The sequence below is a fragment of the Schistocerca serialis genome, chromosome 8, assembly GCF_023864345.2.
Source record: "Schistocerca serialis cubense isolate TAMUIC-IGC-003099 chromosome 8, iqSchSeri2.2, whole genome shotgun sequence".
In the NCBI taxonomy this organism is placed as follows: Eukaryota; Metazoa; Arthropoda; class Insecta; order Orthoptera; family Acrididae; genus Schistocerca; species Schistocerca serialis.
The window spans coordinates 441,643,014-441,754,003 of record NC_064645.1 but is presented as its reverse complement, the minus strand read 5'-3'; the positions used below and the strand labels follow the sequence as shown (position 1 = coordinate 441,754,003).

The 110,990-nt window shown below is 40.9% G+C and overlaps 2 protein-coding genes across 2 annotated transcripts; one reads left to right on the top strand and one right to left on the bottom strand.

The window, feature by feature from the left end:
• Window positions 1–33,013: 33,013 nt before the first annotated feature.
• Window positions 33,014–34,294, bottom strand: LOC126417179 (gem-associated protein 6-like). The gene is made up of 2 exons (XM_050085081.1): window positions 33,917–34,294; window positions 33,014–33,842 (listed from the first exon to the last, which is right to left on the bottom strand). Exons 1-2 carry the CDS (start codon window positions 34,066–34,068, stop codon window positions 33,485–33,487), a joined length of 510 nt encoding a protein of 169 aa, XP_049941038.1. The 5' UTR covers window positions 34,069–34,294; the 3' UTR covers window positions 33,014–33,484.
• A 123-nt stretch (window positions 34,295–34,417) lies between these two features.
• Window positions 34,418–108,625, top strand: LOC126417175 (transmembrane protein 62-like). Its single transcript, XM_050085076.1, has 14 exons — window positions 34,418–34,715; window positions 34,799–34,910; window positions 34,987–35,124; window positions 44,224–44,438; window positions 44,772–45,010; window positions 59,591–59,746; window positions 59,828–59,975; window positions 76,511–76,633; window positions 76,736–76,817; window positions 84,406–84,534; window positions 101,725–101,843; window positions 101,942–101,997; window positions 102,082–102,303; window positions 106,930–108,625. The coding sequence occupies exons 1-14, from the start codon at window positions 34,491–34,493 to the stop codon at window positions 106,994–106,996; spliced, it is 2,031 nt and encodes a 676-aa protein (XP_049941033.1). The 5' UTR covers window positions 34,418–34,490; the 3' UTR covers window positions 106,997–108,625.
• Window positions 108,626–110,990: the final 2,365 nt, after the last annotated feature.

The following is a 110,990-nucleotide window of genomic DNA, read 5'->3' as shown; positions in this document are numbered from 1 at the left end:
GACTTAATAAGTGATAGAACCAAGTACATTGTCCTCGATAGTGAGTATTCATCACAGACAAGGGTATCGTCAGGAGTGCCCAGGAAAGTGTGACAGGAATGCAGTTATTTTCTATATTCATAAATGTTCTAGCGGACAGGGTGGGCAGAAATCTGTGACTGTTTGCTGACGATGGTATGGTGTATGAGAAGGTGCCAAAGTTGAGTGATTATAGGAACATACAAGATTTGGTTACAATAATGTTTATTCAGAAAGCAAACTAATAGTGAAAGTGGTCGTATTTAGAATTACTATTATACTCGAGCGCATATTCATTTGACATCTTGTTAACTACGCAAGAAGTTAGAGTTCACACCAGGTGCATGGCTGCTCACCACTCAGAGACTAAGTCCTACGATACTACACAATGCGAAATTTTCTAAGTCGTTTCACTTCCTAGCAACCTAAAGACTAACCGTCTGCTTTTGCGTCTCCACCAGCACTGTCCCTCTGCCCGTCCCCGGCCACATTTCCCGTGCACCGAACATCCTCGCTCAACTGATTAGGGCAGTTCTCTTTCCTGAAGCTGCCCATCTGATTAGCTACAGCTTAGTCTACATTATTTTACCTTTTAACATATTTAAATAATCAAAGCTTGACCACTTTCACATTCTAAATAAAGTAACAATAATATCCATTACATAATAAACATTAAATTCTTTTACATAAAACCAATATAATTTTCTTCTTAGCTTTGAATGCCATGGCCAGTAGCCATGCACCAATGTGCTTTCTAATAAATAAATAAATAAAGAACAAAAGTAACTATTATGCACTCAACTTTACAACAAATATTCTATTACCTAATGAGTCAATAAGGTGTCGTGCTGTCATCGTTCAGTGTGGTTTGTGTGGAGGAAATGATGATCTGATGCTTAACTGAAAATACTGATAATTTAAATTTACTATATCTTTTAAACAAATAAAGTTACAGAGTTGATATTTACAACATTTGTCATTTTAATGATGCGCACCTATATGAAATGTCGATTGTTACGATCAACCAAAGCGTTCAGATTTTAGCACTCAGGTCTTTGTTACAAAACTTGTTAATTTCATTTTTACAGTAAATCCTAAACTATTATAGATATGACCACTATTCCAGTTGTATTGGGTTCACCATGAAAATTTATGAAGGATGGTACTGTGTCTTCATGGCTTCATTGCCTGAATTACTACAGAATTAAATAGTTTTCATAAATGTTTCTCTTTATGGCCAATCTTAGGTCCACCATATCTAACATTGCTGCACCCCTCTGGCCACAAACAACTTCTATGGGGTTTCCCTATGATGTAGGTTCTCATCCGTCTCACTCACACACTACAGCGCTTAGATCTCATTCAGTACAATAGATGCCTGTGAATTTCCCCATCTTGTGGCGAATCTGCGCTCTTTGTGACACACGGTCCTGGACGACAGGGTTCGTTTCACAATTCCTGAAGGCTGACTCTTCCAGCCATATACTTAAATGAGAGCAAAATGCTCATTAATTCACATGCAGCTGCAGTTGTCATCTCAATTCATCATCTGCATGCCTGCTGCAAGTTGTACTTTTCCCGGCGAGGTGTCTTGTTTGGATGTGTCCACCTGTATGCTGATTGGCTGCTCCTGTACTCGATGGCAGCTTCCATAGAAAATGTTCGCTGATTGGCTGCTGTCATACTGTGGCCATGAAACTGAAGCGCTGATTGGCTGTTGCATCTCCTTCATTAATATCACTTTACTGTAAACCACTTGAATTCACTGTCAAAGTTTGCTAGTCCTAGTTTACTATGCCCACATAAATAGGCCTCACCTGCAAGGGCACCATATGCGAAGTTCGCACAAGTAAAAATAGAATCTTCCTGCACTACACCTAATATTGTGGCTGATATAAAAGAACATGTTGTTGTTGTTGTCCTCAGTCCTGAGACTGGTTTGATGCAGCTCTCCATGCTACTCTATCCTGTGCAAGCTGCTTCTTCTCCCAGTACTTGCTGCAACCTACATCCTTCTGAATCTGCTTAGTGTATTCATCTCTTGGTCTCCCTCTACCATTTTTACCCTCCACGCTGCCCTCCAATGCTAAATTTGTGATCCCTTCATGCCTCAGAACGTGTCCCACCAACCGGTCCCTTCTTCTTGTCGAGTTGTGCCACAAACTCCTCTTTTCCCTAATTCTATTCAATACCACCTCATTAGCTATGTGATCTACCCATCTAATCTTCAGCATTCTTCTGTAGCACAATATTTCGAAAGTTTCTATTCTCTTCTTGTCCAAACTATTTATCGTCCATGTTTCACTTCCATACATGGCTACACTCCATACAAATACTTTCAGAAACGACTTCCTGACACTTAAATCTATACTCTATGTTAAAAAATTTCTCTTCTTCAGAAACACTTTCCTTGCCATTGTCAGTCTACAATTTATATCCTCTCTACTTCGACCATCATCAGTTCTTTTGCTCCCCAAATAGCAAAACTCCTTTACTACTTTAAGTGTCTCATTTCCTAATCTAATTCCCTCAGCATCACCCGACTTAATTCAACTACATTCCATTATCCTCGTTTTGCTTTTGTTGATGTTCATCTTATATCCTCCTTTCAAGACACTGTCCATTCCGTTCAACTGCTCTTCCAAGTCCTTTGCTGTCTCTGACAGAATTACAAAGTCATCGGCGAACCTCAACATTTTTATTTCTTCTCCATGGACTTTAATACCTACTGCGAATTTTTCTTTTGTTTCCTTTACTGATTGATTGATAATTCATACAATGAACATTTTAAAACAGGTGTTAAAATTATTAAATATAAAACTGAATGAAAAGTACAATAGTCCACTGTAGCTATATTTATTCAAGTCATTATGGACCTACACGACCAGTTTCACAACTTTTAAGTTGCATGTCTGGTGTATATAAATGCTTTATCATAGGGTGTGGGGAGCAGTTACAGAATGCGACAGAGCAACTGTTGACATGGTTAGGCAAAACTCTTAGCCCTCCTCAATTGACAAAAAATCATCATCAATCGATAAAAATACCATCATCTACGATGAATGTTATGCTTGAGTTAAAATCACAAACTGTAATCACTTTACTTATTAAAATATGTTCTTGTCGGCCCATGACAACCAACAGAAGAAAACCAAAAAGTGCTTCAGAAGTTTTGGGAAGAACTAGAATAAGATTCCAAATAAAACAATTTTGAACATTGCGTCACTTTAATGGAACCTATAAGAGAGAATGATAGTAACTCCAACTATGAAAAATATCTCATCTAATAGGTTGGTACATAAGTAAATAGTGTTTTTGTTCTGCATGTCGGTATTCCAGCTGCTAAGGCTTTATTTGTTGATCATCAGTTTTTATTTGTAGCTTTTTGTTGCTATTTGAGTTTACATATTTTCATTTTGTCATTTGGAGATAGTGAGTGGAACTGTGGACGCTATAAAATGGAGTGCCAAGTGGAGAAATCAGAACGTTTCCAACATATTCTTCTGTTTGAGTTCAGTAGAGGTGTGATGGCAGTAGGGGCAACCAGAAACATTTGTGCCATGTTTGGGGATAATGCCATTGGACACAGCACAGCAAGAAAATATTTTTCTCATTTTAATGAGGATCATTTTGACATTAGTGACACTCTGCATTCAGGAAGACCTTTGGGCTTTCGCGAAGATTGGTTATACACATGAATCCACAATAATCCACATCAGTGCACTCGAGAAATGGCATAAGTGATGAACTGTGATCATTCCACCATTGTACAAAATCTGCATACAGTGGGAAAGTTTCAAAAATTTGGTATAGAGGTACCACATGCTCTAAGCCAAAAATCACAAAAATCAGCAGATGGCCACATGTGCATCTCTGCTTGTTCATCATGAACTGGCTCATGGACAACACCAACCAGTCCTATCCCGTGTCATTTCTGGTGATGAGAAATGGTATCTTTATGCTAACACAAGGAAAGGAAAGAAAGGACTGAGTCCAAACAAAACAGAAACTCCTAGTACAAAGACATGCATCCATCCACAAAAGATAATGTTATGCATCTGGTGGAACAGTAAGGGTGTACTATGAATTGCTTGCCCAAGGTGTAACCATCACTGCTGGCATATGCTGTTGACGACTGAGACATTTTGTATGCACAATTCAAGAGCAACAATCAGGAAGATGTGTGAAGTGACGCTACACCAAGATAATGCCCCCCCCCCCCCCCCCCCCCGCATTCTTCTAGATTGACAAAAAAAGCTATGCAGGAGTTGGGTTGGGAAATCATTCTGCACCCATCTTCTTCACCTTTCCTTGTGCCTTCAGATTTTCACCTTTTCCACTCTCTATTGAACAACCTCCAAGGAACTTCCTTTCCAGTAAATACGCACACCAAACATGCCTCAACAATTTCTTCGCCTCAAAACCATGTGATTTCTATGATTCCAGAATTGAAAAGTTACCCCAGCATTGACAGATTATTGTGAATAGTGAAGAAGAATGTCTTATTGATGATTAAAGTCTCTGTTATGCATATCTGCTGTGTTTATTAAGCTTATGGAAAAGTGTTACAAACTTATGCGCCAACCCAATATAATGAGAGTACTCTGATGACGATTTCGGCTTTGAATGCAGTTTGTATCACGAAAGTTTGACTTTGAGTGGAGATACTAAAGTATATAATGATTTTATGTTTTGTAGTAAGCATATGAACATGGATGGATATATGAATGGAGTACTAAGTTATGAATGCACATTACGTAAGTTGTCTTGTCATTTACTGTCTGTTGGGAGAGCAACATTTGTTAGTAGTGGACTCTGTGCTGCGTCAGACATACTACATTATGTAGATGCACTGTATTTCCTAATAAGAAATATATTATTTAACAGAAAGGTTGAAAGTAAAGACTTGGTGTATCTATTCTCCTGGCCCTGGAGGAGGCTATCATATACTAAGTTGAGGGAACCTAAAGACCATTACGGATGCAAGTTAAAGTCATCAAACTGGAGAAAGGCCTAGGGTTTATTTCAAAGCTGTAGACTGAACTTTTACAATTTTATTTATTTTTATTACTTGCTTTGTTTACTCCTTAACATGCTAGGAGAGGTTAAAATATCCAAATTATTGGCAACAGTATTTTAAGATAGCACATAGGAGTGAAGATTTTACAGATGTTGCTGCACTCCAGTATAATGATCAGTGATCTGAAATATGGTAATATAAAAGGTAGTAAACAGTTTGTGATATCAGTACTTATGTAACAAACAAAAAGAAGTACAGGCATGAATGTTAATTTAGAGACGTGTTGAAACGCAAGTATATAGCGACGAGGAAGATTTGAAAGATTACAGAACAGTGTCTTCATTTAAATGAATAGGGAAAGGGTTATGATGCTTCACATATTGGCAGTTGTTTGTGATACGGTGTACCCGATATAATGAATGTGTTGTAGGGTAAAGGGTATGCGGACCCATAGAAGGGATGCCCTATACGTAGGTCAGATGAATCCACAGACAGAATGGCCTGAACCGAATTAAGGCGGGTGGACTTGTAAAGGGACACTGGTCTTAAATTGAAAGGTAATTAAGAAGTATCTAACCATAGAAGGTACTGTAGAAGCAAGTAATTGTTGTTCCCATTTACGAAGGGTTCTCCAAACTAGTACCATGTAGAGAGATTTACCCGATTAGTGACGGAATAAAAAAGCAGTGTTTCCGTGCATGCTTCACTTCAGAACTGTCTAGGATTTGTATTTAGCAATCGTGGATGAAGTGCGTGGCACATCAGCATGCAGCTCCTTGGGTGCATAAAAGGAGGAATGTAACCATCCTATGCTTAAGATTTGGCGAGTTAGAGCGGAGTAACATTGGCTACCTTGGTTGCCTAAGAGAGGCGGTCCTGAATATAAAGTGACAAGACAAAAGGAAGCATGCAAATTATTATGCATATAAACCCTCTTGTTACATGAAGATATTATGTAAAATGGAGAGATTACCTAAAGTGAAATGGAAATAATCCATAAACATTGTATGGGAGTAAGTTAATGAAATGATTATGTAATATTTGAGAACATTTCTCAAGGAGAGCATCAGTTTTTCTTAGTGTTATAAAATGTACATAAACAGTCTCGGCCACAAGAAACCTTTATTTTTGTGGTTACCAGTTTCTGACAATCTTCAGATCCCATGAAGTGGTCAGAAACTGACTGAAACCAATAACCACAAAAAAAAAGGTTTCTTGCAGTTGAGACTGTTTACGTTCATTTTAAAATGGTAATACATTTCATAACTGATTATGGTGCCCACATGTGAACTGTACAGATAATTGGCTAAGCAAAAAGTAAACATGAAATGGTAGATACTTTAGGAGTGCAATGATTTAGTAAGAACAGTCCATTAGCATAGTGAAATATTATGCAGATAGAAAGATATAAAGTAAAGTAGAAGGTAACTTTAAGATAAAAGGATTGACGTGGAGAGCGAAGCTCTCGTTGATACTCGAAAAGAAAGTTTAAGAATATTGCAACGATTACAATCATGTATACAGAGAAATGTTAATTGAGATCGTAGTAGTTGTGATTTATATGAAATAAGGCTATCAAAGACAATGCGTATGGTAAATACAAAAAAAAAGGGTTTTCAGTAAACCAGATCCCAATTAATAAAGACAGAAGCAAAAGTTACAGAGATAGTGTTGAGTGGTACTTAGGTAAAGAAATTAGTGAAATCAAAGTGAACTAGAAATTAGAATATAAATGAAAAACTTGGTTTAGTTTAGAGAGTTACATACTGGCATTCAGCGGGCAGAACAGAAGAGACAATGACCGTTTTTTTTTTTTTTTTTTTTTTTTTTTTTTTTTTTTTTTTTTTTTTTTTTTTTTTTTTTGCGCAAAACTTCTATGGTCATTAGCGCCCAGCCCGTGACTTAGGAAACAGGAAAAAACCGAAATTTAAAACCAGCAGCAATGGGAAAAAGTCATAAAATTTGAGAAACTAAAAGCAGAAGGAATGCTTAAAAATCCACTACAGAAAGGGGTTGGTTGTCCCCAAAAAAAGCTTCAAATAACTGAAGTCATTTCACTGTCACTAATAAACTGGAGAACGCGGTCGGCTGAGCGCGTGTCATCTGCTAAAATCGACGATAGATCAGGCGATAGCTGTAGACGGGAGCGTAACTGATTAAAAGAGGGGCATTCAATTAAAAGGTGTCTGACCGTCCACAGCTGAGAGCAGTGGGGACAGAGTGGGGGAGGATCGCCGCTTAAAAGATGTCGAAGGCTAAAAAGACAGTGCCCTATCCGGAGTCTAGCTAAAATTACCTCCTCCCGACGATGCGTTCGGGAGGAAGAGGTCCAAGCGCAAGGAAGGGCTTTCACTTCCCGCAATTTATTATGGGGAAGTGTTGACCAATGCGCATGCCATAAATGAGCAACTTGGCGACATAAACCGCTCCGTAGATCGGTGAAGGGAAGCGACTGAATAGCTGGCCGAAGAAGAGAGACTGCAGCCTTGGCCGCTATATCGGCCGCCTCATTCCCACAGATACCAGCATGGCCCGGGAGCCAGAGGAACGCCACAGAGACGCCCCCCAGGTGGAGCAAGCGCAGACAGTCCTGAATCCGGTGGACCAGAGGGTGCACAGGGTAAAGAGCTTGGAGACTGAGGAGAGAGCTGAGAGAATCTGAGCAGATTACGTACTGTATCCGCTGATGGCGGCGGACGTAGTGGACAGCCTGGAGAACAGCGTAAAGCTCCGCAGTATAAACCGAACACTGGTCGGGAAGCCGAAAGTGATTTGGGGTGTCGCCAACAATATAGGCACTCCCTACACCTAACGATGTTTTCGAGCCGTCGGTGTAAATAAATGTGGCGTCAGTCATTTGTGCACATAGAGCAGCAAATGCCCGACGGTAAACAAGTGTAGGGGTACCATCCTTGGGAAATTGACATAGGTCACGGAGCAAACAGATCCGGGGATGGAGCCAAGGCGGTGCTGTACCCCAAGTTGTCAAGAAGGTTTTAGGAAAGCGGAAGGAAAGAGAGTGGAGCAGTTGACGGAAGCGGACTCCCGGGGGTAGTAGGGAGGAGGAGCGGCCTGCATACCCTACATCCAAGGAGGCGTCGAAAAAAAGGTCATGGGCTGGATTAGCAGGCATGGAAGACAGATGGCTAGCATAACGACTCAGAAGGACTGCCCGCCGATTGGACAGCGGAGGTTCAGCAGTCTCAGCATAAAGGCTTTCCACAGGGCTGGTGTAAAAAGTTCCAGACACTAAACGTAATCCACGGTGGTGGATAGAGTCGAGACGCTGAAGAATAGACGGCCGAGCAGAGGAGTATACTATGCTTCCATAATCCAATTTCGAGCGCACTAAGGCGCGATAGAGGCGGAGAAGGACCACTCGGTCCGCTCCCCAGGAGGTACCATTCAGGACACGGAGGGTGTTAAGGGAACGCAGACAGCGAGCCGAAAGATAGGAAACGTGGGAGGACCAGCACAGTTTTCTGTCAAACATAAGACCCAAGAATTTAGCGACGTCGGAAAACGGAAGGTTGACAGGACCTAGATGTAAGGAGGGCGAAAGAAACTCCTTACGTCGCCAAAAATTAACACAAACGGTCTTACTGGGTGAGAAACGGAAGCCGGTTTCGATGCTCCACGAGTGGAGGCGATCGAGACATCCTTGAAGACGTCGTTCAATAAGGCTTGTCCGTTGAGAGCTGTAGTAGATCGCAAAATCGTCCACAAAGAGGGAGCCCGAGACATCAGGAAGGAGACAATCCATAATTGGATTTATGGCGATGGCAAAAAGTACAACACTTAGCACGGAGCCCTGGGGTACCCCGTTTTCTTGGGAGAAAGTACGGGAGAGAGTAGTGTTCACCCGCACCCTAAATGTGCGCTCTGTCATAAATTCGCGAAGAAAAAGGGGCAGCCGGCCTCGAAAGCCCCAAGAGAACAGTGTGCGGAGGATGCCTGTCCTCCAACAGGTATCGTATGCTCTCTCCAGATCAAAAAATATTGCTACCGTTTGGCGTTTCCGGAGAAAATTGTTCATGATATAAGTGGAGAGAGCAACAAGATGGTCAACTGCAGAACGATGCTTTCAGAATCCGCATTGGGCAGGTGTTAAAAGACTGCGGGATTCCAGCCACCAAGCTAAACGGTAATTCACCATACGCTCTAAAACCTTACAGACACTACTCGTGAGAGAAATGGGGCGATAGCTAGAGGGGAGATGTTTGTCCTTTCCAGGTTTCGGAACGGGAACGACGATAGCTTCCCGCCATTGTCTGGGAAAAGTACTGTCGGTCCAAATTCGATTATAAAGGCGAAGGAGGAAACGCAGACTATGGGTGGATAAATGCAGCAACATTTGGACATGGATACCATCCGGTCCTGGGGCGGAGGAGCGAGAAGAAGAGAGGGCATGTTGGAGTTCCCGCATGGAGAAAACAGTATTGTAGCTTTCGTGATTTTGAGAGGAGAAAGCAAGATGTCGCACTTCCGCTGCACGTTTCTTCGGGAGAAATGCTGGCGAGTAATTGGAAGAGCTCGAAATCTCAGCAAAGTGCTGACCCAGTGAGTTTGAAATTGCGACGGGGTCCACTAAGGTATCATGCGCGACAGTGAGCCCAGAGACCGGGGAGAAACTAGGCGCGCCTGAGAACCGTCGAAGCCGACTCCAAACTTCCGAGGAGGGAGTGAAGGTGTTAAATGAGCTAATAAAGAATTTCCAGCTTGCCTTCTTGCTATCGCGGATGACGCGACGGCATCGCGCACGGAGCTGCTTATAGCGGATACAGTTGGCCAAAGTAGGATGGTGACGGAAAATGCGAAGAGCACGTCGCCGCTCACGTATTGCGTCACGGCATGCATCATTCCACCAAGGAACTGGGGGGCGCCGGGGCAATTCGGAGGTGCGTGGTATTGAATGTTCCGCAGCTGTAAGAATAACAGCGGTAATATGTGTGACCTCATCGTCGACGCTGGGAAAGCGACGGTCATCGAATGTCGCTAGAGACGAAAAAAGTGTCCAATCGGCTTGGGCAAACTTCCAGCGTCGCGGGCGCATATATGGCAGTTGAGGCTGCAGTCTAAGGACACATGGAAAGTGGTCACTCGAGTGTGTATCATCAAGGGCGAACCATTCGAAGCGCTGAGCTAGCGGAACAGTACCGACCGCAAGGTCCAAATGAGATAAATGTGTCGTGGAGGCAGACAAAAATGTGGTGGCCCCAGTGTTGAGGCAAACTAGATCCGCTTGGTGGAAGACGTCTAGCAATAGGGAGCCACGTGGACAAGGATGTGGAGATCCCCAAAGCGGGTGGTGGGCATTGAAGTCCCCAACCAGCAAATAGGGGGGTGGAAGCTGACCAAGAAGATGAAGGAGATCAGCTCGTGCCATTGGTGTGGACGATGGAATGTATACAGTACAAAGAGAGAACGTGTATCCAGAAAGAGAAGGACGGACGGCGACAGCTTGGAAGGAACTGTTTAAGGGGATTGGGTGATAATGGAGAGTATTATGGAGAAGAATCATGAGTCCTCCATGTGCTGGGGTGCCTTCAACAGAGGGGAGGTCATATCGGACGGACTGAAAATGAGGGAGAACAAAGCGGTCATGGGGACGCAGCTTTGTTTCCTGAAGACAGAAGATGACCGGCGAGTAGGATCGTAAGAGGATCGACAATTCATCCCGATTGGCTCGAATGCCGCGGATATTCCAGTGGATAATGGACATAGGGTGAACAGAAAATTGAGGACTGTGACAAAGGTCGCTGTCAACTCAACAACTGCTCAGAGCTTGCGACCGACAGCATGGAATGGCATTCAGCTGAAGGCAGAAGATCCTGATCCATAGGTTGGTCAGGAGCAGCTCCTGCCACCAGCGATCGGCCGGTTGACCGGCCACCAGCAGTGCGCCTCGGCGACACAGAGGACGGCCGAGGACGATTTCCGCCAGGTGGTGCTGTAGATGGGACACGCCTTGGCGGAGAAGGAGAGGAACTGGGTTTCTCTGTAGCCTTCTTGGAAGTATGATGTTTAGATGAAGGAGGAACCGATGGTTGTGAAGTTGCGGTACGTAAAAACTCTTCACGAGTATGCTCTATTTTCGAAGACTTCGTGTCTGACTTGTGGGCTCGAGATTTAGCAGAGCCCGACGAAGGGTGAGCCATAGAGTGGGCAGGCGAAAGCGGGGAGGTTGAACGGGCGATCTTTGCGCTGGCCGATCTGACGACCGTGGCACTAAAAGTGAGGTCGCAAGTCTGCGTGGCCGCCTCCTTTGTTGGCCGAGGAGAAGCAAGGACAGTGCTGTATTTTCCTTTCTGAGGCACGGTGGGCTGTCGACTGGCGAATAATTTTCGAGCAGCAAAGGTCGACACCTTTTCCTTTACTGTGATCTCCTGGATGAGCTTTTCGTCCTTGAAAATGGGACAATCTCGAGAGGAAGCAGCATGGTCACCCATACAGTTGATGCAGCGAGGGGATGGAGGTGGACAAGCACCCTCATGGGCATCCCTGCCACACGTAACACATTTGGCCGGATTGGAACAGGACTGGCTGGTGTGATTGAACCGGTGACACCGATAGCAACGCGTAGGGTTTGGGACGTAAGGGCGAACGGAAATTATCTCATAGCCTGCCTTGACCTTTGATGGGAGTTGAACTCTGTCAAATGTCAAGAAGACAGTGCGGGTTGGAATGATGTTTGTGTCAACCCTCTTCATAACCCTACGAACAGCCATTACGCCCTGGTCAGACAGGTAGTGCTGAATTTCTTCGTCAGACAAGCCATCGAGGGAGCGTGTATAAACGACTCCACGCGAGGAATTTAAAGTACGGTGCGGTTCCACCCGGACAGGGAAGGTGTGTAGTAGTGAGGTACGCAGCAATTTTTGTGCCTGGAGGGCACTGACTGTTTCTAACAACAGGGTGCCATTCCGTAATCTGGAACAAGACTTTACAGGACCTGCAATTGCGTCGACACCTTTCTGAATAATGAAAGGGTTGACTGTGGAGAAGTCGTGACCTTCGTCAGACCGAGAAACAACAAGGAACTGTGGCAACGATGGAAGAACTGACTGTGGCTGAGACTCAGTGAACTTACGTTTGTGAGCAGACAAAGTGGAAGGTGAGGAAACCATTGCGGAAGAATCCCCCATGATTACCGGCGTCTCCGATGGCGCGCTCCTCCCTTGTGGGGCCCTCTCTGAGGGCACTCCCGCCTTAGGTGATTGTTCACACCTCAGGTCACACCTCCCGACAAACGGACGGAGGGACCAATCGGCACTTTCGGAAGGTATCAGCTCGGGTAATCACCCCTCCCTGGGCCTGGCCGTTACCAGGGGGTACGTACGTGTCCTACCTGTCTACCCGGGGCGGGGAATTACGCGTTACCCCGTCACCGGCTACGCATGGAAGTGCGTGGGTCGGCCTTCAGACACGCACAGGGAGGAAGAAAGAGAAAGGGAAAGGAAAGAAGAGGGGGTCTCAAACGCCGCAGCGGAGAAAAGGGTAAAGAGAAGAGGTAAGGAAAAAGGAGGACAAAGGAACGAAGAAGACATACAAGCATGGAAGAAGAAGAATGCGGTACATTTACAAGCGTCCGTCTCCGGACGTAGGCGCAAACCATACTCCCAGAGGGGGAGAAAGTGAAGGAAAGAGCCAGAGGTGAGGGGGGGGGCTGAAGACAGGGGATGGGGAAGGATGCGGAAAGGGAAGGTATGCAGCCCGGAAAGGAAGGAAGGCCACATTAGCTCGGGGCCCCGTGCTCGCTACGCACGTATCCACAAAAGAGTTGTGGATCCCCTGGGGGGAGACAATGACCGTGAAGTCAGCAAGTTCCACATAAGCGGGCGCTGTCGATTCAGCCGTCAGGGCATCGCCCGACCGGCTCACGTGTTTCTCAGTTGTCGCATGTGAGCAAAGGCCCTCGCCTACAATCCAAGAGCCAATGACCGACATTAAGAAGATTCTTCGAGAAGCTTTTCAACGTGACGGAAGAGGCAATGACCGGCTCACGTGTTTCTCAGTCGTCACATGCGATCAGAGGCCCCCGCCTACATTCCAAGAGCCAATGACCGAGGTCAAGAAGATTCTTCGAGAAGCTTTTCAACGTGACAGAAGAGGCAATGGCCGTGAAGTCGTTCACCTCCAGTGAACTGAAGTGAATAAATACGCGAGACGCGGTGGGCCCGACAGATGAAGACGGATGAAGACGGGGACGAAGACGGAGACGGAGACGAGAGACGAAGGAAGAAAAGAAAAGCAGCAGTAGTTTTCAGTCAGTTTCGGTGCTGAAGACCGTCATGCAAGAAGAGACTGCTTCATGCACAGACGCACCAAGTCCGCCGCTGTAATGGAATAGCAAGCAGCAGCTGCGGCGCCAGAAGACAGAAGTTAAAAGGTATTTGAAGTCTGGTTTTTACATACCCGGGTGACTCGTGAGGACGGGAAGGAGACGGCCTCACATCAGTAGTCACCTGTGAGCTGGGATGAAGAGCTGACAGCCGAAGACTGGCAAGCGGGAGTCCGTGGTTCGAGTCCGCCACACTGGCCTTCTCCCGCCGCACCGCTCCGCTGGCCGACGCAGAACACACGCGGCCGCTTAGAGAAGAGAAACACTGGGCCGCCGCACCCAAGGTATCATCCGATGCACGATTTAGCTCGCAATAATTAAACGGGCCACCTCGCGCTGCGCGTCTCCAGTCAACTGGGCGAGACGGCGACACGAGATACACACCGCTACGCGTAATCAGACGCCGCTGCCGCAGCAGAATACTTCACAAACGACACAGTTGCCGCTCTCCAAACCAGAACATCCCGTAAGATACAGTTGTACAAATCTTCAATAAAAGTTATCTTATGTAAAAATGATGTTTCATTCGACCTCATACCCGAGCCAAGGAAGAACCCACCCTGCCCACATGTTATTAAGAGAGGGAAGTTAGTTTATTTAATATTTTCACCCTGACAGAATGCTTTAGAATGCTCATCCGGACAATTGACAGCATCAAAAGAGAAAACTCAGTTACATTGAGTGACCTAAACAACTGTTACATTTGGGCGTCAGAAGCTGTTTTAGTTGTTACATTTGGTGTCAGAAGTGGGGTGCAAGAAGAGACTGCTTCATGCACAGACGCACCAAGTCCGCCGCTGTAATGGAATAGCAAGCAGCAGCTGCGGCACCAGAAGACAGAAGTTAAAAGGTATTTGAAGTCTGGTTTTTACATACCCGGGTGACTTGTGAGGACGGGAATGTCAGAGCCGCCGCCAGGCGTTCCCAATAAAATTTCATGCCATTAAGGCGAATGTGAAGGCGGAATGCTGGTTATCTGCTACCATACAGGATAAAGAGGCAAGGATACTGGTGGATACAGGCGCAAACGTATCAATAGTAAGTAATGAATGTATTGGAGAAAAGAAATATGACCCTCCAAGGTATAGATTGAGTGGAGTAGGAGGAGGTACAGATAAGTCATTAGGATGTACATCATTGATTTTCTATATTCACGGTGTACAATTTCAGGAAGATGTAGAAGTGGTAACAAAGGTAACTGACGGGTACGACGTGATCCTAGGGTTGGATTTCCTGAATAAACATCACGCTAAAATCGACCTCAGACAGCAAACTGTAGAACTTAGCGGAATAGTGTTTCAGCTAGGTGACACCGCTGCAAAGGGCCCTCTGCCGCAAGATTTCCCTAACCAGAAGGCGAAATCAACTATACTGCGTGCAACGTCCTTGAAGGTTGATTCGCGGGATCAGATACCATCTGGCTCAGGAAAGCTTCTCTGGATGACCGTTGACCACGAAGTACCTACAGATACAGTGTGTCTAATAGAGCCTTTAGAGGAAAATGAGGAATTAGATGTATCACATTGTTTTGTGCGTAGGAGTGTTGTACGGGTTCAAGACGTTGAGGGAGAAAGAAAAGTACCGGTACATATTGACAATTTCGGAGTGGAGGACAAAGAGTTGCATAAGGGAATATTAGTAGCTACAGTCAGTACTTTTGAAGAAGAAGATTTCATTTGGTCAGATATTACTGATGGTCAGAAACCAGACGCCTATAAAACCGCATTGCGCCAGAAGATTGAGCATTTGAAAGGAAAGGATAGAGACACGATAGAAGCAGTTTTAGTTGAGTTCCAAGATTTATTCAATGCAGAAGGTCCATTGCCAGCAACAGACATCACACAGCATAGGATCCCAACAGGAAATAGCCCCCCAGTTTATAGGAAGCCTTATAGAGTTCCGCATCACTTACAGCCAGTACTGGATGAATTTTTGGAATAGCATCTAAAAGATGGAATTATAGAATATTCTGATTCGCCTTATAATTCAAATATTGTAATTATTCCAAAGAAGTCTCCCGACGGTACGAAACGATATAGATTATGTTGTGACTACAGACACCTTAACAAACAAACTATCTCAGATGTTTATCCTCTTCCAAACATTACAGATATCATTGACAGTTTGGGTAACAGTAAATACTTTTCTACAATCGATTTACGTAGCGGATATCATCAATTGGAAGTTGCTCCTGAAGATAGGCATAAAACAGCATTTTCTACCCCTGGAGGCCACTGGCAATTTAAAAGAATGCCTTTCGGTTTGAAAAATGCACCAGCAACTTTTCAAAGACTACTCGATGGAGTATTGCGAGGACTCAAAACTCAGCAATGTTGTGTATATCTAGACGATATTATTGTATTCTCCAGAGACATTAATGAACATGCTGTGCGTCTGCGTAATGTTTTTCATAGACTTAGAAAAGCTAAATTAACATTAAATATGCAAAAATGTAGTTCTGCATTGACAGAGGTTACATACCTAGGGCATGTCATTAGTGAAAAAGGAATTAAAACAGATCCTCGATTAATTTCGGCAGTTAAGGACTTCCCAACACCACAACGCGTTAAGGAGGTACAAAGTTTCATTGGTCTCGCATCGTATTACCGAAAATATGTTCAAAATTTTGCTGAAATTGCCCGACCCTTAACCCAATTGTTGAAAAAGGGTGCAAAATTTCATTGGTCTGAAGATTGTGAATCAGCATTTCAAACCCTTAAAGATAAGTTAACACACAGTCCTGTATTAGCCTACCCGGGTTATAATAAAGAATTTATTTTGTCCTGTGACGCAAGTGGTCATTCAGTAGGAGTTGTTTTGAGTCAGAATATTAATGGCGCGGAACACCCCATAGCCTATGCTTCGAGACAACTAACAACGGCAGAAAGAAATTATTCCACAACGGAGAAAGAATTGTTAAGTGTTATTTATGGTATCAAATACTTTAAATGCTACTTGTATGGTAGGAAATTCAAGGTCATTACAGACCACACAGCTTTAAAATGGTTGCTTGGATTAAAGGATCCATCTAGTCGTCTTACCCGTTGGGCCCTATGTCTTTCCGAAATGGATTTCGAAGTTATCCATAAACCAGGCAAAAAACACACGAATGCAGATTGCCTAAGTCAGAAAATAGCACTTTTGGAAGCAACAGGCCGAGATACTGAGGACTGGAGAAAGGCACAAGATGAGGATACAGAATGGAAAAAATACGCAACTCAAAAACAATTTTGCTTTGAAGATGGTGTATTATGCCGTAAAACAAAACTAGGACCGCGAATTCTTGTTCCCCAACACCTTAGACAAGAAATAATGGCAGAGGCCCACGATCATATCCTTGCAGGACACGGTGGACACGTGTAGCAGAGCGATTTTGGTGGCAAACCAGAAAGCAGGATGTTGCGCAGTACGTTCGTAATTGCATTGCGTGCGCACAACGAGCTGAACTTTCTCGTTCAAAAATACCCTTACAGAGGCTCCCCGAGGCTTCATGTCCATTTCAAATCTGTGGACTGGATCTCTACGGGCCATTTCATAAAACACCTGCTGGTAATAAGTATGTTCTTACAATTATCGATCACTTTTCACGCTATCTAGCTATGGTGAGTCTCCCAGATCAGCAAGCAAATACAGTTGCCCACGCTTTAGTTAACAACTGGATACTTAAATTTGGAGTACCTGAAGCTATTATCACAGATCAGGGATCTAATTTTATGTCTGAATTAATGAAACAGCTATGCCACTTATTAAAAATACGCAAATTACACACAACTCCGTTACACCCTCAGTGCAACGGGCACACAGAAAGAGTTCATCGGACAATTGGCAAGATGCTTAGTTATTATATTAACGAACAACATTCTAATTGGGATACGTATTTACCAATAATCGTGTCGGTATACAACGCCAAAACGCATGAAGCAACTGGCATGTCACCTTATGAAGTGGTCTATGGGAAAAAAATGCCGTCCCCTTTTGATGTAATCAGGCAGAAAAACGGAAAAGTCAGAGAAACAGTAAGAGATTTCAGTCGAATGATGAAGGATTTATGGAAAAAGGTTCAAAAATCTAATACAAAGGCTTTGGAGCGACAGGAAAGATTAGGTAATACCCAAGCTAAATATCCAAATTACAAAATCGGTCAGTGGGTTATGCTTTCAACTCCTTACATAGCGAAAGGAAAAACGAAGAAATTTGTAACAAACTACAGAGGTCCTTATCAAATTATTGAGATCACGTCACCAATCAACGTTAAATTGCAACTGCCCACCCGAACTACCATTGTCCATGCAAGTCGTTTAAAACCTTTTAAGGGCGCTCCAGATGTAATTCCTTCAACAATAGTATCTGCTTTTCCGAAGGGTGGAGGAAGTTCCCGAAGAGGAAGAAGAGTGGCCACGCCAGCACAACATACAGACATGGCACCATACAATCTTCGACCAAGAGTGCGAATGTCCTAGTTGAATCTTAGTAGACTGTAGTATACAAATGTAAATAATTAATAAATGATAATGGTTTATTTTTTTAAGAAAAAAAAGTTGAACGTAGAAACATGTAGATCTTGTAGTTAACAATGTATTTCCTCTTTTCTTTATTTTTGTTTTTACTAGGTTGGTAGGTTCATAACCATGTTGTTTGCTTTTTTCAGAAAACGCCATGCAAGCATTTCCCACATAAAACCTATCCTACCTCAATTACTCCCTTGACAGTTCCCTTCTGAAGTCATTAGATATGTTCATAAACTCGCAGCAAGGCAAAATTGATGCCAATGTTATGATGCAACATGTCTTACAATTAAAAGGTGAACAAAACTAAAATTATAATGCTAGAAACGGGTATATATGCAACCTTTGTGTTGGTGTTTCTGCTTTGTACAGTTTCCTTTTATTTAAGACGAAAAAATAAGCCAAATCATAATATGACACTTCATCAAATCCCTGTTAACTGGATACCACACTCTTAACTGGTGTACTTCAGCAGTTACTTTTGAGCATTAGTGTATTAATTTTGTTTATTGTACTTCATTCTTTATTAAACAGTTTCTTGTTAACATAAACATTACTGTAGAATAGATATTCTTGCATTAGTATGGGGTAGATTAAACAGCTGTTGCTATGTAATTTTCTAAGTGCAAAATCTATTTTTTGTTTATTCATTGTCATCAAGATTTGTTACACTTATTACAACCATTTATGTAAGAACTATGTGATTCCTGACCGTACAGTGCTTTTGTAAAGTGATAAAGTATTTTCCACGTACTTAATGTGAAGCGTGTGTAATCTTCCAAGTTGAGAGTTTTCAGTGCTTGTGCTTTTTCCGTGTGAAAAGTGGAGGAATGTTGAGTGGTAAATTCGAGGGCGAATTTCTCCGAAGGGTGGAGGAATGTTGAGTGGTACTTAGGTAAATAAATTAGTGAAATCAAAGTGAACTATAAATTAGAATATAAATGAAAAACTTGGTTTAGTTTAGAGAGTTACATACTGGCATTCAGCGGGCAGAACAGAAGAGACAATGACCGTGAAGTCAGCAAGTTCCACATAAGCGGGCGCTGTCGATTCAGCCGTCAGGGCATCGCCCGACCGGCTCACGTGTTTCTCAGTTGTCGCATGTGAGCAAATGCCCTCGCCTACATTCCAAGAGCCAATGACCGACGTTAAGAAGATTCTTCGAGAAGCTTTTCAACGTGACGGAAGAGGCAATGACCGGCTCACGTGTTTCTCAGTCGTCACATGCGATCAGAGGCCCCCGCCTACATTCCAAGAGCCAATGACCGAGGTCAAGAAGATTCTTCGAGAAGCTTTTCAACGTGACAGAAGAGGCAATGGCCGTGAAGTCGTTCACCTCCAGTGAACTGAAGTGAATAAATACGCGAGACGCGGTGGGCCCGTCAGATGAAGACGGATGAAGACGGGGACGAAGACGGAGACAAAGATGAGAGACGAAGGAAGAAAAGAAAAGCAGCAGTAGTTTTCAGTCAGTTTCGGTGCTGAAGACCGTCATGCAAGAAGAGACTGCTTCATGCACAGACGCACCAAGTCCGCCGCTGTAATGGAATAGCAAGCAGCAGATGCGGCGCCAGAAGACAGAAGTTAAAAGGTATTTGAAGTCTGGTTTTTACATACCCGGGTGACTCATGAGGACGGGAAGGAGACGGCCTCACATCAGTAGTCACCTGTGAGCTGGGATGAGGAGCTGACAGCCGAAGACTGGCAAGCGGGAGTCCGTGGTTCGAGTCCGCCACACTGGCCTTCTCCCGCTGCACCGCTCCGCTGGCCGACGCAGAACACACGCGGCCGCTTAGCGAAGAGAAACACTGGGACGCCGCACCCAAGGTACCATCCGATGCACGATTTAGCTCGCAATAATTAAACGGGCCACCTTGCGCTGCGCATCTCCAGTCAACTGGGCAAGACGGCGACACGAGATACACACCGCTACGCGTAATCAGACGCCGCCGCCGCTGCCGCAGCAGAAGACTTCACAAACGACACAGCTGCCGCTCTCCGAACCAGAACATCCCGTAAGATACAGTTGTACAAATCTTCAATAAAAGTTATCTTATGTAAAAATGATGTTTCATTCGACCTCATACCCGAGCCAAGGAAGAACCCACCCTGCCCACATGTTATTAAGAGAGGAAAGTTAGTTTATTTAATATTTTCACCCTGACAGAATGCTTTAGAATGCTCATCCGGACAATTGACAGCATCAAAAGAGAAAACCCAGTTACATTGAGTGACAGAAGTGTCACATTTAGTAACACAACTGTTACATTTGGGCGTCAGAAGCTGTTTTAGTTGTTACAATAGGGAATGAAAGATAAGATCTAGGCTCTTACCTACTTTCATAGTTTTGAGTGGGTCCTCATGGATATTAGTTGTAAATAATATTATGGTAATTAAAATCACCATATTCCAAGCTTTTGTAATTAAGTGATTCAGACAGTTTACAGAACATCTGTCATCTCAATAGGGACACACAAAGTGTGACATGACATTTTCATAAAATGACTCATCCTACTTCCAGACTTCTGTGACGATGAAAGACAGGCTTCTGTGACAATGAAAGATTTTTGTGACGTTCAGTAGCAAGTGTTGGGGCAGCCCACTGTGGAAGATATTATCATCTTGAATCAATCACATCTACAAGGTGGGACAATGAGCGAGCATCTCCACCTACTGGTTGCGACCACTTGTTACTTGGCGTCATGGATTGAATGTGTTTAGAAGACAAGAAGGAAAAGAAAGGAAGGTCGCGGCTACAATGGATGCAGCAACTTATGACTGTTGAATTAGCTTCTGTTAAGATAGATTCTTCTTGCTTGTACCTGACTGCCTTGATCCAAAGCTTTCAGAATGCCATGTGAGAAAAGTGCGAGTTGGGCTTTACGATTGATGTTTTTAAAATCCATGCTGGTTGGCTTTGAGGTGGTCATTCTGTTCAAGACAACTCATTATCTTTGAGCTCAGAATATGTTCTAAGTTTCTACAACAAACTGATGTCAAGGATATTAGATAGTAGTTTTGTGTATCACTTATACTATCTTTCTTGTAGATGGGCGTGACCTGTACCTTTTTCCAAGAACTGGGCACAGTTTTTTGTTTGAGGGATCTACGATAGATTATAGTTAGAAGAGGGGCTAACTCAGCCACAATTTCAGTATAGAATCTGACAGGAATTCCATTGGGTCTTGGAGCTTTGTTCAGTTTTAGCAGTTTCAGTTGTTTCTCAACACCAAAACTTATTTCATTCATGTTTTGAGTGGTATGAGGATTAAATTTGAGCAGTTCTCCAGGGTTTTCCTTTGTAAAGGAACATTTGAAAACTGAGTTAAGCATTTCAGCTTCTGCTTTGCTACACTCAATTTCAGGTCCTGCCTTGTTCGCTAGGGACTGAACATTAACATTGGTGTCACTAACAGCCTATACACATGACCGGAATTTCTTTGAGGTCTGTGAAAGATCACTTAACAACATTCTACTACAGTAGTCATTGAGGGCATCACCCATTGTCCTGTGGACAGCCAAACATGTTTCATTCATCTCTCTATCTATATCCCTATGCTTTGTTTTACATGTATTATGCAGTAATCTCAATTTCTTTACAGTCGCTATACCATGGAGGTTTCCTCTCATTATGAACTAGGTACATAACTATTCAGTGCATGGTCAACTATTCTTTTAAACTTGAGCCAGAGTTGCTCTACATGCTCCTGCCCTATGCTGAAAGTTTCAAGTTCCTCACCAAGATATAACACTACTGATTTTTTTATCTAGTTTACTGAACATATAGGAAAAGACTGAGTGCTACTTGCCATAAAGACGACACAGGTGAAGTCGCAGACAGGCATAATTATAAAGGGAAAGGGAAAGAGAAAGAGAGAGAGAGAGAGAGAGAGAGAGAGAGAGAGAGAGAGAGACTCCCTCTCTCTCTCTCTCTCTCTCTCTCTCTCTCTGTGTGTGTGTGTGGGGGGGGGGGGGGGGGGGGGGGCGTATCTTTCACTGACGAAGGCTGTGGCCGAAAGCTGTGTGTTTTAATTGTGCCTGTCTGCAACTTCACGTGTCCTCCTTACGGTAAATAGCAATCTGTCTTTTCCTACATTGTTAATATTCCTACCTGAAGTTTCAATTGTTTGATCATTTAACATAGATGTGTCTTTCTGCTCGTTTTAATTGTCCTTTGATAATCATCATTGCCTCAACCAAATCACACTTACTGATACTACTTTTGATGTAGACATCCTCAGAGAGGTCAGGTCTATTTGTTGCCATTAAATCCAACATATTTACATCATGAGTGGGGTTCCTAACTGTCTGTTCTAGATAGTTTCAGAGATGGCACTTCATAAATTTTCACAGGATGTCTTACACCCACCACTAACAACAATGTAATTTTCCCCATTATTTGTTGGATTATTAAAGTCTCCACTGATGATTACAATATGATTGGGGGACTTAAGTACAACTGAAGTGAGTTTTTCTCCAGATGAATCTGGTGGGTAATAGTAAGGTCCAATTATTATTTTAGGAACACCCCTGATACTGAGTTTGCCCAATCAATCTCACATGCAGCTTCAATTTCTGTCTGGGTGCATTTTAGTTTCTTATGACAAATACACCACTTCCATTTCCCATTTGCCTATTCTTTCATCCAGGGTTGCCACAAGTTTCCCCACATGAAATTTCCTGATTTCCAGACAAGTTTTAGTATTTCTCCCTGACAGATTTTGAGATCTCAGGGATAAGTTAAGATGTAAGTTGACCATGTGTCTTTGCAGCTATGGTACAAGAAACAATATTGCAACCGAGGACATAAACGTGCAAGCAGATGGCGTTTCCTGATGTGAGCAAAAATCTTCATCAACATCTTTTGTAATGAACTGTTTTTAGATGAAGAAAGCAAGCCAAATAGTATATTTCATTAAGACCAATGATGTTATTTTATTCAGTAAAACAAAACCCTACCCCCATGAACCATGGACCTTGCCGTTGGTGGGGAGGCTTGTGTGCCTCAGCGATACAGATAGCCGTACCATAGGTGCTACCACAACGGAGGGGTATCTGTTGAGAGGCCAGACAAACGTGTGGTTCCTGGAGAGGGGCAGCAGCCTTTTCAGTAGATGCAGGGGCAACAGTCTGGATGATTGACTGATCTGGCCTTGCAACACTAACCAAAACGGCCTTGCTGTGCTGGTACTGCCAACGGCTGAAAGCAAGGGGAAACTACAGCCGTAATTTTCCCCGAGGGCATGCAGCTTTACTGTATGGTTAAATGACGATGGCGTCCTCTTGGGTAAAATATTCCGGAGGTAAAATAGTCCCCCATTCGGATCTCCGGGTGGGGACTACTCAAGAGGGCGTCGTTATCAGGAGAAAGAAAACTGGTGTTCTACGGATCGGAGCGTGGAATGTCAGATCCCTTAATCGGGCAAGTAGGTTAGAAAATTTAAAAAGGGAAATGGATAGGTTGAAGTTAGATATAGTGGGAATTAGTGAAGTTTGGTGGCAGGAGGAACAAGACTTTTGGTCAGGTGAATACAGGGTTATAAATACAAAATCAAATAGGGGTAATGCAGGAGTAGGTTTAATAATGAATAAAAAAACAGGAGTGTGGGTAAGCTACTACCAACAGCATAGTGAATGCATTATTGTGGCCAAGATAGACATGAAGCCCCTGCCTACTACAGTAGTACAAGTTGATACGCCAACTGGCTCTGCAGATGATGAAGAAATTGATGAAATGTATGATGAGATAAAAGATATTATTCAGGTAGTGAAGGGAGACAAAAATTTAATAGTCATGGGTGACTAGAATTCGAGAGTAGGAAATGGGAGAGAAGGAAACAGTGGGTGAATATGGATTGGGGGAGAAAAATGAAAGAGGAAGCCGTCTGGTAGAATTTTGCGCAGAGCATAACTTAATCATAGCTAACACTTGGTTCAAGAATCATAAAAGAAGGTTTTATACATGGAAGAATCCTGGAGACACTAGAAGGTATCAGATAGATTATATAATGCTAAGACAGGGATTTAGGAACCAGGTTTTAAATTGTAAGACATTTCCAGGGGCAGATGTGGATTCTGATCACAATCTATTGGTTATGAACTGTAGATTAAAACTGAAGAAACTGCAAAAAAGTGGGAATTTAAGGAGATGGGACCTGGATACACTGACTAAACCAGATGTTGTACAGAGTTTCAGGGAGAGCATAAGGGAACAATTGACAGGAATGGGGGAAAGAAATACAGTAGAAGAAGAATGGGTAGCTCTGAGGGATGAAGTAGTGAAGGCAGCAGAGGATCAAGTAGGTAAAAAGACGAGGGCTAGTAGAAATCCTTGGGTAACAGAACAAATTTTGAATTTAATTGATTAAAGGAGAAAATATAAAAACACAATAAATGAAGCATGCAAAAGGGAATACAAACGTCTCAAAAATGAGATCGACAGGAAGTGCAAAATGGCTAAGCAGGGATGGCTAGAAGACAAATGTAAGGATGTAGAGGCTTATCTCACCAGGGGTAAGATAGATACTGCCTACAGGAAAATTAAAGAGACCTTTGGAGAAAAGAGAGCCACTTGCATGAATATCAAGAGCTCAGATGGAAACACAGTTCTAAGCAAAGGAGGGAAAGCAGAAACATGGAAGGAGTATATAGAAGGTCTATACAAGGGTGATGTACTTGAGGACAATATTATGGAAATGGAAGAGGATGTAGATGAAGATGAAATGGGAGATACGATACTGCGTGAAGAGTTTGACAGCACTGAAAGACCTGAGTCGAAACAAGGCTCCGGGAGTAGACAACATTCCATTGGAACTACTGATGACCTTGGGAGAGCCAGCCCTGACAAAACTCTACCATCTGGTGAGCAAGATGTATGAGACAGGCGAAATACCCTCAGACTTCAAGAAGAATATAATAATTCCAATCCCAAAGAAAGCAGGTGTTGACAGATTTGAAAATTACCGAACTATCAGTTTAATAAGTCACAGCTGCAAAATACTAACGCGAATTCTTTACAGACGAATGGAAAAACTGGTAGAAGCCGACCTCAGCGAAGATCAGTTTGGATTCCACAGAAATGTTGGAACACGTGAGGCAATACTGACCCTACTACTTATCTTAGAAAATAGATTAAGGAAAGGCAAATCTACATTTCTAGCATTTGTAGACTTAGAGAAAGCTTTTGACAATGTTGACTGGAATTCTCTCTTTCAAATTCTAAAGGTGGCAGGGGTAAAATACAGGGAGCGAAAGGCTATTTACAATTTGTACAGAAACCAGATGGCAGTTATAAGAGTCGAGGGGCATGAAAGGGAAGCAGCGGTTGGGAAGGGAGTGAACAGGGTTGTAGCCTGTCCCCGATGTTATTCAATCTGTATATTCAGCAAGCAGTAAAGGAAACAAAAGAAAAATTCGCAGTAGGTATTAAAGTCCATGGAGAAGAAATAAAAACGTTGAGGTTCCCCGATGACTTTGTAATTCTGTCAGAGACAGCAAAGGACTTGGAAGAGCAGTTGAACAGAATGGACAGTGTCTTGAAAGGAGGATATAAAATGAACATCAACAAAAGGAAAACGAGGATAATGGAATGTAGTCGAATTAAGTCGGGTGATGCTGAGGGAATTAGATTAGGAAATGAGACACTTAAAGCAGTAAAGGAGTTTTGCTATTTGGGGAGCAAAAGAACTGATGATGGTCGTAGTAGAGAAGGTATAAAATGTAGACTGGCAATGGCAAGGAAAGCGTTTCTGAAGAAGAAAAATTTGTTAACATAGAGTATAGATTTAAGTGTCAGGAAGTCGTTTCTGAAAGTATTTGTATGGAGTGTAGCCATGTATGGAAGTGAAACATGGACGATAAATAGTTTGGACAAGAAGAGAATAGAAACTTTCGAAATACTGTGCTACAGAAGAATGCTGAAGATTAGATGGGTAGATCACATAACTAATGAGGAGGTACTGAATAGAATTAGTGAAAAGAGGAGTTTGTGGCACAACTTGACAAGAAGAAAAGGACCGGTTGGTAGGACATGTTCTGAGGCATCAAGGGATCACAAATTTAGCATTGGAGGGCAGTGTGGAGGGTAAAACTCATAGAGGGAGACCAAGAGATGAATACACTAAACAGATTCAGAAGGATGTAGGTTGCAGCAAGTACTGGGAGATGAAGAAGCTTGCACAGGATAGAGTAGCATGGAGAGCTGCATCAAACCAGTCTCAGGACTGAAGACGACGACAACAACAACAACAACAACAACAACAAAACACATTGGGTGACAAAAACACACATTTCCTTGGAGTCGCAAGACAGTTTAAAAATACCTTCACTGATTTCAGAAGTGTATTAGGTGGGGAAGAATTGCGTAAACCAACACTTTAGGTGACCGTCAATAAAATGTTGGTTCTGCTATGTTCGTTGTTGTCGGTTATTACCCAATGTGTTATATCTATTATTTTACAGGTATTGTGTGGTTTTTCCTTCAAGAAATACACGAGTACATAGCGTACAAACTGCCAGCAACCACCACAATTTTCTTCTTCTTATAGTCCATATTTTCTAATATACGAACTACTTTCGAAGTGCCAAAATCCACTAGAAGAAATAAAATGTCTATAATATGGGCACTGTGCAATGTACTTGCGGTGAGACAGTCACAATTCTTGAAATCCATCACCCATGGTCTCCGGCCCGCCGAGGAGCACTACAGTCCTGGGTCCATTGATAAACCTTGAAAATCCACTGCACTACACTACACACAAAGTGACGAGGCCTGCAGGCAGATCGGTGAGACTAGATCCGACAGGCAGAGCCTGCACATTAGTGGGAACTGTATGGCTTCAAATCAGCACGCCCGATCCACAACAGATACTCACAGCAGTGGCCTACAGTGTTGGCCCTTCGCAGAAATATACTCATGTGGCCAGCTATTCACGAGCCACAGACAGCATGTTGATGGACTGAGACCATGATGGTCAACCATGCAACAAAACTCATGCACACATTACCACCATCTCTGGCTGCTGTGTCTACAGTCTCTGAGAATCAGATCCAAACAAACCACTCCTCACGCCACCCTGTCTCTCATTGCCAGCTGGTAGGCTAGCAACAAGAAGTGTTGGCAGCACTAACTGCAAGCTGAGAGGAGTGGTAAGAAGGGGAGAAGCAGTAGGAATGAGGGAGTAGGGAAGCAGTGCATGTACTCGGCTGCACCCAACCAGCAACGATGCAGGACACCTCAGTAAAAAAAACCATTTCATCTACTGAGACAAAACCAAGATTTTTCCACTGTTTCTCTTCCAAATTTCCCCAACATGTTTGAAATACCCTGATTTCCAGAACCTGTGGCAACCCTGGATATACATTTAAATTTTCCCCAATAATCTCATTACTATCAATCTCTGGTTTCAACCAGCTTTCTGTACATATTTAGTAGTATGCGAGCTTCACTGCTTTTCCTGACCGCTTCCAACTCTTACACTTTTTTGCGAATGCTTCTGCAGTTTACCATTAGGATTTTAATACTCTCACCTGTGGGAGGCATTTCTTTCGATCTTACACTGATGCTTGTGCATTTCCTACAGCTATTCTTATCTTGACTGGATGGAGAGTCGTCTAATCAAAAACTTTGTGTGCAACCCACGCACAGTCAGGTACATGAGTAGCAGCCTCTGATGTGTAGTGCACACCTGACCTATTTATGGGAACCCTACAGTTCTCAATCCTATGTCACAAGTCTGCTGCCTGGGGACAGTTTTGCCTCTGGGCTAATTTACCCAAAAGGATGAAGTCATCATTAAGCTATATGTCCTTGGAGAAATGTAACAGCTGTAGTTTCCCCCATGTTTTCAGCTGTTCACGGTACCACAGGACGGCCAGATCAGTCAATTATCCAAGCTGTTGCCTGTGCAACTTCTGAATAGTTTGCTGCCCAACTTCTAGAACCATGTTTGCCTGGTTTCTCCACAGATCCCTCTGTTGTGCTTACACCTACAGTCCATCAATCTGTGTCACAGCAGCACACATGGCACTGGCAAAGCCCATTGTTTATGAAGACCAATCACTTGGAGTATAAAATGAAATTTGTGGCTGCACTGAGGATTTTTTTGGGTGGAGAATCATCAACAGAGGTAGAAGTAACTTCAGACATGCCCTGGAAGTGTGTTGGAATCCTTTCCTTACTTTCCACGTTGTATAATAATGACCTTATTACCATAGCAGTGGGTCACAACTGGAGTCACTCAACTCATACAAATAGCTGGATGTGACAATTTGCGGGGATGTGAAATGGAATGATCACATAGGTTAATACTAACACTTACAGAAATCTCCTCTCTCGAGCTTGAATGTTGTTATTTATGTTGTAACACAGTTTGTCCAATCAGCAGTCAGCAATTAATTACAGTGACTGAAAGTCAGCCAAATACAACCCCTACCAGTTACCACAGATGTTGCATTGGGCTCTGTTCAGGACTTTCCTCTTCTAGATTCTGAAGAGTGATTTCTACAGTTTTTTTCTTCTATAAGTACAAAATTTGTTGTATTCCAAAACTGTTGTTAATCTGAACAAGGGAAAGGAAAAATCGCAAATTATGGTCGAAAGTTTGACTTCTGTCTCCACAATTTAGGCTTGAATAGTAACAAAGCAAACTATTTATTTCTACCTCCATACAACAATGACAAGACTAATTAACACTACTTGTATGTAAGCTTTTGGGTTCAGAGGCTGCAGTTGATGTAAGATACTATTTACTGACATTTCACACTCTGCAGGAGATATCTGCAGAGAAACACTGTACAGTGGAAAAACCTCAAAAGGTCCCAGCTTTATGGGCCATTATGAGCTGTACCCAGGGTATTATTATTGATCATGTGATGCTAGTGCATCTCTGATAAGTGACATAAATTTTGATTGCTTGTCCCTAAAGATGTCTTCTGCAAACAGGGCTAAAATATCCATATGTACGGAAGCGAAATATGGATGATTAAACAGAATAGACAGAAAAGAATAGCAGCTTTTGAAACATAGTGCTACAAAAGAACACTGAAGATTAGATGAGTAGATTGCATATGAACAAAGAGGCTCTGAAAAGAATGACAAGAAGAGAAATTTGTGGCACAACTTAACTAAAAGAAGGCATCGGTTGATAGGATACATTCCAAGACACCGAGGGATTGTCAAGTTAGTATTGGGGGGAAGTGTGGGTGTAAAAATCATAGAAACTAACAGATGAATATAGTAATCAGATTCAGAAGGATGTAGGTTGTTGTAGTTTTTCACAGATGAAGAGCCTTGCAAAAGATACAGTAGCATGAAAAGCTGCATCAAACTAGTCTTTGGACTGAAGACGACAATAACAGTAACAACAACAAATAGTTTTTACACTGACCACACCACACAGGCTGGAAGTTTGAATAGAAGTAAGCACTGGCTGTGAAGGCTTTTACTGTATTAATTTTTTATTATTATTAATCAAGTGTGGTTCATGGTGTGGGTTCCTGTAGTCATGTCCTAGTTCATGAATCACGGGCAACGTATGAGTGGCCAAGTAAGTGGTCCCGACAGTCGGGATACCAGTTACTTTGGAATAAGGCTGGGCATCTCGGACATATTCTGAGTCATGGTCACCTTTGTGCTCATACGGCAAAGACTACCAAATCCACCGGTTAGTCCCTCAGCCGTTAGGGGTAAAACCCAATGGGACTCGGGGCAAGTAAGGCTAGCAACCTGCTTCCCTGGTACTTTAAATATGATGCTGGCAACAATCAGAGCAAAATGCCTCGGACCTTTGGAGGTGACGGAGTCCCACCTCTAACTGACAAACCAGGGACTCCTAAGATACAACTTGGCAAACAAATGGTAATGAGATGGGGAGCTATTAATATCAATGGGGGCTACTCTTGGAAGAAGTTAGAGCTGGCAGAGGCTGCAAGTAAGATGGGGCTGGACGTTTTAGCTGTTAGTGACATTCGGGTAAGGGGTGAGAAAGAAGTAGTAGTGGGAGAATACAAGGTCTACTTGTCAGGAATCAAAGCAGGAATAGCACAATGGGGTGTAGGGCTTTACATCAGGAAAGAAATTGAACCCAGCGTAGTTGCAATAAGGTATGTAAACGAATTCTGATGTGGAGAGATTTGACAGTGTCTAGCAAGAAAATTAGGATTGTGTCAGTATATTCGCATTGTGAAGGGACTGATCAAGATAAGATGGATAGTTTTTATGAGGCATTCAGTGATGTAGTTGTTAGAGTAAAGGACAAGGACAGTGTTCTGCTCATGGGTGATTTTAACGCCAGGATTGGAAATCGAACAGAAGGGTATGAAAAGATTATGGGTAAATTTGGAGAGGATATGGAGGCCAACAGGAACGGGCAGCAACTCTCGGATTTCTGTGCCAGTATGGGCTTAGTAATCACAAACTCCTTTTTTAAACATAAGAACATTCACCGATATACTTGGGAAAGCAGGGGAACCAGATCTGTCATTGACTATATAATAACAGATCAGGAATTCAGGAAGGCTGTGAGGGACACACGTGTATTCAGGGGATTCTTTGATGACATTGATCATTATTTAATCTGCAGTGAAATTGGGATTGCGAGGCCGAAAGTGCAGGAGGTCAGGTCCATATGTAGGAGGATAAGAGTGGAGAAACTTTAGGATAAGGAAATCAGGCACAAGTACATAACAGCAATCTCAGAAAGGTACCAGTTAGTTGAATGTAGTCAATTACAGTCATTGGAAAAGGAATGGACAAGGTACAGGGACACAGTACTAGAAGTGGCTAAAGAATGTCTTGGAACAGTAGTGTGTAAAAGTAGGAGGAAGCAAACAGCTTGGTGGAATGACACAGTCAAGGCAGCCTGTAAAAGGAAAAAGAAGGCGTATAAAAAATGGCTACATACTAGAACTCAGGTAGACAGAGAAAGTTATGTTGAAGAAAGAAACAAAGCCAAACAGATAATTGCAGCATCCAAGAAGAAATCTTGGGAAGACTTTGGACACAGGTTGGAGACTATGGATCAAGCTGCTGGAAAACCATTCTGGAGCGTAATTAGCAGTCTTCGAAAGGGAGGTAAGAAGGAAATGGCAAGTATTTTGGACAGGTCAGGAAAACTGCTGGTGAATCCTGTGGATGCCTTGGGCAGATGGAGGGAATATTTTGAAGAGTTGCTCAATGTAGGTGAAAATACGATCAGTAATGTTTCAGATTTCGAGGTAGAATGGGATAGGAATGATGATGGAAATAAGATCACGTTTGAGGAAGTGGAGAAAATGGTCAATAGATTGCAGTGCAATAAAGCAGCTAGGGTGGATGAAATTAAGTCGGAACTCATCAAATACAGTGGAATGTCAGGTCTTAAATGGCTACACAGGATAATTGAAATGGCCTGGGAGTCGGGACAGGTTCCATTAGACTGGACAAAAGCAGTAATCACACCAATCTTTAAACATGGAAACAGAAAAGATTGTAACTACAGAGGTATCTCTCTAATCAGCGTTGTGGGTAAAATCTTCTCAGGTATTGTTGAAAGGAAAGTGCGAGTATTAGTTGAGGAGCAATTGGATGAAAATCAGTGTGGGTTTAGGCCTCTTAGAGGTTGTCAGGACCAGATCTTTAGCTTACGACAAATAATGGAGAAGTGTTATGAGTGGAACAGGGAATTGTATCTATGCTTTATAGATCTAGAAAAGGCATATGACTGGGTTCCTAGGAGGAAGTTATTGTCTGTTCTACGAGATTATGGAATAGGAGGCAAACTTTTGCAAGCAATTAAAGGTCTTTACATGGATTGTCAGGCAGCAGTTAGAGTTGACGGTAAACTGAGTTCATGGTTCAGAGTAGTTTCAGGGGTAAGACAAGGCTGCAACCTGTCTCCACTGTTGTTCATATTATTTATGGATCATATGTTGAAAACAATAGACTGGCTGGGTGAGATTAAGATATGTGAACATAAAATAAGCAGTCTTGCATATGCGGATGACTTAGTTGTGATGGCAGATTCGATTGAAAGTTTGCATTACTCTGGAGTAATATTTCAGAGCTAGATCAGAAATGTAAGGACTATGGTACGAAGATTAGCATCTCCAAAACGAAAGTAATGTCAGTGGGAAAGAAATATAAACAGATTGAGTGCGAAATAGGAGGAACAAAGTTAGAACAGGTGGACGGTTTCAAGTACTTAGGATGCATATTCTCACAGGATGGCAACACAGTGAAAGAACTGGAAGCGAGGTGTAGCAAGGCTAATGCAGTGAGCGCTCAGCTACGATCTACTCTCTTCTGCAAGAAGGAAGTCAGTACCAAGACTAAGTTATCTGTGCACCGTTCAATCTTTCGACCAACTTTGTTGTATGGGAGCGAAAGCTGGGTGGATTCAGGTTACCTTATCAATAAGGTTGAGGTTACGGATATGAAAGTAGCTAGGATGATTGCAGGTACTAGTAGATGGGAACAATGGCAGGAGGGTGTCCACAATGAGGAAATCAAAGAAAAACTGGGAATGAACTCTATAGATGTAGCAGTCAGGGCGAACAGGCTTAGATGGTGGGGTCATGTTACACGCATGGGAGAAGCAAGGTTACCCAAGAGACTCATGGGTTCAGCAGTAGAGGGTAGGAGGAGTCGGGGCAGACCAAGGAGAAGGTACCTGGATTTGGTTAAGAATGATTTTGAAGTAATAGGTTTAACATCAGAAGAGGCACCAATGTTAGCACTGAATAGGGGATCATGGAGGAATTTTATAAGGGGGGCTATGCTCCAGACTGAACGCTGAAAGGCATAATCAGTCTTAAATGATGATGATGATGATGATGATATTAATCAAGTCAGTCAAACTGCTACAAGCACACGTGAGATGTAAAGTATACTCTTAGCAGTTGCGCACCAATCTATCTGATAAGATATAGGGTAAAACAAAGCCATTTGCTAGAAAACAGCAACTTCTATTTCATCATACAGAACATTTGCTCTACAAAAGAAAATTATGTGTATCACAATAGCATAACCAAATCTGATACATTTTGAACAACTAACAGTATATTCTTTTTACCTTGAAAGTTAGTCAACAATCAAGGAAAAAGGAGGTACAGTTATTAAATTATCGTCAACCCACAAGGACACACAAGTAGTAAGAGGAAACACAAAATAAATATTTAATAGTTCAATATCTACAGTAACAAGAAGCTCTACAGCAAATTAACTTCACAAGTCGACTGCCACAATGCTGCCAGCAGACCTTACACTAGGTGCAGTGGCTTGCCAATGAAACATTCATCACTACGCATATGGCAATCAACATGTTAACCTTGCACAATCCAAATTGTGTGTATTCACTATGAGTATTAACCAAAGAGTAATTGCCAACAAGTTACAATGGCTGAGCATCTTCAGAGTTTTCTAATAGCATGCGTACAGTAATATCAAGAACCACACTGGGGCTACAAGTAATGCATCCCAGTGAAGTTACTTCAAAACTTGAGACATTAGAACATTGAATAAACACATATTTTAAAATCTCTTTCACAGTCTACAGTAAAAATAATTTAATGACAACATCTCATCTTTTACACCTGTTTCGCTGTTCATACTAAAAAGAGCGTTCATGTTCCCAGATCGTAATTATCTGGCATAGATAACATCAGTTTCTGTATGCGGTCCAATATAATTTCATTACTGCTTAAACAGTTATCCACTCCGTACGGTGGGTGTATTTCTACAACACTCCCAATTCGTAAAATCTGGCCGTCTTCTTCGACTGGTGTCCTGTTCTTTTCCAACCAACCCGCCAATCTTCCCTTACGTCGCTCGATTTCACCTGATGGCATTTCTTCATCCTTCTTTAAGAACACGTCAACTGGTGCTTCCTCACAACTTTTTTTCATTTGCAAAGACTTCACAGCATGTCCCATTATGATATCCATACTCAATTTGTCTTCATTTTTATTTACGAGAACAACGCTGAAGGAAATAAAACTGAGATTACTTTCAACTTAGATAATAATTACAACGAAAAGTAACTGGAGTTATCATACCTCTCGGAAACAGGATCAATGGTATACAGTGTTCCTTTATGTAAGTCGCCTTCTATGGTTTCCACTTCCACATATTTATGGACGTAAGACCGGAACTGAATCGGATTGTTTACGAATACTGCGTGAGAAAAATCACACTTGTTTTCACCCATAATCGCGCCAACTCGTTAAATGCTACAAACACTCAGGTTAACCAACATGTGTAAGCGTGTAAGGCTTCAGAAGTATTGAAGTCGTGGTTGTGAGATTTGTACTGATAGTTTTAAATGACACAAGTATTGACAGATTAATTACTGACACATTAGCAAACACTTAGACACAATATCATATCACTACCACGAAATTCAAGATATTTTAAGCCAAGCATAATATCATAGAAGCTACCTACGATAAATGAAACAAAACAACTACTTGCAGGATGACAACATTAAGACTGCGGACATGCTCGGTATCATTCGTATACACTATACAGGTGTTGGTCAACCTGATGGTGACGGAGATTGTTTCAGTTTCTGTGTGTACTGTTGTAAATAAAACATAGAATACGTAGGAAACTCAGAACTCACAAGGAAACATGCCCGTGTTACGGAAAGCTTTAGTGGCAGTTGTAATGGTCCTAATTTTTTCTATATTCCTTTCTAATCTTGTTAGTGTCATAACTGTAGATATTGACCAAGTTCTCGAAAACAACAAATTCTCATTCAAGTCCAGGCGGCTGAAAGACAAGGAAAGAGGTGGCACGGATACTGACACTGTAATAATAGGGAACTCGTCCGAAAATTTGATGTGGTTTTTGCAGGTCTGTATTAGGAACGTTAATATGGGAAAGTAATTTACTTTCTTAATTTTAACTGAGAAGGTCAATGACTTGAACGATTACAGGTGTCAGACATACACATTAGTATTTTCCACGATGAGACGAGGGTCACGGAATTTAAAGAGTTTTGTGATATTACAGTTGATGCCATTAGGCCATCAGTTGTATTGGCATCAGGTTTGTATAGTTAATGGCGACATGTAGTTGGGACTACGCTTCGTATCTAGACTTTTACGAATGATTTTTGTTGAAGGTGATCTAACAGATGCCAAATCGGAAGACAACATGGGATCACGCCAGTATGTAAAGGAATGGATGGTATACAAAAATGTTTTAGATGAAACTGAAATAAACGAAAAGACGGTGTGGTTAGATATCAGAGGCAATCATGGTTGGTTTATAGATTTCTATATCATTTGACTCTTAGTTCCAGATGCCTAAATAGCGTATCTACTCGTATTGAATTCCTTGCCTATCTGTGTTTGCTGCATGCTGCTGCTCAGCACAACGAACTTAACCAGTTTTAATAAGCAGTTATCTGGCTTATGATGTTCCTTCGGTCTTGGTGCATGTATGTTTTTGTGACCATCACTTTGCATTTGGTGTAGTAGTCATCAGAGAGTCAGTATATGATGTCACATATTAGAGTTGTTTTTTAGCTTCTTTCTCATGATATGAGAACAGTTCCTAACAAAGTGGTATGGTTTAACACTTATTTTTCCATTGCTAGACTCTGAACTGTAGTTGTTCACTGTTTACCTTACACACTTCTTTTCTTGCCTTAATAGTGAGGTGGTATTCTGCCACTGGTTGATGTTCGATTTGTCAGAAATTGCTCCATGTAGTTCATAAAGGCTAAGCTGCTATTTAATTCCCTTGAAAATGACTAGTTATTAATATCAGCTGTATAGGTTACAAATAAGAAGATAAAAATGAAATTTGTGTATTTAAATGTATGTAAGAAGCCAATTGTAATTAAGTAAAACTTAAGAATAGGGTAGGTGCTGCTATTTACATGTTAGATTGGTTTGTTGGCAGTGCTCAAAATTATGTGGGGATCCAAGACATTGTGTTGACAGCTGATCTTAAGCAGGCCTAGCTAATGAGAATACAGCAGGCAGGCAACACATTTAATAGAGATAAACCAAAACCAATCATTTGTATAATGACCTATCAGATACTTAACAGTATCCATGGAATTTGAGAAAGAATGGGTTTTGTTCTTTATGTACAACACTTTAATCTAAAACCACTAAGCAATCCTCTAGAGGAAAAAGAATATGCTGCACTAATTAATTTAGCTATTCGCACAGATTATTGTGGGACTATTCGAATATTTGGTTCTCGAATGTGTCTTACCTGGCTGCCTGCTGGACCCGGGCCCTCAGTGTCCCACGTGTCCTAAGCAGTACTTCCTGGGGAACAGATTGCACCACCCACCTCTGATTGTACCGATCCCTTGGCCATTCGAAACTGGACTATGCTGTGTTTCATTTATGCATCTGTGTGTCTGTCCTCCTTATGCCACCTAAATACAATCCACCACCGTGGCATTCGTTTCGAAACTGGTGCGTTTTACAGTAGCCCAGTTGAGAGTCTCTATGCAGAAGCTGCTGAACTACTGTTGTCATACTGGTGTGATGTTATCCTCAGTGTATACTCATGCCGTTTGTCTGCCATAACTGGCCACCCATCCTATGCCTCTGTCTTCAATGATTCCTTGGACCGCCAGTATGGACTGCGTCCCTCTTCTGTGCTACCTCCAGGAGTTGCCTTCAGCTCTTGTTCCGGCAGCTTAACTTCACACTACCTGCCACTTTACCAATGAGTGTGAACCTTTCACCATCTTGGCTTCATGCGTCAGTGGCCCGTGTTCACCTTGGACTTCATTCACCTCCTAAGGAAACCACTCTCAATCTTCGCACAGAACTTAGCAGTAACACATTTGTGTACACTGATGATTCTCAGACTGACCATGGTGTTGGGTGTTTCATTGGCACTGATGATTTTTGGTATTGGCTTCCAGAACACTGCTCAGTATTTACAGCAGAGCTCTTCACCTTCTACAAGGCCACCCAGTACATCCAGCGACACAGGCTTTTCAAATGTGTCATCTGCTCTGATTCTCTTAATGCCCTTCAGAGTCTCTGTGTGCTGTACACCATCCATCCCTTAGAGCAACAGGTCCAAGAAACCTTCCACTAGCTCACTCTTGAGAGAGCCACTGTAATGTTTATATGAGTTCTTGCTCATGTTGGTCTGACAAGAAACGAGGATGCTGACGCTGCTGCCGAGGCTGCAGTCCTCCTGCCTCAGCCTGTTAGTTCTTCCATTTCTTCCAATGGTCTCCATGTTGCCGTCTGTCAGCAGGTGGTGTCACTTTGGCAACACCACTGCTCTACCCTTCATGGGAACAAACTCCAGAGATTTATACCTCTCCAGCGACCTGGCCAACCACCTCTTGGCCCTCTCGCCACGAGGAGATCATTTTAGCTAGGTTGCGTATTCGACACTGTCGTTTTAGCCATCACCATTTGTTAAGTGGTGATTCCCACCATTTTGTGCTCATTGTTATCAATCTTTGATGGTTCACCATTTCCTGACTGAATGCCCTTTTTTACCACTTATAATCTAATATATGTTTGCCGTCTGAGTTATCGCCCATTTTAGCAAATGACACACAGGCTGTCGATTGCATTTCACTTTTTATGCAGTATAGCAATGTGACAAAAGACATTTAATCTTTAGTTTGAGACCTCCATTGTCTTTATGGCATATTTTGTGGGCTTTTCTCCATGAGGAAGTCCTTGTTCTTAGCGCTCTTTCCTTCCATCAGTTGGGCTCCTTTTCTGCATTAGTGTTCTAAGGTTCTGACATGGGTTGGTGTGATCTTAGTTGTTCTTGAACCCTAAAACAAAACTGGCTTAGTCTGGCTTTGGACTGGGTTATATGGCAAAGTCTGGCATGTTCCCATCAGAATGTGTGCTTGAGGATCAGCGCCATCTGAGTAGTGGCACCACAGTGGTCAACAGTAATGTTGCAGCAGCTACTATGTTTCCATGGTAACATCAGCTGGTGCCAATACAGTGTGCTTCTGTACATGCCCTAATCTCTCTTATCTTATTCTCACCATCCCGTAGCTAAGATATACAGTGATGACAACAGAAAGAGCATACAGTCTGTGTCAAGTCCAAGCAGGGTTTGTGAGAATCAACCCATCTTTCTTCCAAGGGTTCACATTTATGTTCCCCGTACATTTCTCTCACTGTTTCATAGGGGCTATACCACCATTTTAAGATCTTTGTTGTGCATCTCTCAATTTGTTCAATGTCTATTATTGTGCTTACTTGATAAGGTCTTGGTCACACTATTGGCTTGTGTGCAGTTTTCTTTACAGATACACTGCACTCTTCTGACAAATTTAAGTCTGTACTGTCAGGGTTCTTTCTCTTACTGCATTGTCTTGCATTTATCCACATATAAAGACAACTACCAATCATTACACAGAGTGGAAATTTTGGTGAAAGACTTTCTGCATTTCCATACAGTCGTATGACAATGATACTTTCCTGAAAATAACAATATGGTCAGTGAATAGTCTTGTAGTGCTGCTGATTTTATCTGATACAACATTTATATACACGGTGAGCACTAAGTATTGCCCTGATTATAACAATTTATTACAGAATAACCATTTGACATAATAATTTACATTTGATGCCATTACATGAATAGTGTTACTACTTTTTTAAAGAACACTTATGTTAGTAAACCTCAACATGTGCTCCCTTGGTAGCTCCGAGAATGTAGAGGCGGTATTCCAGTTCCTGCCAGGTGTTTCATAACATTTGTTCTGTCACAGTATCCACAGCAGCTTGTATCCTAACCTTCAGTTTGTCGATGTCAGCAACTGGTGTGGTGAAGACTTTGTCCTTGATATATCCCCAGAAAAAGAGTCAAGGGATGTAATGTCTGGAGAGGGGAGTAATGTCCAGATCGGTGGATTGGAAGGAACGGTCCAACACCCTGGCCACCCCGCTCTCCAGACATTATGCCCCTTGACTTTTTTTCTGGGCTGTATCAAGCACAGAGTCTTCATCACACTAGTTGCTGATGTCGACGAACTGAAGGCTAGGATACAAGCTGCTGTGGGTACTGTGACAGAACACCTGTTACGAAACACCTGGCAGGAACTGGAATACCGCCTCGACTTTCTCTGAGCTACCAAGGCAGCACATGTTGAGGTTTACTAATGTAAGAGGTCTTAAAAAACTAATAACACTAACCCTTGTAACGGCATAAAATGTAAATTATTATGTCAAACGGTTATTCTGTTATAAATTTTTATAATCGGGGCAAGACTTGGTGCTCACCCTGTATATTGAGAGCAGTGGAATTCCTATTGTGCTTCTTTTACACACACTCAGTGATACTTTAATTTCTGTTCCAACATTTGCCATCCTATATAACATACTGGGTTCTATCGTATCTGTCAAGATACTCTGTATGATTGTGTATTGGTTAGTTGTCAGCAATGTGGTGCAGTATTTAATGCAGTCTTAAATGAGTCCTGTACTTGCAATTTTCATCATCTTCCGGGACAAGGTCATCACTTGTTCCATTAGCATAAGGATGACCATATACATAAAGTGTGTCATCAATCTAGATATGTGTAGCCACAGTTCTGTGCTGAGGGATATGAAGGTCTGCATCCATTGGGACATACAATGCCACTCACAGACACTGCCTCTTCTGCAGGCATTATCATCCTGACTAATGGATGATGATTGGTACTGGCTTCTTCTCAAATCAAAGCATACCTGCCATCACTTTACAAGATAAAATCTCACTTCAGTTGGTATGTTGTTCAGCATGCTCCTGAACTGAGCAGATGAAACTTCACATGTGGTTGCCACCTTACATACATACTATTGGCAAACCTTTTGCACAAGGCAAGTTCAGAGAGAAGAAATAAAAACTGTAAAATCTGCCTGTGACAATATTTCTGCCAGTGAAGCTAAAGCTTTTTTTGTGGCAACTGGACTAAAAAAAATTGTAGGTTGCTGGGGCACACTGTGAGGAATAGAAAAATAGTTAATTTGGTAATAGAGGGAAATGTGGGGGACAAAAACTGTAAAAGAAGACCAATGCTTCACAGCATTAAACAGGTTCTACTGGATTTGGTTGCAGTAGTTATGTACAGATGTAGAAGCTTGCACAGGATAGACTAGTGAGGAGAACTGCACCAAATGTGTCTTCAGACTGAGAATGAATGTTTAAACATTTCGCCAATGCAGTCTAATCACTCTCTTATTTGCAGTGCACTACCATCACACACCATCCAGAAAATTCAATCCAAATCAAGTCAGACTGCCTTCCCTCACTCTGCATGATCTTCCAAATTGCAGATATCTGCCGTGTACAGAGAACACAAATTTATCACAGTAGCACTGATTTTCATGTGATAGGTTTCTGCAGCTCTATCACAATAAAACCTATTGCCAAATGTTTTCCTAAGCTGTTGCAGTTTTTGTGATTTTTCTGTAATTTATGGAAACCATTTTATTACTTATTGCTTAAACTCACATCTGCTTGCGTAGTTACATTTCCACTTTGGTTTCAAGTATGTGTGTTATTATTCAGTTAGCTTTCTTGCCCTCTGTCTTAATGCTCATCATTTATGTCTGTAGCATCTATATAGTGTTCTTTGCATTCTTTCTACACAAGCAAGCCCAAATGGCCTAAAACTGAGACAGTACTCACTGTGTGTACGGAAACTTGGATGGAGTGGCATAGCATGTCTGATCCAATTGGATTTTTTTGTACGTCCAAAATCCACATTACCAAGCCTCACAAATCCATCTGAGTTTCCCAACACACAGTGAATTAAGGGCTGCTAGATCGCTAGTGTGTTCAGTTGTTAAATTACTTTCTCCTAAAGTAACAGTACAGCTGCCTGCCTATTAATAATGAAGACATTTTATATACCTGGCATTTCAAAAAGATTCATTAGTTTTCCTAAGAGTATGTATTGCACAAGAATGAAAATAGGAACTTGATGTGGATTTTAACTTATGCACAGGACTACAGAGTTTCTACTTATAAAGGACCCTTCCAGCTTTGTGAAGGTACATCTTTTAAATGCATGCACGTATAATCTTTGGAATACTTTTTTTCATTTAGGATCAATGTTTTGATTAATCTTCCACAAACACTCAATGAGCATAACAGTCATCCAGATAGTGTAGTAAAACTTGTCCCTTACTTGTACAAGCGTGAAGTTACTGCATTCAGTGCTGTTGTTATGTTCCATTGCAGTCCACCCAAGATTGTCAGAAGGGGAGGCACGTAGGTGAATTCTTAAAAGAAAAACCTTGCCATCATATCAGACAGTCTTAGAGGCCTATGTTGGAGTAAGAGGTCTTTAGGCCTCTTATAGCTGATCCAGCACTGAAGGACTTAATTGTTAAGATGTGTTTTCATGCAGGTATCAGTGCGATGGTACATAATCGTGTTGAAAAATGAAATTTTTTGCATCATCTTGCCATTGTGGAAGAAGCCAGATCTACAACTTTACTTGGTACGCTATTAATGTAACTGTTTCTTCTCCACAAAAGAAAAGGCCATAAATATTTTCTCAGAAAATGGCTCTAAACACACGAAGCTATGGAAAGTCTCTCTCGTGCTCAACTATGATATATGGGTGTTGCGTTCCCCATAGTCTGAGTTTAGTTTGTGGCTGTTCACTTTTCCTCTTTAATGAAACATAGCCATATCAGTGAACACCAAAAATGAAAGGCAATTGTTATGTCCTATCTCCACACCCAGAATGCATGTGCAAAACTGCACTTATTTTTATCACCATCATGAAGGACTTGTAGCTGTTGAATCTTGTATGGTTGGAAATAAAAACATTTCCTGAAAACACACCAGATAGACATGTGAGGGATGGCTCTCTCGGCTGGCACGATGACTAAAACTTCATTGAATGTGCTCTGTTTCTTGAACAAGCATATTTGGGAAACCTGTAAAATTCCTCGTATAAAAGCAACCAGTGTCTATAAACTACTGTTGCTGTCGTCAAATACTTTGATCTCAGGAGGAAAAATCGCAGCACACAGTTGTAACTGAATTGCACTTGTTGACATGGAGAATGCAACTCTAATTTTCTTGTGCTGTTGTCATTGTCCCACTTCAGTGCACATTGGGCTAAGAAATAGGGATCCAGCTGCACCATGTAGATCTCTAATGGCAGTAAAATGGAAGGCAACCTAACAACTGCTGCCGATGTAAGCTTTTAGTTGCGGTCGTAAGTTATAATTTACTCCAAATTTCTATCCTTGTTAATGTAAATTATGTAGTCTTATGAAACTGGATGAATTTTTTGAAACACACTTTATTATGGGTGATATTTTACTTTTATTCTTGTTTTCAGAGATTGACCCATTCGATGATCATCTGGTGAGCATAGTCAACACCCATTCCTTCTTGTACAGGTCAACAACTTTCAAATAACCTCAAGTGTAAGCAAACCAAGTGTCAGAAAAATAGCCAGAGGAATAAAACAACCTATCTCCATCCCCACACCGTATGTGGATAAACAAAAATTACTACATGATTCTGTTGGCAAACAGCTTTAGTGACACAAACTCTTAACTTAAGCAATGCACAGTTACTGAGCATACCATTACTGCTCTGTCAACTATAAATGAGAAAACAGTTGTGGCAGCAATTTACATTTCTGTCAGTTCAGTTAACAACAATAATGATTGAAAGGAATAATTGTGAGAAGCAAGAACATTTTATATACATTGTTTATGATTTCTTAATAATTTCTTGCAAACCTTTTTTAATATTTAAATAATTTAAAGTTTTATTGCAGGTTTTTCGATATATGCCTACATTTATGTGGTGTTGTAAACAACACAGAATCAATTGGCAGATGTCAGGAATTATCTAATAAAAACCTGAGGTGAAATACCTGTAGGGAATTTCGGTTCATCATAGGTACATCCATGTGTGATCTACCAAAATGTGGCAGTCTGTCTCTCAAGTAGGGCAATGGCTTATCTTGTATTTGTATCCTTTGCCCTGATGATTAGGGGTGGCAGTTTGGAGCAATGTAATGTACTTATTCTCATCCATTTGTAAATATTTTTGCCAATCAGCAGGTGTGAGTAAGAGTTCTCGAACCAAGTTGAAGTGACTCAGCTTCCTTCTAGCCGAAAGCGACATTTTCTGTATTTTCCTTTTCAGTTTTCTTTAGACAAATATGAATAACATTAGTGGCCGAATTAACTGATTCCTCCTCAGTTGTAATCTTAGCCATTTATTGAGAAGATTTCACTGTCACAAAATCACTGTGAACCAGCAGCGTGACTCAGGCATTTGCCAGTGTTGTCTAATTTGGAATCAGAATAAATTCACTGCTCCTGTATAGTGGTGTTTAGTTTCATGCCCCACTGGTTTATATCTTTCTCTCATTCAGAGAAACTTCTTATTTTTAACCATTCTTTTTGCTATCTCCATATACACTGGCTTCTTCATATTTGTTTTTAATTCGTGGGGAAGTAGCGTAGTTTAATGAACTATTCATGTCCAAATGCAATTTACTAATGTTTCGCCAACTAAATCATGATGGATGTCCGTCTTGTGTACATTTTCCTGTCTTGATTTTGGCCCACTAGAAGTATAATAAAATTGCAAAGTAATTCACACCATGAATTATTACTACTATTTTTAAGCGTATGTGTTGTATAAAGGTCTGCCTCATACTTGATTAGTCAGTGTGATGTACAACCATACAGAGGACCCAGGTTTGATTCTTGGTAATGCCAGGCATTTTTCCTTGATGGGAGGACTGGAACAGGGTCTACTCAGCTTTGTGATCCTGATTGAGGAGCTGCTTGAATGAGAACTAGTGGCTCTGAGGTCTAAAAAGCCAACATTTGCTGAGAAAGCCCCCCCCCCCCCCCCTTGCCCCTCCTGCCTCCCCCCTCCCCCAATATTGCATCAAAATTACTTCACTTGTAAATTATAGATTGGAGCAATCAGTGGTCCTTTTTAAATTTTATTGTGCAGATCTAGATTTCAGCTAGCCTCTAGCCGAAATCCAGATCTGCACAATAAAATTTAAAAAGAACGACTTATCGCTGCAATCTATAATGTACAAGTCAATATAGCACTAAGTGCAACAGCTTTCTGAATGGAAGGTAACCTGAAAATGACTTCGTATGGCAGAGGATGACAAAGTGTCTGGTCAACATTGTGCAGTCCTGTGAGTTTGATTGTGGAATGCTTTTGTTTCTTATTTTATTTATTTGTTTTAATGAAGAGATCTTGGCCTAATTTCAGAGCACGTAACATATTTGCCACATTTCACTTAAGAATGTTACATACATCAACTACGTCTGTTACTTAAATAGTCACCTCAGTATAGTTCTTTCAGAGCTATGAGTTTCATATTTCAAATAATATACATCTGTTACAGATAATTTTAATGTCCCAGGCATAAAGTCAGCTAGAAATTACTATCGGAACTATTCAGTACAAGGACCAGCACACCCAAAGTCTTACTTATACCGACTGAGGCACAACGGAGACACATATTCATTTATTGCAATGGATGCATGCCTCGATCCTGGTCCCCGACGTCCTTTCAACTTCATCGGTGTGCTGTCTGCCGAGGAGATATCACATGTTAAGGTTAGCTGTGGTTTTTTCGTAAAATTGCATTTTAAACATATAACTGTTTCATTTTGGATCAGAACTATTTTTCATTCTTCGTTTCAAGTATTGTGAGTAAAAGATCTTTCAGAACAGCTATCTGAAAAACTCATGTGTTTATGGAAACATTAATGACATATAAAATTAACTGGGGTGCTACATCTGTATTGAAATAATATTATATGTATTGCATGTTTGTTATTAATAGTCAGAAAAGAATTTAAAGTGGTAGATTGGCATTACATTTTTAATTTCAGGAAACTTTCTGATCATATCTTTACATATTTCTCATTTCACATTCCACTGCAACAGGGTTTGGCAGAGGAAGCATCCGCTACTAGTGATGCGGTGATATGGTTTGGTCACTATCCAACATCCTGCATTTTAGCACCATCGCCAGGTGCACGAGCATTGATTGGTGGACCACCTCAATCTGTGGCATACCTCTGTGGTCATTTCCATATGTTGGGAGGTGTTGTTCCAAATATGTACACAATACAAAATGATGGCTTTCTAGAACTTGAACTAGCTGACTGGAAAGATAATCGCATGTAGGTATCCCAAAGTACTGAGAAATATTGTGCGCAGAGTCATTTGTACAATATTTGTAGTACCTCTCGTACTACTTAAACTATAATATTTGTTCATAGTTCATTAAGTGTAAAGAATTTAGTGAAATGTATTGTTGCTATAGTGTGGCACTCACCTCCATGCTGGTATACATTTGTTTATAACAAGCAACAGCAATCCAAAAATCATATGATAAAATATTAAATACAAGTGTAGAAAAGAAACTTGTTTGTGAATTCTGTTTGTTTCACTTATCCTTGTTTTTAACTTTCAAGCACATGAACAATGACTGCAAGAATTTTGTTGCTCATAAACAAATGGTCTTACCTGCCATGTCAAAACCTAGTTTGATATTTTTTAAGATAGTAAATTTTACATACAGAATTTTAGAGGTTCCTATGACCTGGGAGTTACTCATAAAAACAGGTAAATATTTTTTCACACATTTTCTGCTTAAGAAGCTATCTTACATGCAGCCTTGAATTTTCATGCTATGCAACTCCAAGCTACTACATTATACTGGCGTTGTACCTCAACTAAGGTGAGAGATTGTGTTGGGTTGAGTGGGAAGAAAGGTGTCACGGAGAGAGGAAAGGGTGGCTGGCAACGTGAAGGGAGACACAGCAAGCGGATGGAATAGGAATGTGGCATCAGTAAGTCAACCCTGGAGCAGCTAAGGAGTTGTATGTATCACACTGTGTACAGTGGAGTGGAGGAGTGGATTGTAAGGATGATTTAGAAACAGGGAGGGAGGGAGAGCGAGATAGAGAGAGAGAGAGAGAGAGAGAGAGAGAGAGAGAGAGAGAGAGAGAGAGAGAGAGAGAGAGAGAGGGGGGGGGGGGGGGAGGGTGAGAATGTAGAGAAGTGACGTTTGGGGTGTGGGGAAGGGTGGGGGTGGAGGGGCAGGTCAAGGGCTGAGAGAGATTTACGCCAGGAGAATTGCACCTCGCGACACATCTGTCAACCCCACAGTCTTACAGGACTCAACTCCAATCTGAGCTAGACCTTGTCTCACACTGACCTCCACTTCTGTCCATATGCCCCCCCCCCCCCCCCCCCCCACCACCACCACCAGTCTACACATTGTCCACTCACATCTTCCTCTCTATGTTCGCCCTCTTCCCCCGTTCTGTCTCCTTCCCAACTCACTTAATTGTGAGCATGCAGCTCCCCCTGCCCAGCACAAGAGCGAGCTTATCTCTACCACGTTCCTATCGCATCTACTTGCCAGATATGCAGTGAGTGTTTCCATATCATGAACTATTGAAACAAGAGTGTAAAAACAATAAAGGTGGAAGGAAACACAGAGTTTGGAAGGGCAAGTGAATAGCCGTAAGCAATGTTTTGTTCATGTAAAGAGGGTCATTTCAAAAATTCTGCACAATGTAAAATTATGATTAAATTTTTTTTTATTTTTTTTATTTCTCAAAATGATTTTACAGGTCTTTAGTGTAATCTTCAATGTTCTCATTAATAGCGTCTCATCATTTCAGCATGTCTTTTATTCCCATTAGGATGCATGTTCATTGATATCTTTGATTGTGTTGGTCACTGCATCAGAAGCCTCTTCAGTCATTTGATAAATTTCCCTTGGAGTGGTTTCTTGAGTTTGGAAACAAATCAAAGTCTAGTTGGGCCATTTCAGGACTGTAGGATGGATGGGGAAGGTTTTCTCATCCGTAATTCTGTGAAACTGTGCATATTTCCTAAGCAACACGCAATTGTGTGTGGTAATGAAGAATCAGCACTCCAACTGGAAAGTGTAGGACCTTCTTGTGGTGCAAAACATTTCACAGAAAATCCACATAGTATTATTCCGTTACAGTGGTGCCCTGGGACACTTTATCTGTTGCTATCACTCTATTCTCGTTGTATATCACAGTTATCACCATCTTGTCTTTCACTGATGGTGATGGCATTTTTTGGGCTGAAGAGAATCAGAATGTTTTCAATTCTTGCTCAAAGTCTCAGATCCTGTTTTCATCCCTGGCAACTGTCCAATTTAACAACTGATCTTCCTCTGTCTCATAGCATTGAAGCAATTGTGTGATTCTTGTGCAATTTGCTTTTTACTCTTCACTCAGATGATAAGGAAGCCATTTTGCAGTGACTTTTCTTTTCTGTAGTTTCTCAGTTAAGATTCTGAACATCAAACACACATTTGCTTCATTTGTAATTTCTTCACATTTTTTGTCAGTCTCCTTGCAAAACATGGTCAGTAATGATGAGGAATGAAATAAATAGGAAGAGCAGGTAAGTTAAGACAAAATGGCTGCATGAAAAATGTGAAGAAATCGAAAAAGAAATGATTGTCGGTAGGACTGACTCAGCATACAGGAAAGTCAAAGCAGCCTTTGGTGACATTAAAAGCAAGGGTGATAACATTAAGAGTGCAGTGGGAATTCCACTGTTAAATGCAAACAAAAGAGTGGATAGGTGGAAAGAATACATTGAAAGCCTCTATGAGGGGGAAGATGTGTTTGATGTTATAGAAGAAGAAAAGAAGTTGATTTAGAAGAGATGGGGGACCTGGTATTAGGATCAGAATTTAAAAGAGCTTTGGAGGACTTAAGATCAAATAAGGCAGAAGGGATAGATAACATTCCGCCAGAATTTCTAAAATCGTTGAGGGAAGTGGCAACAAAACTATTATTCACTTTGGTGTGTAGATTGTATGAGTCTGGTGACATACCATCTGACTTTTGGAAAAACATCATCCACACAATGCCGATGATGGCAAGAGCTGACAAGTGCGAGACATATTTCACAATCAGTTTAACAGCTCCTGCATCCAAGTTGCTGACCAAAATAATATACAGAAGAATGGAAAAGAAAGTTGAGGATACGCTAGATGATGATCAGTTTGGCTTTAGGAAAGGTAAAGTCATGAGAGAGGCAATTCTGACATTGCGGTTAATAATGGAAGCAAGACTAAAGAAAAATCAAGACATGTTCATAGGATTTGTCAACCTGGAAAAAGCGTTCGACAATGTAAAATGGTGCAAGATGTTCAAAATTCTGAGAAAAACAGGGGTAAGCTATAGGGAGAGACGGGTCATATACAATATGTACAACAGCCAAGAGGGAATAATAAGAGTGGACGACCAAGAACTAAGTGCTCATATTAAAAAGAGTGTAAGACAAGCATGTAGTCTTTCACCCCTACTGTCCAATCTGTGCATAAAGGAAGCAGTGATGAAAATAAAAGAAAGGTTCAGGAGTGTAATTAAAATTCAAGGTGAAAGGATATCAATGATATTATTCACTGATGACATTGCTATCCTGAGTGAAAGTGAAGGAGAATCACACGATCTGCTGAACGGAATGAACAGTCTAATGAGAACAGAGTATGGATTGATAGTAAATCGAAGAAAGATGAAGGTAATGAGAAGAAGTAGAAACGAGAACAGCGAGAAACTTAATATTAGGATCAATGGTCATGGAGTAGATGAAGTTAAGGAATTCTGTTACCTAGACAGTAAAATAACAAGAAGTGACGGACGGAGCAAGGAGGACATCATAAGCAAACTAGCAATGACAAAAAGGGCAAAGGGCATTCCTGCCCAAGAGTAGTCTACTAATATCAAATATCGACCTTAATTTGAGAAAGAAATTTCTGAAAATGTACATCTGGAGTACAGCATTATATGGTAGTGAAACATGGACTGTGGGAAAACCAGAACAGAAAAGAATTGAAGCATTTGAGATGTGGTGTTACAGATGAATGTTGAAAATTAGGTGGACTGATAAGGTAAGGAATGAGGAGGTTCTGTGCAGAATCGGAGAGGAAAGGAATATGTGGATAACACTGATAAGGAGAAGGGACGGGATGATAAGACATCTATTAAGACGTAAGGGAATGACTTCCATGGTACTAAAGGGAGCTGTATAAGGCAAAAACTGTAGAGGAAGACAGAGATTGGAATGCATCCAGCAGATAATAGAGGATGTAAGTTGCAAGTGCTTCTCTGAGATGAAGAGGTTAGCACAGGAGAGGAATACGTGGTGGGCCACATCAAACCAGTCAGAAAACTGATTGCACCCCCTCCCCCCCCCCCCCCTCCCACCCAAAAAAAAAAAAGTGGAAGCATTGTCTGTTACAGTTACTGGCCACTCAATCCATGGTTTGTCTTCAGTACTTGAGTGGCCTTTGCATTTATGGGAAGTCCACTATAACACTATACTTTGATCCAGTACACTATTCCTGCACACTTCTCCTGGAGCGTTGTGAGTTTTGGTAGGCGTTATCCCTTCAAATTTCAGTTTTGATATAAGATTGCTGGTCACTAGCTAAGATTTGACTTGAGTCATTTCTTCCCTCCATTTCAAATTAGAATATCTCACTCAAAACAAGAGTTATTACTAAATATACATGGTGGTAGCTGAAAATGTGGCTCACAGCTTACATTTTTCACATGGGTATCATTCAATAGTTCCACAGTTACAGATGCTCATGCACTTTGTGCAGAAGTTTTGGAGTGGCCTTTGTATACGAAGAAAAGTGAAGTACCATTTTTAAAAGCAAAGTAGTGTTTTATTGCAAATGATATTGTGGCTGCCTTTGGCTGTAAATTTATTTGTTTATAAAAGGCAGTATTGTAATTTTGGATGTGTGGCCATTATCAAGTGTAATACTGCAAAATTGTGCTTTAGCACACGTTAAAACCAAAATAATGTCTGACGTATGTGCATATGGACATGTGTACAAGTCGGACATTTTTTTAGGCTTTGACATGTGCTAAAGCACAGTCTTACAGTATTCCACTTAATAATATCCACACAGCTGAAATAACGATTGTGGCTTTTTACATAAATAAAGAAATTTACTGTCAGAGGTGACCATGATGTCATCCACAAAATTTTATGTGGCTGTGAACCCCAGCTGTTTGAATTTAATCAATACTGCATTACACCAGAAAAAAATCCACTGAAGACCCCTTAAATTACAAGAAGAAGTAAGTCTGGAGCATAAATAAATACTGAATTGCAGTCAGAACATGTTGTTTGTATTTATGAAATGAATATTTATATACTTACTGCAAAAAATGACCTCTCCAAAAAACTAGTTGATTATAAACACATTTTGTGCAGTATCAGATGCTTCACTTCCTGGTTTCTTGTTTGAAAACAACTTCCATTTTTAAATTTTCAGTTGGCCACATTCTTATGACATCTGTTATAGTAATCAAAACTAATGAACTTTTCATTTCATTTTCTGGTTTTCTGGCTCACTAATTTCCTGTGGCATGCGCAACTGGCTGGCTATATACACTCCTGGAAATTGAAATAAGAACACCGTGAATTCATTGTCCCAGGAAGGGGAAACTTTATTGACACATTCCTGGGGTCAGATACATCACATGATCACACTGTCAGAACCACAGGCACATAGACACAGGCAACAGAGCATGCACAATGTCGGCACTAGTACAGTGTATATCCACCTTTCGCAGCAATGCAGGCTGCTATTCTCCCATGGAGACGATCGTAGAGATGCTGGATGTAGTCCTGTGGAACGGCTTGCCATGCCATTTCCACCTGGCGCCTCAGTTGGACCAGCGTTCGTGCTGGACGTGCAGACCGCGTGAGACGACGCTTCATCCAGTCCCAAACATGCTCAATGGGGGACAGATCCGGAGATCTTGCTGGCCAGGGTAGTTGACTTACACCTTGTAGAGCACGTTGGGTGGCACGGGATACATGCGGACGTGCATTGTCCTGTTGGAACAGCAAGTTCCCTTGCCGGTCTAGGAATGGTAGAACGATGGGTTTGATGACGGTTTGGATGTACCGTGCACTATTCAGTGTCCCCTCGACGATCACCAGTGGTGTACGGCCAGTGTAGGAGATCGCTCCCCACACCATGATGCCGGGTGTTGGCCCTGTGTGCCTCGGTCGTATGCAGTCCTGATTGTGGCGCTCACCTGCACGGCGCCAAACACGCATACGACCATCATTGGCACCAAGGCAGAAGCGACTCTCATCGCTGAAGACGACACGTCTCCATTTGTCCCTCCATTCACGCCTGTCGCGACACCACTGGAGGCGGGCTGCACGATGTTGGGGCGTGAGCGGAAGACGGCCTAACGGTGTGCGGGACCGTAGCCCAGCTTCATGGAGACGGTTGCGAATGGTCCTCGCCGATACCCCAGGAGCAACAGTGTCCCTAATTTGCTGGGAAGTGGCGGTGCAGTCCCCTACGGCACTGCGTAGGATCCTACGGTCTTGGCGTGCATCCGTGCGTCGCTGCGGTCCGGTCCCAGGTCGACGGGCACGTGCACCTTCCGCCGACCACTGGCGACAACATCGATGTACTGTGGAGACCTCACGCCCCACGCGTTGAGCAATTCGGCGGTACGTCCACCCGGCCTCCCGCATGCCCACTATACGCCCTCGCTCAAAGTCCGTCAACTGCACGTACGGTTCACGTCCACGATGTCGCGGCATGCTACCAGTGTTAAAGACTGCGATGGAGCTCCGTATGCCACGGCAAACTGGCTGATACTGACGGCGGCGGTGCACAAATGCTGCGCAGCTAGCGCCATTCGACGGCCAACACCGCGGTTCCTGGTGTGTCCGCTGTGCCGTGCGTGTGATCATTGCTTGTACAGCCCTCTCGCAGTGTCCGGAGCAAGTATGGTGGGTCTGACACACCGGTGTCAATGTGTTCTTTTTTCCATTTCCAGGAGTGTATTACTTTGCCTAATGTATTATACAACCAAGTGTATTTCCACAAATTATGCATAAAAATAGTACTCAACAAATTATATCAGATTATATATTAGTACTTATATGTAATCCATATCACTAAAGAATACAAACACGGTAATTTTCTTAATGAAATTTGCTGTAAATAATGTATTCCTCTTTTTCAACCTCCATCCATTTCACAAATTCAACACAAGGAGTAAGAGAAAATTTGCATAAGACTTAAAAGTGCTTCATTAACCTCAAAATGTGCCACGATTCAAAAAAAAAAATTTGGATTATTATACACACTGAAAAAAAATGGAAAGGCAGCTTTTACAGCACAATGGGTGAAAACAAAATACATTTGAACTTTCCCAGAAATACATAAAAAGCCTGTTAAGTAAGAAAGATGAGCTTCTTATATCACAAAAGCAAGCAGAAAAATGTAGAGGTATTCTTACAGATTAGCTATGCATAACAATATATCATTCAGAAGGCACAGAAATTGAACAGATGCATCTTCATTGATAAAAGTTATTGTCCCATTGCTGTAGACATAATATAAGGGAGGCTATATTTACAGAAAATGTGGAATGATGTCTCATGGCAGAGCCCTTAATGTAAATTGCATGAACTGCTCTTTGAGTGCAGTACTTCGGTACAGATTTAAAAATATACAGTATTATGATCTGGCTGCATACAGATGCCACAACAGGAAATATTTTAAACTTAATTTAGCAATTAGGTATAGTATAATACTGACTTAGTAACACTATTGAGGGAGACTTTACTCAGCAGTCAGTGGGGATAGTTTACCTTGGATTCACAATTCCGAATCTCTGCCAGTGGATGTCTCAATACAAGCAGATGAACTGGCATGGGTAGAACAGCGGAAATGTGGGAGAATTATCTTGCTGAACTGTCAAGTAAACCGTATTGTCTATCCAGCTGATAGGGCCATGTTGTTGTCGTTCAGCAGTGTAGATTTATTTGAAGTTGTCCAAAATTTGAAGCCTTGCACTTAGCCTGAGAAGATTTCCTTTGATGAGCTTTGTCGGTTGCTTATGCTGTATTTCAGCCATTGAACCTATGTGGTATCAGACGGTTACAGCTTAAGTAGCACCTGCCATGTAGGGCACATGTTGTGTCATATGGGTAGACCTGCTGATGTCAAGTTGCAGTAAGTGGAGCAGTCCGGTGGTCCTGCAGAGTTAGGCCATCGCAGACCTAGCCTGGTGCTCGTGCTGAGAGGTGTCGTGTTCAGTCACTGGCCATCCATGCCAGCCAGGTGCTGAGTGTGCATATAGGCACTCTACTTCCCATAGTTAAATTCATACTGTGAGTTGGTTCCATTCACAGGGTTCTGTTCCCCAGTTGTCACCTAGTCACCAGCACACCAGTTGTGTCAAGTTGCAGCATTGTCGTGTTTTCTGCAGATACTAAAGTGGCGATAGAGGACAACCTTACGTGTGTGATGCCCCTGTTCCCTGCCCCCCCCCCCCCCCCATAGAGTTCACGATAGCCAACCTTCAACCTGGCATTTCTGCAATGCTGACAGGAACAGTGTGCCTACAGAAGAAGCAGCAGCAGCAGCAGCAGATGCAGGCTACAATTACCCAGAATGTAGACTTGCTTCATGCCGTTGCCCCATGGGGAGGGGGGAGGTGGTTGGTGGCCCAGCTTTCTGCCTCTGAGGCCATTTGCCGGCTTCGGAGAGCCTACGGAAATGTGGGAGAATTATCTTGCTGAACTGTCAAGTAAACCGTATTGTCTATCCAGCTGATAGGGCCATGTTGTTGTCATTCAGCAGTGTAGATTTATTTGAAGTTGTCCAAAATTTGAAGCCTTGCACTTAGCCAGAGAAGATTTCCTTTGATGAGCTTTGTCGGCTGCTTATGCTGTATTTCAGCCATTGAACCTATGTGGTATCATATGGTTACAACTTAAGTAGCACCAAAAGTGCTCTGGGCAGTCGTATGCAGTGTGGATTACATGTTTACAAGGTCTCTGGTACAAGTGTCATTTTGAGCATTCCAAATGTGCTACCGCTTATGCAGGCTCACTAATTCCGGATGTAATTGTCAGGTTAGCTCCTAATCGTGAACTTCAGAGTAAGACATTGACCTTGTGTGACCTTCCTTTAGCCCACATTTCCCAAATTGCGCAATCACATGAGATTATGGCAGTGGCGAGGGACATCCTTTCTGATAATTGGCAGGTGGATGAATGAGGTGAGTGTGGTAAACAGCCATCAGTGCCCAGAGGGATACCCAAGGTGCCTCGCCTTCTTCAGAGTCACCTTGTATTGCTGCCATTGATGATGCTTTTGGAGAGGCATTGTGGCATGGCCTGTCTTCATCCATAGTGAGCTTGGTGAATTCATGCCACTCACAATGTAGTTATGCCAGTGGTGTTTTTTGGGTCCTCGACATCATTCGCCCATCATTCGTTGGGCGAGCCAGTTATCCTGCCCCCCATTGTCATTTGTAATTAAGTTTGCTGTGACTGCCAGCACATGGAGGCCATGTGTGTGGTAATAGACCATTTTGTAACTGTTTGTGACAGTCAATGGGCCGTGAGTCAGTCCTTGGATGCCTCAGTGTTCTCACTAGACTCTGGGACTGCTTCTGACACCCCGTGCATGTTGCCCTACCATATTTTTCTGACATTGATTGTGGATGGGTGGCTGGTCAAATTTCAAATAGATCTAGGAGCCTCAGTGAAGCTCATTAATTTGGATACGGACAGGACCTTGGGGTATCTGGAGTTGCAATGGTCATTCTGTCGGTTAAGTCTTACAGTAAAAAGTGCATTCTCTTGCAAGGGTGATTTTCCATCTCTATGTGTTACAAAAATGTGGAGCAACAACTTGCTTTGTTAGTGGTCAATTCACCATTGGTACAAAATTTCTTTGCAGTCAGTGCTTTTTCTGTTTTCTGCTTTCAGATTGTAATTGGAGTGCATTTAATGCATCAGTCCACTTCCTTTTCATGATTTAGAATCCTTACTGCTGTCCTATGGCCTGCTGTGTAAGAATACCTTAGGCCAGGCTGAAAATTTTGAGACAGATGTTTTTCTTAAGCTGTCGGCAGTTGCAAAATTTTGCCTTTGCTTTTGCCTTTACAAATGTCTGCTTGTGTCTGTGTATGTGCGGATGGATATGTGTGTGTGTGTGTGTGTGCGCGCGAGTGTGTACCTGTCCTTTTTTCCCTCTAGGGTAAGTCTTTCTGCTCCCGGGATTGGAATGACTCCTTACCCTCTCCCTTAAAACCCACATCCGCTTTCAACAATACTGCTGCTACAAAATCCACCGTTTCCAGTTCACAAACAGTTCCTTTCAGCTGTTAAACAGCCATTTCGGCTAGTTCCAATAACTTTCGCTTTTTTTTTCCCATTTCCGTTTTTCCCACATCACTGATCTTTTTCAGCCGCTTCCCACAGGTTTTAACGTCATTATTTCTTCGTCAGACAATTGTTAGCCTCATTTTCACAATCTGCCATCACAAAACCACTCCTTTTAATACATTTACACGCAGTTTTTTTGAAATTTTCCTGAATTGCTCCACCCTTTAACGTGTTTTGGCGGCAACACAACCACATAACCTTTGTGCACATCCTTGTCTACCAACCCAAGTTCACCACAGGATCAACATAGCCCAGCTATAACCAACACCTTTTTGCCTTTTTTCACACCAGATCTCCAGTTGCTTTCTAGTTCACCTTATCTCTCGCCATATATTTTTATTTTCATTTTCATTTCAGCCTCATGTTACACTTTCCACCTTCTAATACCATGTCACCCTCACAACAATCCCACAACGACCCCATTAAGTTTTATTTACATTCCCTCCGCAAACATGCCTTCGCCCTAGCCAGATTACACTCCCATATTTTATTTTCTCGGGCTTGTCTGACATTTGGCATTACCCCCAAAGGGCTGTAATCCTTCTTTCCATCAGTCCCTATACCAGTTCCAAACTGAACAATCCATTGCCCTCACCCACCTAATCCTTCACCACACATCAACTCAGCCAATGAACACACCCGTCAACTCCTATCCTTATTAAAAGTCCTCAATCTTTCCTCTCCCACATCCACACCGGCTGTTCAGAGCATCCTCCTACAGACCAATCGCAAATTAGAACAGCATGCCACCCTCCACCTCAAAAAACTATCCAATCTCCTGGTTTCCCACCTCCGGAAAGGCAACTCACTCACCCTTCACAACCTTTCCAGCAAACCTCAACCTCCTCTCATTGCACACAGGCCCAGTCTCTCCCATCTACTTAATCTCCCACTTCCGGCTCCACTCCCCCCAAAACCTCAAAATTCCAATCAACACAATCTGGAACCACAACACCCTAATTCAGTAGTTAACCTTTCCTCCAAACCTCTCTCCCAATCCGAAACCTCTGTCCTATCCAAAGGCCTCACCTTCAGCCCCACTCCCAGATTCAACCAAACAGCCCTTGTCAAAGATTTACTGTCCTACACCCGTACTCTCTGCTGGAAATATCACTTTGCCACGAAGAAAAATGATCCTAATCCTACTCCTAATGGTCCAACTCCCCAAGACATTATCCAAATTGAACCCTGCCTGGAACAATTCCGTCCTCCGTCACAGCGGGACCAACCTCCTCTTCCTCAAAATCACCCTCTCCAAACTTTCCAGGAATTTCTGACTTCCAGCCTTGCTTCTCAATCCTTCTTGAAAAACCTTAATCCTACTCCCAACATCACCACTGCTGAAGCCCAGGCTATCCGTGATCTGAAGGCTGACCGATCCATCATCATTCTTCCGGCGGACAAGGGTTCCACAACCGTGGTACTTGATCGTCGGGAGTATGTGGCTGAGGGACTGCGTCAGCTTTCAGACGACACTACATACAAAGTTTGCCAAGGTAATCCCATTCCTGATGTCCAGGCAGAGCTTCAAGGAATCCTCAGAACCTCAGGCCCCCTACAAAACCTTTCACCTGACTCCATCAACCTCCTGACCCCACCAACACCCCGCACCCCTACCTTCTACCTTCTTCCTAAAATTCACAAACCCAATCATCCCGGCCGTCACATTGTAGCTGGCTACCAAGCCCCCACAGAACGTATCTCTGCCTACGTAGATCAACACCTTCAACCCATTACATGCAGTCTCCCATCCTTCATCAAAGACACCAACCACTTTCTCGAACGCCTGGAATCCCTACCCAGTCTGTTACCCCCGGAAACCATCCTTGTAACCATTGATGCCACTTCCTTATACACAAATATTCCGCACGTGCAGGGCCTCGCTGTGATGGAGCACTTCCTTTCACGCCAATCACCTGCCACCCTACCAAAAACCTCTTTCCTCATCACCTTAGCCAGCTTCGTCCTGACCCACAACTTCTTCACTTTCAAAGGCCAGACATACCAACAATTAAAGGGCACCAGGATGGCCCCCTCGTATGCCAACCTATTCATGGGTCGCTTAGAGGAAGCCTTCTTGGTTACCCAGGCCTGCCAACCCAAAGTTTGGTACATATTTATTGATGACATCTTCATGATCTGGACTCACAGCGAAGAAGAACTCCAGAATTTCCTCTCCAACCTCAACTCCTTTGGTTCCATCAGATTCACCTGGTCCTACTCCAAATCCCATGCCACTTTCCTTGACGTTGACCTCCACCTGTCCAATGGCCAGCTCCACACGTCCGTCCACATCAGACCCACCAACAAGCAACAGTACCTCCATTATGACAGCTGCCACCCATTCCACATCAAACGGTCCCTTCCCTACAGCCTGGGTCTTCGCGGCAAACGAATCTGCTCCAGTCTGGAATCCCTGAACCATTACACCAACAACCTGAAAACAGCTTTCGCATCCCGCAACTACCCTCCCGACCTGGTACAGAAGCAAATCACCAGAGCCACTTCCTCATCTCCTCAAACCCAGAACCTCCCACAGAAGAACCCCAAAAGTGCCCCACTTGTGACAGGATACTTTCCGGGACTGGATCAGACTCTGAATGTGGCTCTCCAGCAGGGATACGACTCCCTCAAGTCCTGCCCTGAAATGAGATCCATCCTTCATGAAATCCTCCCCACTCCACCAAGAGTGTCTTTCCGCCGTCCACCTAACCTTTGTAACCTCTTAGTTCATCTCTATGAAATCCCCAAACCACCTTCCCTACCCTCTGGCTCCTACCCTTGTAACCGCCCCTGGTGTAAAACCTGTCCCATGCACCCTCCCACCACCACCTACTCCAGTCCTGTAACCCGGAAGGTGTACACGATCAAAGTCAGAGCCATGTGTGAAAGCACCCACGTGATTTACCAACTGACCTGCCTACACTGTGAAGCTTTCTATGTGGGAATGACCAACAACAAACTGTCCATTCGCATGAATGGACACAGGCAGACAGTGTTTTTTGGTAATGAGGATCACCCTGTGGCTAAACATTCCTTGGTGCACAGCCAGCACATCTTGGCACAGTGTTACACCGTCCAAGTTATCTGGATACTTCCCACTAACACCAACCTGTCAGAACTCCAGAGATGGGAACTTGCCCTTCAGTATATCCTCTCTTCTCGTTATCCGCCAGGCCTCAACCTCCGCTAATTTCAAGTTGCCGCCACTCATACCTCACCTGTCTTTCAACAACATCTTTGCCTCTTTGCTTCCGTCTCGACTGACATCTCTGCCCAAACTCTTTGCCTTTACAAATGTCTGTTTGTGTCTGTGTATGGATATGTGAGTGTATACCTGTCCTTTTTTCCCCCTAAGGTAAGTCTTTCTGCTCCCGGGATTGGAATGACTCCTTACCCTCCCAGTTAAAACCCACATCAATTCTACTAGTGGGACTAAAATGGTGTGGTTTTAAAAGCAAGGATGGAGTCATATATTAATAGTAGAAAACATCGTGTCACATTAACGAATGATACAACAGGAGTAAAACTGAATTCGAAGTAGAGTAACATCAAATATGGTGCCATGCTTGGTTTGGTGCTTGGTCTAATCCTGTTCTTGGCTTGCACAAATGATTTACTTGGAACATTGGAGGATCTTTAAAAATTGTGATGTTTGCTGATGATGCACATATACTGACAAAAAGGCCAGACACATCCATATCAGACACAGGAGAATAATGCTTAAAACTGGTTCTCAGCAGACAGGTTAACATAAATATTACAATGATTAGAAATAATATAATTCCATACAAACAAAAACAACAAAAGGTGCTAGAATTGGAGATCAACAGGAACACGCTGGATGAGGCTCCATGTCTGATGTTCTTAGTCATCTAGATGGATAACAAACAGAGATAGCACCAGCATATGAATAAGGTAAACTAAGTGCTCCAGCTGACTTTTATATGAATCTGCTAGCGTACTTTGCATACTTACACTCAATATTGTACTGTGGCATAATCTTCTGGGACAGTGCAGCTAAGATAAAAAAAATAGTTATTCTACAGAAGTGTAAAGTAATAACAGTAATAATATTCTGTACAGCTGATACAATAATAATATTCTATAAAGTTGATAACTGAAATCTTGCTTAGTCTCATGAGGAACTTGAGGATTCTTACACGTAAGTGCCAATACATGTATTTCATAATATGTGTGTGGGTAATGAAAAGAGTGAAATTAGACTGACTTATTTCGTATTAATCATTACCAAAAAAAATCCACATTTTCATTCCTTTATAGTATTATTTCACTTACAAGTTGTCACTCCGCTTTTTTTAAAAAATAATTTGACGTCCATCTTGTTATTTGCAACTTCACGGATCGCAGTAAGTAGACTTTTTGATTACTTTCACATGTTTTTGTTAACTCGTTGTCAGGATTCTTTCCTGAAAGTTTGAAATAATTTCACTACAATGTTGCAGATATCGTTTAGGTGTTATGGATCATGGGTTGTTTTCTTTTGTTGATGTTGTGCATCGAGACTGGCCTGTTGTGTTGGTTACCAATCCAAAACATCTCTTATACACACTACCAGGAAGAGAACCATTAGAAAGGATACACACTTCAACACATATAAGGCAAGACATTTATACCTAGAAATTATGATGCTTAATAATTTTGTTGTTACATTATAACTATAATGCATTTTGTTATTTCAGAATATTAGCATTTTCTTTGGCACCTCTTGAAAAAGTACAAGTTACATTGGACAAAGAAATTTGGCAAGACTGTGTACACATAGAGGGCCCATTGTTTGTTGCCAACTGGAGTCCTGACAAATTTAACTCTGGAATATATGAGATAACAGTAAGTCAGATGTAAACTAAATGTTTCTGAAGTATAGACAGGATTTATTATTACTGTTATAACAAACTGTAAGTTTGTAATAAGTTTGGCTCTTTAAAACAAATGTTTTGAACTTTTACTGCCAAGTGTATCTATCAACTGCAAACACTGGATAAATATAAAGAAATAAAAACAGAGTTAAATGAGCAAGGCTCTGTAGATATTGTTAATTGTAAAAATATGATTGTTGCAGTTAATCGGGAGATGAAAAACTAGCAACCATTTCACCCCTCTTGCTTTTGGGGATACTGTGTTAGTCCAACACGGGGCTCTTGTCTCATTTCCTCTTTGTGCAGTTATCACTGTCAAATCTCCTCCCTGGACAGGAATTTTTCTAGTTATAGAGACAGTTAGCTCTTAACTCATGTGGTGACTCTTCTGTAAAGTATTCTACGAGGTGTGGTCTCTGGGATGTCTATGTTTAAACTGAGATTTAAAGTATACATCATTTGAAAATTTTAATTTAAGTTATCAAACAATGGAAACTCGAGGTAGGAATATCAACAATGTAGGAAAAGACAGATAGCTACTTATCGTAAAGAAAACACTTCAAGTTGTAGACAGGCACGATAAAAAGACACTCACTTATAGCTTTCAGCCACAGCCTTCATCAGTAAAAGACACACACATATGCACCATTCACACACGCGCACACACACACACACACACACACACACACACACACACACTTGCAAGGAAGCAAGTACACATCACCTTCACACGACCGCCAACTCCAGCACCTCGGGCCTGGCACAGGCATTGGCGGTCGTGTGTGTGTGTGTGTGTGTGTGTGTGTGTGTGTGTGTGTGTGTGTGTTTTGCTGATGAATGCTGTGGCTTCATTGTTGATTTTATTGCACTAAATAATTTGTGCAGTATATAATATGTTTTTGTGTGGTTTCTTGAATATCATACTAAACATACTGTTACAAGTGAATTTTACATTCAGAGAAATTGTATTAGCTCTGTATCAAGTAAATGTTCACGCACAACTGAATTCCAGACATTAAACATGTAAATAAAACTTGCACCTCCTAAGTACATCTACATCTACATATATACAGGGCGTTTCAAAAAGAAAGAGCAGATTTCAAACATTTATTTCTCAAAAACTACAAATGATAGAAACACAATTCCAACGGTCCTTCACTCAATATGAGTACCAAATGTTACACAACAAATATCAAAACTGTACCTCAATATGAGCACCATTTGTTACACGACAAATATCAAACCGGTATCTCATTTCTTGCCACACACGATGCAACTGGTCTTTAGTTACCGAATTCACGGCCGCAACAATTCGATGTCGTACCTCTTGAAGAGTAGCGGGCATAGGTGGGACATAAACACAGTCCTTTATGTACCCCCACAAATAAAAATCGCAGGGAGTAAGGTCTGGTGACCTGGGAGGCCACAGACGATGACATTGATCTTGTGCTCCTGCTCTTCCAATCCACCGTCCTGGAATGGTGTTATTTAGGTACCGTCGTACAGGTTCAGAGAAGTGTGGTGGGGCGCCATCTTGCATGAAGATGAAGTGATTTGAATCTTCCTGAAGTTGAGGAAATAGCCAGTTTTCTAACATGTCCAGGTAAATGGTTCCTGTGATAGTTTTCTCCATGAAAAAGAAAGGTCCATAAACTTTGTTTACCGAAATTGCACAAAAGACGTTAACCTTTGGTGAGTCTCTTTCATGTTGAATAACGTCCCTCGGAGTTTCACTCGCCCAAATTCGTACGTTATGCCGATTAACTTTACCAGAAATGTGATTCATCTGAAAAAATTAATCGTTCGGCAAAATTGTCCTCTTCCATGTCCTGTAGAATTGCAGTTGAAAATTCGAACCTTTTGTTGTGGTCGTCAGGACGCAATGCTTGCAATAACTGCAGTTTGTACGGCTTCATGTGCAGACGCTTACTCAGAACGCGCCATACCGTTGTTTTAGACATGTTTAGTTCGTGACTTGCCCGTGTCGTGGATTTTCTAGGGCTCCTTTCGTAAGCTGCACGGACACGCTCGACATTTTCATCCGATGTGCGTGGACGACCCGTGCTTTTTCGCTTGCAGATGCAACCATCTTCTACGAATCTGTGATGCCACTCATAAATTTGCTTATGACGAGGCGGCTGTTTGTTGAATTGACGGCGGAATGCACGTTGCACACCAACAATGGACTCTAACTTTGCAAATTGCAGCACACAAAATGATCGTTCCTGTGGTGTCGTCGCCATTTTCCTACAAACAAACGCCAGCGCCACTGCGGATTTGCATGGAACTTCTGCGCGGACCATTGAAAAACTTTGAACCTTTCTCTGACAAGAAACGTTTGAATTGTGTTTCTATCATTTGTAGTTTTTGAGAAATAAATGTTTGAAATCTGCTCTTTCTTTTTGAAACGCCCTGTACTTCAGTAGCCACCAAGCGGTGTGTGGCGGAGGGCACAATTAGCGTCAAAGTCATATTTCCCCCCTTCTGTTCCACTCGCAGATCTCGCGAGGGAAAAACGACTGTCTGAACACCTCAGTACGATCTCTTATTTCCCCTATCTTTGAATGGTGATCATTGCGCAATTTGAAAGTTGGTGGTAATAATATATGCTCTACATCCTCGGTGAAGATCAGATATCGGAATTTAGTGACCAGCCCCTTCCGTTTAGTGCACCATCTATCTGCAAGTGTGTCCCACTTCAAACTTTCTATGAGATTTGTAATGCTCTCGCAATGGCTAAATCTACCAGTCACGAATCTTGCCACTCTCCTTTGTACCTACTCAGTCTCTTGAATCAGACCCAACTGGTAAGGGTCCCATACAGACGAACAATACTCCAAGACTGGACGAACTAACGTATAGTAAGCTATTACTTTTGTTGAAGGACTGCATCGCTTCAGGATTCTACCAATAAACCGCAATCTAGAGTTCGCCTTACCTGTTACTTTTGTAATCTGATCATTCCCTTTGAGATCATTTCGAATAGTCACACCCAGATACTTGACGGACAGTACTGCTTCCAAAGATTGGGCATTTATTTTGTACTTGTACATTAATGGGGACTTTTGCCTTGTTATATGCAGTAGGTTACACTTACTAATATTGAGATATAACTGCCAGTCATTACACCACGCATTTATTTTCTGCAAATCCTCTATTGATTTGTTCACAACTTTCATGTGAATCTACTTTCCTGTAGACTACAGTATCAATGGCAAACAGTCTAAGGCCGCTGTCAATACCATCAACCAGATCGTAAATCGTAAAAAGCAGAGGACCTATTACGCTGCCCTGGGGCACATCTGAAGTTACACTTGTTTCTGTTGAAGTCACCCCATTCAGGACGACATACTGCTCCCTGTCTGTTAGAAAACTTTCTGTTCAACTGCATATGTCATCGGATAGACCGTAAGCGCACACTTTTTGTAGCAAGTGAAAGTGAAAGAACTGAGTCGAACGCCTTTCGAAAGTCGAGAAATATGGCATCAACCTGGGAGCCGGTATCTAGAGCCTGTTGTATATCATGCACAAAGAGGGACAGCTGTGTCTCGCATGACCGCTGTTTCCTAAAACCGTGCTGGTTTCTGCAGATTAGCTTCTCCGAGTCTAGAAAGGCCTTTATGTCTGAACACTAAATATGTTCCATGATTCTACAACAAATCGATGTCAGTGAAATTGGCCGGTAATTGTGTGCATCTGATTTTCTACCCTTTTTATAGATTGCTATTACCTGGGCCTTCTTCCCATCCCGTGGAACTTTCCGCTGTTCCAGTGGTCTCTGATAGGTGATGTATAAGAATGGTGCTATATTTGTAGCATAGTCAACATAAAATCTTACGGGTATACCGTCTGGACCAGATGCCTTCCTGGCATCTAAGGATCTTAACTGTTTTACAATCCCAGATACACTAAACACTATGTCAGCCATCATTTCATTTGTTCAATAATTGAAAGGTGGAATGGTTCTGCAGTCCTCTACCATACTACCGTAAATGAGTTTTTGAAAGCTAGGTTTAGAATTTCGGCCTTCTGTTTATCATCATCAGTTACATTACCCATACTGTCAGCAAGAGAAGGTATTAAATTATTTGTAGCGTTTATAGATTTTACGTACGACCAAAATTTTTTGGGGTTACTTTTAGAAACTGCAGATAAAATATTGCTTTCAAATTCGTTGAAAGAATCTCTCATTGTCCTTCTGACAGCTGCTTTCATTTTGCACAATTTCTGTTTGTCAGCGGGGCAGTGACTACATTTAAAACGACTGCGAAATTTTCTGCTTTCTCAGCAACTTCCTAATATGTTTGTTGTACCAAGGTGGATCCTTTCCCTCCCTTGTACTTTTGCTAGGCACACATTTCTCTAGCACGTGGTGGACAATACCTTTAGATTCCAACCAAAGATGCTCAATATCTTTGTGTCCCGCAGTGAATGCTTGGAGCTGACTATAAAGACATTCATTAATTACACTTTTATTTGCTTTCCCAAACAAGAAAACTTTACGCTGTTTTTTTGCAACTTCCACTGACATAGAAGCCACAATGACATTATGGTCACTAATCCTTTCTTCTAGATTAACTTCCTCAAAAAGATCAGGTCTGTTTGTCACCAAGATATCTAATATGGTCCAATCCCAAGTTGTTTTTCTAACCAATTGCCCAAGGTTGTATGTTGAGAGTGCTCCTAGAATAACTTCACACGGATCTTTGCTTCTGCCACCTGTGATAAACATGTAATTTTCCCAGTCAATGGATGCTAGATTAAAGTCTCCACCTATAACTAATGGATAATTTGGATATTTACTTCCTATGTACTCAAGACTTTCCCTGAAACATTCTGCGATGTTTGTTGCGGGTGCTGGTGGTCTATAAAAACATCCTAATACAATTGTCAGTCCTTGTCTGATTGACAGCTTTATCCAGACTATTTCACAGTCTGACCCAGTATCGATCTCAACTGTGTTTAAACAGGTTTTAACTGTAATGAACACACCATCTCCCATAGCACTAGTCCTATCCTTCCTAAAAATTGTCCAATCTGAGTCAAAATTTCACTGCTTTTTATGTCTGGTTTCAACCAGCTTTTGGTACCTAATACAATATTGGCATTGCTACTCTTTATTTTGGAGATTAACTCTGGGATTTTGCTACAGACCCTTCATCCTTTGGACTGACCTGTTTAGGCGAACTAACAATTTTTACAGTTGGCACACCCACATCAGTGCCATGAACTGGTAATTTTTCAGGCCAGCGGTTTGTTCCCCGTGGGGAGGAACCTAATCTAAAAAAAAACCCTTTTGCATGCCACAAGTACTGTGCTACCCATGTAGCTGCTTCCTGTGTGTAGTGCACCCCTGATCTATCAAGGAGCATCCTACAACCTTCCACCCCATAGCGTAGGTCAAGGAATCTACAACCATTTTCACCACAGTCGATGTAGCCTCTGGTTTATATTCTCCACTTGACTCTAAACCAGAGGACCCTGGTCCACCCTGGGTACGATGCTGCAGATCTTCAGCTTGGCTTCCACTCCTTGAGAGATGGAGGCCCTTTCACCAATTTAGCCAGCCGTCTAAAGGACCCAAGGATTTCCTCGGAACCTCAATGACAGGCATTGTTGGTGCCGACATGTGCGACAATCTGCAGCTGGCTGTAGCCTGCACACTTCATAGCCGCCAACCTCTTCCACATCCCGGACAAGTCCCCCCAGCAAGCACACCGAGTGAACGTTGGACTTCTTTCCCGCCCTAGCCCCTATGTTCCTGAGGGGCTCCATGACCCGCCTAACATTGGAGCTCTCAATAACAATAGTTCAATTCTTTTATCTTGGCGGCTCGCGCATGCCCGCCCAGACACGGGAGATTGCTGCATTGCCAGTTTCAAACGCCGCACGTGCCAAGAGAAGCAGCACCATAGTATAGTAAGTTCGCAAACTTACGTTTAGGGGGAGCACGCAGTTTATGAAGTAAAGCCACCATGGCCGCATTAACCCTTTCGCTACTACAGAGACGTGCTCCCTGCATTCACTGCCCCACTTGCCTGTGCAGACACATGGTGTTCCGACTACTTTGACACACTTATCATTCGATTTCACAAAAACTATTTGGCCCAAAAATTTGATTTTTACACGTCTTCTTGACTGTTACCTTCCCCCTATAAATGACTTAATTTTGTTTCGATGTTCAATGCAGTTATTGTGCAGCATTAAATGTAGTAAACCATTGCACGAAATTTTGAAGAGTTTGCAGAGGTAAAAGTCCATAGCATATACTTTCCGTAATTTCGATTTTAGTTGCCACAATGTTGAGAACGAAATGTGGACAAGATACCTAAATTTCATATACAATTTTCTGTATAACAATATCTCATTTAAGTACCAGATAGGTGTCATATGTAATATTCAGAAATATTCCGTCTTTCGCGACTGTAATAAAAGTTTTATTTATACCAGAGTCATTTCACTTTTTTCTAAAAAGTTCTGATTAAAACAAAGTTGGCGAAGTACACAAAACTGAATTGTGGATGTAATAAAACATAGAAACTAAAATATGTTGTCAGTGAGCAGGGTGTATATGACCCGGGACAACCAGGAGATCCGGGAAAAACCCGGGAATTTTTTCATCCGGGAGAAAATCGGGAAAATCCCGGGAAATTTTTAGAATTCTGGGAATTTTTCATTGTTTTAGTTTTTGGTTACATTTTTGTAATTTTGACTAGTAAGAACCAATACTCTAACAAAGAATATTACTGTATCTCGCTACTGCAGAATAATACTGCAGCAATAAAACACAAACGAGAGAAAAAACGAAAATAAAACCTAAGTTGCAAAGGAAATGCGCCATATACAGGAACAAAACACAATGCTCATACGAGCGTCTGCCAACAGCAAAATGTGTCAAGGCTTTAGGAAGACTATGCAATGTTTTATAACAACAAATTGCCTCCGATGAGCGTGACATCACAACTGTTTACATTAGATTCGTTTGAGCGGTTGCAGGCAAGTTTATGCGCACATGCAGTTGAGTCGCGTATGAGTAGTACCTTATCCCACTTCTGGCTACAGAAGTGTGGCAGTTAGCTGTATAAGCAATAGCAGCAAACAGCCATATGATATCCGGAAAAATTTTACTGGTGCACCTGAATAAAGCCGAAAGGGTGAATGACAATCACTGTTTTATGTGGTTGACTGGGTTTTCAAATCATCAGCGTTGTTATAATTACTAGCGAATTCCATAGATTCAGGCTACCAGAGAGGAAATAAACGATTAACAGGAATAACGGGCAACTAAGATTACATGTTGTCTTCTCCGTGTATCCAAGAAAATGAAATTTTGACAGAAAATTTTTGACCAGGCCAGTACACTACAGTCCCCAGCTAGCAGCCACTAAAGTTCTATTCTGGGAGTAGTGCGGAAAACGCGTTGTACGAGCACTTAATATCGCCTAACCGGAAAACAAATGCGGGACAACTAAACCGGTGATTGTGGCAGGATTAATGAGGTTAACCAGAGAATAAATTTTGACACTGGCAGGAATAGTTACAGAATTAGTGATGACAAGATTGTTTGTTAGAATGAGGAAGGAGAAGAAACGGAGACTGTCACAAATTACGGAAGTATATGACGATTTAAAATTTATATAAAAATTACATACTACTACTTTTCGATCTCATGCTTCAGAAGCTAGAAAGTATGAATGAAATGTGAAACTATTTCCTAACATAAAACTTTTTGCTTGTAGTAGGTCTAATGGGCTTTTGATGTTGGTACTTCCTGAATTATATTCTGTCGTGTTATAAAAATGACCATTTGTGCCAAAACAGTCTCGTTTATTAGGTGTGTATAACAACTGCTGCAGTATTAGGCAGGCCTATTTCATTTTATCTAGCAGACAGTGACAAAATACATGTAATCAGATCGAGAAACCACACCAGTCTTGGGAAGTATTTGTATTAACAGCTTTTCTGGTATTAGACGACAACATTTCGTTTTTTCATGTAGCAAAACGTTGACGAACTTTGATGGCGTAATAGAGTCTTTCCCAGAAAGGGAAGTACGCTATATAAAACTGTGGCAAGATTAGAGAGAAAAAAAAGCTGGGACTTCAGGATTGAAGAAATGTGTGCTGTCTTGCTTGTCTCTTGTCTTTACTCGTTTTATGTATATATAATTTTATGTCACACAGAACAGCAAGTTATTAGCTAATAGGCAGTAAAGACTGCAAATTTTCTCAAGAGTTCTTGTTCTCCCAGTTACAAATAATCCCATCCACTATTAATCGCAAGATTTTTTTTAAGCGGGGCAGGATGACAAAATGGCCGACTGCAGGAGAGGCACCACAGGACATTTTAATTTCCACTGTCCTGAATACAGTTTGATGGCACCCATTGCAAAATATTACACGTTTGATTTCCACAGAGCAAAATAGAGAGGCATGTGATGGAAGAACGCTGTGTGAAGAGGCGTGGCACTGCACTTCGGCACACTAACGACCAAATAACATGTCTTACATTGCCTCGATCATATATGTTTTATGTAGCAGACACTTCAGAAAGATGTGCGCTACAGTATGTAGATATTTTTGAAAAGTCGATTTTTTAAATTTTTTGCGTCATACCTCAAACGCTCGAGGGATGGGGGAGTGCCACTATCTAATATTGGCCCGGTTCGGAAATATTGTGGATCAGACCTGGTGCAAAGAGCAGTCTAAATTGTAGTGAGGAGGTGGTAGCCTCCACATGGCCCGTGTTTACGTTAAGTAATTTTGCTGTTTCCTCTTCATTTATTGCTCTCACGTCAAATGAAAACAAAATGGATTTCTGTGGTCAGGAGCTATCAAGTGAATTAAAATACATGCTCATAATTATGGAAGGCTAAAATAAGTTATTAGTTTCAGATTTTAGTTTGTTTCTACCTTTCTGACAGTCAAGCATTAATCGCCTTGCAGAACAATGAAGTTATCTTTGTCGGTTTGTTAAAGAAATTTGACTTTTATTAATCTTTTCTGCTGAGGCAGTCAATTTACTTGAAACGAAGTGCTTAATTCCACACTATTGCCTAGTTTCAACTGCTCGCTACATTTCAAGTGCATGTTTTCATCGTCTAGCACATATGGCATTATGCCATAATAAAGAACCAAACATGAGATAATGCGGTGCTGGTACATCTGAATCTGGACATACGAATGTGCACTTTAAGCCGAATTATGCATTTAGTAGGGTTCACAAAATTCCCATGCTCTTGGAGTATCCTCTAACGTCTTGTTTCTTTTATGACATAATGTAAGATCTTTTAATGTTTTACACGTACAAACGTACGGGCTTCCTGCGTCATCATAGCTGCGCAAGCACAGCGACGCCTGTCATCTGGCGCAACTGCTAAAACGAAAGGTCACGGGAAAATATTCCGAATGATTGTTTGAAAAGCGTTACTTTCAAGTAAAGCAAATTTCCTTTTACACAAGATGAGATCTGTGTGCGAATGTCCGATGAATTTCTTAACTCACAGAGCGTTTGACTCTCATTCAAAATTCAAATCTTTGAGAATGACCATTTAGAATATTTTCGAGCCCAGAAGATCAGACATTTATGTCATTGTTAAAAAATTTGCTGGCACATTTCTGTGATGTATCTTGAAGTGTAACACATGCAAAAAGATCAACATTACGTGTCAAAGCCTAGTTTCTCTTGCAGCTTATTAATCTTAGAGACCAAAGCTTTTCTTTTCTTGTAGCAAACACTATGTATATTAATTTAAACCATTAACTTTTCCAGCTTGTGTGTTCGCACTACTTAACAGTGATGATGTTATTGGCTGACTACATCGCGTGTCCTGTGGTCTGAATATCTGCTGTCATCGGCTGGCGAGATCGCTTGACATGAGCTACGACCGGCTTACAAAAGCACATCGCAATCTTGATCTCAATCCCTCGGAAAGTAACATGGGGTGTTTGGTAGAATTCCAATGTATACTTTCATAATACGAAAATATGCAGCGCACATGTTGCTGCACATCAGACATCTTTCCAAAATGTGTTTTTTTTTCCCCTGAGTTTAGTTTTCTAAAGTGTTGGGAAATTCTACACCGGTATATAAAACCACAACTATTGAAAGGATTGATAAGTTTTACAGTTCCGAGGAAAAGTAGACTGTTACTTAACACGGAAAAAGTGTATTTTCATCTGGGAGAAAGTGTATTTTTAACCGGGAAATCCGGAATTTTTTTTCCTTCGTCCACATGTACACCCTGGTGAGGCGCATGGCGCAAACAATTTGTGTTTGTCGCAATGGACAGCAAATACTTGCTAAAACATAGATCAGTCAACGAAAACACTGAATATGGTGATGTTGCCAAAGCAGCGAAGCAAAGAATTGCGTCAGACAATCAAGTAGCTCGGCAATGTACGAGCCGAAATTCTTATCTAAATAATACTTTTAATACTGTCGCAAAAGAATATATCTCAATATGAATAGTAAAACAGCGACTATGGAAAAGAAGATATACAAACAAAACAGATAACATGAATATTGTATGTGTGCCTTTTCATTGTTGTTAATTGCTGTGAAAAGAAATATTGGAGGACAAAATTAGAAGAACCGAAAACTTATTATGATTGAGACAAAGCACTAGAAATTTCAAAAACTTACATTCAAACGAATAAAATTCATGAAGTAAGACACTTCGGCATTGTTTTTAAATAAAGAAAATTCTAAGCACCGAACAAGGTTTGAACTTGGAACTTTTCACTTGGCAGCCAAACACCTTAACCATTACACCGTCAGAGCTCATTGTTCAACACAACTCCTTGACGACTCTAAAATATCACACAAAATACCGACAAACACTGTTGGTATGACTATGAATTACTCACGTTTCGTCGAAGTACAATAGGAAATAAACAATTACCGCTGTTCTTTATGGCGAAAAAACGGTTCGTGAGAATGAAACAAACACCTTTCCTCGCTATCGCCTGAATTAGGAAGCTTATTGCTTGTTTAGTTTGATTAATTAATAGAATATAAAGCAATTGGTATAAAGAATGCTTTTCCAAACTTTCTATAAAAGAAAGTCTGCTATCAAGACATTGCTTTTGTTCTATTACTTAATTTATGACTGAACATTTCTAAAACTGAAGACACTCGTCCGTGCTCTGCACTGCAGTTGAGCTCTGGCAACGAAGCTCTCTGTTCATTGGCTGACTGTGTTTTGTGACGTCAGATGCGCAGAACGAACCTAAACTCGGCTGCCATCAAAAATGACGCGCACTATAACAAACCCCTACCCCCACGTGCCGGGCCGGACCTTGCTGAAGGAGTGGCCACTATCCTGGCAGAAGGTGCATTCTGATCTGGCTCAGCCTCCCCCCCCCCCCTCCCCCAGCATCATACAGCACACTGAATCTATTAGCAAAGTGCATGGGATTTGGCAGGAGCCTGCGTACCCCGGGCAGCCTTCGCCTTGAGGCTCGAGACCTCGACACAGTCTGCCACCCACACTGAGGTGAGAGTGGGCTGGCCGGCTCAGTCGCTCCTGAGGTCGGCTCAGTGACAGAGATCTGTGACATGCCCCCCTGCACATCTAGTACAGCAGAGGCCGCCCCAAGCACCCCATCCCCACCGCACCTCAAGGAGCATATTGATTGTGGCCAACAAAGCTTCCAGCTGTGTTTGGACTGTGACCAACTCCTCCTGCATCCGCACACAACAGACACAGTCCCTATCCATCTAGCTAATAACTGATTACTATTAAAAAACTTAAGGAAACCTACTGCCACACAAGGTTAACAGCTGCACTCTAGTTGACAGAAAGGACACTCAATAATGAAAATAAAAATATATGGTTGAAGCGAGATCTGGTGCTTATTTTTCTGCTAGGGGCTACTTAGTGAATACTAAAGAATAAGACAGTGACCTACAGTAATCTGCTAGGGGCTATCTAGTGATTATTATAAACGAATTAAACAGTGACCTACGGTAAGCTGCACCTACTGATTATCCCCCGTATTTGTAATTTAAACATGCGTTTACATACACGCGAAAGTGACCTAATAAAACTACAAAAACTGCTACCTTAACTGTTCCGTGTCTGAATGATACTAATAAACATAAACACTGGGCATTGTACACTGACAGATGCAGGTACAAAACAAAACCTTTAGCTAACAATAAGAGTTCAGAATGAAAGCACAAATACGAATTCTACTTTATAGGAACCGATGGGCTTACAGTACATGATCACTAAAGCCCACAACAAGCTAAGGTATTTAAGCAGATGGCAAAGTGAGTCTTAGCTTTCTGCTAACTAACCTGTATTAAAGAAGGGCTCAGAAGTTGTATTGTAACACTGATTTACTCAGATATTGTAGTGTAATACTAATTTACCACGTATTTTACATTTCCTTAACTGTTAACGATCGCGGGTTGCGCTAGTCAAACGTATACAAGTGAGGTTAGAAATCACTGTCAGTATCACTATTCATAATAAAATGTGTAAAAACTGCTACCTTCAGTGTATCAAGTCTAAATGATGCTAATAAACGTGAATACTGAGTATTGTACACTAACTTAAGCTGGTTAACCCTCGTATTGATAATGTAAACAAACGTTTATGTTCATGTGAAAAATAACCTAATAAAACGTATAAAAACTGCTGCCTTCAATGTATCGAGCCTAAATGACACTAATAATCGCAAATACTGGGTATTGTGCACTGAATTAATTGATAATCCTGCGTATTTAACATCAGTTAAGAATGTAAACAAACGTTTGCGTACTCCCGGAACTGTCCTAAGTAGAAACTTCGCTTATCTTATTCAGACGCAAATAAAAACTGAAACCTTTATCACGTGTGTCTAACACTAAAGCATGTAAATACTATAGAATAGACAGCAAAAATAATTAATTACTAGCTGAATTACTTATTTTGTAATACAGCAAGTGAAAAGCGCTCGTAGCTGGCGTCAGGGCTGCCTCGTGACCACAAAAGATAGTCTGAAAAACTGACTTTCAGTGATGAGGTCTACATTTTTCTTTACAACCATTCAAAGCACATTTGATTTTAACCAAGACATTAAATGTTTTCTTGGAGAACCAGAAATGTGCCCATCACCATTGTCCTTCAGTTCTTCCGCTGCATGCTAGTGATCACCAGCTACTGCAAAATCACCATCTTTTTTGTATATTTCTTGATCTATATCACTGACATCTTCCTCCTCCCACCGAAGAATAATTTCATCAAATTTAGGATCATTAAAATTGACACATTCCTGCGAACACTTTCTGTAGTATATTGAAGAACAGCTGTGTAGTTCATGAGGAACTGACAGCAAAAATGTGTAGGGGTGGTGATTTAAGGAGGGTAGGTGGGGGAGGGGGTTATAGAAGGAATTCCATTGCCATCTGAAAGACCACTCCTCATGAGTTAAGGGTTAGTAATTTTATTTTAGTGAATAGTGCGCAGATTTTTAGACTAACTTCTCTAACTTTATTTATTTTTCAGTGACAACTGTGACACTTTTGCTGCTAAGTCTGATATACAATCTCTCTCTCTCTCTCTCTCTCTCTCTCTCTCTCTCTCTCTCTCTCTCTCTCTCAGAACGTATGCTGCCGTCATCAGCTCTCACAGTGTTCTTTGTCATCCCTAGCCATCTCTCTCTCTCAGAGCGTATGCTGCCGTCATCAGCTCTCACAGTGTTCTTTGTCATCTCTAGCCATCATGAACTTCACCCAATACAGCTGATGATTTGCTTTCTTGAGTAGCAAAGATTTATTATTATTATTATTTTTAAATTCTGATGCTAAATTTCTCTGCTGAACTGTGAAAAATCCATGGGTGTGATATCTGAAGATTATGGAGACCATTCAATAGTACCCTGTCTGCTGATAACGCCATATGGTGGGGGAACTCCATCTTGTTGTTGTATCAACTTTTCCTGAGCTGACTGAATATGTTAAAAAAGTGGACTATTTTCCAGTTCTGACAACACTTCTTGAAGCCTATCTAGGTCATTTATAAAATTGACAATCCCATTGAAAAATAAGGCCTGATTAGCCCACCACTGAAAATTCCTGCCCATATGTGCGTATTCACCCTGTCATTTGCCTTAATAGTCATTTAATCATTCCGAAGAATGTTTTTGTAGAACTTTTGATAAGCTTCTTGTCAGATTGTGTACAATGTGCAGCATTCCATATGCATGTCTGGATCATCTCCATTTGGGTCTTGAAGTAAAGTAGGCATACATTGTCTCAGTTTCAGCTTTTTCTGAATCCTTTGTGAGCTTGTTCTTGCTATTCCATACTCCCTGGACACTTTTCTTTGAGATTTAGTCAGCAACTGCCTAAAACATTGTGTGACAACATTAAGATTCTCTCTTGGAGTAACAGACTTTGGTCTGCCTGGGCGATGAAGCTCCGCTACCAACCCAGTCACTTTAAATCTTAAATTTAATTTGCAGAGACCATGTCAAAATGGAGGATAGATGTCTGGAAAATATTCCACAAATGAATCACAAGTATCACTATAGTTAGTCATGTTTCCACAGTATTTGCAAAACAAATACACGGAGTCAACTGACTTATGGATATTGCAAATCAGTCAAGTTTACAACTGACTACCATTACACTAGACTAAACGAAGTATAAGGCTTGCTAGTGACTACTGACTGATGGCCCACCTGTATATAGTTCTTTCATTGCATAGGTAAAGAAGAAAAAGAAAATAAGAATTAAGAGGGAGATCACCTCAAATCCTAGATTAGGAGAGACAGAAGGTGCAAGAAGAGAGTCATAAATGACAAGATTTCATCATGTTTTTCAAATCACACTCTTATCTAATAAGACTTATTTCGGTGGGTGGTTGGTAGGTGCTCATCTTCTTTCTGTGATGTTGTTATCATAAAATGGTAATCTTCATCAAATGTCTGACATTTGGTGAAATTAAACTTCGAAAGCTGAAAGAAGAATATGGATGAAAGCTAACAGCTTCTAGATGGATGCCATTCACTTCCTTTTTAACTTTTCCAGAATATAAGTTAATGAAAGTTCCCACATATTACTTTCGATACAAAACAGATACTGATTGAACAGTTTTCTGTAAGCAATTGCAAAGCTTCCTACATGCTTCGGTGTTTTTATGGTGAATCATTTTTAATTCTTTTTATTCAGTTAACTTACTTTTAGGTACTTAAAATCTAAATTTGTCTCAATTTTTGTGTCATGTTTACTGGTTGTTTCAGGTAACATCTATTTTTGTTTAACAAAATGTTGTTTCTCATTTATCCATGGGTTTGACTTTCCTTTCTTCACTGTGCTAAATTAGCACTTGTTCTTGGTAGGTAACTTCTACAGGTGATGCACGTACCCAAATAAGTCTTATGACTATGTTTGTCAACTTTTTACAGGAAATCGGTGACATTTTGTTATTTAAAAACACTCTCTGTAATGATTGGGATCACATTTGTGTGTGTTGAACATATAATCACACAGGTGACTTTGATAATTATTGAAAACAGTGCCTGGCTGAATATTAGTGACAGCCTGTGTTGTTCTTAATATACGTTGGGGAAAATGCTAAGCCCAATCATGGTTGGTTGGTTGATTTGGGGGAAGGAACCAAACAGCGAGGTATCGGTCCCATCGGATTAGGGAAGGATGGGGGAGGAAGTTGGCTGCGCCCTTTCAAAGGAACCATCCTAGCATTTGTCTGAAGTGATTTAGGGAAATCATGGAAAACCTAAATCAGGATGGCCAGACGCAGGTTTGAACCATCATCCTCTTGAATGCGGATCCAGTGTGCTAAGCACTGCACCACGTCGCTCGGTAAGCCCAGTCGCACTGTAGTTGATGTTCAGTACTGAACTGTATGTTTGCTACATGAACTTTATTTTAGGTGAGAGAGATGCAAAATCACTACATTCTATGAGATTAAACCTGTTCCAAAAGCCCTGATTTATGTATGTACTTAATACACATGAATTGGAGTGGGAGAGGGAGGGGGAGAGAGAGAGAGAGAGAGAGAGAGAGAGAGAGAGATGCCACATTAGACAAATGTGGTTTACGTTAGCTATTCTGAATCTCCAGGTACGGTTCTCAAGCGTCTTGATGTATGTTAACAGGCAGTGGGATACAAACCATTTACACAGTTTCAGATGACATAGGGCTTAGAGTAGGCTAGAGAGCGCCTAACCTGGACTACAAGCAATGGCCAACAGTTCTGTTTAGAAGTTAATTGCAGTTTTATCTCAATTGTGATCTGCAATCTCCACTAGTTTAGAGAGGTACAAGGACAGATTAGCAGCCTTTTCATAATTCCTGGAAGAAAGAGAGTGCATTCTTTAAGATAGTGAAGCTCATCTTTTAAAATTATTTTGTTGAACAAGTATTACTTGGGTCCAGATTTTACAGCATTGTATTGTGTGCTTCTGATGTTCACTGTGTCTCCCATAAGCCATGTGAACTAGAATTTGTTGCTACTTTTTGCATACTATAGTTACAATTTTTCTGCTCCAGGTTTTCGTTAGAGACACAGAAGGAAGAGAAAAAGTGATAACTCAGCCATTCTCATTGGATGGGTCCCGCATGAGTTTCAGACTTCTTCCAAGAATAGCATTAATGTGCAATGTCAGTGTTGTGGTAAGACTGACTTCATTGTGCATAGTTGTGTTGTTGATACAAGCAATTTAAAATTCATTGACTATGAGATTACAAGATAACAGAGTTTTGATTTTGCTTCAGTTTCAGTTCTTGTTTGGAGTCAGCCTAGTGATTTGTATTGTTCCCCTCTGCGCTGTGAAAATCTTACATGTTCTAGTCAAAGGTGAGTTTCTTTTTGCCAAAAAAGTATGCTATTGCTATTGCTGTTGCTGTTGAGACATATGACTATTGTGTATATGACTATTGTGTATATGACTATTGTGTGTTTCTACTTACAGAAAATGAGGACTACACAGGAATTAAGTCTGCAAAACTATGTCAGTTAAAGAACTTTGTTTCTTGAAAGCCTTTCAGAGACTCTTTCTGATGCAATTGTGCAGGAGAGGAATTAAGGTTATGTCCATCATCCTCATTTTTTTAAATTTTTTTCCAACTTCTTCATCTCACAGGAACACTTACACCCAGAGTCCTCTTTTATTTGTTGGATACATGCCAGACTCTGTCTTTCCCTACAGCTTTTACCCTACACAGCTCTCTATAGTACCACTGAGGTTATTCCTCTGTGTCTTAGCACATGCCCTGTACCTTTTTTGCAGTGCTTTCCACATGTTCATCTCCTCGTGATTCTGCAACAAACTCCTAATTTCTGATCTTATCTGTCCACCTAATTTTCAGCGTCCTTCTATAGCAACACATGTCAAATGCTACGATTCTCTTCTTTTCAGGTTTTCCCACACAATTGACTGCCATATACTTTCAGTCCATAGTGTGTTCTCATTACAGTGTTCATCCCATTTAACAGATCCTGTAATTCTTCCTCACTTTCACTGAGGATAGTAATGTCATTAGCGAATCATGTCATTGTTGTAAATAGTCTTCATGGGTTTGCCGCCAGATCATGTTGTGCAAATTCCACAATATTTCCTCGGAGCAACTGTCTGACATCTTCAGGTGGTTCAGCTTTGCTGGTGGGTAGGTACGACGGATGGTATCTGCACGTCGACGCCCTGTTTCTAGAACAGGTGAGCGAAGAATGTGCAGGTGTGAAAATGGTGCATGTGCAATGATTTGCAGATAGATGGTGCCATATGTAAATGCCCTCTGCCAAAAATCGCAGAGCGGCTCTCTTGTCCGTGCACTGTATGCTGCGTATGCAAACAGTGCAGCCAGACGTTACTCACCAAAGACCGTACTAGACCAATGTTATGAAGGGGTCTGTTATCGAAGAATCTTGATTTTCGCATCGTGATTTTATAGCAGCCAATGCAGGGTTCCAGGCTGTGCTCAGTTGAAATTCCACATCCCTGTTGATGAGATTATTGGCTGTACGGTATGTATTGCTTCCTTAATGATGCAATGCTGCGGATAAAACTTCCCTCTTTTCATAAATCATGAAGTTCTGTCTGTATTCAGACATTGTTCCACAATTGCTGACTTTTCTGGTTGATGAAGACATGTATGACACTGATGTCCATTGCAGTGTTCTTGTACTGTGTGACATGCCTGGCCTATATATGCTGCCCCACATTGACAAGGAATTGGCCTGAAACCCAGCATTGGCTGCTATTAAATCATGATGTGAAAATCAAGATTCTTCGATGACAGACCCATCATAACATTAGTCTAGTATGGTCTTTGGTGAGTAACGTCTGGCTGCACTATTAGCAAACACAGCATACAATGCACTTGCAAGGGAGCTGCTGTGCGATATTTGGCAGAGGGTGTTTGCATATGGCACCATCTATCTGCAAATCATTGCGCATGTGCGATTTCTGCATAAAAAAAAATATTTTTTCAGATCCCAAACCAGACATACATGTGAATTGTCTGGTAATTATTATCTAATGATATAATTTAATTTCTTTGGTTCACACCATAAGTAAAAGAAATGTTTAAATCACACACACACACACTCACTCAGTCTAAACATTACTTTGGTATGAAAGATTTCATTATTTGCATTATTTCACATCAATTACATCTCACCCTCCTTGCCAAATCTAATTATTTGTAGCATCTATTGATTTCCCTCTCATCTACAGTGTTCCATAAAACACAAGTCCTGGGGAAGTTTTAAATTAATTGATTATCCAACAGCCATATGTACCTAAAAACTTCTTCCCTTTTCAACGTTTATAAATTCCAAGGTGTAAAGTTTGCTATATCTGTAAGTTTTTATTCCTTTAAATCATCTCCCACCTGGAAATAAATAGTTTCTATTGTGAATGTTGTTTTATTAGTGCATTTTTGTTAACATGAGTATTTAATAAAAGTAGTCATATTTACTAATAGTGGAAATCATCCTCATTCAACATAAGTGTCAAAAAATATGTACATATGAAAATAAAGAAAAATGAGCAAGTAACACATGAACTTAAATTAGAATAAAGAGAAAATAATAAAGATAAGATGATTTTATTATCCCCTGCAGTGTTGGGGCCTTCCTTGCCTGTTGTAAGAGGCGGCTAATAGGAGTCTTTTATTGGGTCAAGTTTTTACCTTTGTCTTGTGACTGCTTTTGGACTTTTTTATTTTTAACACTTTTTTCCTCACATTTTTTGACTTTTTAAATTGTGGTCCCCTTTTTGGCTCTGATCTCCACTTTCCAAATTTTACCGATTGTGGGCGGTCTGGGGAAGGACACCTTACTATGGTGTACTACCTCTCCATGTGCGCTGTTACCTATTGCAGCTACCAGTGAAGTGGATCTACATCTGCATCCAAAATCCAGCATGGTAGCCAGTCTGTCATGGTGGATGTTTTCATGTACCCTCTCGGTGGTAGCCCCCTGACAATGCAGGGATTGCACTGCCAAAGCAGTCCGCAGCTCGTGGTCTGGCAGTAGCGTTCTCGCTTCCCGCGCACGTGGTCCCGGGTTTGATTCCCGGCAGGGTCGGGGATCTTCTCTGCCTCCAGATGACTGGGTGTTGTGTGTCTTCCATCATTATTTTATCCTCATTCACTCGCAAGTTGCCGTAGTGTCGTTGAAGAACTTGTGCGGCGGCCGAACCGCCCCACGAGGCGTCTCCTGGCCACCAATGCCATACCCTCACAAGACAACACACACTGCCAAAGCCTAAGTTGTGACCTCCCCATGTCAGCCAAGGAGTAGGTGCCTGTTGACTGCAAGGGGAGGGGGCATGGGGAGAGCCTCCGATCAGAGTGTGTGGCATCGGGTTGGATCATCTGCAATAGAACGGATCTAATTTAATGGTGGCTGAACCAACATGGCCATCTCATCAGTCAGGAACAGTGATTTTAATACACAAGTTTACAATCCTACGGTATTTCCATCAATAACCACACACAAGATGAGAACCAGGCAAGGAGAAATGAAAGTAGTCAGTTTGTCGAGATCTTGCTTTGTTCCTGTACTGACAGTGGCTCTTTAGCTTCAACGCAGCATATGTTTTTCGTTGAAAATATTGAAGATCAGTTTGGGGAGGTTGCGGTAATAGGGAAGATGAGAAATGGACCTTTGCTGATCAAAACATCACACACCGACCAATCATGGGCACTTCAGGCATATGCCAAGTTAAGTGATGTGTCAGTTAACATTTCTCCTCATAACAAGCTCGATAGAATTCCATTGGGACACAACACTTCAAACTGATGAAGAGGTGGATACTAATCTGGCATGGTGTGGAGTGCATTTCGTTTGCTCCATCGAGAAGGGACCCAAGGATAATAGAGTAAACATTGGAGCTCTTATCCTAGCCTTTGATGGTAATATTTTGCTTGAGAATGATTTATAGGTGTGACCTAAGGCCTTACTTTCCTCCTCCAATGCGATGTTTTAGGTGCCAAAGGTTTGGACACATGTCCTGCCACTTTTCTAATGAGGCTATCTGTAGGGCATGTGGACGGGCATCCCGAGAGGGCAGCCCTTGTGACCCACCCCCTCAACATGTCAGCTGTCAAGAACTGCACCATCCTCATTCACCATGATGCTCAATGTTCAGGAGGGAAAAGAAATTTCAAGAGTATAGGATTCTTGACCGTCTGTCTTACCAAGATGCAAGGAAAAAGTTTGAAAGACTTTCTTCCAACTATTATGGTTTCTAATTTTGCGACTGTCATGTCACAGTCCACACCTCATGCAATGGCAACATCTCGCAAGACACCTCCACACCCTGGTTGTGTTCCAGGGCCTGCCCTCAAGTTGGGGGAGGTAGTATCAGCTCCTTCATCCCCTACACCTATAGCACTGGTGGTTCCCGCACCATTGGTGTGGCCAGAAATCCTGGACCACGATCTGGGAGCAAAATAATCACACCCATATTTTCCATTTGCCAATTTCTCAGACCTGACGCTAATGCTCCTTCAATGGAACTGTAATGGCTACTATCGACATTTGAATGACCTCAGTCATCTAATGGTTGCTTATTCTGTAATTGGCATAGCGCCTCAGGAAACATGATTTACGGCAACACACCTCCCTGCTCTGGAAAACCACCACCACTAATGTACCAATCATGTTAATGTTGAGAGATTGTCCAGTGGGGTCTGTGCCTTCATAAGCTCTGATATATTCAGTGAGCAGGTGCCCCTTAACCACTGTTCTAGAAGACGTGACCTAACTGTCAGTTCAGATGACAATGTGTAATGTTTATCTAGCCCCAGAGTAGATTATCACGAGCTGTTAGTTAGTGGCTCCCTGCCTTCTTCCTCTTATTGGTGGACTTTAATGCCCATAATCCTTTGTGGGGCAGCAACGCTATATCTCACAGAGGCCAAGCACTAGAACACCTTTCAGAATTGGATGTCTGCTTGATCAACACTTGAGCTGCAACCCATTTCAGTGTGGCCCACGGAATATTTTCAGCTATTGATCTCACAGTTTGCAACCCGAGTATCTTACCCCTGATTCAGTGGCATGTCCATGGGGATCTTTGTGACAGTGACCATTTTCCTATCGTTCTCTCCCTCTCCACTCACAGATATCTAGAACATGCTCCACGTTGCTCGCTTCAGAAAGCTGATTGGCAGGCTTTCTCCTCTGCAGCCACTTTTGCAACTCGTCATGTGACAGATATTGACAAATTGATACAGGATACCATTGATACTATTACTCATGCAGCAGCAGCAGCGACAATACCCTACTCCTCTGGCTCATTCCAGTGACCGCCAGTACCATGGTGGTCTGAAGATGTAGCCAGGCAGAAGCCGGTGTCCCACCGCTGCAGGTCAGACAACAGCAGCTCCTGGCAATTTATGCAGTCACAGTCTATCAGATGCCTACCCACCATGTCATTCAACACAACCAGCAGTTCAGACTGCTGCACATTGCCCAAAACTGGGAAGACCAGCTGGGATCCGACTCTGTTTTATACTGAAAGACTTCTAACAGCCTCCGTTAGTCTGTATTCCTAGAGCTCCCTCTCCTCTTCCCCTGTACGCTGGATGGACCTCTTTTGGACCCTCTCTGACACCTATTTCTTTCAATCCTCCACAGTTATTCTAATTTGGTATGCATCTACACAGATGGATTGAAAGTCAACATCAGGGTCTGTTACGCTTTTGCACATGCAAGGGTACATGAGAAGCACTCTCTGTCAGCTGCCTGCAATGTATACATTGCTGAATTGGTTGCCATCTCTCAGGCTTTGCGGTATGTCAAATCCAGGCCAAGACAAACTTTCTGATCTGTAGTGATTCGGTGAGTTGCTTAAAGGGCACAATCCTGTGCTATCCCAAAAATCTTTTGGCTGCAAACATCTAGGACCTTGCTGACCTTTACAGCTCTGGGAAGACAGTGAGCTTCATCTGACACAGAGCCACATAGGCATTCCAGGAAATGAACTCACCGATTGTCTAGATAAAGGCGCAACTACAGGAGATCAACTTGACGTGGGAATACCGGGCGCAGACTTAAGATTACAACTCCGACACAATATTTTGAAGCTCTGGGAATTGTAATGGTAGGCTACTATGACCCAAAACAAGTTGAGAGTGATTAAAGGGTCCACTAAGGTGTGGCACACATCTTTGCAGTCCTGTCGGAAAGATGCCATTGTGTTGTGCTGACTACTCATTGGCCACACGAGACTTGGCCATGAATTTCTTCTTCCTCGAGAGGATCCTCCTCACTGCAGCTGCAATAGTCTACTGACTGTAGCACGTGTTCTTATCGAGTGTCCCCCCCTGGTTTATCTGCAGCACGCTCTCAGCTTCCCTACCTCACTACCTCAGATGCTTGCTGATGACATGACAGCCACTACCAAAGTGTTGCATTTCTTGAGGAAGGGCGTATTTTACTCTGACCTATAATACTCTTCCACTTCCAGTATTAGGGGTGGTTGATGGGGCAAGAGTCTTCCTCTGTGGCAGGTATCCACCAAGCAACCACTGATTCCTGTCTTCCCCTCTCACTGTGTTGTGCTTTTAGCCACCTTTGTGCAAGATGCTGACTGTTTCTCTCTTTTCTTTTACCTGTTGTACAACTGCTGTTATGCCCTTTTAAACTTTTTGACTTGCTTATATAGTTTGAGCAGCCTAGTCACCATCGTTTTCACTTTTTACCTTTTGACATGTTTCTCTCATGATAAGGAGGGACCCCATTGTTTAATTCCATAAACATGTAATCATCAAGATGATTTTATTGCAGAGTATTTACAGAATAAAACTGTAGTTTTAAGGTACTGCTGTCCAGACATCAGAAACACACCAATAATGTATAGCACAGAAATATAAATTAAAAGAGAAAAGAAATAGATAACTTCCCAATAAAGGAAGGACAATACAAACTAATCTGCATAGGATGGGATATTTCTTTCCTGCTTTCACAACCTCAGTTCTTGTTGCACATACTCAAATCATTTATTTTCTTGTAATATCTTTTGCTATTTTTCTTTGTTACATTTCATCACTTTCTCTTATTTATTCCTATCTTACTCAGTGAGTCTTTTTTATTTTATTTTATGCATTTTGCTGATTTCTCTTTCGTTCTTTTTAGTCTTTCTTATATTTCATTTCTCTTGGACCCTGTTCTGTTATTGTATTGAAAAGTTAAATGTTGCGGTTTAACACTGAATCTGATATTCTACTATTTGTCATTAGTGATTTCATTGCTATTGTTACAATCCAGTCTGACTGTGGCCTGTACGCTTCCATTATTAATGTCTCATTTTGAATACCTTGCCATTACCTAAAGTATACATATACATCAAACCTGAGTGGTGTTGTGCAATCAGTGGCAGTCTTCCCTTAGAGTGTCTCAAAATGAATCCACAATCAGTTTCTGCCTCTGTATCGGTCACACCAATCTGATTCACGGATACATCCTGTACAATCATGACAGTTGCCCACATCTTGTGGAAGTACCACACCTACACTGCTATGCAGTGATCTTCGCAGATGTCCAGTCACTCCTCAAAGTCCAAGATGATAATGCCAGAGTAGATCGTATAATTTTACACAATGTGCTTATTATTATGCTCCTCTTAAAACCCCATAATCCATGATCCTTAGTATTGTTACTTTATACAGTTAAAAAAATCTATACTTCTTGACTTTATGTAGTATTGTATCAGCTTCTTCTCCAAGTGCTGGTACCGTGGTAATAGTTTTAACAACAAGTGAGTCAGTCTTTTTGTTTATTTAGTCCTCATATTTTGCTTTCTTCGTGATCATTTTGTTTATAGGGCTGGAATTTCTGTGAGAATATTGATAATCTTGATACCCTTTAACATTTCCAGTGTTTTGTTTAATATTAGCACAAACTGTATTTATGGTGTGCTTACCTTTTCCAGCTCGCAGAATGCGTAAACCCACATGGAGTGCATGGTGTTTGCGTATATGGGTACAGAAGTTATGGGTTTTATCGACTGTAGACCGAATATTCTATCCTTTGGTGATTTATCCTCTGTATTTAACTGTTGGTAAGTCCATGTATTTTTCTTGAAGTAGGAAAAGCCAATAGATTCATGAGATTTTTTTCTGTAAATATAATAGACAACATTATTGCTGTACATTGTAGTGATGCAGTGTAATTATTTAATAATGATAACACTGGCCAAAAAAATTTTTTTTTTTAATGTTTCCTGCACTTCATGAGTCAATTCCTACTAATTTTGAGTTGAGAAAAATGAATATGACAATGAAAAATTTTCCTTAGCTCTAGTTTCTGTGTTACACACCAGGTGGAAGTACTATTAATGTATTAAGAGAAAAAGATAGATTTTAATTACAAATTGTAACAACTTTGAAAGTGTATTTGATTTTTTTTTAAATGGTAGTTACATTTTAAGAGTTCTAAATTGCTGGAAGAATACCTCAGAGACAGTTGGGTCTGAAGAGAATCATGTAGTGGCTGAATGAGATCGTCATCTTTTAGCTTGCCTCTTGTAATGGAGTCCTGGAGCATCCCTACAGAAAGACCAACAGTAATCTACAATCATTGGTTTGTCGCAGTGGCTCTGATATCTTTCTTCCATAACAGAAATGTCCTGATGGAATCTTTCTCCATGTTCATCTTCATCACTGACAGCTCCACAACAAGAAGGGAAAAAGTCTAGGTGGGAGTGGAGAAAATGGATTTTAAGGGACATGTTGCATCCAACGTTGTGGTATTTTTGCAGGAGCATTGTCAGCATCTGAGCATAGTTATCATCTCCTTTGTCGCCAAAAAACCCACGAACAACTCTCTTGAAACTAACGACCTCAGATGTTAAGTCCCATAGTGCTCAGAGCCATTTGAACCAACTCCCTTGAAGGCTTCCCAAGCTTCCTTTTCTTTCCCCTCCAAAACTTGATCCAATGCAGAATCCTTTACAAGTTCTCGAATTTGTGGCCCGATAAAAATAGCTTCCTTAACTTTTGCATCACTTAATTTCAGAAATTTCTCCCTTGTGTACTTAAAGGCTTGCCCTCCTTGGTTTGTACCTTTGACAAAATTTTTCATCAAATCCAGCTTGATATACAGGGGTAGAAGAAGAACATCTTTTGAGTCCACGAGAGGCTCGACAATGACATTTTCTCACTCGGGCTAAGATTTCTTGCAGGCCGTTGTGCTTAATGTAAAGTGGTTTCCTATCCCTACTGTCTCACAAACATAAGAAGCAGCAATTTTTTGCATGCCCCTGGTGCATCCCTAATAGTATGGCAGTGACTTTTGGATCACCACACATTTTCCATTTGTGTTCATGATATTTGATTGAGTCAAGGGGGATTGTCATATTTGCAGTCGTCTCCTTCATGTGAACTGCATGACCAGCCGGAATAGAAGCAATATGGTTGCCATTGTGAAGTAACACAGCTTTCAAAGTAAACTTGGAGAAGTCTATGAATAGCCTCCATTCAGTTGGATCGTGGTTCATCCTCAAAAATTTTATCAAGCCATTAATGTGGCAGCAAACAACAAGATTGTTTTTCTTCTCCAAAAAGGGAAGCAGTTCCATGTGACGTTTTCTGTACTGTGTGACTGTGACATCACTTTTGAGAAGATTCCATTTGACAGATCTCTAATTAAATCACTCAATTCCGCTTGACTCAGTTTGTGAGGTTTACCATTTTTGCCCTCAAAATCAGGGTCATGGGATTTGGAAGGCTTGTTTGGTTCTTCTTCTTCTTCTTCTTCTTCTTCTTCTTGTTCCACACTGTCTTCATTTTCTACTTCAAACACACAATTTTCAGGTGGAGTAGGAACTGGTAAACTATCCGAAAGCAGAATGGCTCGATTAGCAGATCGAAGATCGGAGTACTGAACTGTTCTTCTTGTCTTCATAGACAATCCTGCCTTTATAGGTGGAATCAAGCAGAAACAGCAGTCAGCTGTATGGTTTGTAGGCTTACGCCAAACCATAGGCACAACAAAAGCCATAGATTGTTTCTAATTTTTGAGCCATTCTCTAACTGAACATGTGTTGCAACATATATGTGGAGCCCAAGATTCATCCTGGTCCCCTGTTTCCTTACCAAAATAATGCTGATAGGCAGTCTTCACAAGAGACGCCAGGTTGTGTTTCTGTGAGGAAAATGTTACTTCACCACAAATGTAACAAAAATTACTCACCTTATTTACACATTTTCGTGGCATTTTTATGAATTTTCCACTACAAAAGCACTCTCAAACCAGAAATTCTGCTTTAATTGCAGCAGAAACTATATGAAACTCACAGTCACAGCAACAGTATCTATGTTGATGACTTACGAACAGCTTAAGAGCATTTGTGTTTTGTTATTAGACAGGTGTACCAACTCCGAAAACAAATTTTCTTCCAAACTGAAAATGTTGACTATAAAAATGAAATGTCACTTTATCTCCAAAGCAAGAGCTAATCTGTTATTTTTATGGTGATTTTTTAATTCAGTAGATGGAACTACATAAGAATTAACTATTTTTGAGCCCGAAACATTTACATTGTTGGCTAGTGTAATTATTTTATGTCAGTAATAAGAAATGTTAATATTCTGAACAGTTCTTGTACTAAACGTGTCAGAAGCCACTCAACAGATGCTAACTACCTTGTAATGAAGTTAGTCAATACTGAAAAATTAAATAACATGTACCATCTCATCAAACTGAAAACTTTGGAAATGTGAAACAGCAAAGTGCAAATATTACTATGAATGAAACCAGTCTAATATTGGAAATAATGTTGATGCATTATGAAAATTCTTGCAGAAAATAGAGTGATAGTCCCTTAACACACTACAATTTCCACAGTTCTCAACCTCATTAACAGTCGGCACAAATTTTCCCAAGCAAAGTCTATTCACATTCAGTAGGCACGTATTCCAACACATGTTACTGTACAGATAATACACAGTTCAAAACAATTAGGGGAACACTTGTAGCAACATCCTTTATGTTAAATCTATTTTGGTACAGGAGCAGCTTGAGATCTCTGCTTTCAATGTAGAGAACAATTAAAATCATTTGCCATCTATTGGCTGTACTTTGCATTACATTGTCAGGTGGGAGGAAGTGAGTACCAGTGTCCTAGCATCTTGTAATGATGTAGGCAGATGGCAGTTGTTGTTTGCAGACATTGTATTAAGCCAAACACATGGAAGGCAATATCTTAATGCAGTGTAAGTTGCAAGAGCAGTCTTTTTGATCCAAAAAGGATGGACTATCAGTAATTTTGCTGCAAATGCCAATGCCTCCCTATGTGTCATCCATAGGCTGTGGGCGTGCTACAGAAGACAGGTCAGAACACAGTGCGAGTTGGACAAGGTCGCCGATGTATTAAAATCCCATGTGAAGACCAATATCTAACCATCTCTGCATTTTGGCGTTGCACAGATACCGCCAGAGCACTGAAAGGCAATCTCAGAAGGGCCACTGGAGCAGATGTATCCAATCAGCCTATAATGAACAGATTATGAGAAAGTATCTTAAGATCTTGCTCGACACAGAAATGTCTTGCAGCTCACCTTCAGTTCTGCTGTTTTCATGTCACCTGCCAGCTTCTTCATCACTAGTGAAACATATTATTTACAGACAGGTCCCAATATCCTCAGATGCAAAGTGATGGCCATGCTCATGTGCGGAAGCCCACAGTGAGCAGTAACTGCCAAACGTTGTCCAGGAAGTCAACATATTCCCAAGGTTCTGTGATATTGTGGGGAGGCTCCAGTGTTGACAGCCATATGGATCATGTTGTCTGTGGTCGCCTTACCATCAGACAGTACAATAAACAGATCCTTGTGGGCTATGTGGTGGCTACTGCATGTGGTGATGGCCCTGAATTCCTTCTGATGCCAGAGTCTAGGTGGTGGGTCCCAGCAGGGATGTCTTGCGAAGCCTGGACATTGAAGTAGTGGAATGCATGGTGGTGAGTCCCTACCTAAACTCCGCTGTGCATATTTTGCACATGTGTGACAGACATGTTTGTGGTCATCCTGTTCCACCACAGATTCTCCACGAACTCTCATGGGCTCTCATTGAAGAATGGCAATGGACACCAAAGGATGACTTCTGTATACTTATAAGGAGCATGCCATGTAGGTGTCAGGCAGTGATAAACACTCACATACAGCATACACATTATTGCAGCTTTCAATGTTCAATGAAGAGCACCCAGGGTGACGGTATGACTGATTGCACTTTGTTTTCGACGCCTGTCTGACATTTCAGACATATTTATATAAACTATTGAGGATGTAATGATGTTCCATTGTGTAGTTACTTTGTGAAAGATGAAGGTCTAAGTTGGTAACATATCCAGTCCTCAATTATTGCTCAATGTAGGATGGCAGACGCCCAAAGTCATATTCCCCTAATTCTTTGTAGCAGTGTAGTTTACTTTCCGTAAAATTGAACCTTTTTGCCAGTATTTCATTTGGTATGTAATATTTATTTCAGTAAATGGGCAGCACACAACAAAATGAGAAAGAATACAAAGACAAAGTTCACAGAAGCTACTTCCTGTGAAATGTTGATAATATTACAAAAATCTGACACCAGTTCATGTCTGTCCAAAATATCATTTTTATGTTGCACATGTCATGCAGTCTGATACAATTACTTTTCATGTACAGTGCCATATTAAGTGGCCCAAGTTCTCTCCAAACACTAAATCTGATAACACAACCCCAGCATATGAAGCATTGAGACAAAAGGTGTATTTATCATCTCTCTGCGCTACCACAGACTGATTTATTGCACCCAAAGCTTAAATTTCATCATTGTTTGTCACCATTCTTGTGAACACATGCCATTCAGCAATAAGCATTCACAACAGACAATCTTACAGAGCAGCCAGAGCACTCTTTGTTCAGCAGGTGAAAAAAATGGACCTAACAAAATAAATAAAATATTTGGACAGTCTGTTCTTTGAGTTGCCTATCTGCAGGTGTGAAGTAAATTGATGTGACAGTACAGAGTGGATGATCTGTGTACATGTTCTGACACTCCTGCTCACCAGTGCAAATATGCCACAGCTTGTATGAAATATGAAGTCTTGCACTTTTCGCATATTCGTCAACCCGGTGCATACTAGAAACAGTAACCAACATTGTGATGATGATAGCAGCAAAATGGAAAATCACAATCCCTTATCCTGCATCTAAGTGACTTCCCCTTCCTTCCATAACTTCCACAGACTACTCCCTCTTTCATCTCCAAAGAAAGAACTAATAGTTCTGAATGCTAAGATAGTTTCTTAATGTCATGGCAGATTACAACTGTGTGCCGCACTGGGACTTGAACTTGGGACTTTTGTGTGAGCAAGTGCTTAACCAACTGAGTTATCAAAGTACAATTTATAGCCTGGCTTCACATGTTTACTTCCACTAGTACACCTTTCCTACCTTTCAAACTTCCCTTTTTTCATACAGGACTGCAAGGTACGCAAGATAACCGTGGAGTTTGGAAGGAATGAGAGACGTACTCGTGGAACTGAAACTATGAGTGTGGGTCATGAGTTGTGCTTGGGTAGCTCAGTCAGTTGAACACTTGCTCTCGAAGGCAGAGGTCCCAAGTTTGAGTCCTGGCCCTGCACACAATTTTAATCAGTCAGGAAGTTTCAAATCTGCACACAGTCTGCTGCAGAGTGAAAATGCATCCAAGTTTCTTGCATTTTTCGGTATATCTGTTGGCAGTACTAAGAATTTGACCCCCTGAATGTAAGTATGAGGGGTAGGTACAATTTTTAGTTGCAATTATCATCTCAACACATTAGTTATGTTATATTTGTTTGTTTGTTTGCAGGTATGTGTCTACAGTCCTAACAGACTGAAATTCCTGTACCACAGTACCACAGAATATCACTAAAGAAGTCAAACAAAATGACGTAGTCCACTCATAAGGTGGAGTATTGTTTGGCAATTCTTTCCTGTCAATACCGAAAATGTGGAAACTATATCAGATCAATCTAGATAACTTTTTTAGCTGTCAGGAATGGCGTAACACAACCACAAGATTTCTGCTGCTCCCAAAAACGAATTACCTCATGCTGTGGTACTGTGGCATGGGGATTTCAGTGTGTGCCTGGTTTACTGACATTTACCTGCAAACAAACAAAAAATTAATTTTGTAACTATCTTGTTTCAAATTGTTGATTAATACTTTGAGTACCCCTCATACTTGTCAACCATTCCGCTTCATACTTTTGTATTTAAGAATGTATATCATTACCCTGTAAATCCAAGGACCTTCTCTCTGCTATATAAACGAAAAAAGTCCACAGGCGCCTTTACTTCAAAGTTAGACACAAATATAGTGACCTAACATTCCATCAGGCCTATAATAAACATCAGAATGTCTCGGAATAAGATTTCTCCACAAGTACTGACACTAAAATAGTAGGGATGACTAAACATTGAAAAGCAAATTGGAACTAATTGACATATGTATTCCTCACATTGTGGTAGTACTAGTAATATTACTACATCTAATGTCAAATGACCGGTCAAAATAATGCAATGGTTATGGGTCTGGAGTTGTATTGGGAAGGATGAGAGTTCAAATGTGAATCCGACTATCCAGGTTAACATTCTCTGTGGTTCTAAATGTTTTTAGGTAAATGCTAGAATGGTTTCTTTTTAAACCAACCTTCAATTTAGTGAGTGCCCCATCATGTTTCATCCAAGTTTGTGCACCATCTCTAATTAAATTACATAACAGGAAGGGCAGTAAAATAAACTTCTTTCCTTCCATCTGTAGGTAGGTCAAAGATAATATTTCATTTAAATTCTATACACAGGAAGTTCAGAAGAGTTTATTAAATACAATCATGAAATTACAGCTCACCATTATGTATTACTGATTCCAACTAAGATTACAAAATGGTTCCTAATGTTGGAAGCTGCCACTGTATTATGAGTCTGTACAGCAGTACACCTGTAATGCCAGCATCTTTTTCAGTTTCTGGCCTTATATGTATATGTTTGTCCTCCTTTACTTTAGGTGTATTATTATTTACTTGTTGAATAGAATCCATAAATTGTATTTTGTACAAAACGGAGAAAATTTACACTAGATTATTAAACTAAATAGAACGTGACATGTAGTTATAACTTTTTTATACACTACTCTGTCATAAGGGTCAGGTTTCAGTCTTGTCACACTCGCTGTTTGTACTATATATTAGCCTGTATGTCTTATAAAACTTTCTCTAAAATATGTAGTTGAAATGTTCTGGATAAATTATTTAAATATGATCAAATAACATAGTTCACACAAGTAGATTATAATTTGCAGCTCACTTTTACTCGTTAATTACTGAATCAAGCTTAAATTAAAAGATTGTTCATAACATTGGAAGCTGCTGTTGTACAGGATGGACATAAAGTATTGATCCATTTCTATGAAATAATTGATGCATTTATGCAATATGCATGAATTTCTGTTGACACTGTATATGTATTTGTATCACAATTCAGCATGGCCTAACTTCATTTCAAACTACTGTTCCCATCACTCAAAAGCACTGATTTAATTCTGTAGTATATCTTGTCAAATTGGCAACAATGAATCCCAGATTGAAGCTCTTAGATCCAGGAAATGCCTTACCTCTGTTTTTTACACCATTGCCTTTATGTACTCAAGTGAAGAAATTTGAGGATGTTAAATCAAGTGATGAATGCAATGGCCTTGGTCTTTGCTAAACCTCTGCCTGTCCATCTGTCTGTGAATCTTCCATTAGATACTCCCTTAATATGAGAGCAAAATGAGAGGGTGCTCCACCTTGATGCAACACATCAGTGTCAGCAGTGTCTTCTTGTTGAATCTGTGGTTCCAGGAATTGCTCCAGCATATCAGCATAAATGTTTCTGTAATTAGAGGGGCTGGACAGCTGTAGTAAAAAGCCGCATCAAACCAGCTTTGAGATACAGAAACTAAAAGTTTCATGGAAATCTAAAAATATTTAATAGAAAGTAGAAACCTTATTTGTGCTTCAAACACTTGGCTTAATACTCACAAACCATGTAGTGAAAAAGTCAACTCTCTTTCTGCTACATAATATTAATTTTGGAGTCAGTTTAATTAAGATATAGTCAATAGTAGCTTATGTATATATTTCCCAGAAAATAATTTGAAATATAAAATAAAATTTGTAAGGATGAGTGCGATCCAGGGGCACAAGCATATGTGAATGGCATGGCATTGATGGCACTGTGTGGCTCTGTACATCATTTTACAGATAAGAAGTAATATTGGTCCTAGACTATTGCATTGAGGTGCTCCTGTTTCGACTTTTTTTTTCCCGTCTGAAACTAAATTGATTTTGTGAATGTAGTAAGGTGATATCTGTCCTACAATCTGTATTCAGCTTGCTTGGTGCAATTCAAAGCACTTTTTGCCAGATCCTTGATTTGCTAGTGCTTCTGGTTTTTTTTATGGCTCCCATGATTGATAGTATCTAATGCTTTGGAGAGATCTAAATTAACTCCTATTATGCTATTGTCTTTCATTTTATGTGTTGTCTGAAAGCAATGCTGATTACTGTGTAGTAACTTGTGGTCATTTAGGGATTTGTTGATTTGGTGCGTCATCAATTTTTCTACTATTTTGGAGAAAACCAGTACTTTTCTGCCTTATACTTGCCATTTTTAATAATGACTTCAGTTTTGATATTTTCAACCTATCTGGGAACTCTTCTTCAGTAAATGATAAGTTGACAGTGTATGCAAAGGTCCCTCAATCTATGGAGCTGTCATGAATATAATAGGGTACAAGAAAGGTACACTTAATTCAGAACTTGTGACAAACTTGCTTGAATGATTTTCTTGAAAGAGAGAGACTGTGGATATAGAGATTAAACAAGTGGAATGAGAATCATGAGTACACAGGGGGAGATATATGTGGAACAGGAACTGGCAGAAATTCAGGCCAGGAGGATTGCAGAATCAAAGAATGTGCTGTAAGAACAAACCCCATCTATGTAAATCAAACTAGCTGGTATAATGGTATAGGGGAGTGGAGAGGATAGGGAGATATGAATTGTGTTAAGCAGTGGCTGAAGTCAAGCATGTTGTGCTCAACATGTTCTTCCATTGTATGTTCAACTTTGCTCTTCCCTTATTATTCAGAAAGGTATTGATACAATTGCTGGCCCTGTGAAATCCTGCCCTCATTTACACACTGGCACTATGCCTTTGGAGCCTACTTCTGATTCTCAAGCACAACAGCTGCTTATACTTCGCTCCTTCATTGCTATCGTGTTCGTGTCAAGGCCCATCTAATGCTGCATTCTTCTCATGGTGTTATTTGCTCTAGGCTTCTTGATGGTCTGACTGAGGCAGAAATCCAAACATGATCCATGATCAGGGTGTCATTGCTGTCCATTGCATCCGTAGTGCCCACACGCACTCTTTTTCTCGCCTTTGATAGAGTGTTGCTCCCATTCAAGATCAAAGCAGTCTATGATGTTGCCACAGTCCGACCATACATTCCGAACCTGATGAGCTGCTACCAGTGTCATTGTTTCAACCACACTCAAATGTCTTGTCGACACCCAGCCAAATGTGTAACCTGTGGCAGGGATGCACACGAGGGCAATTGTCCGCCTCCTTCTCCCCACTCTATCAACTGCTTTGGCGACCATTCTGCCGCCTGTCAAAATTGTCCTGTGTATCTCAATGAGCATCCAGGAGAGCCGGGTAAAGGAAAAAGTGCCTTACCCGGTTGTTGGTTAGTTGGAAACCCTGTGTTCTACCAACCAGTACTTACAGTACTGTTCTTGCTACATCTTGCTTCACGAAGGACATAGCCATGCAGACATGTGATTTCAAATTCAGCACTGCAGTTGTAAAATTGCCTATTGTTATGGTAGCACCCCTGTCTCCTCCTCCATCTGCCCAACAAGCCGCCAGACTTTCGCCTCATGAGACGAAGTCACCTGCTACACAACCAGCAGGCAGGAAAGGACAGAAGGAACACTCCCGTAAATACTTCTTATGTCCCTCCAGCCAACAAACATGTGAGTCGTCTTCTGCCAAGGCCCGGAGAAATCCAACAATGCCAAATGGTCATCTCCTTTGCTGACTGGGAGATCCTCTTTGACGGTGTCACTATGTGATACCCTCGTCTGGACAACTTCCATGTCACTAGGGCACACCGCCAACCATTTTTCTGCCCTGGACTCCACAGATCAACAGAAGGAGAAAACCGATGCCTCTGTAGATCTCATGGACCAGGATCCTCCAGCCTCTGTGACTTGTAACAGTGAGCCTTCAAAGGCTGGCGCAGAAGCTGGAGGATCCTCTCCATTACACCCCTTCATTTTTTCCCTCCTCCCCTTTCTTCATCGTGACTCTCCTCCAATCGAACACTTGCAACATTCAGTCCAACAAAGAGGACTTACGGCTGCTCTTGGAATTGCAGCGTCCATCTTGTTCTTTACGCCTAGGAAACAAAATTGCATCCTCGTGACAATTTCGAGCTCTCTCATTTTTTCCCGATCTGCTTTCACCTTCCCCCTCCCCCCCCCCCCCCTGCCCTCCCCCATCTGTTAAGTAGTGTTCCCCCACCACTTTGTGCTTATTGTCATCAACCTTTGACAGTTCACCATTTCCTGACGGAATGCCCTTTTTTAACCACTTACATTCTCATTTATGTTTGCCGTCTGAATTATTGGCCGTTTTAGTGAACAACCTGTGGGCTGTTGACCACATTTTTCTTTTTATCCATCGTAGCAATATGGTGAAGGACATTTAATCTTTAGTCCAGGGCATCCGTTTCTCTATGGCATATTATACGCATCTTTCTCTTAAGTGCTTAACTGTCCTCCTTTCCATTGATTGGGCTTAATGTGTAGTCATTTTTAACTCCTTTTTTTTTTTTTGTCTTTGTGTTCTGCGGTTCTGACATGGGCAAATACGACCTCAGTTGTTTTTATGCCCTGAAACAAAAGAAACAAACATTCCCTGGTTGCCTCTCCTTCCCAGTTGTCTGCATCCCTTCTGCTTTCTTTCTTCTTGTTCCTCTCACTAACTTCACCTGACACAATCTCTATCCTAGTGCTTTTGTTAGCTAGCTCTGAGGAAGGTCAGTCTTCTTTATGTGCCTGTCAGCCACCCAAAACCTCAGTTAGAAAGTGAGTGAATAGCATGCAGTGAGAACTTTCCAGTATTGCAGAGATTAATTAGGTGGATAAAAGTAACTTTGCTAAGTGGAGACTTTTTGTTTCAGGGTAGACTTGAGGAACCTTAGCTGGGAAACTGGAGAATAAGTACATGTCAGTGATACATATCTGCAACACCTTTGTTTTTCTGTTGAAATTGTACTATTGCCTCTAGCACAGATAAACCATTACAATTCATGGAAGAATTTAACAAAGTTGTTGTAAAAAGCATGCTTGAAAATCAGTTATAATTAAACTACAGTAGTGTACAATCAGCACCTCAAAAAGAAAATTATAATTAACATAGAACCAATAGTAGTGTGTTTCTGTTAAGGTCAGTTATAGACTAGATTGACAGCAGAAAATTAATATGTAAGTAAGTAAACAATCAGGTAATAAGCAAAATAGGTTTTCCAAAACAAATATTCTGATGTGTCTGAAATGGAAAGCTAATAATCACTGAGTATTACCAATTTTGACTACTGGCAGTGATGCATAGATTTTTAATATGAAAACATTCAAAACTCAGTGGAGGGATGCATGCTGAAAATTATTAGGAGTTGTAGGAAAACAAACCAGTGGATTAGGGAATAGACTGGGATGGAAGATGTAATTATGACTATAATGAAAATCAACCAAGAGATAAGAAAGGATTGTGATGACCTAATGCAAGGTGGTTAGATGACAGTATAAAATATGCATCAACCCAACCTTACCACCTAATGGTGGCTTGTGCACCTGTATGTGCAAATGCACATGCAACAATTGCTCCATCTACAGTTTCCTCTACACCATCTATGTGTGTCATTGTACTAAGGCTCTGCAAAACTGAAAAACTCGGTAGGAAGAGGGCTAGACATGGTGGAGCCATATTCATTAGTAACACTAGTTAACAGAAAATATGTGTTCACTATTTTTGTTTGGTAATTGTTTGATGCTACAATTTCATGGTCACTGAATCCATAGATGATTTAATTTTTTTTTCTATCACTCACAGTTTTTGTCACAATGTGATTTCATTATAGATTAGAAAATTTGCAAACATATGTAATCAGAATGGAAAGTAATTGATTTATTCTGTATGAAAAGAGGTTTCTTTCTACATCTATATCTATTTTCCACAAGCCATGTTATGATGTGTGACACCGGGTACTTTATGTACCAATATCACTTCCACACTTTCCTGTTAGTCATGGGAAGTATTTTTGATAAGCCTCTGTGAGAGCTTGAGTTTCGCCTTCAAAGTCTTTCCATGAGATATACATAGGAGGAAGTAATATATCGGTTGAGTCTTCTAGGAATATTCACACTAAGAATTTTAATATTAAACCACATTGTGATGCACAGTGCCTCTATTTTAGTGTCTGCCACTGGAGTTGAGTATCTTCACGATGCTCTTATGCTTTCTAAACAAAGCTGTGACAAGATGCTGCTCTCCTTCGGATCTTTGGTAATTTTGTCTATCAATCCTATCTGATACGAATCCCAGACAGACAAGCAGTATTCAAGTACTGGCCAAATGGGAGATTTATAAACTACCTCATTTGTTGGTGGACAACACTTCCTGAGATTTCTCCCCCCTGCCTTACCTGCAATTATTTTCTTGTGGCTATCCACTTTAAATCATTAAATCACTCTACTTGCATGTTCACTGATATTTTATGGGTGTGACTTCTTCCAGTGATTGTTCTACAGTCATGTAATCATACAATAATGAGTCTTTCTGCCTGTTGTAACTGGGAAACCAAGTAGGCCTATGTTAATTTCAAGTGTTGGTTCTCTGATTAGCCGCTCAGTTTAATTTTCGGCTAAGGCATTTAGAAAAATTTCACGATTCCCTGTCCATACTACCTTCCTTAATCACCTGAGGCCTCCATTCTGTAGTTTGTAAGTTGAAATTTCTACCTAATACTATAACATGACCAGAAATTTACATGAAATATCTCCCAAGTTTCCCCTCAAATGTTCCATCACTACTGCTCCTCAGGCATCGGGTATATAAAAGCATACAATGACCATGTTTGATCCATTTCTAAAAATTTACCTACATTATTTCACATTCAGAATCTGCACTGACCTCATTAGATATTATCGTATATTCCAGTCAGAATTTAGAATTTCATTACTTTTACTGTCTGATTTCAGCCAGCTTTCTGTCCTCAGTACGGGCGTTGTTATTGATTAGAAGTGAGACTAGTTCTGGAACCTTTCTGTAGATGCTCCAGGAATTAACTAATTAATACTACATAAAGGTTTTCTTTACCCCATCTTCCATCATGAATGCTGCTTTCTTTAATTAATAGGGATAGTATTCGTCCCTGTCTAAAATCAGAATGTGTCTTACCATGCCTGTGGACTGATTTCTCAATATAGTGCAACGTGTATGTTGCTGTCATTTTAGCCTCTTCCTTGGTGTAGGGCATGCCTGACCTATTGAAGGGAGGAGGGGCGGGGGGGGGGGGGGGGGTAGAGAAGGCAGGGTTCTACAATTTGCCAACTGATAACGGAGGCCGAGAAATACACATCTAAAATCATCACAGGACCTTTTGAGCCCTGGTTTAAGCCCTCCACCCTGGTCCAAACCAGAGGATCATGATTGGTTCTGGGAACAATGCTGCAAAATTCTAGTTCTGCTTCCACCCCAAGAGTAAGGCTAGTTGTCTTTACCAATGCAGGCAGCCACGTGTAGGAACCAAGGAAGGCCTCTGAACACAAATGGCAGGTATCATTCGTGCTGACATTAGCCATGATTTGCAGCTAGGTGCACACAACGAACTCAGTTCCTGCTGGAAGAGCCTCCTCCATAGATTGCATGTGTCTCTTAGCAAGCAAACATCATGTACACTGGGCTTCTTTCCTGACCTGTCCTCTATTTCTCTAAGGGGATCCACCATTCGCCTAATTTTGAAGCTCCCAATGAAAAACTGTCCCACCCTGTGCACTCGTTTAGATCTTTCAGTGGGATCGGCCCCAGCTCCAATAGACGAGGCATCTCATACTCACTCAGATGTACTTTCAACAGTGAGCAGTACCTCAAACCTGTTTTTGAGGTGTAGGGGACAGCCATATGACCTAGTACCCACTTTTGCCTGGTACACAGGCCACCATTGTTCACCATTCAGTGCCAGTTAATGTTGACCATCCAAGATGAGTGAACTGAAATGCACTGTACAGTCAGGAATCTCAGGCAATGGTATAGGCTCTGGAGGTGCCAAAGTATTTGCCTCAGATGTCCCAGTGCCACCGCACTCCAGGGCAGCAGCCTGAATCTTGCTTTTTGTAACTAACACAGCTTCCACCTGTTTACAGTCCATGGCCAATTCCACCTGCATCTGTAAACAACAGGCACACTCCCCATCAGTCATAAATCAGATTAATCACTTTTTTTTATACCACAGAGAATACAACACTAACCCAAGCAGTTGTTGGACACAATTTAAAGTATTGCTGCTACAGTACTTCTAATTTCTACTGCTCTCAAAAGTTACCTCACATAGTGCAAATGCTCTAAAATTTATGCAAAAATTTAGAGTAAGTTAGTATACACATTTCAACATAGTAAGCAACATAGATACAATTCAAAGACCAATAACTAAATTAAATTCTTTGCATAAACAGGAACTACTGTGCTGCTAATGCGTCCACTGGGCTCCACTGCTGTGGCTACACTGACTATGCAACCATTGTATTCATTGATCGTGGGACTCAAAGTGGATCAGATGACAGTAGTGCTAATGGCGGCATATAAAGTCACACTAAAAAGTCAGCTCACACAATGCAAATGCATTAAAATTCATTCAGAAAGTTAGAATACGGTAGTATGTGCTAGTCAAGAAGCAGACACAATTCACTTCGTAGCGGAGGCATGTGAGAACAAAAAGTAAACTTAATCCTATCTATAAGTAGAAAAACTCTGCTCCTGCTGGGTTCTGCGGGTGTGGGTACTTTTGAGGTATAAGTGTGAAAACACCTCTTTATTACAAAGGAATTGTGTGTCCATTGTTTCATACTTCTTTTCTCTCTTCCCCTAAAAACATTTAATATAGCTTTTGCTTCAATAAACTGCCAATTGTATATCTCTTTCAGTGATCAGTATCTTATGATATTGGCATTCTAGCAGCTCTGGTATCATATTTCCATCACTTCTGACTTCTTGGTGAAAGTAGTCACTTTTTTCCTCACTGACCTCACACAGATTTTCAAAGGAAAAAAAAACAAAATCGAGGTGACTGTTCAAAAAGTGGTTGCTTAAGTATTGCTCATCATTCCAGGGCCCTTACTAAGTTGGATTAATAAAACAGTTAGAGCTGTGCATTATGTTACGTGATCATTTAGTTGGCTTGAAAGTTATGGAGATGCCCAGCTCCAATGGCAGTTGCTATGAGAGAGGTGTTGCACATCACGGAGAGGCTTACTGTTGAAAATGCGGTAGTGTACATTCCAAGAAGTGTTGGAGGCAGGACAGTGCTAGTACACATTTGGCATGTGTCGCTATGAACTGTCTGTATGATGTTGAGGTATTCTTGTGGCTAGCGAGATCCCCAGCTCTTTCCCAGATAGGATATGTGTGGGACCAGCTCATACGTCAACTCTGTCCCAGTGCCAGTAGATGATGTACTGAGGACCAGTTACTGCAGTTGTGGGCCAGCTTGTCTCAGGAGATGATCCAACGGCTATGTGACACCCTTTCCAAATGAAGCAGTGTAGCGTACAGGCAAAAGTGGATGCTACTTCTTACTGATACGTGGCCTCGTACTGCTGAATTCTTTGTAAATATGACTTAATTTTATAATTACTGAAATAACATCATTTACCCTCTGAAACCGTGTAAAGTTTCATTTAGTTTCCTGCTCCTCTTCTGGATGCTTCACTTTTATTATCAAACATCATATACTGCTAGATTAATTTTATTAGTCTCTATATAGTGTTAGGATTGACAAGTAATCTATGTCACTATCTTTGATTGTGTGGGGCGTGTGATATAATAATAAAGATTTGATTTAAAATAACAAAGATTTGATTTAAAAACACCAAGGCCAAGATATTGATGTCTTTGGATCACTTAGTGCCTCTGACAACCATACCTGTGGTACACTATCCTTCCAGTGTTCTGTGTATTTGGCTAGTCATATGAATGGTATTAAACCTCAGCACATTTATACCCACAGTAATCTCAGCACAAGCCTGACTCCCAGAACCTGGGATCAACTTGGCCAGTTAAGTCTTTATATTTAGCTTAACATTTAATAAAGCTTTATGTGCCATAGAACATTCTTTAATGGAGCATGTACTGGCTGACACCTTTGAAACTTCCAGTATGGCTAAAAGAGAATAACCGAACAACTACTTTCTGGTATTTCTTTCTTTCTTGTTCTTCTTCTTCTTCCTCTTCTTCCACTTCTTCCTCTTCCTTCTCTCTCTCTCTTTTTCCACTACCTGTAATTCAGCTCCTTTGCAAACCTGTCATCTCTTTTGGCCTGGCAGATGCGGTTCAGTCATTACATCTCTTCAACAGAACACAATTCTCCCACAGCCGTCTGTTGCTGCACCCACTCTCAAGGTTGCCACACAAAACAACCAACACATAATTATTGCAAATCAATACTAAACTATTACTTAACAAGCCTTTACTTACTCATTTGTGCTAATTCCATTGTCCCCCTCTCCCCCAATTTCACCACTTTGCTAATAAAAATAATCACATGAAAAATTTCTGAATTACTCTTTTAGACATTACATGGCTTTCTCTCTCAAGGGTGGCTAATATAGATGCCACAAGGCATTAAATAAAATGAGACTTTAAGATTAGTTGAGATAGTACTCAAAGTACCCTCCGCCACACACCGTCAGATGGCTTGCGGAGTATGGATGTAGATGTAGATGTAGGAAAAGACCCTGTAAGACCCAGCAGCCATCTCAACCCTGCTCCTCCCCCCCCCCCCCTCCTCCCCCCTCCCCCCAGACACTTGCAGTTACTCCATACTTTACGATGAAAGTGTTTTTGCCCCTCCAGGACTTACTGTTCTCATAATATTTTTTTCTGTTTCTAATGTGTAGGTCCGTGGTCAGTGGGTGAAGTGATAGAAGGCTACACTGGCGTAATTTTTGCATGGGGTATATTCATCAATAAGAGCTATCTCCCTGGCTCTTTCACTTACGCTTATGGATTTTTGCAGGTATTTTTCTCATTGTAATTAATTAAGGCAATATTCTTAATGCCTGTGTACAATTTCGTGTGTTCTGAAGACTGTTTTTTTCTTTTTTAATGTTTCAGATGTGTAGTTTTCAGCTTCCACTTACCCTCTTCCTTGCACATTATCTGGAAAGAAGGTACACTTTTAAAAAGAGTTCTTCTCATTGATGAGAGTAATACACATGTTGATAGTCCTTAATTTCTGCTCTTTATATTTTCAGGCTTTATCATAAAGTCGCAAACAAATCGTGCACAATAATGCATACATTTCTTCATCATTTCCCATTTGCTGTGATAGTGACATTGCAGATGATGTTTGCATATTTCTTTTGGCTTGCCTATGGAACAATGGCTTTTCTCTTGGGCCCTTTACGTACTTGGTCCGTGATTTTGGCTCTAATTTTGTGGTGTTTAGCTGTAAAACTTCCAGACAACTGTCTAAGGTAAGTGTATTCATAGTTTATATAAGAAATTTATATTTACCTGAGATAAAAGAGATGTTTACAGTTTTTTTCTCTTGGTTCAGTGATAAACCTAAGAGCAGACAAAAAAAGTCATAAACCATATGGAAATTTTCAATGTCAATATATGAAACAATACTTGTAATAGTAGAGAAGTCATGACAAAAGTCATGACAAAAGTCATTTATTTGATTAAGCACATGGTGAAAGAGAAGTGCAAAGGTGGAAATTTTAGGTAAGGAATAATTCCATGTACTGAGGACAAACCACTTTTGTACAGACGTAGAAAATTTCTGCTGCTTTACAGATTTTTGAAAGAAAGAACTGAAAGTAATGTACCTCATCATAAGTCCTGAAACAATCAACTCTTTCAAAAATAAAAGCTCATGTGAAGTTGTGCACTTCTTTAAATTTTAGTCCGAATCACATTTATAATATGATAATAGTCATTACCAACTTCAGCTGTAGATTAGAGATAGTTTATTCTATGTTATAGTTTGGATGGCACTTGGTAGACAAAGCATTGTCATATTCAGTATGATTGTCATCATGTTATAAATATGACTTTATTTAAAATAAAAATAAGTTTGATAAAAATAAGTGAGTCAGTCAATTTTGTCCATAAAAAGGGTGTACCTTTCTCCTTTTCATTTGGTGTTGCTGTTATTTTTAGAATACCAAAGTGTTGTGTTGAGAAGTAGTAACAAACATTAGTTTTGAAATATGTAATGCATTACAGTCTTAGCGATTTTTTTCCAAAAATATTAAAATCAATCATTGTTCAGCCCATTTTTAAGAGAAGTAATAAAATGTATCTATCCTTATTAACGTTCATTCAAACAATGGATAGTCGAGGTTGGATTATCAACAATTATGGAAAGGATAGATTGCTACTAACTGTAAGGATGACATGCTGAGTTGCAATCAGGCAGAACAAAAAGATGTACATATTAAGCTATTGGCCAAAGCCTTCATTGGAAAAGAGAAACACACACTCATTCGTCCAAGCAAGCATGCCTCACCCACACGACCACTATCTCTGGCTGCTTAGGCCTGAGCAGCCAGAGATAGCGGCTGTGTGTGTGAGGCATGCTTGCTCATGTGAAAGTGTTAACATTCATTCATTTACGCAATCAGTCATGTTGCATAGATCATTTCAGGAACCAAAATCTTTAGTGTTTTCTCTCTATGGCTCCCTCTAGTACAATGGAAGTTATTTCTGGATATCTTAATGCATCTCCTATCGTCTCTCGCCTTCTTGTAGCCAGTATTTTCCACATATTACTTTCCTTGTTCATTCTGCAGGGAACTTCACCATTTCGTACCTTGTCAGTCAACATAATTCTCAGCATGCTTCTGTAACACCACATCTCAAATGCTTCGTTTCTCTTCTTTCCTACAGTCCATGATTCACTTCCATGCAATGCTGTGCTCCATTTGAATGTACTCACAAATTTCTTCCAGGCTTATATTTGATAATAGCAAACTTCCTTTACCAAAAAAATAAACAAATAAATAGAATAAAAATTTAAAAAATGTGATAAATGCTCTTTTTGTATGTGCTAGTCTGCATAAAAGAAATATGCAATGAGATGAACAAATATGAGACTTTTATTCAAGGACAATAACTACATTGAAGTCTCCACAATTCTTGATGGTTCACAGGACAATGTAAAAGGTAGGACATGGTTTTTAATAGAATGTGTGATCACCAGTGACAGCAGTGCATGCTCTGCAACGTGCTCCTGTGCTGGCCTCAAGATTGGTAAGGAATTGTTATGCTAGGGCATTCCATCCTCCACGAACATGGCTAACAACTGTTGGATGGTGATTGGTGCATGTGGTCATGCTGCGGTATTTCTCCCGAATGCAACCCGCACATGCCCGATGGGATTTAAGTTGGGGGAAGAGGCAGGTCAGACCATTCACTGTATATTCTCTAGTTTCAAGAGCTGCTCTACCTTTACTGTTTGATGTGGTTGCACTTTGTCATCCATAAAAATGAACTGTGGACCAAATGCACTCCTGAAAAGATGCACCTGAGGAGTAGTGTAGTGTCATAATAATGTTGTCTGGTGAATGCACCATGTTCAAAGATTTAGAAGTCAGTACATCATTGCAACATAATGTCTCTTCACATCGTAACACCTGGACCACCAAAAACAATCAAGTTCAACAATGCTGGGCGTACCTTCATGTTGAGAGGTGGAACACACAATGCACTGGGGAACATCCTTGTACACGATAGATTTGGTGGTCCAGGTGTTACAGTGTGGAAAGGCATAATGTTGCATGGACAAACTGACATCCAAATCTTGGAACACAGTACACTCACCAGTCAACATTATTATGACACTATACTCCTTCCCAGTGTGTATCTTTTCAGAGATAGTTTCAGCACTGACTTCATTTTTATGTATGACTTTGTGCAACCACATCAAGCAGCGCAGATGGAGGAGCTCTTGGAGCAAGAGGGATATTTGGGAAATGGACTGGCCTGCCCTTTCCCTTGACTTAAATCCCACCGAGCATATGTGGGATGTGTTGGGGAGATGTACTGCAACACGGCCACATGCATTTGTTAACCACCCTTTTGGAGGAATAGAATGTCCTACCAGAAGACCTTCTTACCAACCTCTGGCCAGTGTGGTAGGACTCTGCAGAGCATAAGTTACCATTAGTGATGACCACACACATTATTAAGAAGCATGTCCCACCTTCATCATCGTCCAGAGGACCATCATAAATCACAGTGACTTCAGGATAATTATTGTCTTTGAGTAAAAGTGTCATTTCTGTTTGTCTTATTGCGTATTTCTTTCAGTTACATTCTGTACTATACCGTAGCAGTTCTTTCTAAGTGTGGTCCAAGTTTCACTGAGCTTTGTTACTTGGCAGTGACAAAGTGTGCAAAAGTTACTTTCGTCCTTGAGTTTTGCGTACCAGTGTTTATCTTCCTTGCTTCATTCATCACACAGTATTTGATTCTAAAGTAGAAGAATCCCCTCACCTGATGATGAAAAAACAGAAAGAATTTTGTTCTGACTACAAGAGCACACACATAACGTCAAACAGAACAGTTCATTACTTCAAGAAGACTGCTACAGGAAAACACTTGCTATGGAGTGGCTGCACTACTAGTCCGAGACACGCAGACTAAATGCCAACGTATGACTAAGAGGGAGGCGGGCCGGGCCCGACTCTATAAGCCTTTGGCCGGCCTGTAGAGTGTGCACTACAGAATGCTGTGCTCGCAATCAAAAGTGGATGCCTCTGCCGTCACTAGCGTTTGTGACTTCTGTGGTGTGCCATACAGCTGTCCGAATATGGTGGTTGCAGTATCTTACACAGGTCGCTACAAATTTTAAAGTGTCATTATTTATTACTTACTGTGGCTGTACATAAGAACTATTCTTCTTACATACATTTTTTTTCTTCTGCAAAATATTTTATGCTCCATTTATTTCCATATTTATTCTTTGCTCATGGACTCTAGGTGATAATTTTCAGCTGTGAGTATTGAGTCCACCATACAGTTTTATGTGCAGACAAATGTAAGATTACTTCAAGGATTTATATATGAGCAATAAAAGAAAACAGGACTACACGTAAAAAGTTTATTACACATTTTCTGTTACAATGTAACACCTGACATCTACTTTCGTATTAAACAATGGAATATCCAGGATGGAATGTAACTCACCATATAGTAGAGATGCTGAGTTGCAGATAGGCACAACAAAAAGACTCTCACAATTATAGCTTTCGGCCATTAAGGCCTTTGTCTACAATACACACACACACACACACACACACACACACACACACACACACACACACTCACTCACTCAATCAAATGCAACTCACACACACGACTGCAGTCTCAGGCAACTCTGCCACTGGCAGTGTGGTTTCAGTTTTCTGAGACTGCAGTCGTGTGTGTGTGTGTGGGGGGGGGGGGGGGGGGGGGGGGGCAGGGCGCGTGCCTGCCTGTGTGTGCGTGCGCGCGCTCACGCGAGCATGCACGTGTGTGTGTGTGTGTGTGTGTGTGTGTGTGCATGCGTGCACACGTGTGTGTGTATTGTAGACAAAGGCCTTAACGGCCGAAAACTATAATTGTGAGAGTCTTTTTGTTGTGCCTATCTGCGACTCAGCATCTCCACTATATGGTAACTAGTTTCATTTTAACTACTCATTTATACTGTATATATATTTCTCTCTGAGTAACTTAAAAAAAAAAATGTTTAATTGGTTTCGTTCATTCATGTAGGTAGTTTGTTAAGAAAACCTTTTGCCAGCTATTATCATTGTCTGCTATAAATGTTACTGTCTTGTGTAATAATTTTCCTTTTTTCATGTAATATGTTGTAAAAATGGAAAGGTGTTTTTATTGCTTTTCATATATTTATAAATCTTCTTAGTTGTGACAGTACATTTACTAAATGTTTCATAATTTTTATTTTAGCTTGTTTGTTGACCTTTTGTCTCACTTTCATGTGTATATTCAGTTGTAAACAAAAACAATTAATTTAAATCTAATCACTCTCATGTTAATTCAAGGTGAAGTTCTTAACAAAGCATTAATTTTTATCCATTGAAATCTTGCAGGGAAGCTGCTTCAGTGTGGAATATAAGAAATATTCATAGTGGAGTTGGGGAAATAAGTGCTACCTGAAGTTAGTTAGTACTTGTACTGCATGCAAATGTACCTGTTCACTCCAGAATGTTTAATTTATTCCTCCGTGTAGACTTCTGACTGTGATTGTTAAGCTTTTAGTGAGTATACAGTAGATGCATTTTAAAAAGTTCCTTTATAGTAATTGTTTAAAAGAAATAAGTTTAAAAGAAATAAGTATATCTGTATCCATTCCCGTATTGTACAAGTAGTTTATATCCACTATAGATGCTCTGTGTACTTCCAAAGAATAGCATTTAAAGAAAGAATGTATTTTTGTATTTTTATTAATTTTTTTCCTGCATGTTGTGGATAATGAAATATTTTCTAACAAAATAATGAAATATGTATTACTATATTTATAAAGTGATTCCATTCCTACTTGTGCCAAACATTTATTGCTATTCTGTCTTACTGCGCGAAGTACTGAATATATAAAGTCTATTTTGTTTGAAAACTTGTTGGACCACATTTCAAATGTACTCTTCTTGTAGAAAACTGTTTGTATCCCTAAATAATATCTAAATATGTACCTTAAATTGGTGACATTTGTTCATTTGCATAAGACAGTTGATCAATCAGCAGATCACATATTGCAATGGAAGACATCACCAGTTACATTAGTTGAAGTAGAAAGGATAGATATTACAACATTAAATAGAAGAATTTTGATTTTTAATAATTTAGTGGGATTGTATCTGTCTTGTATATCCTTATCTAACATTAACCTATATTTATGTCATCTGCTTTGTGCATTCACTTAAATGTACTTGTTTGTTTTTATGTAACTATCATTCATCGTATTCTGGTTACTCTAATAACAGAACTCTTTTGAGTGATTTTTGAGGTGTTCCATGGTATAATTAATAGACAATATTTTTCTTGCTGTCAAGCCAGGTTGACAATACCATTATTGTGCAATCTGATCCGAGGTCAAAAAGAGGGTGTGTGTAAGACCATAGTCAGAAACACCTTTCAAAGATTATTAGGTTATCCGTTTTATTATGCACAAAAATGGAGTCTCAACCTGGCTGAGCATCCAAAAATATACCTTCTGCAAACAACTACACTTTGTTAACTGAGTTTTTAGGTTTCTCCATCTAACTATTTGTTATTGTGTTTTCCATACTGCAAATTACATGAACACAGCAGACAGGTATGTCAGTGAAATATTAACTTTTTGTGTGTACACCATGACTTCAGTCAGAGAACTGTCTTCAGTTGCAAATTGTTTTTTAAGAAATTTGAACAAATGCTACTGCTGTTCATAATTGTGAAACTGATGGTAGTTGTACTTATCTGTGATGAAACTGTTGTGCTTTCAATGTGTGTTATTAGTCATAAGTATATGAAATCAGATTTTACATGTAATCCAAGTACATTTGAAGATAAAATCCTGAGAACTGTATCAGTATTGTAGACAGTGAAATGAGTGCCTGTGCATCTTATCTCGTGACACATGCGGAAATTGTGCTTTTACTGAGAGCATGTATTGTAGCTGTACATAACTTCTGTTTGTAATTCATCATATTTTGTCTGTTTCCATAAACTGAATGTCATTGAACTAAAATGTTATGTACATGGGTGTTGGCTGGTAACAATTATATATGTATATATTTTTGACATTCTGGTCATTTGTGCAACATTCATCTTAAACCAGTGGAAATTCAGCATAATACTACAGAAGTTGTAAGGTGATTAATTTTGAAATTAGTAACAGCAGGAGTCCTGACATATTTACAAGAAATGTTCATTCTTAGAAACAGGTGAGGGAAGGAAACTTCACTTTACAATATGCTTGAACATGAGGGAGCCTGATTGTGGCTGTACTGAGTACTTAAGATTTTTTAGCAAGTACCCAACAATGCCAAACTACCATCTTTTGCTCTATTCCCTTCCTCTTTATATACTTCATTGTTTAGTTCGTATGTAGTAAACACGAGAAAAATTATTATTGAATTACAGATCAAAAAATTAAAAGCTGTAGTATCAAACAATTTACTAAATTACTTTGTCTTCAGTAAAAATTCCCAGCCATGTATCTGTGTTGGAACATCTACTTTCACACACTTATGCAAGACACAGTTTTCATGAACTTCCAGATTTCATAGTTTTATGTTGGGCAAAAGTCTTGGTAATTTATAATTCAACCTAGCCCATGTAACCTGTTGCTAACATCTTGACTTGCTGTTGAAAGTTTATCTTTGTTCCAAACATCTTGGGGGAAAGTTTTCTCAATAAGAACAAAATTTGACTGTCTTGGCTGTGTTCTTTTAGCATTTCCAATCATTTTGGTTACATGGACTGTGAACCATTTTTGGCCAGTTTTAAGTTATTAGAGCATGATTTCCATTAGAATTTTATATTTTAAATGCTTGTCAGTTCTAAAATAAGATCTTTTTCACCAGCATCGCACTGTTGAAAAATGACTGAATACACCAACTTATTGAATAGTTCCCATCAGCATGTCACTGCCCTTGTGTAATAGCTAAGTAACATGTGTTATTCAGCAAGTAATATTTACTGGTTTTGTCAATTTTTCAATTTAATGGGACCATTTTCACTATCACTGTTGGTAGGGGGCTTTTTACTTGGCAATGGAAGTACACAAGGGATGGAATGTCGCATATATTGAATGCAAGTCTATCAGTGACCAATTAATACAGTGAAATTCAACATTAGACCTTTCAAGTTAAATGCTATACATACATACTCAGCAACTTCAGCAGCTGGTGATGAAGAGTTAGAAGAATATTATAAAAAGTAAGTTACCATAGTCCAAGGAGATTTGAGTGCTAAGGTAGGGGAATGAGACTTGTCAAATGCAGTACTTGGTTGTCATGGTTTGGACAAAAACAAAATGATCACAGATATCAAATGATTCAGGTCTGTCAGGAAAATAGGTTTGTTATTATCAACACCTGCTTCCAGCATCATCCACAAAGACTTTACTCCTGGAACTTACCATTATCAGATTGACAATTCTCTGACTGGGTTAAGATGGAGATCATCCTTTAAAAACATCAGGCTCTTCATGATGCTGACTGTGGTTCTGACCATCAGCTTTTATATCTTGAACTGAGAATGAAACTGTTGGAATGTAAATGGTCCCCTCCAAAAGCAAAAGGCTGAAATTGAAATTTTTAGGAATCAAGTCCACAAAATACTTTTGACGGGTCAGTCAGTTAATGTGACATCCGCAGAAAAATGGAATTTCCTGAAGAAGACTTTAGTCAAAACAGTTGAGGAAGTAGTCAAGGATAGCAAAAAAGTGAAGAATAAATGTAATTGGCTTATTAATGAGACCACATAAATCATTAAGGACAGAAAAGTAGTGAAGATGAGAGAATTACAGGGAACTCCACTGTGTGACAACTTAGCAGTGTTAATACAGAGAAGTTACTGAAGAGACCAGAATAATTACACGAGTGAAACATGTGATAGAACTGAGAAGTTCCAGGATCACTCTAAGACTGGGTGCATGTTCAATGAAATAGAAAAACTAACAAGATCCTTCAAACCAAGGACATGGGTTGTAGATTCTGAAGATGGCACCCACTGACTGATATAGAACTAGCTGCTGACCAGTGGAGAACATACTACATGAATAAAAATGGAAAACTTGGTAATGAATACACTCCAGTAGAGAAGGAACATAATATCTTAGGAAAAGAATAAATCTGAAAAGCTATAGATAAATTGAAAAACAAAAAAGCATCTGGATTGACCTTATTAATGCCGAAATTATCAAAGCATCTGGAGATCTGAGTTAGGAAATCATTGCGTTACTATGTCAGTAATGATTCACTTTCATAAGAAAGAAAACACACAGCATTGTGGGAACTACAGAGCCATTTCCTTGATTTCACATGCCAGCAAGATTGAGCTGAATGTCATCCATGAATGCCTGAGAACCTACTAAGATAAATAAATACCGCCAGAGCAAGCTGGATTTGTGCATAAAGAAAGAACACTAGAGCAGATTCTCAATGTG

Excerpts from the sequence above, each read along its gene's own strand:
- LOC126417175 (XM_050085076.1), top strand. The coding sequence starts at position 34,491 with ATGCCCGTGTTACGGAAAGCTTTAGTGGCAGTTGTAATGGTCCTAATT. Across the intron at positions 59,747-59,827 it reads CACACTTCAACACATATAAG|AATATTAGCATTTTCTTTGG; the intron begins GCAAGACATTTA and ends TTGTTATTTCAG. Across the intron at positions 102,304-106,929 it reads CTTCCAGACAACTGTCTAAG|GGAAGCTGCTTCAGTGTGGA; the intron begins GTAAGTGTATTC and ends GAAATCTTGCAG.
- LOC126417179 (XM_050085081.1), bottom strand. The coding sequence starts at position 34,068 with ATGGGTGAAAACAAGTGTGATTTTTCTCACGCAGTATTCGTAAACAAT. Across the intron at positions 33,843-33,916 it reads ATTGATCCTGTTTCCGAGAG|CGTTGTTCTCGTAAATAAAA; the intron begins GTATGATAACTC and ends TATTTCCTTCAG.